The sequence below is a fragment of the Carassius auratus genome, chromosome 35 (genome assembly GCF_003368295.1).
Source record: "Carassius auratus strain Wakin chromosome 35, ASM336829v1, whole genome shotgun sequence".
Lineage (NCBI taxonomy): Eukaryota > Metazoa > Chordata > Actinopteri > Cypriniformes > Cyprinidae > Carassius > Carassius auratus.
Genome location: NC_039277.1, coordinates 5,238,456 through 5,355,037, shown reverse-complemented (window position 1 = coordinate 5,355,037; position 116,582 = coordinate 5,238,456). Strand labels below are relative to the sequence as shown.

Sequence of the window (116,582 nt, the reverse complement as noted above, 5' to 3'; positions counted from 1 at the left end):
AAAAGTGGAGAGTCCTTCAAGGTGTTTGTTGCTGATTTCACTGCTGTCGGTGTGTTTTACACTGATCGTCACAGCAAAGGATCTCTCTGTTGTTGAGGCTTATTTCACCCGGTATAACCTGACGGGGTGTCCGAAACTGCTACGACTATCCAGCTTAGCTAAATTGACCAAAAACTACATCAATTGTGTTATTTTTATTGGGCTTGTAATAACCAGCATGCATAGAGAGACCGTAAATATGTGTATGACGCTGGTCGATGACGTCTACAGTCAACTCAGCTTCAGTCTATTTTATATCCCGAATGTAAATGTAATTTCCATTGGGGTTGTTCAAGTCAACACGTGTGCATAGTCTGTATATTCCTTATTACAGTACTATCCGTTGAGTAATACGACCGTCGGATCATATGGAGGATGCACTTGTCTTGATCAACACATCGTATGCTAAAAGTCACGTCCAGTGAATCATGAGAGCAAAGGGTTTAGCAGACATCACACGGGCGTTTAGCGGAAGAAATAAACACATCGATCCGCGTCAACAGAGTGGAATAGGCTAGCATCTCAAACAGAGCAGATTCCAGCAGCACCATGTCCTGTGTGATCAAACGCATTTCCCTGGTGTCTTACCTTATTCACGCGCGACTGAAGCTAGATGCGTGTATTATATCCGGGCGTGTATCTGTGCGCAGATACCGTCGGCCCTGTCGGTGAACGGCCGGGTGTTGACAGATCAGCTCGTCCCGCTGAGAGGTGACCGAGCATCGCCTGCTGCTGCACCTGGACAGTCGCTTTCACTAAATGTGCTTAAACATCACAGAGAATGCTTTATATGTATATATTATGATGTAGATGAGATTGTTTCTTCATCAGAACAGATTAGGAGAAATGTAACATTATATCACTTGCTCATCAATGGATCATGTGCAGTGAATGGGTGCCGGTTGGAGTCCAAACAGCTGATAAAAACATCACAATAAACCACTCCAGTCCATCAATTAATGACTTAATTACTAGAGAAAAGCTGTGTTTGTAACAAATACATCATTAAGACATTAACTTCTAACCGTTGCTTTTGTCTGAAATATGAGTCCTCTATCATAATGCTTGTTTCAGTAAAAAATTCATCTTGGCTGAATTAGGAGAGAAAAAAATTGTAGATCAAGCACCATTTACAAGCAAAACGTCCAAAACAGTTTTAAATATGTGGGTGGATTTTATTTTTTTTATTTTTTTACTGAAGGAAGCAGATTCATATTTTGGCCAGAAGCGACAGATTAACATGAAAAATTCCTTGATTGTTTTTTGTTGTTGTTGCTTACAAACACTTAGCTTTTCACTTCACAAGTCAATAATTGTTGGACTGGATTGGTGTGTTTTATTGTGATATTTTTATCAGCTGTTTGGACTCTCATTCTGACGGCACCCATTCACTGTAGAGGATCCACTGGTGATGAAGTGATGTAATGATACATTTCTCCAAATCTGTTCAGATGAAAAAACAAACTCATCTACATATTGGATGGCCTGAAAGTGAGTAAAATTATCCAAATGTTTATTTTGGAGTGAACTACTCATTGAAATGCTTTTGAGGCCAGTTTGTTGAGCAGTTTAACCTTGGATGAAGTACTGTACTGGTGAAGTATGGGTAAAACCTGCCCTTCTGAACCACTGGATCAGGATTGTTCAGTGTGCAATAATAGTACCAGGATTAAGTGAGAATACGGTCACATATTTACTTTAAAGTGTCGATGTGAAATAAAACATCCAGACATTTTATCAATGCTAAATAAAAATTATTTGTGTTCAACTACAGCTGAACATGTGTGTTCGTAAGGTGAATGCAAAACATTGAAATAATGTTCACATTCACTCTGTAGATTTCAGCATATTTTAGTTGCCAGGAGACTAAATTGTTGCTATAAGATTAAAACAATACTGTGTTGTTTTACCACGGAGCGCAGTTTTGTGTATTTTCGCGACTTTGGCGCCTCCTACTGTCAAGTGAGTGGAATTCACTGTCGTAAATATACCACTATGAAAATTAGCCTTCAGTAGAAAAGATGAACACCTGCATTTGTTGCTGTCGTTCCCCAAACTTAGATAATTAAGGGCAAGAAACAAAAACACATACCTTCTTAGATATCAGTGAAAGATGACTTAGAACGATTCTGAAACTGATATTTCAAGGTAAAAATTAATTATGATCCACTGCTAAAGTACGTTGGCGTCAATGAAACTGAAATGCTTCAAAACAAACCAACATAGCTGAACAACACCATTGATAAACCTTGAAATATTGCACATGTAATTATTCTCAATATCCTTCTTTTAAAATACGATACATTCAGATTATATAAAACAACCAAGACTGCAAATTTACATCATCTAGTGAAAAATGTAGACAGTCCTTGGAATGCAGCATCCTGAAACACTGAAACTTTCAGCGTTAATATATATCAGCATCATAATTATTCAATTTATCTTGTTAAAATAGTCCGCTTTTTAAGGTTTCAATACATCAGGTTAATACTGTGTACACTGGGAAGTGTCAGTTTTGCAGTGTTTCTGGAGCTGATCTCAAAACCTTCTCCGAGGGCACTTTCTTTCAGTTGAAAAACTCAAACACAGACAGTAAATATCAGTCAGGCCTTTACATTGTATACTTACATAGTTCTGACATGGTATAACCTCATTTTGAGTGTACATAACAGTGGTCTGCTAATTTTCTGAATGTTTTAATGCCAAACATGAGCCTTCAGCCTCATATTGGTTACAGTTTACGGTCAGTATTCCAGACCACTGTTTAATGGTGAACTGTATGTAGTGTAAATGTGCTTAAGCAGCTAATACTGGAAACTAGAAAGTATTGCTACCACAAAATGCTAGTTATTAACAATATAGTCAAGGCCAAAGGTTTGCAAAACACCCTAAAATGTGAACTGATACCTGTGAGTGTTAAACAAATATATGAGCATATCTGTTGAAGTGCATGCTTTATTTGCATAATCATTTCAAAAGTCATATAATAGAGCAATGTGCAAGTATTAATTCATCTATTTAAATAATTAAATGCTTGATAGTTTGATTTTTTTAGCGTGTTTGCAAACATTTAGCCATGACTCTATATAGAGAATTTCCATTAAGCCGTAATTCATCACCTACACAATGACATTTACATTACGCTTGTGCTAAATAACTAAATGGGCAGCTAAAAACAAATTCTGGCATTAAATATCTAAGCCTTGGTAATTGTTATTTTGTTGAAGCAACATCAATATACTGATCCGGACTCTATCTAGGTTGTTTATGGAGCATGTTTGCACTATTGAAACTACACAACACCTCATCTACACTACAGCTCAATGCAGGAACACAGTCTTGAGGGCATTCGGTCTTCATTCTTCAAAAGTAGCATGTGCTTTGAATGTCTGTTCTCATGGATATCATACGGTTGACCTGAAACGGTTAAAAATCAGGGTATAAATCAGCTTTGAGGAAGACTCTTTTCCCTGGTGAAGTGTTGCATTCCCCAGATCATCATCGTATACATTTATTTATAAAGTGCCTCCATCTATTGTGCTTAGAACGGTTTTCCATGCAATGTGAATTATGCCTGCTACAGTACAGGTGTCTCAACGCCCCCATGAATGCACACCAAATTAAGATGCATATATGAACACATATGGGTGCCTTGGAATTGGCATATTCCACATCTTCGAAACTCCTTGGAATGGGAAACATTAGAAAGCAGCTTTTCCTAATACAGGATGACTTGGAATGGCCAGCTGCTCCTGGTATGGAAGAGAGGCTTCAGAAGATGGCAGGGCACTGACTCCAGTCCTGTCTGTCTTTGGCCTCCCAGTAGCCTCCTTTATACACGTAGCTGCTCTCACCCGTCTCTGTATCAGTCCTTTTCTCAAACCACAAGGGCTGGTAGCTCTCGGCCTCCTTACCTGTCAAAACCAGCATAAAACATCTTCAGCGAGATGTTCTCCTGCTGTTTGTACTGTATACTGCCTACTAGATATGTGAAACAATGAGTGTGTGAGGCTGTCTTACCCTCTTCTAGTGCTAGGTTGGCCTGCGCCTCTCTCTTCCTCCTCTCCAGTCTCTGACGCTCCTCCAGACGCTGTTTCTCAGTATTAGCTTCATCCCACAAGCCCGCCTCCATCAGCCGCTGGTCGGGCCGTAAGCGGCTGTCTGTTGGGGCAACGCCATCTTCCGGCTCATTCAGAGTCAAAGCCAAAGAAGAGAAGTAATGCATGTTCTCTGCATTCTCACTGGAATTACAGAAGAGAAAAAAAAGAGAGTAGACATTATGAATGAATGTGAATGCAGCGCAGTGAGCCATTTTCACAGCACAAATGTTCCCAAGTAATTTTGAGCATATGTGATTAAAATTGTCACTTCTATAAATAATAAGAATATGATATAAAAAGACAGACAGATAGATAGATAAACAGATATAGACGGACAGACTGACTCTTACGGCAGAGGGTATTTCTTCCACATTAGTTTTGGAGGTAGAGTCTGATAGACAGTTTTCTGTTTGCCTTCAGATCCTCCAGAGCCGTGGCTGCTTTCTATGATCTTTGCACTTTCCATTTTATCATCCCACGTTCCGGAGAGAATGTAGTGGGTGCAGGCTTCAGCATCCATCACAACGCCTGTTACCTGTGGACGGGAGGACACACAGCGCTCACTCATCACCCAGCGGAGGGCAGCAGCACACAGCCTCACATTTCACATGCTGGAGGACTGAATGAAGGCGACTGATACACAGACTGACTGACCTTGCGGGGAACATCCCTGGAGAAATAGCTGTATGGGGAGAACTTGAGGTGGCATTTGTCCTTGTTCCTGTGGTTCATGATTATAATGTCCCCAGACTGCATCAGGACAAAGAGTCATGCATTAATAATAATGACAGAGCTGCAGTGATGAAGAGCAGGTGTTTGGATTAGAGTTAAGTGACATGAAATGAACATTTATTAGGGAAGTTAATATGATCTGTTTTGATTTCATGCCTTGGTGGTCAATTCACTTTAACTGCATTCCCCACTGATTCAATCCAGAGCTGTTTCCTGTTTCCTGTCAGTGGTGACTTTTCTCAAACAGATGGAGTGCTGAAGATGAGTAATGCCTCAACACGAGGACTCAAACCATAGTTTACTCAAAAATGACCTTCATGTTGCTGCAAACCCATATGACTTTTTTCCTTCTGTCAAATCTGATGTAAGATTTGAGACTTAACATACTTGATCTAACACATCAAATGTTTTATTTGAGTACCACAATAAAGATTTTAGTAAATAATGATTTCAATTTCAACCAGTTTCTCAAATATATTTAGCATACAGCTTCAAAAGACTTGGAATTAATTCATTCATTCATTCATTGAAATTAAGCTGAAATATAAAATAAAAAAATACATAAAAATATAATACAAAATAAATAAATAAATATAAAACTAAAATATAAAATAAAAGCTGATTCAAAATATTCATAAATATAAATATAATGATCATAAAATAACTCTGGTATACAGAGCATGAGCCTTTTTATTATTTTAATGACACCTTTATATATATATTGTGTGTGTGTGTGTGTCACTTTGTAGTTTATCGGCATACACATTTTGTCCCCATACACATTTATTAAATAGAAACAAATAACCAGGATATTCTTTCAAAAAAAAGAAAAAAAAGAAATCCTTTTGTGCCATAAATTTAGAAGGAAATGCATAATATGAAAAGCTAACTAACAAAGAAAAAGGAGAGAAAAGAGAATGACACCAGGCACATACTTGATCTATCCATAGTTTGCCCACGATTATATTGTGCACAGTGGAGGTCACCTTACTCCACACATAATGATTCCCACTGGAGTGGAACTTCAGGTGAATGTTGCCTGCAGAGAGAAAAGAGAGGCACTGTGAGCAAACAACGGCAGGAGAAAGAGAAACGTACATGGAAATAAACGCAAAGGTTGATTGGCTCTAAAATTATCTCAAAGCTGCAGGAAGATCTGCAATAAACATCAGTACAAAAAGTTCTATAAAAACAGAAACTATTTCACAAATGAAATTGTCCTCTGAAGTAACGTTTACCTGAAAGCAGCACATCTATACAGACACTACAGGTAACTAGTGTTGTTTTTAAAAACATTTTGTCAAAAAACATTTTTAGACATTTTCTACATTTATGCATTAAAACACTGGTCATAAATCATGAGGTAATGTAATAATGATGAGAATGTGCTCTAAAGGTGACTCATAGCTCATGATGCATCACCTAGCGGCATGATGGAGATGTATTTGCCACGAAACTTGCTGTCGATGGTGATCTCCTGCCACAGGGTCCAGCCTCGCTGTGATATCACATGGTGGGCAGCCGCCGGAGGGTGATGACTTATCTGAGAGAGAGGTGTCACACAATCACTGACATTAACAACATTAATAACATTTTATGCAACTATAAATAGGTAAGTAATATATGTTACATATATATTATTATATATATGCATATTTGACCTGTTCACAGATGGAGCGGTATCCGTACTCCTCCACACGGTCCAGCTCATAGGTCTCTCCCAGCAGGGGGTTGAAGGGTTTCCCTGTGCGGTGGACGGTGGTTGAATAGGACGAAACGGAGAAGGCAGCCACCAGACACATCTGCTCCAGAGAGGAGTCACAGCGTGCCGCCCGGTCCAGGAGCTCGCTGTATTCAAGATCCTCTGTCAAGCGCTGCAGCATTGATAACGGCTCGTTAAAGTTCACCTGGGAGTGAGGATTCAGACACACACAGATATATGTCAGGATTCAGATAACCAAGATTCTGAGAATTTCAAGGTTCACCCAAAAATGAAAATGTGCTGAAAATGTAGCCAGGCCAACCCAGATGTACATTGTTTGTTAGTTAGCTTTTTTTCATCAGAACAGTTTTGGAGAAATGTAGCATCACATCACTTGCTCGCCAATGGATCCTCTGCAGTGAATGGCTGCCGTCAGAATAAGAGTCCAAACAGCTGATTAAAAACATCACAATAATCCACAAGTAATCCACACGACAGCAGTCCATCAGTTAATGCCATGTGAAGCAAAAAGCTGTGTGGTTATCAAAATCAATAAATAAGCTGTTTCAACATAAAAACTGTTACTTCTGTCCAAAATACCAGTCCATAATCCATAATAACCCTTCCTCCAATGAAAAAGGCCATCCTCTGTTGTCTCTCACATCAAAATCCACCCACATATTAGAACTGTTTTTGGACTGTTCAAACTTGCGTGACCTGTGCATATTTCTCTCCTGGTTCAGACGAGAGAAATCAATGTTGTGAATACAGGACTGAAGTTAAAAAATATCTTGATGGATTTGCTCATTACAAACACACAGCTTTTCACTTCACACAGTGTTAACTGATGGACTGGAGTGATGTGGATCATTGTGATGTTTGTATCAGCTGTTTGGACTCTCATTCTGACGGCACCCATTCACTGCGAATGATCCATTGATGAGGAATTGATGGAATGCATTTTGCAATCTTTGATGGTCTGAGGATGAGTACATTTTCAGCAAATCGTATTTTTTGGTTGAACTGTTTCTTTAATTATAATCATTGGGTATTATCTCCCACAGCTCAGTACTATATAGCACAAATGATATAGTGAGGCTCCTCTTACAGGCATGGGGATTTTAGAGAGCTCCTTTCCAATGCAATTCTTCATGATGCTCCACAGGTTCAGGGAGTAGTTGGGCTTATCTGGGATACGACAGCGTCTGCCCCTGCGCAAGTAGCTACCAGAACCGTTCTGTACACACAGAGAAAACAGTATAGTGAGCAAACATAAACAGAATCAATATTAACATTATTTGGCACGTGTGGTTCTGTTTCGATGTTATGAATAAACAGCCCAAACTCACATTGTCATCCTGGCTCCAATTTCTGGATAAACTTCCACTGGTCACGTTCTGATTACTGCTCAAGTGTCTAAGACACACACACACACACACACACAATCAGAAACACAAGTGAGGGCTGAAATATCAAATTACTTCTTACTGTAAATATGTAATGTACTCACAAGCCACACTAGGGGAAGATCATTCATTATTCAGGCAAAGAGTAGATAAAGACTGTATAGATACTGAAAAACTATTTGTTGTGTGCAATATTTACAATAACATCATTCCACTTAGCGTCCACTTGTTTTGGCCGAGAACTGCCCACTTTTACAGGAAGAGACCATATAACTTACATGAAACCCACAATTCATTTAGCTTTTAAGCACCACTTAAGGGAACGTACATCCGAAATCAGTGAGACCTAAAAATTATTCAAATAATTTTGCAGCAATCTCAGCACATTGATTATTATTAAGAGAAATAGCTAAAAAAAATGAATATCACATATGCCCATAATGACAAGAGCGTGTTACTTTATCAAGCTCTTGTAAGTATATGTGTTGTTTGAAACTGTCACTAAAAGACACTTTCTGTCAGACATGATCTTTCTTCTTGTAAACCTGTGTTGTGAGTGATCGTCTGCAGGTACTGTGATGAAGGCCGGAGAATCTTCCATGGCATCAAAGAACTCTATGTCTTCATTCTCTTCACTGGATTCTCCCTCCAGTGTCCCCTCTGCACCTTCTGAAGATCAACACACGGAAAGTCTGGATTTAATGATGGCTCAGCATTATCAGAAAACTCTTTCTGTTTAAAACTAAGTGTTACATTTTAAGCCTAGCCTGTAATAACATACAGAAAGCAAAAAACAATTTTCATGGATTTATATAGTGTTATTGTGCTTGCATTGCAAAGCCAGTAAAACTAATATAATTCTCAAAGTAAAATAATTCATACATTTAAATTTAAATTGTACTTAATACATTTGGATAACAAAGGGAAAGAAACAATCACACTAGAGTTGAAGAGTTGGTGTGTCAGTAAGATTTGTTCATGTTTTCAGGAACTCTCTTGTGCTCACCAGTTTATTCAATTTATTTGATCAAAAATACATTAAAGGCAGTAATATTGTGAAATGTTACTACGATTTAAAATAAAGTTTCTATTTTATTATCTTATAAAATGTAACTATTCCTGTGATGTAAAGCTTTATTATTAATAATATATTTTCTGTCATTTTGATCGATTTAATGCATGCTTGGTGTATAAAACGATTATTTTCTTTAAAAATTTTTTTTTTTAAATCAACGGGCCTAGTTTACATTAAAAATATTGTATAATTCTTGTAATATAGTTCACATGAGTCAAAATAACAACTTTTACGTTTTTTGTCTTTTTTAAAGCATGACAGCTTCAGTTTATTCTTCACACTCAGTGTAGAGAACATAGCAGTTTGGACATTCAGCAAAACATTGCATTTTGTGCTCCACAGACAAAAAAATGAAACAATCAATAAGCCTCACTATCGTGTGTGCTGGGCGATTCTCTCCAGGCTCTCTCCAGACTGTTGTGTTGTTTGGCTAGCTGCTCGATAGTCTCCTCCAGGTGGTGGCGCTGTTCCCGCTCATACTGCAGCGCGCGCTGCCACCGCCGGCTGTGTGCCTCCGCTAGATCCACAAAGTCCTGGCAGGCCTGATCCAAAAACCAGCCCAATCATTCACATTCATCATTCATTTTCTGTTACAGCTTCAGCCATTTTTTAAAGATTTTATGCTAAAATGTTCGTTTTAATTAGCAGAGTCAACTATAACTAAGCCACTGAAACTCACATTGATCATAGCATTGGAAGTGATGCGGAGGAGAGTGGCTCGCTCGTTGACGGATTTCAGTTTATCTGCGCCGTCGCTGGGGGCCCGCAGGTCCTCCAGTTCACTGAGGGAGCGCTGGAGGGCCGCGCCGTGCTTCCCGATCAGCTCGTTGCAGGTGCTGAGGTCTTCAAGCTTGCTGGCCAGAGTCTTGAGCGCCCCTTGGACCAGAGCACGGTCCGGCTGGGCTAGTGGACCCTCGTCTCCAGAGTCGTCTGGAGAAAAGTGAAATGGAGAGATAGACGCCAAATGAGAAGATATACGTAAGATATGCATAAGTGCGTATAGTAAGCTCAGTTCTTGGACCACTTCTCTTCTCTGAGCATGGCATCATTAGGTTCTGTCATTCAGAAACATGGCTTTTCATACCACTGCTATGCTGATGACACTCAACTCTACCTCTCATTCCATCCTGATGATCCGACGGTAGCTGCTCACATCTCAGCTTGTCTAACAGACATTTCTTCCTGGATGATGGACCATCACCTTCAACTCAACCTTGCCAAGACAGAACTGCTTGTGATTCCAGCAATCCCATCGTTTCATCACAAGTTGACCATCAAGTTAGGCACATCAACCATAACTCCTTCAAACACAACTAGAAGTCTTGTAGATATGATTGATGATCAGCTGACTTTCTCAGACCACATTGCTACTCAGTCCGAACAGCTTAATCCCTTCTTTTTTGTTTTTAGCCATCTTCAAGAATCGGCTAAAAACAAATCTCTTTCAACTTTTATTTGACCCTCTAACTCTACCACTCTCTATTCTAAATCTATTCTTTAAAAAAATTGCCTATTTTAGACTTGCACACTATTCATTTACTGACTACTTGTTTTCTTAATTTTTTTTTTAAAACAAACACTAGCTTTTCTAATCTTTTTGTATTCTATCTGATTTTCTTTTCATTTATTATAAACTTAAAAAACCTTTATTCGTGTACTGCGTTAACTGAGACTTGTTATGGCACTTGCATAGCACTAGCACTTTTGTTGATTTTGATTGCTTCTATTGTCCTCATTTGTAAGTCGCTTTGGATAAAAGACTAAATGTAAATGTAAATTTAAGGGAAGTACAGCTCTGTTTATTTTACATGAATGAAAATCAAAAAGTGTTGTCTTTTCAATGGGCTGTACTTAATTGTATGTAGGAAGAACCAACAAAACATTGACCATATGTCTTTCCAAAAATGTTCCAGTAGCTGAACTTCATGGGATTTGAAAAACTATAAACAACTGAACGTATATCCACTACAGTCTCATATTCGTTTGTGTCAAACTAAATATTTCATGTACTCCAAAAATGGCACATTGACAGCATGTGACATGTTCTCGATCACCACCGAAAATACCTGAACACATTCAGCCCTCAGTCATTTTATTTGAATACTGTGTGAAAAACATTACAACTTAATTCAAATGTATTTGTATAGCTTTTAAAACACTACTCCAAATCATCTATTTCTTTTATATGTAGATTTCTAGGGTAGTGATTATCAACCTTTTGAGTCGAAGGGCCCCCAATGTCCAACAATATTTGAAGGTCCTCTAAATAATACTAACAGAACCATAAAATATATCATCTGTAAACGATCATTAACAAAGAATGGGAGTGTTTATAAAGGTACGTACATTAACCACATTTAATTTTATGATTCCAGAAGTTTCAAGAACCACAGTTTTATTGGAATTTATTTCTTATTATATATATATATATATATATATTGTTGCTTTAGATCACTTTTTAATGTGATAAGGATTATGAAAATTAATATGTGCAAGTTTTAACTTGTCAATATAAGTATTGTTAATTATGATCATAATTCCTATTAATAATATTAATAATAATTAATATTTATTTTTTGAATGTTGTCTTTATAATTTTTTTTTTATCACAAATATAGAGTAGCTGCAAAGGGATCGTCATATTTGAGGGTCTTGGCAAAAGTTTAACAGCCCTGCTACAGACTTCCAATGTAAGTGTGTAAACTGTATGTAAACTGATGGGGAATTCAAAATCAATGCCTGTGGTAATCAAAAGAATGGCCCATTCCTTCAAATAAGTGAAGTTATTATGTGTTGTGATGTTCTGCAGCTGACATATTTACCGCAGCGCTGCAGGCTGAACTCAAATATCTCTATAAATAGCACAAACGCACACAGTGCTGGAGGAGTCTGACGTGACAGCTGAGAACTAAAACTCTCCTTTTGTGGATGTCTTTTCAATTACAAGGATATCTTTCAGCCAGGCTTTAAATAGATGCTGAAAAATGACCACAGAGATGGACAGAAGCTGTAATGGGAGCTGATGGCCATCGGAGAAAGAGTGAGAGAGAGAAAGAACATGCTCAAACAGATCCAGATGTCATTATAGAGCTGAAGGACATCACAGCTGAATGTGGGCAGTAGGTGACGTGAAAGAGACGCGTCATAATAACCAGCAGCATCCCATTCAAAACACCAGATTTCTGTGAATGAACACCGCTACCATGGAAACAAGGTCTCACATAACTGGGCGGATGGCTATTTTTAGCAGCTATAAGGAGAATGAAAAAAAAAAAAAAAAAACAACATGGGCTAATGCATCTCGCTTAGCCTGCTCTCTCACACAACATGACCATCACTCACTGGAAAATAGACGAGAACAGGCTGTAAATTCAGTCTTGTTTGCCGAAAGACATTTTTGGAAGCACTTGCTTGTATGAGCCTGAGGCGGCTACACGAGGAGACGAGCGGGACACATGCTGGCACACTGTTAACTGAAACTCACTCAGTCTGTAGGCTGTATCAGAGACTGGAGATAAAAGGGAAGAAGAGTGCCCTTTAAATGACCTGCTGCACTGATCAGATCATCTGTGAAATATGTTATATCTGAAAAAAAAACACATCACCGTTCCAACACAAATATGAAGCAGCACAACCGTTTTCAAGATTGATAATAATAAGAAATGTTTCTTAAGCAGCAATTCGGATAAATCAGAATGATTTCTGAAGGATCATGTGACACTGAAGACTGGAGGACTGATGCTGAAAATTCAGCTTTGATCACAGAAATAAATCACATTTTACAATATATTACAATTTAAATGTTAGATTGCACTAATAATCCTCATTACTGTTTTTACTGTATTTTTAATCAAATAGATCAAATAAATGCAGCCCGTGTTAGCAAATGACAAAATGATAAAACACTTCAAAATTGTTTGCATAATTAATAATAAATAATAATTGACAGTACTTCAATAATAATGTATTAATAAAAGCTCAACAGTTAGACATAGCCTCTAAAATAGACACAAAAATAAACTTGCAACCATTTACATAACAACTTTTCATAATTTATTACTACATGATAATAATAAAAAAATAATAATAATAATTTTCTTTTTTGTTTTTCATTGTAGTATTATGATTATTTATTTTGTCAGCTAAAAAAGCTAAAAAAAGGACATAAATGAATGTATATAAAAGTTTTTAATTGTAATATGAATTATTATGTAGCATTACTATTATTTAGGATTAATTACTTCATCTTATATAGTCCTATTATTATTTATTTTGTCGATCAGAAAACAAAAATAAACCAGTACCTAAAAATTGGTTCTGGATATTTGTTTATATTGAATAAGAGAAAAAGTCCATTCATTATAATAAAATGATGCCTGCTTTTGCAACATAATATGTACTTACTTTAATCAAACGCATGAGTATCCAAGTCAGGTCAACAAAATTATTTTAGCTAGAAACATTATTACAGTATTCTTGAGTTCACACAAAACAATACACTGACTCCTGTGTGTGTGTGTGTATGTATGTATATATATATGGAGAATATATTTTGAAGAACTTTTTGCAAGTAAGATTTTTTTAAGCCGAACTCATCAGCTGCAAAGATTACATGATCACTGAAATGCCAGCTTCAGTCTTTCTACCCAAACTCTATCTAAGCTAAAGCGTCTTCAACCTAATCCAAGCAAAAGACTGCAATTTTCTGCTTGCCAAGAAAACAATCGGCGGAAAGTGGATTAGCGTGGATCTCAAGAGAGCAGAATCGAAGAGGAGAGAATGAGAACTCCTCCAGTCTGATGACCCACATACAGCCATTGTGTGCCTGTGCCTCCTGCCAGCATCATCACAGAGACAGACAGAGCGAGAACAAGAGATGCTCGCTCAAACCTTCCTCTGACCTGCTGGAGATACACGTGTGACTCATCTCTGAATAACCACACCTAAACTAACAGCAGATCGCAGAACAGGGAAGATTCGATGTGTGGTGACAAACATAAAAAACTGGAAGGATCTCGGAAACAAGCGATGGTTAAGTTCTGAAAATTCTGCTCTGCACCGAGTCATGTTTCTCACACTTACAACACAACTTACAGACCACACTCAAAGAAAGAGACCCTTTTGACACCAAGAATTTGCTAGCAACAACCTAGAAACACCCTGACAACTGAACACAAGCAAATGTTCAAATGTAGCATATTGTTATTAAACATGTAACATATTATCCAACATTGGTTCCTAATTCATATCCTGAGAGTAAGCTGTAAGCACTAAAGGTATTAGGCCCATAAAAGAGTAAGTGACCACATACAAATATAAACACGTTCTATGAAATGTGAATGGATTAATAGAGTAGCCACGATGTGCTTCAGAGAATCTATAATAATTCACACATTCCCACTCATAACTGAGCTATAAATAGCTACTGCTCACAGAACTTTGAAATCAAAGCTGATTTGGTATGTAAAACAGACTATTCAATCAAATTCATATCATACTAAAATAAAATACAGGCTAAAAGCATCTATGAACTGAATTTTTTTCCCACAAAGACAAAAGATGCTTTTGCATAAATGGCAATCAAACATAAGTATTCATAATGTTCCTTACCTTTTCTCCACAGGATCAAATCATTGATAAATACAAAGCGAACAATGTTTATTTAGTGAAGATGATGTTAAAATGTAGCGTCTCCTCAGTCACCTTCCCAGCTTCCCTCCCATCCCTCTCGCTCCTGTTTTCCTTCTCCCTCTCCCTCTTTCCCTCACATTCTCCAGACTGCACAGTGGGCGGAGCTTATAAGCTCGTCACTCCATTCAGCAGCACATCGTATCATCCCAATGACAAGGTGTGCAAATTAATCATGTTTGGCATCAAACTGAACAAGAAAAGAGACTCATGTAAGTGCAATAATACAGGAGCACCCGGAAACACTGTAAAATGATCTGTACAATTAAAATATCAAATATGTTGATATATTTTAGCTGGGTGTTTTTTTTTCAAGCTACCAGGACAAAATCCTGAAAAGTGGAATAATAAAAATGCATTGCATTATTTATTTTCAAATATTGGTCGAGAAACAATGAAATGTGTTTTTACTAAATGTAACACAAAAAATAAACACATTTAATGCAGAATGTTTATGATGAAATAATAATTACTTTGCATATATTTGCATGTTATAAAAGAGAAAGCATGAAAAATGCTACCACCTAGTGGCATTTTCTTAAACAATACAATGCTTTTTTCCCCTTTTCATTATAGAAAGGATCTTTTTTGTTCTTTATATATATATATATATATATATATATATATATATATATATATATATATATATATAATTCAAAACAGCTGAGATCAGATTAAACTGGTTGGTAAATCTGCAGTAAATAATAGGAGCATGCACTGATTTAAGCACTTTAAGTCAGAAAAGGAAATTCCTGTTTAGTTCTACTATGTGCAATAAAAGGTACGAGAAGGTAAGAATGCAGACCTGTTTAAAAATAATGTATACGGTTGAGATAAATGTATTATTAAATCCTGAATATCAAGACAGATTACTTAATAACAAACACATCAACACCTCTTCTCATTCTTTATTAAGACCCTTTTACACATTTTACTGTAAACGATAGTAACGTTTCCAAACCTGAAAATGATGGGAATTATCTAGTGAGCAAACATTTTAAACAAATCTATCATATGTTCATTCAAAGTAACTCCCCATAATTACAGTTCTGCACACCAACTGCATTCTGGGAAGCTTTTGATTGGCACTGTGACCCGTCACTCACCTGAATGGGGCATCATTTGAGTGGCGTATGCTTTGGCCTGCTGCAGAGCAGAGACCCAGCGCTGACACTCGCCCTCTGAATACGCCTTCAGGTGGTAGCTCCGCCCCCCACTCGTCAGCACAAAGTGACAGGTGTCGCCCACCTCTATGTGCACCGCCGCCAAGCTAATCGTGCCTCGGCAGGTGTGTGCCATTTCTGCTTGAGTCCTAAAGACAAATTCACATATACACAAACACACCGACACGGGTTTAAGAAGCAGCTAGCTGAAAGTCACAGATCCACAGCATCACAAACACGGCTATATGCTAGTGATAGTCTGATATATCAGCCAGATGATTAACTGGCCATTTGGAGATGCTCAAAATCTAACCAGAAGTCTTGTTTATAGTTAATGCCCATTCTCTGTGCAAATACTTGTAAGTTTATAATTGAGAGTAATTATTGTACTAAAGATCATTTTTATCAGTGTATTTTACTATTGTGAGTGACCCTGCATCGGGTGTTTGATTGACAGACGATCTGACCAATCATAACTCCACATCTGACATTTTTGGAGAGTTGAATGTCGGTGGACTTGAACTTGAGAAGTGGTGTATATTGACGTCTTTCAGTGGTTGAAACAAGATACCATCTGGTGTTCATTCATGTTTATTTCGCGCTATAACTAGTAAAGAGGAAGAGATTATTGGTTCACGTGCCGCTTGAACTGTGGCTCTTTAGTGATCTGTTACGACACATTACCCCTAAAGAGCCACAAAACACTATTTATTGTTTGAATTTCTTTAAAAAATTACAAAATTAGAAAGCTGAGATTTTGTTTCATACCTAAAGAAACCTGCTCTGTCTTGTTTATCGGTGTGTTCTCAGTTTTCTCTTCGCTCAATGTATTTTTCTCTGTGATAGAACATGATATATGCTGTAAAAATAATGTACTTTTATTATATTATCATTATGAGTGAACTACTGTAATTATTGTGTAAAATAATAATTTATTTGTATTATTTTGCTAAATTATTATTTTAAATAATTGAGTAAATATAAATTTTCATGAATTTATTATTATATGATTATGCTATAAAAGTTTACTTTTATTCTTTTGTTACTAGGAGTGAATTTAGGCCTTTTATTGCGATAAATAATGCTGTAAAGAATATTTGTATTTTATTATAATGAGAGTAATTATTGGGTAAAGATATTTTATTTTATTATGAGAGACTTTACTATAGCAAGTAATTATTGTGTAAAATATATATATATTTTTATTCTATTATTAAGAGTGAATGTGTTATTGTGAATAATTACAAAGTAATTTATTATCATTTATTAATACGAGTGACTAAAGCTGTCACGGTAGGAAATCCAGTGTTTCCTCCGTGTCATGTTTTGTGATTGTTTTCGTACTTACGTTGTCTCCATGTGCTCGTTTAGTTGATTGTGGTCACCTGGGTGTTGATTGTCTCGCTCCAGCTGATCCTCATCACCACTCAGCTACAAATACTCACCTCTCTCTCTGTCTGTTGTCAGATCCTCATTCATGCTGCAGTTCGCGTTTGGATTATCGTCTCTCGTGTTAGTGTTCTGGACTGTGTTCGTGTTGTCGTCTTCGTGTGAGTGTTCCGGTCACTTCCTGGTTTCATCCATCGACCGTCTACACCGTCACCACCGACTTCACCATCCAGCACTTCTCACGCCACTGTAGACCTTCCGTCACCATTGCCCACATCCTGGACAGTGCCTTCATCATTCACTTTCGCTGTATTTTCTACCATCAATAAATATTAGGGGTGTAACGGTTCACAAAATTCACGGTTCGGTTCGATACGATTCACTGGTGTCTCGGTTCGGTTCGGTACGGTTCGGTACGTTTTAGATACAGCAAAAAGAAAAAATTGGCAGATACATTTCCTTGATTTAAAAAATATATATTTATTAAAACTAACAAAGTATGTTTTTTTACATTGAACAATGATGGAGCTATTCTTTACCCATCTTCTATGGTGTTTTCTTAGTAGCATACTGTATAAAACAAAAACAGCTCCTTATAAAAAAAAAAATGAAAATTTTATATTATTGTTGTAGTAGTTATGAACAAATACAAAGATGTAACTTTTTATATGGAACTCTATAACTCTTTATATTGAGTGTGTTTTTACTCAATTGGTTCTCTATAGGGCTTTTGTTTTTTGGCACAAAGCAGGAATTACGGTCTGGCTGAAATGAGCTCGTGAAGGAATATTGTAACGGGGCTCAATTACATTAAGCATGTTCTTAAAACCTGCGTTTTCCACTACAGAGCGCGCTCGCTCACTCAGTACGCGCGGCGCTGGACCCTGGGCTCAGCGTTGCCCTTCAGATACAACGCGATTTGGGCTGCACTAGGCCAAGAGCAAAGTAGGTGGAGTTTTCAAAACTGCCCGTGCATACGTTCTATTTATAACAGTTCTTCTATCTAATAACGTGCAGGCCTGTTAATTGTATCGTACTGCTCAGGAAATTCCGATACAGTACAGTACTAGTCCATTTTGATTTCCGTGCTTGCTCGGATGCCCCGATCGATTGGTAAAGTGCACCCAAACACCAGACCTGTTGGTTATTGGAGGATCTTATATTTCTGGTCTGTTAAACGCATTGGCCATTTTGCAACGAGCCTTCAGCGCGTACTGAGTGAGCGAGCGCCTGACTGAGTAGCCTATATAACATATAAAGTTGGTGTTTTTTTTTTCTTCGGGGGTGTCAGGGGCGTTGCCTGTTACGTCGTTTGGGTTATTGAGCTACCTTGTTGAACGCATATCATTATATTTCACAATTTTTTATTTATTTTGCAAATATAATAAATTAGTCCAACGAACCGTTCGGTACATAATGCGTACCGCGTACCGAACCGAAAGCCTCGTACCGAACGGTTCAATACGAATACGCGTATCGTTACACCCCTAATAAATATCCATTCTTATTACCTGCAATTGCTTCCTCCTCTCTTACGAGTCGTCACAGTAGGATCTGACCATCATGGAAGCAGCAGGCAATCGCTCCCCATCTCAGCTGGAGGACATTTTGCAGAGTCGTTGATCGTATGGAGCGCCAAGACAAGGCGATAGATGAGATGGGTCGAGCCTTCCAAGCAATGGTGACGAAGGTGTCCGAGCTCGCTCTCCAGGCTCAACATCGACAACAACCGCCACCCGCTGCGCCTCCCACGCCACCCACACCGCCGATCGTCTCCGGAGGGATTTCCCAGCCCGAACCACGCCTCCCCATTCCTGAGAAGTATGCGGGTGAGCCAAACTTTTGTCGATCATTTCTGTCACATTGTTCTCTGCACTTCGCCTTACAGCCCCGCACGTTCACCACCGAGGAGATGAAGGTGGCTTTCGTCTTGTCACTACTGACGAGGAGGGCTGCTCTCTGGGGAACGGCGGTGTGGGAGAACCAGGACAGCTGCTGTGCATCGTTCCACACCCTTTCGGTGGAGATGAGACGAGTCTTCGACCGCTCCGTCGCCGGGAGGGAGGCGGCTAGACTTCTCACGGATCTACGCCAGGAAGAGAGTTCCGTATCCGACTATGCCATCGAGTTCCGCACCCTGGCGGCGGAGTGTAAGTGGAACGAGGAGGCGCAGTGGGATCACTTCCTGCATGGGTTGGCTGACCGCATCCAACAGGAGATCCGCGCCGCTGAACTCCCCACTTCTCTCAATGGTCTTATTGACTTCACCATCAGGATAGACGACCGACTCGACCAAGCCGACAGACGGAGGGGGAGAGTGGTTCTCGCGACCAGACCGGAGGCTCAGCGTCAGCGCTCAGAAGTTGCGGTCAGCCCACCTGGAGATTCTGAACCCATGCAGGTGGGGCGAGCTCGGCTCTCCCGGGAGGAGAGGATCAGGCGGAGATCCCTGGGACTGTGTTTATACTGTGGCAGCCAAGAACATCACATCCAGCGCTGTCCGGTAAAAGACCAAGCCCGATAGTAAAACCGAGGCTACTATCGGGTGGGATCTCTGCCAAGAAGACCTCATCTACATCGACACTCCTTCCGGTGAGTCTACGGTGGTCTACCCACGCACTCAATCTTCACGCTTTGTTGGATTCTGGGGCCGAGGGCAGTTTCATGGACTTCAGATTCGCCAGGAAGCTCAACATTCCCCTCACCTCCCTCAAACACCCCATTGCACCTTTTGCACTCAACGGACACAAACTTCCGGTCATCACACAGACCACTCTACCGGTTTCGCTCATCACAGCTGGCAACCATACGGAAGAGATGTCATTCCTCATCACGGTCTCACCTCTATCCCCCATTGTTCTCGGTCACACCTGGCTCCAGAAACACAACCCAAGGATCGATTGGCGTCTCGGATCTGTGGTTAGCTGGAGCGAGGAATGTCATTTGTCTTGTCTTTTGTCTGCTGGTGTTAATGTTTCTGAGTCTGTGTTTCAGGGGGAAGCAGTGGATTTGGCTAACGTGCCCGCGGAGTACCACGACCTGAGGGAGGTGTTCAGTAAGTCTCGGGCTGATTCTCTTCCTCCTCATCGTCCCTATGACTGTGCGATAGAGTTATTGCCAGGTACTTCTCCGCCTAAGGGCAAGTTATATTCCTTCTCTATTCCAGAGACGGCGGCCATGGAGAAATATATATCCAATTCTCTAGCAACGGGGTTCATCCGCCCTTCTTCTTCTCCAGCGGGGGCGGGGTTCTTTTTTGTGGGAAAGAAGGACGGATCCTTGCGACCTTGCATTGACTACCGAGGGTTGAACAACATAACGGTAAAGAATACCTATCCTTTACCGCTTATGTCTTCAGCTTTTGAGAGGTTGCAGGGAGCGTCTGTTTTCACTAAATTGGACTTACGTAATGCTTATCATTTGGTCCGCATCAGGGAGGGGGATGAGTGGAAGACTGCTTTTAACACCCCTAGAGGCCATTTTGAGTATTGCGTCATGCCCTTCGGGCTAACCAACTCGCCGGCAGTCTTTCAAGCACTCGTTAATGACGTGTTACGAGACATGGTTGATCTGTTTATATATGTTTACCTGGATGACATATTGATTTTTTCTTCGTCTCTCCAGGAACACGTGCAACACGTACGACGAGTGCTTCTGCGGTTGCTAGAGAATGGGTTGTTTGTCAAGGCGGAGAAATGCGTTTTTCATGCACAGTCTGTTTCTTTTCTAGGACACATCATTTCGACTGAGGGTGTTCGCATGGACCCTGATAAGGTTAAGGCTGTGGCAGATTGGCCATCCCCAGAGTCTCGCAAGGCCCTGCAGAGATTTCTGGGGTTCGCCAATTTTTACCGGCGTTTCATTCGCAATTTCAGCCAACTAGCCACGCCTCTGACCGCTTTGACCTCCCCTAGATTGACGTTCAGGTGGTCAGACGCAGCCGAGGCTGCGTTTACCAAACTGAAGAGCTGCTTCGTTTCGGCTCCCATTCTCGTCACCCCTGATCGTTCACGTCAATTCATAGTGGAGGTCGACGCGTCAGAGGTGGGGGTAGGAGCAGTGTTGTCCCAGCGCGCATCCTCAGACGAAAAGGTTCATCCTTGCGCGTATTATTCTCACCGTTTATCCCCTGCGGAGGTTAATTATGACATTGGTAATCGAGAGTTGTTGGCAGTCAAACTTGCACTGGAGGAATGGCGTCACTGGCTTGAAGGGTCGGGTGTACCCTTCATTGTATGGACGGACCATAAGAATCTCGAATACATTAGAACCGCCAAAAGACTTAACTCCAGGCAGGCTCGGTGGGCATTATTTTTCGGTCGTTTCGATTTTACACTTTCTTACCGGCCGTGTTCCAAAAACATCAAACCCGATGCTTTATCCCGTCTTTTTGAGCGTTCCGATCGTACTGCTACTCCCGAGCCCATTTTACCGGGGACCATCATTATCTCCGCGCTCAGATGGGAGGTCGAATCGAAGGTTTTGACTGCCTTAGAAGGGGTAACGCCCCCGGCTCGTTGCCCACCGAACCGATTGTTTGTGCCGGAAGGGTTACGGTCAGACGTTCTCCAGTGGGGTCATTGTTCCAGTGTTGCTTGTCACCCAGGGGTTAGTAGAACTAGGTTTCTAGTCATGCAACGATTTTGGTGGCCTGGTATGGCTCGTGACGTCCACGACTTCGTCTTGGCTTGTTCGGTTTGCGCTATTGGTAAGACTTCCAATCGACCTCCAGATGGGTTACTCTTACCGCTGTCTGTCCCTTCGAGACCCTGGTCCCACATCTCGCTAGATTTCATTACCGCCCTCCCGCCCTCTAAGGGCAATACGGTGATTTTAACCGTAGTGGACCGGTTCTCGAAGACGACTCATTTCATTCCCTTGCCCAAATTGCCATCAGCCAAGGAAACAGCGGTAGCTGTCATTGACCACGTCTTCCGTATACATGGCCTTCCGACAGACGTGGTTTCTGACAGGGGCCCCCAATTTGTGTCCAAATTTTGGCGAGAATTCTGTAAATTGTTAGGAGCGACTGTCAGTCTTTCGTCCGGGTTCCATCCCCAGAGCAATGGTCAAACCGAGCGAGCCAATCAGGATGTCGAAAGGGTTTTGCGATGTTTAGCTTCCAAGAATCCTTCGTCCTGGTGTCAGCAACTCTCAATTGTGGAGTACGCACACAATTCTTTGCCAGTGTCATCTACGGGCATGTCTCCATTTAAGTGTAGTTTAGGGTACCAACCACCTAATTTTGTCAGTACGGAATCCGAGGTCTCGGTCCCCTCCGCACACGCACTAGTCCAGAGGTGTCACCACACCTGGACCAGAGCTCGCAGAGCTCTGCTCCAGGCTAGGTCGCGCACCAAGGCTAAGGCCGATCGCCACCGGTTGAAGCCTCCCCGTTACGTCGTCGGTCAAAGAGTGTGGCTTTCTACCCAGAATATTCCGATGCGTTCCGTTTCTAACAAACTTGCTCCCAAATTTATTGGCCCGTTTTCTATTACCAAAATTATTAATCCGGTAACCGTGCGTCTTAGCCTTCCTCCGGCGTACAGGAGGATTCATCCCGTGTTCCATGTGTCCAAAATTAAATCGGTGATTTCTTCCCGTCTTAATCCGCCTGCCCCGGTTCCCCCCCCCGCCTCGTCTCGTTAATGGGGAAACCACCTATTCGGTTAATCGTATTCTGGACTCTAGACGGAGGGGACGCGGATTTCAGTACTTGGTGGATTGGGAGGGTTACGGTCCGGAGGAGAGAAGCTGGGTTCCTGCTAGGGACATATTGGATCACCACCTTATAGATGATTACAATCTACAGGTAAAGCAGGCTGGGAACGTCAGGTGACGTCCTAGGGGAGAGGGTACTGTCACGGTAGGAAATCCAGTGTTTCCTCCGTGTCATGTTTTGTGATTGTTTTCGTACTTACGTTGTCTCCATGTGCTCGTTTAGTTGATTGTGGTCACCTGGGTGTTGATTGTCTCGCTCCAGCTGATCCTCATCACCACTCAGCTACAAATACTCACCTCTCTCTCTGTCTGTTGTCAGATCCTCATTCATGCTGCAGTTCGCGTTTGGATTATCGTCTCTCGTGTTAGTGTTCTGGACTGTGTTCGTGTTGTCGTCTTCGTGTGAGTGTTCCGGTCACTTCCTGGTTTCATCCATCGACCGTCTACACCGTCACCACCGACTTCACCATCCAGCACTTCTCACGCCACTGTAGACCTTCCGTCACCATTGCCCACATCCTGGACAGTGCCTTCATCATTCACTTTCGCTGTATTTTCTACCATCAATAAATATCCATTCTTATTACCTGCAATTGCTTCCTCCTCTCTTACGAGTCGTCACAAAAGCATAGTAAGTAATTATTGGGCAATTTTTTTTTTTAATTATTTCATTCTTTTGATTGAATTTACTATTGTGATTATGGTACAAAATAAATAGTTTTATTGTTCTAAGTGAATATATCATTAGTGTGTGAATTTTTTCTTAACCTTTGATTTGACTGTATTTACTCAAATTTCAGCTATTTTCATCTCATTTGCAATTACCTAGCATTCTATATTTATTTACTTTTTATTGGTACCCTCCTCGCTAGATCTCAGCACTGACCACTGAAAAATGCCGGTCAAATAAAACATGAAGGCCACAATAAAATGACTGCAGGATTTCTGAGTCCAAGAGTGCTGAATCAGAGCATCGTTAATATCAAATCCATACTAAATCCACAATGCAGTATAGCAAGCTAACCATTTATAGCTGCAGAGATGGAAAGGCCTCTGAAGGGTACAAAAGCAATTATCACGTAAGAGTAATATCCTTAATAATATTTCAAATAGAACATCCAACACATTAAACTCATGCATTATTATTTCAGGGAAACGGAGTGTCCCAAAGGTCTCTAATGAAACCAAGGCAAATGTATGACACTGAGCATTTAACTACTTCATACAGACTTCATACAAACTGATGTTTGTTTTTCGCTCGAATTGTTATGCTGATTATATATTAAACAGAAGTATCTTCAGTGTTCTATTAACATGAATACACTGTATAGCCTATTTGAATTATTAAAACAGTGTTTCTCAGTAAGGCCTTTGAAGAAAGGTGCAAACTTGATCTACTTGACTAGAGGCTTCAGATGTCCCCATTACTAATTATAAACAGGAGAGGTATTGTTGCAGCATGGATAGCTAAGAAATGACAGGTGCCAACACGAGCAAGAAGCCTTTTAATGAAAACTTATTAGTAAACTCCTATCCCAAATCAGGTCAAACAATGTACCGCGGGTGTCAAGGGTGACACAGCAAAGTCACGCGCACCGAGAGACTCCCGCGCTCCTCGTGCGCACTGCGCGTACAGTACCTGTAGTACGACAGGAGGCCGTTGCTCAGGACGAACCACCGGCGCTGGTAACCCTTCAGGTAGTTAGTCCATTTAAAGAGCCATCCTTTATAAGTGTCCGGCCCGGGACCCTGCACACCTGAAGGAGACGGAAGGGTCCGCACCACCAGCTCGGTCATGTCGCTGCTGTCTGCCTCACCGCTGCCCTCCTCTAATTAACCGCGCGCGTCCCTTCGCATGAATGCAACACGTTTAGGGCACGAGCGAGGAGTCAAATTTGCGGTCACAGCGAGGAGAGGAGGAGCTGGAAAACTGATGCTGCTGGGGGAAATACAGTGTGTGACGTAGATGCATCGCGGACGCACAGCTTGCTCAGAATCTGCCATATGACGTAAAGACATTAGAGAGGAGGAGGATGCACAGGCTTTTAAGAGCTCAAGTATGCACCCCGAGGTAAGCTTGGCATGAATGCAGCAGGGCTGCATCCGATATCGAATAGATTCTTGGTCCTTGTATTATGGTATTTAGTGCTGCAATGTCATGCGGCGTTTTTCCTCTCCGCTTTATATTTGTGTTTCTGAATTGATGTCTTCCAAGCAGCGCGCTGTACTCTCCACGAGAGGGCGCCAACAAACCGGTTATTACTAAGAAATAAAGAAGGGGAATTTTTCAAGCATCTTCACTCAGATCTTTTCTATAGAATTACTCGAGTAACCAAAAAACATCAACACCACCATACAATTAGCTCACTAACCATGAAGTCATATTGTGTGAAGAACATGAAGAAAATTCAGTTTTTATTTAAGAAGTATTCACTGCCTACTTCACTTTCTCGTGTTGTTCTAATACAGTATGCCTTTTTTTCTTTTTCAGACGACAAACGTAGAAATGTAAAGAAATGACGTTCCGCTCGCCCTCATCCATTTTTCATAATAATTAAAAAGAAAACAAGTAGATAGAACAGAAATAGAAAAGAGAGTTCTAGTTAGGGTCAAGTGTCAACCAAGATTTTCTTGGTTATCAAATCTTATTTAAAATAAACTTGATTGATTAAGGGATAACGTAATATGTAAATTCATGCTTTTAGTTCAAATTATTTTTATCGGCATAGTTGGAAAAATATTATAGAAGAGGCCTAACAAAACACAACCTCTGCTCTGTGGGATAAACAGGATTTCTATGGATAAGTCATTATTTTAGAAAAAAATTGACTGCTGAATTTACTTACTACAAAATAGTACTTTAAACTCAATATGTTTGCTTAACTCATAATTTATCAAAATACCTACTGTATGAGACCAGGCCTATATATATATATCAAATGGACTGTCCCACTGCCAGTGTCAAAAATGAACTTCTTTTAATTGTAAACTTATAGAGAAGTATTTGCCTGAAATTTATTTTAAGGGGTAATTGAGAGCATTAGGAGCGAATTCGATTTTGTATATACAACACTGCTGTTCTATTGTATTGTTGTAAAGATTGTGAGTAGCCAAGGGTGAAAATCAAGTCTGTCTCTAATGTCTAATCTTCTTGTATTAAGAGCGTTGTGCATAAAAGTAGATATTCTGCTGGAATAAGGGGAGTAATCGGCACTTTAGCACAACGTTTGGTAAAACTACTCCCTTTGACCGTTAATATTTAAACTTTTAGGAAGCAATAAACAAAAAGGCACTAAAGAAGCAAAGTTATTGGTTTATCACTGAGACCAAATGTCTACTAGGACACGCACAACGAAACACCTCCTGTAGGAAAAGTTTTCTGTACATACATTTAGGTCTGTTCAAAAAAAACTGCTTGCCACAAAACATCCTCAAAACACTCTTTTTAACATACAGTCTTAATAACTTTGTACATTCAAAAGCTCAACAACCACAGTCACAAGATGCTCAAAAAAGGTATTGTTCTGATCAACACTAGGAATAAAAATAATGAAAAAATACATTATAGAACATGGACAAAAACAAGTAAACCTGTTTTGCAGAATTTTATTTTTTCAGGAGAATTCTTTTAACACTGTTTGAAATGACATAAGAGACTGAATAGCATCAGCTATTTACATTACTCAGTCACACTGAAGATGAGACACGGTTTAGTTGAAGTAAAGACTGTAAATGCAGAAAACAAGTACATGGCATAAGTATTTACAGCCATGCATTTAAAACAGCCACAATATAAGTATTTTTTTCTTCATGAAAAGCAGAGTGAAGCAAATGTGGGGTAATGGGAATTAAAAAAAAAAAAAAAAAAAAAAAAAACACCTCACATTGTTCCACAAATATATTTCTGACAAATCCAAATGGCACACTGAACACCCTGCATTTACATGTGCATCTGGTTTCAATTACATTTCTGGACCAGAAAAGCAAGCACAGAGCACAAAACACAAAAGTAAAAAAATAAAAAATAAAACATTCACTGAGGACTAACGGCAAAGCAGTAACTAGTTCCATACTAACCATTTATAAATATGGAATTGCAACTTTAAAATCATATGAAAAACCAACAGGTGTGGGGAGATGTTGACCAGCGAGGCATCTCTCAATATGGTCTTTCTCTCCGTTCCTGACGATGGTCTCCCCTGCAAAAAAATAAAAATAAATCATGCATTTCGGTTCCTTTATGTGGCTATAAAACCTTCACACTTCCACAGAAACATACTCACTTCATATCCATTTTGCCAGGTGGTCCCATTCCTCGCCCCCTTCTTCCCATGTCATCCATAGGAGGCCCGCCACGACCCCTTCCTCCAAAACCACCTCTGTCCATGCCACGTCCTCCTCTGAAACCTCCACGATCCATACCTCTGCCTCCACGGAATCCACCGGGTCCCCCACGGTCCATTCCACGGCCACCACGCATCCCACCCGGTCCACCACGACCACGGTCGCCACCTGAATCCCAAAAGACAGTTAGTGAATTCTAGCCATGCAAATATCTGAAGCACTGTTGTTTAAATACAAAAAGACAGTAACCTGGAGGAGGGAAGGGAGGAGGTCCAAAGCCTTCAGGTTTGGGTGCCTTACACTGGTTACACTCCATTCTCCAAGCAAAGTTTTGGTTCCCACATCCCCTAGAAAAACAAAGACTCAAATCAGAGGCTGAAGGCAATAAATGGATCAATGAGTAACACTGCACTACTACTGAAATACATACGCATTTGGACACTGCCAGTCTCCTGCCCTCTGTTGCATGTTTCCTCCCGTAGGTCCTCCACGGCCCATTCCCCTGGGACCCCCACGTGGCATGAATCCTCCACGATCACCACCTCTGCCCATTCCACCACGACCCATCATTCCTGCAGGATAAGAGCCAATTCCAACATGATGGTTAGACATTTCAGTACAGAAAAATAGAAACTTAAAGAGGTTCTCTGTTGCTTCTAAATCAGCGTACCTCCTCGTCCCATCATGCCACCTCGGTCTCCTCTCATTGGCATGCCCCCACGCATCATCCCCATCATGGGCTTGCGTCGGGCCATGGATACCTTCAGCTTCTTCCCCTGGAAATCTTTTCCTAATGGGAAAACATTATTTCATCTTAAGAACTCACGAAGAAAGGACAGACATTCTGGAATGATCTCGGTGAAGTTCAACGCACCATCAAACCACTCGACTGCTGCCTTAGCAGATGGAGGCTCTTCGTAGGATAAGGTGGCATCACCTTTGGGTTTCCCAGTATCTTTATCTGTATAGATGTTGACAGCAGGCAGGCCCGTCCGTTTGTTTATCTTAGAAAACAAGATGAAACAATATTCAATCATAACTTTCAAGAAATTCAATAAAGGACCATTTGACGCATGGCATAACCCAACTGTTTACTTGTTTCTATTGGTCTAATACTGAAACTTGGTTAAACAACAAGCCATCAATCTTTCCGAAGCCATTTCATTTTACTGAAAAATCAAGTACCCTAATGATTCCACTGTGCTTGAAAAAGTCAGCGACTTCATCTAATGTAGCGTTCTCAGTCAGCCCAGTGATGTAGATAGTGCTGTTTTCAGAGTCATCCTGCTCCTCTGGACGTCCTGCAGAAAACAGACCGTGTTAAAAGCTGAAGTTGAAAAGGACAATATATTTTTTATTTGTATAATATCCAACCTTACCTGTGTCACCATCTGTTTCAGGTTTTCATCAAGTAGGACACCAGGACAAAAAGAAAGTGAAAAATAAGTTAGTTTACAAGCTAAGCTTCTCAAGTACCTGACAATATTATCCTACCATTTTTTTGGTCAAGACTGCCCCGGCACACTCTTTCTGACCATTCAGAGACATAAAATGACAAAATACCATCATGCGGTTGACCCAAGAATGGTTTGATTATTGTGAAGAAGTATTAAGAGTAAACTATTCAGAAGCTACCTAGTTTTTATTGCAGTGTGCCTTAAATAGAAATATATATTTGCAAAAACCCTTGAAAACCAAGGACCCAAATTGGACTCCATACCTGATGTCATATAAAATTGAATAAAATAGTAAAACACTGAAATGGTGATACTATACATGGCTGGGTCGGCCAGTTACCATTAACTCCTGATAATAAGGGCAAAAGTAACCTTTCATTGGAGTCCACACTCAGGATTTTTAACCAATAAAAATAGATCTGAACCATTCCTCTACAAACCAATGGAAAAAGTTGAAAACTCTTAATTCTAGCCGGCAGTGTAGTTCTGCATGGCATTAATTATTTCCCTTCTGAAAAACACCCATAAAAGTTAGAGAATTCTAGTGTATAGTCTTGTGATTCTCATTAAACTTACCACCAGGCTTAATGAAGCCACCTCTGTCTCCAGCGATGCTGGGGGAATAAGCGAAGATATGAAGGCGATATCCCTTAAAACAGCCACTTCGGTACCACAAAAAGGGTAATGGGGGCATTTTTCAAAGTTCTAACTGACTCTTAACCCTCAACAAGCACCCCTTATAAAACAATATTGCTTAGAGTAACACTCAGTTGGGGTGCTGTAGCATTACAATGTCTGTGCACTGCGCCTGACTTGCTCGACTTACAATTGTAAGACATTAGTGGCTGAACAGTATTGGGGTTATATAGAGCATTAGTGAGGGTTGATCTTTATTACTATTGTAGGTGGAAAACCCCAGCAATTTGTACACTGTAAATGAGATGTAATTGTTTCAGACACAGCACTGCTACCAACTCTAAATGAAAATGAGCTTATAGGGGGGTGAAATGCTATTTCATGCATACTGAGTTTTTACACTGTTAAAGAGTTGGATTCCCATGCTAAACATGGACAAAGTTTCAAAAATTAAGTTGTACGTTTGAAGGAGTATTTCTGTTCCAAAAATACTCCTTCCGGTTTGTCACAAGTTTCTGAAAGTTTTTTTCGAGTATGGCTCTGTGTGACGTTAGATGGAGCGGAATTTCCTTATATGGGTCCTTAGGGCACGTCTGCCGGAAGAGCGCGCGCTCCCGTATAGCAGAGCACTGAGAGCACAACAGGCATTCACTGATCAGAGCGAGAGCGTCGCGAAATGTCACAAAAGGAGTGTGTTTTTGGTTGCCAGGGCAAGACAACCCTGCACCGATTACCAAAAAAAAAAAAACAGCATTAAGGGACCAGTGGATGGAGTTTATTTTTACAGAGCATCAACGGAGTTGTGCAAGTGTTTGTGTATGTTCCCTGCATTTCGAAGATGCTTGTTTTACAAACAAGGCCCAGTTTGACGACGGATTTGCGTATCGTTTATTTCTTAAGGATGATGCAATCCCAACGAAAAAGGGTCACGATCGTGTGTTGGAACCGCAGGCGGTGAGTAAAACTGCTTAAAATATCTCTGCCCTCCTTGTTAGTGCGCCGCCTCCCATGCTGGAGACCCGGGTTCGAGCCCCGCTCAGAGCGAGTCGTTGCTGCTGCTGCTCTCGTTCAGTTTCAGCTTCGGGATCTGATTCTGGATCATAAATAAACGGCTGAATCTGACTGTAAGCCATGGTTTGTTTTGGTTGGTTTTTTCCTCACGGTAATGTCACAGCTTCCAAACGCTCTCAACGCAAAAGCCTACTGGCGCTCGTGATTCTTTAGCTCCGCCCACACACCACGCCTCCAGCCGGTCGTGTTTTTCCGGGAAAAATCGGTACAGACTATCTTTCTCTTATGAATATAATAAAACCAAAGACTTTTTGGAGTTATGAAGGATGCAGTACTACTCTATAGGTACTCAAGATTAACAGGATATTGAGTGAAAACGAGCATTTCACCTAGCCTGGTAATACCAGACTCTGCTACTTCACTTTGCTTCGTAGACAGAGTCTGGAATGGCATAATAGAGAAGTGTTTTCTCTCTCGCTAGGAGGTGCTTGTCTGAAGTTTAAAATCATTGGTTACCGTAGGCCAATCAGATACATTTAGTTATGACGTATGTTATGCGCCTGTACAGCCGCATCGAAGCACAGACATCATGCATCGAACTCAAATCTATGATTGAACTTCCACTGTAAACCTGTTGTAAACACATAATGATGCGAGCGAAATACCGGAGTGAACATGGCTGTAAACGACTTTTGCAGATTATGCGAAGTTAATCTACGCATCTACGTCACGGCTCTCAGCCCGCCCTCTGCTCGTTGATTGGCCCGGCTGTTTTCAGACCGGTGGCAAACAGAAAGCTCTGACGCTGTATCAGACTGAGTACAGAAGCGAAATGAAATTGAGCGGAAGTAGGAAGTCTGACGTAGTCAGGCTACATTTCACCCCCCCTTCATGCAATATTTCAAACTACACCCAAATCTGGAAAATATTGCTCTTCACTAAGGATCTAACTGCATGTTGGTGGCAGCTGCACCAAAATGAAGTAGCAGCATGTCTGTGGCTGTATTTGAAACAATCTGCTTACATAAAGTGGGTACATGCATTTTAGTCAAAGAAAAAATAAAAAGCAGGTAAACCATAACACCATTTTTCTTTTTTACATAAAATCTTCTGATATAATTACACAACACAAAAAATAGCTATCAAAACACTTTTATAAAAAGCTTAAACTTGTAGGTCATTTTTAGGTCATTATTACAGTTTTTCTTTGGTTGCAAAACAAGATTTTCTGATTCCTGTAGGAAAAACACTTTTGGAACACCTCTTGACACCACCAACTTTAAGTCCCCATTTCAAAAGGCTGCCGGCCCAGACTCAGAACTGAGTAGTGGTACTGTAAAAGTATTGATGTGTTTACATGGCTCTCACTTTGTTACCTGTAGCGTATAAATGCGACAAAGCATGTTAAAGAAAAAGTTTCAGAATGCACAAGACAATTGCAATCCAAATGTGTAACAAAGAAAACATACCCTTTTTTATTAGAGAAAGTGAATGCAGTGTATTTTATCAGCTTGGAGCTTACCCTCATAACCAAAATACAAGTTCAGTTAAATAAGTCTAGTAATACAACAAATATTTTATTATGCAGAGCAGGGGACACGTTCAAATTAAAAATGAAGGGGCAAGCAGTTCTGTAGTAACAGTTTTGTGTCAAGTAGGGCTGCACGATTCTGGATAAATTGAGAATCACACTTTTTTTGGTCTAATATAGAGATCTCCTACGATTCTGAACTAAATAAAATAATTTGTTACAAAATATTATTGCTGCAGTCTATTTAAAAGTGTCTAATTAATCTGAATGAATTATTAAACATTTTAATATACACTACCAGTCCAAAATTCTTTGAAAGGTAAGATTTTTTTTATTTTTATAATTTTGTTCTGCTCACAGAGCCTACATTTATTTTATCCAAAATACAGTAATAGTAGTAATGTTGTGATACATTTGTACAATAAAAAAAACTGCTTTCTATTGGAATATATTTTAAAATGTAATTTATTTCTGTGGTCAAAGATCGCGATCTTTTAACGATTAATCGTGCAGCTCTAGTGTCAAGCATCACTGCATTCACTTTCATATTTATTTTGTTGGCTTCCTGCTTTTGGCAGCATTGAAAGTCTCTTTGGGAACCAATATTGTTTATTCAAAACAATGGTAATTGTATGCAATACTACACCTACAAGAAACATTTTCAAAACCTGCACTGATATATTTGGTCAGTAATAGTAAACATTACCCATTTTAAAACCTTTGTCCCTTTCTAAAATAACCCAAAATGTAACTTACAATTGAGAGTAAATGAGTAAGAGACTTATGAGACTAACTGAAAATAATTCTATCAGGCAGACCTACAGAATCCCATTTGGAGTGATTTATACACCTTTTGGATTTATCCTAAAGGATCACATTATGCACTAACAATCTTATTATAGCCATTCGGAGCACAGATCTAATGAACTGTGCCTTCCCACTGTTTGATTATTTTGTTTCATACTCTAACTTCTTAATTAGGGATGCACCGAAAGTTCAGCCACCGAAAATTAAAAAGAGGTGAAAATATGAGCCGAAAATAAACGGCATGCCGCACCACCCTGCAGTGTTGAATGTGCAGGTTTCACACTCCCTGTAGCAATCATCACTGCGTGACCTGATGCTCCACTCAATGAATGTGTGTTCTGCTCATGTACCTCTCATGCTCACTGGAAAAGCAAAGTCTGACTGATGTGCCGGCAGGAAATATCTATGTAGTAAACTTGTTCCTGTCTGCAATTGCACTACTGTGCTGTAGCATGGTGTAGTACAGCTGTTCTGGTCAACACTGGTAAAATGACCCTACCCTCTCATTCACTGATTTACTCCCCGCTATACTATACAATCAATAAAAGTGGGGTTGTTTCATTGGCTTTTTTTTTTTTTTAGTCTTACAAAATTACCTCATATTTTATTACTACAAAGCATATTTGGTTTTCAGACAAGTGCATCCAAAATTTTTTGTTTTGGCCCAGAATTTTTTTTTCGGTGCATCCCTAAACTTAATAAATCCTTCTTGTGAATTAAGATCCCTCAAACATATTTATTGATAAAGGGAATATGAGAGACTGAAATTATTATAACTTTTCCCAAAACACATTATCAATCATCTTACCTTAGGCCATAATGATGCAGAGCTGAGAGCAGCAGCACATCAGGATTTTAAATCAGTTTGGCATCTCGTCAAAACAATTGTGCGGATTAATCAAACTAAATTTTTAAAGCTTCAATACTCAAGATTCTGATATATTAACTCAAACAATTTTTGATAACAAAAGAAAAAAGTGAAATTACAGTTATGACAAGCTTTGGCTCCGAATAATGAAGTAAAATTTCTGCTGATCTAAGCATATAGCGCAGCTCTCAGCCCTGTATGGCTTCTTTCAGCTCCTGTCTGAGGGAAAGAAAGTTGGTGAGGTGAGATTGTACAAACGCACACTTACCCCATGCCTCCACGGCTCATGCCCCCTCGCATGCCACCACCTCCTCGCATCATCCCCCGGTCAAACCCACCCCGGCCACGCCCGCGGTTCTCCCCCCCTCCCATGCCTCGGCCCTCTCCAGGGCCTGAGTAACCACCTCCGCCCATGCCGTTTTGATGGTCCTGTCTGTAATTACCTGTGAAAGAAAAATGTCTCACTAAAGCTTTCACATTTGGATACGAGTCTCTGCCAAATTAATACCAGCAGACTTACCATACTGGTTGGATGGTTTATAGTCTGCCTGGCCATAGCCTCCTCCAGTACTGCCCTGCTGTCCATATTGGCTAGCAGGGGGCTGTCCATAAGACCCAGAAGGTGGTGCGTAGCTGGAAGGCGGAGCCTGTTGCTGCTGGGAAGGAGTTTGTTGATATCCTCCCTGCTGGCTGTAGGAGCTCTGCTGTCCGTAGCTTCCTTGTTGGCCTTGGTATCCTCCCTGCTGCTGCTGAGAATAGGAGTTTTGCTGAGGCTGCTGGGAATACGAGCTCTGCTCATATCCAGAGGGCTGCTGGCTGCCAGAACTGTAGCTGCTGAAGGACACATATTACAATCGGTGACTAACTCAAATACACTGCCAATCTTTAGAGGACTACGAAGAACAGAGTGAGCCCGATACCTGGGAGGTGCAGTAGCAGCAGCAGCAGCAGCAGGCTGTTGTCCATATCCAGGATATGCAGACTGGGCAGCGTAACTGGCCTGCCCACCATAAGAGGTCTGGCTATTGCTGGTCGATGAGGCAGCAGCTGTGGTGGAATCGTAGCTGCTGGCTCCATATCCCTGCACAGGCTGACTGTAGCCCTGCGGAGTGGCCGGAGTGGCATTATAACCACCTACAATGATTAAAAAACGAAGTTACTGAATAAACACACTGCTTGGAGATACCGGAGAAACTGTCCTTTGAAATCCACAAAAATGGATCAAAGGTAAAAAAAATAACATACCACTGGCTGGTGGTTGCTGTCCGTAGGATGATCCATATGCCTGCTGACCATAACTGCTGGAGGAGCCGCTGGTCTGGGAGTAGGTCGAGTCAGCCGGCTGGCTGTATGAACCATAGCCTTGCTGTTGACCATACGACTGCTACACAACAAAAAGAAAGCATATATAGTAAGTGTTTCATAATCATCTCGACAAAAAGCATGGAAAAAAAGAGAAAATTATTTAGGATGACGTTTACCTGAGTGCCCTGTGCATAACCCTGTTGAGAGGGCTGGGCCGCATAGGAGCTGTACCTGATAATAAAAGATGCTTTTCTCAGTTTATTCATAAACACACATAAACGTTACATACAGGATTGGCTCATTTTTTGACCAGCACATTTCCATGACTAAACATGAATGCTCCGGGTGTCAATTATTAGTGAATAAGGATAAACCTTAAAGACAAAAGACAAAAAAAAAAAAACCATTCCGAGTATCACGGGAACCCTATATCTGTTATACATACCCCTGTTGGCTTCCAGCCTGTCCGAAACTGCTGTAATCTGCGAGAAAAACACAAACTTTTAATATCTCAAATTCTTTCATGAAAACAACTACAGACTCGTTCAAAACACAAACGAATAATATAAAAAAGAAAATATAGTATATAAAGTAGGTATGTTTGTAGTGTAAAAGAAGAGAGAATAGGTGGTAGGTTTCAATGAGCAAGCGCCACTCACAAATAAACACGACAAAAAAAAGGAAAGAATAAGAACCGTTTTGATTCTAGTGAATGACATTGTACAACTGTTATTGAAACAGAGGCATTTTGTGATTGATATTTACGGGATTATGAATAAGAGCGGGTAACGTTAATTATGTCACAACACTTCTGAACATCATTCAGACATTCGCGCTGAGCTCTCGTGCTAATAACCGTTAACCCGCCTTTAGCTCGAGCGTTGCCAAGCAACAAAACGGCACGTGTAATTTGGTGCTCAAAATGAAATAAACTGGGTATAAAACCATTAGAGAAAATTCGTGTGATATCAGCTAAAGTAATGACTCGGATGTGTCTGAAGCTAAGCCAAATGTAAAGTGCCGCAGTTTTCGACCCCTCCCCCCATTTTTACACGCAGACAAACGGAACCGGTTCGAACCACACCGGCAAATTCGACAACATACACACTTAATAGATCCATCGCCAAACATATAACTTACCCTACATAACTAGCAACAAAATGTACATCCATCTTTATGTATATGTATATTATTAATCTATACCGTACTATGAAACCGTACAAAAGATTTAACGGCGCTCTTACCTGCAGGAGACGCCATTTCGTGTGCCTTTAGTTGCGCTGCACAAACTGCGCATGCGTGGATGACACTCTTCAGGCGCTACCATTTCAGCGGGGGTGGACATGTATTGCAAACGTTATAATTTCGTGCGTATTTCTGTATGAAACCTTATATATTTGTCTGTATATTGACTTTTGATACACTTTGATTGACTAAGCACATCATTCAGGAAAGAAGCTTAATATAGCGAAATTAAATATGGGTTCGTCCATAGGATGGATTCGTCCAGAATGACCTACTTGACAGAATGCGTTTGAATAAATCCTTCATAAGCGGAATGATGTATGAAAGAAATGATCTTAATTATATCACCATAAGCACCACTCTGCACTATTTATATAATAATATATTTTTTATAAGCGACTGAAACACAAATGTAAATTTACAGGAGTGTTGATGCAAAAAAAAATACTACAAACAAAATTGTAAACCCGTGAGCATAGGTTTGCCAGTTCTTTAACCATGAACAAATTTTGAAAAAAATGAATAAATATGAATAAAGTATTGTCTTTGAATTCATTTCGAACCAAAACAAAAATGCTACCCTGGAAAACTAAATGTTGTAAATTATGCTTTAATATCACATTGTAAATTATATTTGTTATTTGGCATTGTTCATTGCACAGTGTAGAATTACCCACACCATAGTTTACCTTTATAGTTTTTTTGTTTTCTTTCTAAGACCTAGCTAAAGCAAGCAAAAGTACATTTCAGTGTAGCATACAAAACTGTTTGTTGAAAAATAGTTATGTTATGGCACTTTGAAAATCGATATGACAGCGAATGCTTATGACAAGTTATGTCTCTTAAAATAAATATAATAACAGGACTTTGTTGACAATCCTCAAATGACAGCACATGATGGAACCACAACTGATAACCCTGCACCTGAAACATCTGATATGGACTGCTGCAAATCAGGCCGCCAGGTTAATGTACTGATTCAACCCTGACCACGTTCTGCAGTGCCAAAAGCTTTTTCCTAGTCATCTGCTGGGTCATCGTCCAGTGCCTAAAGGTCAATAGGTCATGATAAGCTACAGTGTCCTGTTCAAAGTGTTGTGCAGTCAGAGTAACCCATCTTGCTCAAAGACAGAGGGCAGCATGGAGAAGTCAAAGGGGGCAAATTTGACTCCGGTTCCACTGTAGAATTTGTTCTGAAATTCCACCCTGCAAAAAGATAAAAGGAATCTATTAATAGAAGGTAGAGAAATACAGATTTCTTTATAACATATTTCAAAATATTCATTTTAATTTTAAATGTAACTGAAACTATTCATTTTAACTTAAAATTAGGGCTGCACAATAATGGTTAAATCATAAATATTTTGCAATAAATATGTTTATTGTAAGTTATCCCCCCCCCATTTCATCAGACTTAATGCACTTTCACATAGGCACAGATCAAGATAACATCAACTCGCATGGTTTGCTTGCAGTTTAACAGCATAGACGACCGTGTGAAAGAAAAACAAGCTTTATTAGACTTTTATTAAAGAAGAATATCTAAGTAGAGATTACTTACATGTTTGCCAGTGTTTTTAGCTCATTAGAGCTTTTTCTCTAATGTAGACGGCGCATGTTGGCATGATTGCCAGGTTGGGAAGATTAACTAAACCACTAGGATAAATGTATTAATTTAAGCTCTTATTTGGGGATTTAAGCTCTTGACATCTGGCAACCGCATCCATTAGCGCTTGTGGATGCTTGTTACCAAAGCAAGATAATGCAAATGCCTATTTACAATGAAATGTTTTCAGGATAAACATATAGCAGGAAAATTTTGCAGATAAATCGAGCGAAAAATCGAGCAAAAATAGTGATCATGATTAAAATAGGATTCATCGTGCAGCCCTAAGTCCAATTTAATATAAAAAAAAGTCTCTGTAGTCTCTTTCATTTAAATCCCATTACTGATAATTAAACCTGGTTGTATCTGAGTGCTCACCAGTGAAGACGCAGTGCGTGGAGGAAAGCGGACAGACCCTCCATGACCAGGAGAATGGAGATAGTGAGCAGAGCAAAGACACTGAACACAGGCACGAGGAAAAGCACGCCCAGTCTGGAGCTCACCCTCAGACCCAGACGCATCACCATCGCCCACAGCACCTCTGACAGCTCTGACACACACACACACACGATATATGAAAAAACTTGATACAGATGAAAACAGATTCGTATGGCCATGGTGTAATGACACGTGTACTGATGTGTTTTTGTAGGTATAGCCAGACACTCACGGGCGTGGGCGAGACTCAGGGCCCAGAGACGCAGATAGGAGGCCGTGTTGGAAATGCACCCCAAGCAGTACTCTATAGTGTGAATTGCTTGATGCAGGAATACATCTCCGAAATGAAACTGCCAATGAACAAACATGCTGTTAGTGACATTTATACAAGACAAGACTTTGTGTTTTAATGGTGACTGAATGCGAGATCGGTCAACTTTAACCTCTTGTGGCCCTCCTGAGTCGCCTAGTCCTTCCTCTTCATCATGAACTACAGACGGTGACAGATCTTCTTCACTCACACGCCGAACTCTCTCATAGCCCTACACACATAGTAATATGATGTAGCGCCTTTGCACCTCTTTAACCAGTCAATCACACATCAATATACATTTTGTAATGAGCACATACATCTGAAGACTACATTTGTCATTTGGGTCAATCTCACTAAAAATTTTTATTAATCTTGCTTAATGTTAATTTCAAAATGTATTTATAAATCATAAATTGTCTCTGTTTATATACAGTGGGGATCGAAAGTTTGGGCACCCTTTGCAGGTTCTGTGAAAATGCGAGTAATTTTCAAAAAATAAGAGAGATCATACTAAATGCACGTTATTTTTTATTTAGTACTGTCTTGAGTAAGATATTGTACATAAAAGATATTAACATTTGGTCCACAAGATAAAATAAATGCTGAAATTATTAAAATAACCCCACTCAAAAGTTTGGGAACCCTTGGTTCTTAATACTGTGTTCTGTTACCTGATGATCCTCGACTGTCTTTCTGTTTTGTGATGGTTGTGCATGAGTCCCTTGTTTGTTCTGAACAGTTAAACTGAGCAGCTTTCTTCAGAAAAATCTTTAAGGTCCTGCAGATTCTTCAGTTTTCCAGCATCTTTGCATATTTGAACCCTTTCCAGCAGTGACTTTATGATTTTGAGATACATATTTTCACACTAAGGACAATTGAGGCACTCCAACACAACTATTTAAAAAGATTCAAACATTCACTGATGCTCCAGAAGGAAACAAGATGTATTAAGAGCTGGGGGGTGAAAACTTTTGAACACGATGAAGATGGCCAAATTTGTCTTATTTTGTTGAAATATAATTTTTTTCCATTTAGTTCTGCCCTTCGTAAGCAACAGAAGATACTTGTATGTTTCCCGGTACACAAATTAAGTACAATTTACCTTGATCTTCAAATTCCAAAAGTTTTCACCCCCAGCTCTTACTGCATCTTGTTTCCTTCTGGAGCATCAGTGAATGTTTGAATCTTTTTAAATAGTTGTGTTTGAGTCCCTCAAATGTCCTCAGTGTGATAAAGTGCATCTCAAAATCATAAAGTCACTGGTGGAAAGGGTTCAAATATGCAAAGATGCTGGAAAACTGAAGAATCTGCAGGACCTTAAAGATTTTTCTGAAGAATGCTGCTCAGTTTAACTGTTCAGAACAAACAAGGGACTCATGCACAACCATCACAAAACAGAAAGACAGTCGAGGATCATCAGGTAACAGAACACAGTATTAAGAACCAAGGGTTCCCAAACTTTTGAGTGGGGTTATTTTAATAATTTCAGCATTTTTTTTTTGTCGTGTGGAATAAATGTTAAAATATTTTATGTACAATATCTTACTCAGGACAGTACTAAATAAAAAATAACATGCATTTAGTATGATCTCTCTTATTTTTTGAAAATTACTCATATTTTCACAGATTCTGCAAGGGGTGCCCAAACTTTCGATCCCCACTGTATATGCAATATCATGTGACATCAGATACGAACACATACATACACAAGAACACAGACACACCCTGTGGACCCCCAGACTCTTCCCGCCATGATGCAGCCAGTGGAGGTACAGAGGTTTCCCGAATAACAGCACTGGCACCGACAGCAGAGCCACCACCACGAGAAACACCTGCAGTGCCATCTGTTACAAGAGGATTGACAGAAACACAGACATCAGGCAGACTGAAGGAAGTGCTCACACACACACACACACACACACACACACACACACACCTGGCCAGGGTACAGTGGTGCAGTGGCGCTCTCCTGCATTAGGAACATGTTGATAAAGTGGATGAGAATGCTGGGAGCCAGCTGTGAATCTCGCACTGAGAACGCCAGCCACTTGTAAACGATCATAAAGACCAAATACCCAAAGAGACAAAGTAGAAAGAGCAGCTCAGGAAGAAAGAGAAGATAGATCTTAAACTTCTGTCGGAAGTGCCTGTAAACACATAGAGAGGAAAAGAGAGTTTAAGAGCAAAGAGAACGGAATGCAGCCAGTATCTGAATAATGACTGATGTTATCTGTGCTTCTGATCGTTTTTATGTGCCACACAACTTTTTGATAAATACGTTTTATGAAAATTTGACGGTAGCTATACATTTTCATGTGTAAATATATATTTATACTGTGCTTGAAAAATATAAACATGAAAATATAAAACGGTTTCCAAAATTACACTGCATTTGAAATTATCACTGTACTGAAGCCAAAGCAAATGATAAAACAATTATATGAAAAAATAAACGATAGACAACATGTACATCACAAGCAAAAAGAGATACACAAGATTTTTTTTTTATGCACTTGGGGTATGTATTTCTTACTGTTCATCATAAGTAATCTAATGATTTCTGACCAGTCTTTTTAAAGATGAACGAACAATTAATAATATGTAAATTCAGTAAATGTAAAAAATATTGCATTAAACATATTTAATTTATAAACAAATAAGTAAATGACAATTTTATTTATCACATTTTATTTACATTAAATAATGAATATATTTATAAATAAATAAATGTTTGTAAATTATCTTTAAACAAATGCATAAATATACATAAATCAATATTAGTTTGACAGAATACATTGACTACATATTTTTACCCCATTGCTATTATAGTTATTAAAATTGACTGGAAATGAAACCATAAAAAATGAAATAAAATAAATCTTGACTGAAATAACGTTAAATGTAAAAAAATAAATAAATAAAGTGAAGAGGAAATTAAATATTTTGTTTCAGCTAGTTGCCAAGGCAACATTCCTCATTTTACATCTTAAAAATTTAGTTTAACGTGATGTACTAAAATAACTCGAACTTAAATATTTTAAAATAATAAAAATTACAAAAACACACAATTTCAATTCACTAATACTGGAAATAAAATTCTAATTAATGGAAAATGAACACAAAAATCTGAAATATCAATAAATACACACAAAAAAAATCACAACTTTAAAATACAATGGAAAAGAACGGAAAATATTAAAATAAAAACTAATTCAAAATATCAATAAAAACTATACTACTGAAAAAAACTATAACAGTATCTAAATAATACTGAAATAAACTACCTTGTGTCCTCAAATCCCAGTTTAAAAACCTTGTGCTATATCACTTGTTTGTGTAATAATTATTCATTGAACCTTTACTGTTACATGCATACCAAGACAAAAATAAACTGCAGCTCACAAGTGGTTGAAGACGCTGAGCACCACCCCAAAGCTCATGTGGATGACTCCGATGATCACAGACATCTTCATCTTGTAGGAGTTGAGGAAAGTCAGGCGGTTCACGGCCATGTTCCAAATCTACAGGTCAATTGAACACCACAAATTAGAGCTCTGAAACCAATATCAGTGGGTAATGTATTATTTCAGCATGCGGCTTCCACCCACAGAGGCCTGCTTCATAAATCTTCAAAGTGTGTACTCACTGGATCAATGCCCAGTGGATAAGGTCCAGAGAAAACACCGGAAACGTTGGGATCCAAGGTGAGTAAAGCATTTGTCTGTAGAGTTTCATTTCTGTGTCAGAGTAAGGAAAGCGTGCAATGATTTGTATGATTATTGTACATATATCCTTAAATGAAATAAAAATGGAAATATAGCAGGGAGCTGAAATGACGGGCCCAAACACTATGATGTGGAAGCAATGGCATTTAAACAGGTTAATATTTAATGATTCGTAATTTTTTATTTGAGTGCCACACTTCCTGCAGCAAGCTGGTGGCGCTATATCAGTGCTTGGGCCCTAAAAAGTGTGTTTTGTGTCTTACGTCCACTCCTGCTGTGTGAACATGGCCTTGACGCTCCAGGCCGAGCCAAAGATGTTGATAGATTTGGAGAAACAGTCATTATAAATGAGTCCAGTGTATATGGAGAATAATCCCATCATCAGTATGATGTACCGCCCATCAAAAAAGGTCGTCCAGATCTGAACAGAGACAAACATTTATTTGTAAACAACAAAAGACATATATGTAGTGGCATCGTGTGTATTATTACAACAGCTCAATGCATGTTAGCATGGGTGCTAAACAATAGACAAAAACTAATTGCAATTACTTTCAGTAATTCAATTTAATTACAACTCTGACCTCATTTCCTGGTCGTCTCCGCTTGTGGTCCTTCTCAGTCAACACCATCCACAAAGCAAAAAGCGTCATGACTGAACCATGACCAAGATCTCCAAACATCACCGCAAACAGGAAGGGAAAGGTGATAATGGTATAAGGAGCTGAGAGGGAAGGAAAGAAAAATCATTCACATTAAGCAGTACACCCATTTTTAACATTGAAAACAATAATAAATGACTTCAAATTATAATTTTAGAATGATTTCTGAAGGATCATGTGATGCTGAAGATCAAATTCAGCTTTGCATCACAGGAACAAATCACATGAAAACATATTCAAATAGAAACAGTTCTTTTAAATTCTAATATTATTTCACAATATCAGTTTTTACTGTATTTTTTAATTGTAGTGTATGGCCAATCGTGAACCAAATGAAGCCTGACAGCCACTAGTCACTGTATACTTTTTCTGTACTGAAAAGAGCAGCATGAACATTCTTCAAGTTATCTCTTTTTTTTGTGCTCCACAGATGGAAGCCTTAAAGTTTTGGAACAACATGTGGGTGAGCAAATGATGACAGAATTTCCATTTTTGGATGAACTATTGCTTTACTTTCCAGTGAAAGCCATGTAGCTTCTCAATGAAGGGTGTTGTGCACTCACCCGGGCTGGCCTCCCTGTAGTCGCCCACTCCATACGCTTCCACTATACTCTGGAAGCCTGAGGTAAACTTGTTGCTCCTCAAAAGTGTCGGAGGAGTGTCACTGCTTGGGATACGGTTCACGAAGGAAGGGACGGTGGCATCACCTTTTCTCTATTAAAGAAAATTAAAGGAATAAATAAAGGAAAATTTGCTTAAAGAATTAACTTGCCCTCAGGCCATTTCTTTATTGGAGCAGATTTGTAGAAATGTAGCATTCCATCACTTGCTCACCAATGGATCCCCTGCAGTGAATGGGTGCCGTCAGAATGAGAGTCCAAACAGCTGATAAAAACCAGTAATCCACAAACAATCCACATCACTCCAGTCCATCAGTCTATGTCATAAGAAGTGAAAAGTTGTGTTTTTGTAAGAAGCAAATCCATCATAAAGACATTTTTACTTTAAACCGTTGCTTCTGGTCAAAATATGAGTCCATAATCCATAATAACGCTTCCTCCAGCGGAAAAGTCCATCTCCTGTTGTCCTCTCACATCACAATCCACAAAGTTTTTGCTTGTAAACTGTGCTTGCTCTGTGCATATTTCTCTCCTGATTCAGACAAGATGACTTTTTTAACTAAGAAAGTTAAATTATAGGGTTCTTGCTGGAAGCAACGGTTTGAAGTTAATATACATTGTTATTAGACATTCACAGTGGTGTGGGTTATTTGTGGATTATTGTGATGTTTTTATCAGCTGTTTGGACTCTCATTCCGACGGCACCCATTCACTGCAGAGCATCCATTGGTGAGCAAGTGATGTAATGCTACATTTCTCCAATTATGTTCTGATTAAGAAAGAAATTATTCTACTACTTAGATGGCCTGAGGTCAAGTACACTGCCAGCACTATTTCATTTTTGGGTGAAGTTACAGCACTTATCTCAGACTGTCTAATTGTTTTATAGGCACATTAACACGTCTAAATTGCTTCTCATATGTTAATAAAATCATGAGAACTATTTACTCACTGAGCCCTCCTCCAAAGCCCGTCTCAGGTTCACCAGGTCACTGACCGGACACCACACTTCAGCGATGAGACACTTGTTGGTGACGTCGAAGCTGCAGAGGTTAAGGATGTGATAGATGGCTTTCATCTTCTTCACTTGCAGCACCCATGAGTGCGCCGACTCAGACACCTTATGCAAGACCTGCTTCAAGTAATCCTCAGTGCGGTGCAAAACCTAACGCGCAAAAGATCGCTTCATTAATGCTTTAATTATGAAACAGCAGGATCAAATAATTACGCCAACCTTCCAGTAAATGTGATAACGTCAGCATTATTTAGCAGAGGACAAACCAACAGCATCCAATAATCAAACCCCTAAGGAGACCCTGAAGACAGCCGCGAAAGCAGAAGACGTACGTTTTGTAAGTCATGGATGCGTGTCCTCAAGCTGTCCATCACATCGGCCCTTTCCTCATCTGTTTCAGGATGGGGGTAGAGATGGCAGTGGTAACTGTGAAAATCATAAAGCAAAACCCCACGTGCTTAGGGACAGAACACTTATTCCATCTGCAAAATACTTTCATTTTTCTCAATAATGGTTAGTGGGCATATATTTTAAAATGCACCTTACTGTTTCTAATGTTTCGTGCCATAAGACGCCATATAATCAAGAGTCAAGTTAAAAACAGTTACATTTTCGGTTCATTGACAAATTGAGTGTTCATGATGCAGAAAAGATCTTGGACATAATTTTAAAACAAATGTGCAATTGTTTCTTAGAAACAATAATGAAAGATTATGCCAAACAACAGGCATTTTTCTTCATTATAATATCAGGACAGTTGAATCACCTTACAGTTTCAGACTTAACTCCACAAAAAAATATCTAAATTAAAATAAATTTTAATTCAGAAATGTAAAACCTGTTCATCATAGAAAAAGTCTTCAATTGAAATCACTATATGATTTTCATTTCAATATAATTTAGAAGAAAATGAATAAATCCTATAATAATTTCAGGAGACAATGCTTTAATTTTTTTTAATTGGCATTATTTTTAGATAATTAATTAAATTAAATTAATTGTTTATTTGACAGACCTAACATGTTTAGTATCATGTTAAATATTATAGTAATGTCAAGTTAAATCTAAATGCGAATAAAAATAGACCCAAAAAGGTGCATTCTTGAATTCAAACTTACATTGTGCCTGATCTATGTGTACAAAGACAGACAACTAACAAACAGTTCAAAAAATATGCACAAACGTGAATGAACGGCCCTAAAAAATCCAACAAGACCTTCACTCACCAGTCACAAATCTTCTGAACCTTCTGTCCAATCTGGTCACCCCAAAAGGAGATGAGGAACACTACATTCTTACTGATCTCCCCCTGAAGCACATAAAGACGAGACAGAGCCTCCGTAAACACACAGAATCATGACTCTGAATACATTAGCACACTGAAACTCTGAAACAAACACAGAGGCATGTTCACACCATGCAGCATATTCTGTTAAACCAAGCAATTTGAATATAACTAAAGCCATTAAAAAGCACTCTCATTTACACACAAAGCGTGCATACCGTGTCAGGATCAGCCAGGCTCTCATCCACTTCTGCGTAGCTGAGGATGGTGTATCCTTTACAGACCCGCCAGAGCATGCGCTCAAACGCCTCCACCTTCACCCGCTGAATCAACCCCGAGATAAACCTGAAACACAGACATCACATGCACGTTAAACACAAGCTCCCATCCCAGCTGTGTGGATGTAGACTGAGACACACTGATCTGTTTATGAGATGTAATTATCTCCGCTGTGTGTAAAGCGAGAGCCTCTTTGTGACTCACCCGAGTTTGGCGCCCAGTCGCTGCATGCTGGTGCAGCCTGACACTGATTCAGTCTCCAGAGACGGGAACTCTTCATACTGAGGGCCCAGGGCTTCATGCTAAACACACATCCACATTCACAAAATCAATGAAGATTTAACAAGTATCTGAGAGCTACAGATAGTAGTCATCTCCCTAAAACAGAGGTTTATTTTAACATTACTCCTTAATATATGATTATACAAGCTAAATCAGTTAATCAGCCGGAATTAGGACATTTTTAATTATTGGTATTAGCTGATAAATGTGTCTGTTTGACTGATAAAAAAACTATTAACAATTGTGTTCATTCCAAAATGTAACAACATTGCAAAAGTTAATATATATATTATAAAAAAAACTAATATATTTGTCTAAGTTAAAATTTTAATTTGCTATTAAATTGTATTAGATCATATTTTATTACATTTTTCAAATATTATAGAAAATACTGTATAAACTAAATAATTTTAGGTACTTATTTAAAATGTGTTAAGCAATTTTGTGCATCTGCCACTTAACTAAACTGCATTATATATTAATTTAAATAAAATTGTGTATTTATTTTAAATATGTCAGCAATTTTTGTTCATTAGTTTTTAAAGGTTTAGTGAATTTAAATTTTTGAGTATTATTTTTAGTGAATCTTGTAAAATATAAATCATTATTTTACACAATATGTGTTATTAAAATAATAATTAAAGTTCCAAATGTATAATTAAGTTCTACATTTTAGCGATTTTTTTGTTCAGCTCATTGCTTTTAAATTGTATTTTATTAAATATTTAAGAAAATGCTGTCAAATTATTTATGAAAATAATTTTGTAAATGTTACATTTCAGATATTTCTAAGATATCTATGCTAATTTACTGGATAGCCCTTACATTTTTACATAAAAGAAACCTAACAGTGACAAATAAGACAAAGAGAAGATTTGACCCAAGCTGATCTGGTCACAGTAAATTAGGCTTAGTATGTTTCTCCATCATAAACATTACACATGTCATGTGACTCTCAGAATAGCGAGGCTTTGCTGTGTCTGCTCACAATGACAGGAGTTTAAGTCCCTAAACCTGTCACATTAATGCTGGTGAATGGAGACTCACCCTGGAGCGGCTGTGCATGAACGTGTGTGTGATTCTCAGCATGTGTGTGTACTCCGTCAGTTCCAGCTGGTTCCTCTGGAGCTTCTCTTTATTCCTGGCCACCTCGCTGAGCTCCAGCTCCAGCCTCTGCAGCTGCTCCTGTCAACAGCCAATGACTTTCCATCAGTGATGTTAAAATCACAATTACACATTCAATATTTATAAATGCCTTCAAAACAAGACACACACCAATCAATGAAACTCAGCACATAATTACCCAAAAACAATGTTTAACACATTAAAAACACCATGAAGCGTCGCAAGTGTACTGCCATGAAGCACACAGCAGAAAGCCACACATGATGAATCCATCACTCATAATCAATTCCGCCATTCACAGAAAGCTTTCTCTCCCACATTGTACACAATCAATCACTCTAACCAACTCGACACGGTCAATTACCAGCACTGGGTCTTGACGCTGAGAACTGGAGCTCTCATATACAATCAATTACCAGAAACCACTGAGCACATGGCCATTGAGCCAAAAATATACACACTGTAATTGAATAAAACTGCATCGGAGGGTCTATAATCTTCAATACCCTTTACACACAAACATCTGTAATATGATGTAATACTTGCTGTAATAAGCATCACATTAAAGAAACTGGTTGTGGATGTGGAAATACCCCAGACAATGTAAAACGCTTTGAGTGCCTAGAAAAGCGCTATATAAATGTAAGGAATTATTATTATTATTCATTATTATAACTTACACTCACAATAAATAGGTGTGAAATGTCGGTTAAATTTGCACCAACAATAAAAATGTATAGTCAATAGTGTAGTGATGTCTAAATTTAAAGCCAAATTTAACTTAAATTCCCCCCCTTATGTGAAATTGCATGGATTCGCAAGCCAAATAACTAGATTTCGTCTATGAAATTTCGTAGAGCAACAGTAAACAGAACTCTGTTGCTCTACATTTACTGTTGCTGTTGCAGAAAATTTCCATTATCAATAATGTAGCTTTCTGCTGCTCAAGTCGGGCAAAATTTGTGTGAAAACCCTACGAAATCTGTGCAGGGAAATGTGTTGTCTTTGCGCACAATTAACAAATCCATGGATTCTTATTCAAATGACTGTATTTCCCCCATGAAAATTCACAGAACAACGGTAAATGTGACCGCAACTTTACAGAGCCACATTAACACAATTTTGTTATAATTTCGATAGTCAGTAGACCTTATGAATCACCTTTTCAGCACTGTGCTCGTTGTCTTCCTGTTTGTATTTCCACAGTGTGAAGGTAAGTTCGTCCAAATTTATGAATGCACTGCTCATTTAAAAAAATCTCCACAGACATTTATTATGATATCTGCTTTGAACATTACCATGCACAATAACTTTCGTTAACTGTACAATAAGTAGATCCACTTCAGCAGCAAATTACTCCTCAACAGTGATGCTTTAGAGCTTGCATAAAAACAGATCAAAGAAAAGATCAAAGACAAAAAAAAGATCAAAGGCAAAAGTCTGGAGCTGGCTGCGCACTTGTTTCTCAGACGCATGAGGTTTATAGTGTTGCAATGTATGAAGCACAACACACACAGAAGTGTGCGACCAACTTTGAACCCGCTGCGAAATCTTTTGAAATTCCTGTATGTTGCCATTGAAAATCCCTCTAAAATACAGTAAATGTAACTGTGTCTATAATGCTGAGTGTTTTGGGTGGTTTCCAGCGGATTGTGTTCTGAGTGCTTGTCAGGCTGTTTCTAGACGGTGTTATATGGTGCTATGCTATGGTAAAACTACCATATTTAATCTTGCATAAAGAGAACTCAGAACTGGGACACTATTAATGGGAACTAGAAAAGGCCTGTTTGGCACATTGACCTTGTCTGCTAAAGCACCTACCATGATCTCCAAGACATTTTTGGGTGCAGGAGCAGCAGGAGGGATTTCAGCCTCTGGCACTGCAAGATTAGCCTTCTTGATTTCCCTCAGCAGATACCCTAGAGGTGATGACACAATGATATGGAGCTTTAAACAGTGATTCAAGGGCACACAGACATTTCACTGTTGTATTAAATAAGCATAACAATGCAATCACATGGAGGATGACTCAATAAAGATCTCTTACCCAGAATCCTCTCCATCTCTTCACATCTCTTGATCTCACTGACGAAGCGGCGCTGGAAGGAGCTCACGCTGGGGTTGAGCTGGAACACAATGCGAACAAATCATTCAGACCAGTTTTGAACCGCATCAGTCAATTAGTTGAAAAGATCTGACTCAAAAGAAGTATTACTTCAGATATGAGACAAGATTAGCTAAGATGTTCACTGCATAATATCTTACATGCTGGAATGTTCCTCATACAAAGCTATCAGTAGATTATAGGTATATACTTTCAATTTATATATATATATATATATATATATATATATATATATATATATAGCCCAAATTCTGCAGAGGAAAACAACATGAATAATTCATTTTTGCAATAAAAAAAAACAACTGAAAATTCAATGAAAAGTTATTAAACAATCAGAAATTTTAACTTTAGGTTAAAATTAATACAAATGGATAAGGTAAAGCTTTTATTTTTTCATATTATATTTAGCAATTTTAGTTTAAGTTTTACCAATTTTGTTACGTGCTTTTTCAATATTTAATATTTCTAAATAATTTTGGTTTATAATTATTTACGTTTTGGTGTAATTTTAGTAGCTGAAAATAAACTTTTATTACTATTATTATTACTTCAGTGAGGTGTCACTGCAACATTTCTAATTTTCATGAATGCTTTTCAGCTTCTGAACATTTTATTCTACCTTTACTTATGTTTGTAATGATTTTTCATAGTTTTAGTTAACAATAACAGCATTGCTAAGGAACTTCAAGGAAATTCATTTTAAATGTAACAAATAAGCTATAATAAATTCAATTATGAATTAAATTATTATGAATTATTATATTATATTATTATCATGCATAATAAAGGAAATAGCAAAACTGAAAGAAAAAAACTTAAGAATTGTTTTGTCAACTACCTAACATTAGGTCACACATATGTGACCAACACATGCCCAACATGAAGTTGTTAATGAGTGTCAAACAACCTCAGGGTAAACAGAAAACAAAGGCTTTTAAGCACACTTTCTTCTTTTTTTTTTTTTAGCAAGCAATTGATCCAGCTCAGCGTTAAGCAGGACATGAACCTGTCTGACACATCGGCCTCCCTGTGTGACCAGGCCAAAATGTGCACAGTTCAACACAGATTTTATTAAATCTACACTTTCCATGCAGCGAAGAAGCATGGGTTGCCAAGCAATGCCGATAATTCACGGTCAATTTATTCTAATCTGTCTGTTTAGAGAATTCGGGCTGTGGCTCAAAATCTACAGAGACAGCATTTTTGGGGCATCGGGTGCACGCAGCATCGCTGATTCGGAACGCGCCTGTGATGCCCCAGAAATGCTGTCTAGCTAGGCAGCTCACTAGGATTTGATACACACCCGGTGAGTCCAAACTTACATCTCGAAACTCGACCAGCCCCATTTCTCCGAGTTCGCTGATGCAGTCGTACGCAGAGCCGGACTGCAGGAACAGCTGCGCCAGACACATCTCCTCGCTCCGAAAGCCCGAGCCCATCTTCTCTCTCCTCTCTCGGACACCTTGATCCCTCAATCCGCCTCTGGCCTTGCGATTCACTTCGATACAGCACGACCAACCTACTGCGAGCGTCAAGTGTTCAACACAAAAACTAAATCTCAATGCATTTCCATCTGATTAAGATGATGCTCAGTTAGAGCGTATTCTGAATTATTGAAGATTGTGATGTTTGAACCGGGATGAGATTAAACGGTACCCAGAAATGTATTTTTTTAGCAGCCTAGTGAATATTCTTATTATTATGAAAATACTACAAATTAAACTGCGTATGTAACGTTTATGCAACACAGTGTCTTACCTAGCTGGATGGACAATAGTAATCGATAGGCGTCTGTACCTTTAATTGCCGTCTTGCCATTGAAACGACAGAAATAACATAAGATTAAAGGCGACTGAAGGGAGGTTGCCAAACAAACAACTAACCGCTATCCAGCTGTAATAACGCACGTATACAATGAGGTCTTGGTGTTTAAATAGATCGCGTTATAAAAAGATCACTCCCGTAAAGCACAAACCCTGCCGGTGTACAGATTGCGCCCGTGGGTTGCCAGGTACTACTTTAGTAAATCCCCTTTTATTTAACACGTTTTAAACTTACATACATACGGTAAAAAAATAAATAAATAGAAACATGGCATATATATATATATATATATATATATATATATATATATATATATATATATATATATATATATATATATATATATATCTCTCAGTGTACGATCGTTTGCATTTATGATACACTACCAATGATTTAGCAAAATACTTCTCTTACAAAACACTTTCACAACTTCACATATTTTTCACTTTCTGCAATTATCTTCCTTGTCCATAGAGTGATTTAAAAATTAGGTAAATAAATATAATAAATATAAATGAAATAAATAAATAAATAAATATATATATATATATATATATATATATATATATATATATATATATATATATATATATATACAGATAAACTAAAAATATGTTTATTATCTCTCACTTTATTTCCATATTTGTCAACATTTCATGATAATTTCATTGTTTTTTATTTAGTGTGTTAAATCATTTCATCTTCCATTAAGTGTGACGATATTTAATACAATTAGGAATTAATTCTGAAATGCCAGCATAATTTCCAATAATAAGAACCATTAGTCTACAAATTCATAACAAATAAATGGCTTGCAAATATTTTATCTGCTTAAGATCCACTCAGTAATTTTAGTATAAAATAAAATAAAGGTTCATTTAAAATGATATATGATTGCTATAAATTTGATTTAGGAAATTTATTTAAAATATCTAATAACAATAATATATCCTTAATTATAAATCCTAAATGTCTTCATTGCTAATAAAACAAGGTCTGGTAAGCGTTTTTCTCCAATCTGGCAACCACATCATCATGCTCTAATATATTCTGTGCAGTATTCTTCCAGACCAGGGGCAGGCCATCTGCCTGTCCTTTGTTTAAATGCCTGAAATCTTGAAGATTTATAAGGCAAAACAACACTTTGTTAACGGTTCTCAAATAATCAACACTAAATCACAGTGAAATATAATGTTTTCAGCAGATACAATCAGATTGTAATGGTCCTGATGTTACAGTGACATCATATAACCCACTAGTCTCCACCTCACTGTATATTTATGATAGTACATTTATATAGCGCACCATAAATTGACTTACTTTGGTTCCAGGTAAATGCTCTTCTCAAAGCAAATGCAGAACAAACTCAGAAAGGCCAAACTGTCATGAATAAGAGCATCCAAATGTAAAGTTTCTTTATACTACATGCAGTATGTGCATAACCCCTGACAGGATTTATGAATGTGGCTCAACCTTAATCACTTCACACTTCAAAGAAAATGTCGGAGAAGAGAGATTTAAGGTAAATTCAAATATATCCCAAACAGTCTTGATTCTTAAATTAAACTTTAATAATGTACCAAATAAGTTTACGTTTTCCTTTAAAAACCTGAAATACTAAATAAATAGTTCATTTCTGATTATCATCAGAACTAGCTATTGTTGGCACTTTAATTTTTTTATGTTGGGAAATTATATTCGTATAAATTGAATAAAATTTCGAAATATATAATGTCAGAAGATACGGTTATTATTTTTTGGAAAGTTAACCAAAGGGTTAATCAGAAAATAATAGATAATCGTTAGATTAATCAACTAATCAAAATAAATGAATAAATAAATTTATATTATAAATACATTTAAATATATACCAATATATTATAGATATATTAAATATATCTAAAGTTGAATTTTGATCAGAATTTATTTTGTTATAAAAACAACAACAACAACAACAGTGTTTTGCATTTATAAGAAAAAAAAAAGTAAATAAAAAGGAATTTGTTATTAAAATTGTTTTTTTGCGACACTTTAAATTATGAGGATTTTGGTTAAGATTTGTTTAACATCATCAGACACGATGTTCTAAAAATGACTGTTCAAGTAATAGAATAATGTAAAAGTTATTGTTTCTCTGTCCCTCTTTTTCCAATAAGGCAACTATGCCATTAAGCTGAGAAAGAATTTAATTTTAATTTGACTGTTCAAAGTGTTTAGTGAGGTGCTCAGATCAGCAAAGTCCGCATCATCGGAGGTTTTGTGCGAGTCTGTTGAGCTCCTGTGAGAGGCCAGTGACGGTGTCCAGGATCTTCTGTCTATCAGACTCCAGCAGACGGCCTCCACAGCGCTGGAAAAACTTGTCTGGGTGCCAGAGCGCCTGCTGGCGACGAAGCAGCTTCCGGAAAACAGTCGTATCAGATCGATCAGCACCGTGCAACATAACACCCACCATTTCCTCCAGCGAGCCGCGAGGAGCGGGCCACGGGATGTCGTCGTATCCCAGCAGTCCTTCAGGAGCTTTGCTGGAGGAGCTTTGAAATGTGGCAGCACAGCGCTCCTCGTAGCGCCTCTTCCTCCCCTGCCGCGTCTCCTCCTCCTTACGAGCTGCACGCTGCAGGTACTCCTCATGCTCCCGCTCCAGCCTGGCTCTCAGCTCCCTGCGACTCCTCTCATCCTCCTCCGTCTCCTCTCGCCGCTTTGACCTCTTCTGACCCGAAGAACTTGCTTCCCTCTGTTCTTTGGCCCGTTTCTTGGCAAAATATTCCCGTCTGATCTGATCCGCCCAGTCTCCGAAGTCTACCTCGTCTTTATCATCCCATAAAAAGTCATCTGGAGCAAACAGGACACATTTATACAATATACTGTAGCCTCAGCTTTGGACGATACACCTGCAGAGCAGCCCGTTCACTGACACTGATGCATATTGCTCACTTTATTGATCTAGCAAGCATAAATCTGAAAATGCTCTAGTCAAGGGTCTGAATACATGAGACTACATAATGGTCAAATGGCACTCATTTAAAAAAAAAATTAAGTAATTAATTAAATAGTAAAAAATTTTGCTAATATTTTATACTTTTATTTAAAAAAAATAATAATTAAATTAGCAATTTAAACATACATTGACCGTAATAAATTATACAATTTCTGTAATTAATGATATCTTATAGATTACTTTATATTCACTTGCATTGATATCGTCAGGAGCTGTTCAGTGTGATGAATGCTGATGAATGCAGGATGTTCAAGCTTACCATCATACTGTCCGAATGTCTCAGAAAACTCATCCTGGCATTCTCCTAACAGCTTCTCTCTCCATTGTTGCTCTGGATCAACACAGGACTCATTTTTGACCTTCCCCTGTTTCAGTTAAATTAATATGAAACATAGCATGAATTTCAAGATGCCTAACTCATCATGACTGCACTACCTGTTTAAAATATTCATAATATAACCAAATCACTGTAAGTTTAATAGTTTAGAGAGAGTCTTAATTTTCACAGCACCTGCTCGGGCTTCATCCACTGGAGCAGGTCATGAGGAGTCACTCCTGCTTTATTGGAAATATCCATGGCTTCTGGACAGTTTGTTCGTAATGGCACCACCAGATCATCATAAGCTGGGATGAAAAAGGTGAACAGTATTAAAATCCGTTTAAGCAGGGGAAGAGTTTGATGATATTACAGGGTCTCACCTCCTTTGCCATGTTTGAGGGCTCTTTTTGCGGCCAGATGTAGCGGTGTTTCTCCATTTCTATCGGTTTGAAGGGGGTCTGCTCCATGTTTCAGCAGCAGTCTGAGAACTGCATCATCCCCGTGTGAACAGGCGATGTGTAGAGGGCTTCTGTGCTTCTTCCCCTGCGTGAAGTTCAGCTCCAGATCCTTGTGTTTACGAAGAAAAGACTTCAGCTTCATCAGGCTCCCTTCTTCCACATACCGCAAAACTCTTCTCTGTTTTCTTTTCACCATCGCGACTCATTAGATGACATGCGGATATTAAATTCTAGACATTATGTATAATTTTTTTTCATGAGAAGTTCTTTGAATGGTTTAAACACGGACATAAACAGATGTTACACAACACCACTGCAGTACGTCTGTAAAATAATTCCGGAGGAAACTAATAGTACCGCATATGACGCGCAGGTTTAAAGCAGATCTGCAGGTGTCGCTGTTTGCCGACAAATCTGTTATTTGTGAAATAATTTAATAATAATAATAGTAATAATAATAATAATTTCCTAAATTTCAAGGCCACTACTTAGTCCTGTTTAAAGTTGTCCTAGAAGGAAAAGAAGGGCAGTTTTTAAGGATATTTCATAAGTTGTATTCTGAAGCAGAGTATAAAAAAGATTTTTGAAGAAAAGAAAACACGATAAAAATTAGAGAACAGTCACAGATACCTCTATTGGGTGTTAATCTGTGACCTGGTGCTAATTTCCTTAATTATATGACATACAAACCCTATTTAACTGGCAGCATTCCTCCAGTTTTCACTGAGATTGTAAGGTGGCGAGCCGCTCTATGGTGACTGAATCCCTGTGGCAGGAGGTTGTCCAGATGAAGGCCAAAGGGATGACACTTTCAGCCATTGCAAGAGAAGTCGGCCATTTCAAATCTGTGATTTCACAAAAATTGCAGATTTACAATGACACTAAATATATACAGATCCATTCAGAATTATTAAAAGTAGCAAAACACAAATGAAAAAAGCAAATAAAAGCATAATGAATTTGTCCAAGGTGGCAATCTGAAGGCATCTTGAGATCACCAGTGAATGGTTCCTCTGTCAGAGTGAGTGTTGATTCCCATATAATCACCTCTGACCATTGCAAACTGCTATGAAAACACATTTATTCAGTGAGTGTCCATTATAAAACACTTGCGAGACATGCAACCATACTGAAATGTGCTAGTGCAAAAAGCAGAGAGCGCACAGATACGGTTTGTTTATTTGCACACTAATAATAATAGACTTGTGTGTGTAATAATGCATGGCTCCAGTATGTCACTGTAATCGTCTTTACCTCCGTTACAGTCACTGCACAAGCTAAGGTCACGTATGATGATCAAAACACCATTGTGTTCGCCAACCATTTTGGGGGCATGTTTAAAACTTTGGTCCAAGACAGCAAAGCCTGTATCCTAGATTAGTCCTATGTTTAGTCTTTACCAGTGATGGGCACTGTCCCACCTAGCAAACGGACTTGGCCCACATGTGGCCTCAAGGGGGCACTGCTGGTCTCCTGTCGGCAATGGCATGTACCCTTTCAGCCAGAGCTGGGCCACATGTGGCAATGACGGCACGGCGGGGATCCGGCAAACAACATGAGGGACGATTGTTGGTTGGAGAAGTGTGGCCCTGATCAGTCCAGTGATATGTGGCCCAAATCAGGCTGAGATCTGGCAGCATATTATGTGACCCATGATAAACAAGATAAATACAATATTGCATGAAATGGTTAAATGATCACATACATTTAAATGAAGTGTAGTATTGTTAAAATGTAGTCTTTGAAATGGCAAGTCAAAACAGAATGATACATTATCATTTCAAAATTAATCAAAAGTGCATTAAACTGCACTTAATTATAATTTTATTAAACTTAATATGATTATTCTTAGTACAAATAATCTTAGAATCCTTACATGAAGAGAGAGAGTATTTAACCGTTATCATGTAATATTTATTTGGTTTATTATGGGACACACATTGATCTATAATAGAGAGTGAGGGCACATAATTTTTATTAGTATGCTGTCATGCACAAGCATTAAATAAAATGATCATGAAAGTATTTTATTTTTATTTAAATCCTGTATCCGTGTGATGCTCGGTGTGAGGAAAAGATCCATTCAAACGGCATTCATTGGAGGTATGTATATTTTTCCTCTGTAGCTATAGTAACTATTTTAAAATGTGCCGTTAAGAAGTTTTACAACAAGTTTTACGGCAGCGATATCAAACGCTCATTGGCTCTCGCCAGTTTCGTCAGAGATTGCGACATGCCGTGTTTCCGGTGATGCGTGTTTTGAATGAGAAACGCGCACCTTGACGAAGTAGATCGGGATAGTATTTTCAGCGTTTAACAAATGAAATTATGCCCTGCTCCTCACACTGCTATTATATTCTGAGGACTGCAACTGCAATGCTTCGTCATTTGGACTACTGTGGTACTGCTCTTTGACATATCTGTAATAAATGATTATGATTAAGTTACATGTGTCTATCTGTTACGTTTCTCTTATAGACAGTATACTTTATACACTCACTCTTTATTGGTTGATTTTTATTTATAAAAATAAATAGATACATTTTTATTGCACAGTTACATGATGTGTGGGTTTTAGGTCTGATTTTCTATTCAGTTTAATGTACTAGGCATAGTTTGTGTCTACATTAAAGCATGTCACAAAATTAATAATTGCAATCATAGTAATATACAAGGTAATAATATGAGATTCGGGCCGGTTATGGCCCATGTATGGCCGAATCTTTAATCCAGTTCTGGGCCACTTCAGGGCCGTCATTTTTTGCGGTACTTGGGCCGAGGGAAAAGTCATTGTGTGGCCCAGATCTGCGGCAGAAGACATTTGCTATGTGGGGTAGAGAAGGTCCTGCAGCCCACAGCAAGGTAAGCTTCTACAACCTCTACCTCTTTGTTCTGAAGAAGGATGGCTGTCCCAGGCCCATCCTCGACCTGTGAGGTCTGAACCATGCCTTAATGAAATGGCTGTTCAAAATGCATTGAAACAAATCCTCTCTCAAATTTACCAAGGGGATTGTTTTTTCTTTGTGGATCCGAAAGATGCTTATATTCATATTCACATAGCCCCCCATCACAGACTCGTGATATTTGTGTTCAAGTGGGTGACTTACCAATATACTGTCCTTCAGTTTGGACTGTCTCTAGCACCTTGCACATTTACAAAGTGTGTGGATGCAGCACTCTAGCTCCTGCGACAGAGGGGAGTGTGCGTCCTGAATAATCTCAGTGACTGGCTGGTTTTAGACCAATCTCAGGTCTCATCCGTTATACAAGTTAGAAAGGCACATCCTATTGTTTGCACAGCTCAATGTCCACTTTGTGAGGGCAGTGCACATGCCAGGCAACCGGAACCAGTGAACGAACATGTTGTCCAAGAGTGGAGTATAGAGGAGAATGGTGACTCCACCCTCAGTTCTGAAGATTTGTAGCATTTTAGAGCAAGTGGAAAAATCTACATTTTTGCAGCGGAAGAAAACTTTCCAGAGTTCATTTCCAGGGAATGGACCCATTAACCCACAAGTAGCTGTATTTGTATCCTTATGCCTTTTCCCCAGTAGTTCTGCTCCCTCAGGCCAGGGAGGACAGATGCTTGATACCTTAAGTGGCTCCACTTTGGCAGAACCAAGCTTGGCCCCCAGAGTTGGTAAAGCTGTTGTCAGCAGTACCCTGGCCAAATCCTCTGGAAGGACCTTCTCTCCTTCAAGTGGAAGGGATGATTTGGCACTCCCAACCCAAGTTGTGGAGCCTTCATCTATGACCCCTCAATGGGGATGTGTGCACCTCTTGCAAGGTATAATAAACACCATTGCAGAAGCCAGAGTGCCTTTCATCAGATGGCAATGTGTTGTTAGATGGTCTGTTTTTTGACTGTGTGTGTAGCCAGAGAAATAGACCATTTCTCTTGCAATGTTGTGTCAATCCTGACATTTTTACAGGAGTTGCTAAAGGTATATCATCCACCCTAAAGGTTTGAGCCCGAAGATGTTTTTGAAGTTCAAACTTTAGATCATAACTAACTAAAATCAGACAAAATGTGGTATTAACGCTTTTGAATATAAGACGAAGTGGATATCTTTTAAAAGTGATTGAAGCCAACATTCCTCACGTGTCAGCTGGATCTAACACAGCATTACATATTAACATCTCTAAAAATGCAGGCTTTACACTAGATTTATAGATACACAAACTTGTATTTAAATTGCAATTTCACATTTTAAACAACTACAACAATTAGAATAAAACTACGTATATTTCTTAATATTGTAAATTTCCAAGGTTGTGAAGCTTATCACTTCCAACTGCCCCACAGTTTGAGTCCCACTGAATCAAATTATAGACAAAAGAAACACAACAGTGGTGGGATGCTTTCATAACGCTTTACTGGTGCAAAAGAAAAAAAAAAGAGAGAATCAGGTATAATCAAGCTTTCAGTTTTCTGTTAATAATGAGTGAAAACTTTGAGGTTTGTTAAAGAGCCAGTAAGATGAAAATTTTAAGCTTCCTATAACTGTTTAGAAGTCCTGTACAACAGGTTTAAATCCATCCAAGGTTAAAAAACATTGTCATTTTGTCAAAATATCATTTTAAAATTACCTCAATTCGCAGAGATCCCCAAACGGTTCGCCTCAAAACTCAACTCAAGTAATATCTTCACTAGAGGGAGCGGGGGCCGGTGAGAGGATTTTTCACGAGTGAAGATATTACTGCGCCAAGACGAAGTGCTTACAAGCACTTGCCATGGTATTCCGCCATACAATATAGTTATCCATTTTACACGCTTAGAAAAGCGCAACGTTTTGTTTTGTGTTACCGTCCTAGGTTGAGTTACACTACGCGAGTAACTGTATTTAAATAGGGAAAACGTGGAGGTGTTTGGTAGCTTCTCTGCTTGGCCCATATTGAATGAATGGGCTAAGCTAAGTGCTTTCAAAGTGTCACCGCGCGCCAAAGCGATCGAGAGCACGCACTGAGACGAGAGAGGTATATATCAACTCGTCTTAGTTAAGGGAAAAACATAGTTTAATATGAAAACACGGTGGAATATCCCTTTAAGTTGACCCCAAGGAATGTTACTGGATGGCCATTTGTTGTTAGCATCCATATTTAAACAGAATATGTCATCATACATATTGACACCTGCAATGATCTGATCACCTCCAGCATCCACCTGTTTGAGAAACCCTTACAACACAGTCAACAGGTTCAATAAAGGATTAATAGGGAACATAAACAGTAAGATAATGTCTTTGGGATTGTACCTCAACTAGTAAATTGTCTGGTTAAACTTGTCTTTGGTCTTAATTTTGTTCACTGTAACTTGACCTGGAAACTGAACAAAACCACCACTCTGAAACTTAAAGAGGCTGTCTGCAGTATTAACCCCCAGCTGACCAGCAGGACCAACACTGAAGTGCTTTAGAGATCAACTGATCTTTGTGAAGATCATTATTATTATTATCGTTACTTCATTACTTCATACTTCATTATTATCGTTCACTCCAACCACTGAGCCAGACCCAGCGTCTATCTGCTTCAGGTTACCATCCATCACAGTACAGTCTAAAGCTGTGAAAACATGGTTTCAATAATTATTTCAAAAATTATTTAAATAAATGTAATTTCATACATTGATCAATCAATCAATAAAAAAAAAAAAAAACTTTTACCCAGTGTGTGAAGGAACTGGCAGCAGAAGAGTAGCAGGACGCTCTGATAAACCTCCATTGCTCCACAACACAGTTTGTTGCTTTGACCTGTTCAGAAGCAGAATTCACTGAAATAACTAAATTAATAAATAAATATTAAAAAACAGTACTGGTAACAGTAACCTTCTCTTGTTAGCTCAGGATTCAGCAGTGGGGATTCTCCTCTTATGAGATGTATGGACTAGAAACTGGCATTCAGTATGTGTTTAAATGTTGCTGAGGGAGAGCTTATATAGCCAAAATATACATTAAAAACAGCGCATTTAGGAAGGTAAATAAAACCTGTTCCTTTCAGGATGTAATAGCTCAAAAAAATCTTAGGCTGTGAAAAGTAATCAGCTCTGCTAAAAGACGATTGGAAACAATTGTGCGACAGAATTGGTGAAAGAGTAGGTATACAATAAGTGAATTATGGGGCATGATTAGAAAAATGGGAGGGGTTAAAATCTATAGAAATATACTTGTAATATAAGACAAGGACAAATATCTAACACTTCACAGCAAAAATGCAGAGGTGTTGGCAAAAGCATTTGTGAAGATTCATATCAGAGTACAAGGAAAAGCAAGGAACACTAGTAATGAGAGATAATCCTGATATTATAGTCTAAAGATGTTCTTCTGAATTTACTTTGAATGAAGATTTTACCTTGTATGAACTCAGGGAGGTGTTGACAGGTTCGAATATCATTGAATCATTGAATATGATATTACATCTCCTAAATAAATGGGTATCAAAGCTTCTTTATTCCTGCAAACGTAGAGTATTTGTTTCAATACTAAGCCTCGGACAGACTATTACACTATTACACTGACAACATGCCTACAGAGCAGGTAACTTTAGGTTTGAAACAATGTCTCAACTTTCTTATTTGTTCATTTTTTAAAAGAAATTCAAACAATAAATACCATTTTGTGGCACTTTAATGTGTCGTTAAAGATCATGGCATGTGAACCGATTATCTCTTCCTCTTTACTAGTTATAGCATGAAAGAAACATCTTAAAGTATCTTAATCACAGAAAGATGTCAATATACACCATACACCAAGTTGATGTCCACTGATTTTAATCTACTCTCCTGTCTGGTTTGTTTATTAAATTATGTGTTACAGTTGGTCAGATCAGCTGTCAGTAAAGCTCCCTGTGAAGGGTCAGCTGGATAATGGATTTCCTATTTAATTGAACAATATATGTCAAGCTCAGATTATGTTATTCAAATATATACATTGTAGATAATGGCACTTCTCAAGGCACCGTCTATAGCCAAGTTTTGTTTAACATAATGATCAATGACTTTTAAAATACGGAATGGGACATTTGTGGAAAGAAGCATGCAGGAAGTGGAAAAATGGGCAAATAATTGCCCAGACAGCATGGTAACATTGATACAATGTTGAGTTTTTATCCAAACCATCATTTTGGTTGAAATTGACATTTCAATGTCATTACAAAGTGTGAAGGATCAGCATTGAAATTGTGATGTTTGTCGAAAGCACACATGTATGGAGACAGTGACACTGAACTAACAGTGATTTGTATTTGATGATCATGCAGGTGTGTATCTGTGCGAGACACTAATGGGTGTTTCCCCATCAGTGGGGCGTGTCAATTCATAATGGGGATTTTCAACCACTTTACCCGATTTAATCTAAGCCACTGGGTGCTTGATTTAAGGCCGGGCCTTCATGGTTTTAGTAAGTCTGTTGAAAAATGGTTGAAAAACATCTATTGAAGTTGAGACTTAGGTCTCTGAAGAGCAAAAGTGGGCATTTTTCTTCTTGTGGGTGTTTTCAAACTGCTGGGTGTTTCTAAATCATGCAATCTAAATGATCCCCCTTACCCAACCCCACCCCCAAACCTAACGTCACTATGACGTCAACCAATCAGGTATCACGGTGTAAAAACACCCTGATCTGGTAACTCCCATTACTTTCCTGTGTTGAAATAAACCGCTCAAGTAGCAAGGAGACATTGATACAATGTGGTGGTTTCATCCGAACAATCATTTTGACTGAGATTGAAAATTCTATTCAATCAATTGAAAATTCTATTCAAAGTTTATTTTCATCAACATCAACATTTAAATTTTTATGAAAACCAAGAGCCAAAATATGGGTGATGATGTGGGTGATTCAAAAGTGCATCACAAGTTTGTCTTTAGCCTTGATTAATAAATTCAAACAATATTTAGTTGATCTCTAGAAGACCATGAGCATGAATACTAAACTTTACACAGCCTATGTTTCTGTGACTCTTTGAAAGTGAAAGTAACGTGACATACAGCCAAGTATGGTGACCCATACTCAGAATTCATGCTCTGCATTTAACCCATCCAAAGTGAACACACACTAAGTAGTGAACACACACACACTGGGAACACACACCCGGAGCAGTGGGCAGCCATTTATGCTGCGGCACACAGGGAGCAGTTGGGGGTTCAGTGTCTTGCTCAAGGGGACCTAAGTCGTGGTATTGCCGGCCCGAGACTCAAACCCAAATCCTTAGGGTTAGGAGTCATACTCTCCAACCCCTAGGCCACAACTTCCCCCATTGCATTTACTCCAAGGCCTTCAGTAGGAGGAGTTAAGGCTGATGAGGTCTGATAATTAGAGAAATGAGAAGCACACCCTTAAAGGAATAGTTCACCCAAAAATCTAAATTATGTCATTAATAACTCAACCTCATGTTGTTCCAAACCAATAAGACCTTTGTTTATCTTCGAAGATTTTAAGACATTTTAGATTTAGTCCGAGAGCTCTCAGTCCCTCCATTGAAACTGTGTGTACGGTATACTGTCCATGTCCAGAAATGTAAGAAAAACATCATCAAAGTAGTCCATGTGACATCAGAGGGTCAGTTAGAATATTTTGAAGCATCGAAAATACATTTTGGTCCAAAAATAGCAAAAACTATGACTTTATTCAGTATTGTCTTCTCTCCTGTGTCTGTTGTGAGAGAGTTCAAAACAAAGCAGTTTGTGATATCCGGATCACGAACGAATTATTCGATGTAACCGGATCTTTTTGAACCAGTTCACCAAATCAAACTGAATCGTTTTAAACGGTTCGTGTCTCCAATACGCATTAATCCACAAATGACTTAAGCTGTTAACTTTTTTACGTGGCTAACACTCCCTCTGAGTCTAAATAAACCAATATCCCAGAGTAATTCATGTACTCAAACAGTACACTGACTGAACTGCTGTGAAGAGAGAGATGAACACAGAGCCGAGCCAGATAATGAGAAGGATGCAGCCGCTGGAAGAAGTCGCCGCCCCTTGCGCCCTGGACCAAAGAGGGGAGGGCGTGGGGCTGCCAGACTCTGCCCCTTACCTGGACTTGTCCCTCTTTAACACTGCCATACCTACATGAACACCGGACACCAGATTCCCTGTTTATTTTGTACACTCTTCCCCTTTGGCGCTTATTTCCCTGTTTTGGTTTATTTTCTGTTAATAAAAGCCTTTCCGAGGCCTAACGCCAACCCCACTGTGTCTGTTGTTTGCTCCTCCCACCACAATATGTAAATTGTACTTTTCCGGCCTCTTATTGCTACCTGTCCCAACTGTTTTGACATGTGTAGCTCTCATGAAATCCAAAATGAGCCAATATTTGGCATGACATTTCAAAATGTCTCACTTTCAACATTTGATATGTTATCTATATTATATTGTGAATAAAATATAAGTTTATGATATTTGTATATTATTCCTTTTCTTTTTTACTCACAATTTGTACGGTATCCCAACTTTTTTTGGAATTGGGTTTGTAGATTTTTGAGGTTGTGGATGAACTCAAAACTTGCATTAAGTTAGTGAGTTTGTGAATCAAGCCAATGGTATCGCTGGATATTAAGTGTCCCCAACTAAGCAAGGAAGGGACCAGTTCTCCTCTGGCCAGATGAGGAGACAAGGTCTTGACTGTGGATCTGTCTCTGGGGCTCATCTAGTTGTCCTGGTCTCCGCTGACATTCAGGATTGTAGAGGTCCTCTCTAGGTGCTGAATCCATCATCTGGGCTGGATATGTACTGGATCCAGGTGACTGCAGTGACCATTTGATCTGGATACAGACTGAATCTGGTGGCTATGGTGACCTCGGAGAAACAGACTAGTATTAGTGTAGATGCCACTCTTCCTTGGTCTGATGCAAAAATCAAGTAATTTGAAATTTGTAAAAGTGCAGTTTCTATGCTATGGTGGGGCCTGTAACCTTACTGAAATTCTTCATATAGATCTTTTTTTTTCAGGAAGAAGCACAACTGAACAGACACAACTTTTTTGTTTAAACAGCCCTGATGGTCTATATACAGTAACCAGGAGATACAATATATTTATTTTGCATATTTGACAGTGTAACATTAAGTAGAAGTATTTCGAATGAGTTAAACCTGTATCCTGTTTTCTGGGTAATATTGAGAATATCACTATATATTATTGCAACACCTCCGCCACGACCAGTCTGACGGGGCTCATGCTTATAACAGTACTTTGGTGGAGTGGACTCATTTAGACCAAAATAATCATTTGGATTTAGCCATATTTCAGTCAAGCAGAGTACATCAAATCGATTATCTGTGACCATTTAATTCATAATAACTGCTTTGGGTGTAAGTGATGTAATGTTTATGAGCCCAAAATTTGTTTTTGTTAATTTATTTTACGTTTTTCTGGTTTAATCACGATCAGTTTTTTTCTAGATCCTGCATAAAATTTATATTTTGACCTAACTATTCACGGAATAGATATATTCTTAATAGATTGGACAGAACTTCTATCAAGTACTTCTATCATTTAAACGGGTAGGACAAAAGCCATCTGTCAGGGATCGGGCAGACCCGGTCCCAGCCAATCACCAGCGCTCACACTCCCCTGAATTCTAATCACCAGCACCTGATCTCCATTACCCCAGCACTACAAGACACCTCAATTCACTGTCAAGCCTTCAACAGGAATAGACCTCACGATCTTGTCTCCAACTCATCTCGGCAATGCATCAGCTGTGACATATACTTCCTTTTGGCTGTTAACCTTTGTGTCTTTGTTCTCTTGTCTCCAGAACTCCTGAGTGCTCATGTAATTCTCAGTCAATTCCCCACTACAAAGGAAAGGAGACAAGTGTTGATATTCACACATTGTGTGGCGTTGATGTTCCGACATAGAACAAACTCACCTGGCTTTCAAGGAAGCAGAATTCACCGGGTTTCCACGAACTCCACAGCTCCCACACCAAGATGTCACCTGTGCACTATCATTGTAAATAAAGCACCGTGTTGAGTTCTCTAACCTCAGCCTCCATGTGATATCCTGACACCATTGCAGTTATTTGAGAACTGGCTTACTAGTCATGTCGAGCTTAGCATTCTGGAGATGTTGTGATTCTGGAGAACTCTGCTGGGGTGTAGGTCATCAGCGTGAAAAGCATAGGAAGCTCCCAGAAAAGATTCCAATTGTAACAGAAATGACTCGAACCAGACAAATTAAAGAGTCGATCAGGGCTGTGTTTGAAACACTGAGCCGAATTCCTCAGGAAGTCATAAAACATTCTGTGCCAAAAGTCCCAAGCAAGATGAGCAACCAACTTGTTAACACAACAGCTTTCAACATTAACACCACTAGAACAATTATTTACAATTTCAATTCGAAGAAGAGAAATTTGGTGTCAAATGTGTTGTTCGTAATGGAAATGCAATGCTGGACATCACATGTAAACCCATGAGATCGAGTTAAACACCTCCATTGACCCCCCCTAACAGAACCAGACTGAAATTGACTGAAAGGGGGGGAGGGGACTTGTAACCTCTGGTCTCCACAGAACATCCCTATGTCAGAGAATGACAAAGGAACTGTCTTTTGTACATATATATGGACCAAAATGAACTCCAAAATGACTTCTAAATGAATATCATTCCATCGCTTTACTCCATATTCATTTATATGTAACCCACACATTTGACTATCATGTTATAATCACTTATTGTGTATGTCTTTTAATAACTATGGGATAGCTGAAGGATACATAGTCATGTCTAGTATCGATGTTATCGATGTTATCGAATCTGCTTGCTTGAATTAGTCCAGCCAATCATTTTTTTGTCGAATATGATATATTTGTGTTATAGGAATCATGCCCAAAATTAAACCCTGCAAGAGTGGGAAAATTCGGACCACATGCTTGGTAAGATAAACATATAATTTATGATGCCCCCGAGCCAAGACAATACCTGATTGGTCAAGACAACATTTGAGGTGTGGCCAACAGGCCAGTTTAAATACTCAGGACACCATAAATCTTGCTTTTCTAGTCTGTAGCTATGCTTCTGCTACTAGTCATGCCTGCTTTTGCTTTAAGCTTTGCTTCTTAGTTTTAGCTTTTAGCCATGCTGTTTGTCATCACTGTTCTTTGAGCGCGGTTGCAGCGTGCTTCAGCCTGCACGCCTGCTGCTACTTAGTCACGATGAGAAGAAACCCAACTTAGTCTCGTCAAACTTTATTTCTTTTCTTTTCTGTTTGAGAGATTCGTGTTCTGAGTTAAGTTTGTAACGTCGAGTCTCAGACGCCTGACCTCGGGTGCCCGTTCAACTTCAACCAGCTCACACAACTCTGCACCTTCAGCCAACGCCCCACCACGGGCCTTCCCAAGACGTCACTTCAGCGACTACTGAACGTCCAGCCAATCAGCGACATCGGGATACCCCTTTCAACGGGACTCCCTTTCACAGGAGACGCAAGTAACCTCCAGACTGTGCCTTTACTGGTGTATCTAATATAATTTTAACCTCATTGAGGAACTCAATGCGAGGTCTAATTACGTGATTGATGGTTGTTCATGTCTATGCAATTTAACGTATTGCTGTAAACTTGGGATTCCATATTTCCATTCTCTTAAACTGATCTTTTCCTAACTTTCGATCTTCCTGCAACTTGTGTGAATGTGTGAGTGCGTGCGTTTGTGTTAGGTTAGTTTATATGTCTTAGATTTATCTAATAAAGCCTTATTCATATTGAAAAGAGAAGTATCTTGTGTTTTGTGCTTACAAGTTAATGTCTTAAACTGCCGATCTTGTTACTGTGCTAATTGATAGTGTTTTCACTATAGTTTGGATATTAATATCCAGCGCAGATTTTGATGTCAAACGGCTCGTTCAGTGAATCGCAGGGCGTCTCAGTGATCAGCCACGAAACAGTGATTCTGTTCAAATTCCCTTTAAATTATTAAATGATTCCCTTTGAGCTAAATTGACCTGTTTCCCTTACACAATTATTAACAAGGAGAAGTTTGTTTTCACCATGACAATAGCCATTCATTTAAAGCAAAAAATCTACTGAACCTTTCGTGTCCTCGTTGATAAGTGGTGCTGACACCATGATCATTGCCATGGGCATTGTACTGCGCAGCATCTTGATCAGGCTCCTGAAATCCCTCTTCATTGTCTCTGTCTGCCACAATGTGGTGTCATTAACCTCTGCTTGAAACAATACTGCTCCAGGCCTCTTGCTGCCCTTCAGGATCGTGGGTATCTGCGCAGAAACATCGAAAACAAGAGGACCAGGGAAACAGTGAGAATAGACTTTACCTTCAGCTAACATAGCACGGACGCATTCTGTCTCACGAAGGGGGGTGAATCAGTTCTAGGTGGAGTAATTAAGCTTCCGTGACAATAGTACATGGGTTCTTTTAATGAGCATTGCTACTGTTTCTGGCATTGAGTGTAGTCCGGTCACCTCTCGTTTTAGAGAGTAGTTATACTGAGACCTCCACTCTAAGATCTCCATAACTTTGGCTGGAGAGTAGATTGGTGTGCTAGGTATAGGCTCTCTGGGAGCTTCCTTAGCTATTAATTGTACTGTGGAGTGTTGTTAGGCCTTTTCTTACTACAGGGGCTTTTATATTGGGGCTTCCACTCGACAGGGCTCTGGGAGATGGTTGGCCTTTATGAAGCCTCTGTTCACGTTGGCCGAGGTTTTGAACCTGCCTGTAATAGGCTTTGTAGCTCGGGCTCTGGCTAAAGAGATTATTGCTGTGGACCCAGAGATTATGTTCCTCTGAGACTTTGATTCATGTGGAAGCCAGTTATTTGGGGACTTATCCCTCAGCATGGTGGCGTGGGTATTCCATTCCCCATAGCACTCTCTAAGGAGCACAGTGTGGAGTTTACTTTCAAAAGGGAACACTTCAGGTTAAGGATCTAAGGATTCTTCAAAGCCATTTGTGTGTGTGTGTGTGCAGCTTCAAGCCTGAAAATTCTGATTTGTGTCTGTCTTGTACTTAAGGTTCAATAAGTGATTATCTTTTTTTTTTTTTTTTCATTTTTATGCTGGTTGAATGTCTCTTCACATCCCGATATCAATCATTAAGTTAAGTGGTCTAAATCAGTGCCTTTCAATCCTGGTCCTGGGGACCCACTACTCTGCACATGGAGCTGGAGCTGGAGTCTTCATTTCAAGGATTTTAATGTTACAGGATGATGTTGTGAAGCAGTAATTTTCCTTTGCTTTTACTTTGGAAAGGTAATAGGTTTTGAATTTGCTGCTCAGACTAAGTTTGAGAAAGATGCACAATCATTTCATCTCCTGTTTCCTGTTATTCTTCTGATTAGTTTTCCCTCTTGTTTAATAGGAAAGTCAGTTCATAACTAGTATGTCAGACAAAATGCAGTGTTAACTGGTTTTGGATATCTTTTGATTAAAAGTGATTGAAGCCAACATTCCTCACGTGTCAGCGGGATCTACTGTAATACATGTTATAATAGCTAAAAATGCAGGTTATACACTAATAAATAGACAAACATGTATTAAAATTCTAATCAGACATTAGAAATAAGACATAAACAATTTGAATAAATGTCATACTTTTTTAATAGTGTACATTTAACATGGTTGTGCTGTGTATCACTTTAAACATCCCCATAGAATCAAATAATACACAAAAGAAACACAATACTAATGAGATAGATGCTTTTATAATGCTTTATTGGTTCAACAGTGAGAAAAAGAGAAAAAAAAAATTATGTTTATAATGACTGATTACTTTGATTACAATCACTTTGACTGATTACTTTGAGCTTTCTTTAAATGATTGCGCTCCTCTGTTGCTGCAGTGACAGATTATAAAGTACATTTACGGATGGAGCCGTCAACACACACCACCCACAGCACTCCCAGGTCAAAGCTCACATGCTTGTGGCCATAGGGACAGGCAAGCACTGAGATCCAGTCTGTGCCAGAAGGGTTGGAGCGAGTGACGCCAATTCTGCAATAGACCAAATTGATGTCTGCTTGAATACAGCATTTGGTTATCATTAAAAATCTATTGTGCTTGACAAGTTAATAATTTTGTTCATAAAACTTTTAATATGATGAATATTCAGCTTACCGTTGGAATAAGCTCCCTTGAGAGTTCACACCATAGACACTGCCATCAGTTGCTACTTCAATCATGGACAGAAGTCCAGGAATATTCACAAAGCTGCCGGACCCTGAACAGACACTAGACGACACATCCTGCACAAGACCAAAAGACACAAATCCAGTCAGTCATCGTACAGTCACATCAAGAAAATGTTTTTGCTGCTTTCACCCCAGTGTCTTTATTTCTTCAGTTTTGTCAGAAACTCAAACCTTTGCATGATATCAACTTTAAAAATATTGTATACTAAAGCTATTGTATTTAACATTGTGAAATTACCTTCAGGATGAAGATTTGGTCATTGCTGTTCACTCCCCAACAGCTGTATGGACCACAGCTGTAGTACTTCAGCTTTCCACCAATATTAATCCAAGGAGTGGTGCTGGATGGCCATTTGTTGTTAGCATCCATATTTAAACAGAAAATGTCATCATACATATTGACACCTGCAATGATCTGATCACCTCCAGCATCCACCTGCTTGAGAAGCCCTTACAACACAATCAACAGGTTCAAATAAAGATTAGTCAGATTAACAAGAACCATAATAAAATGTATCTGGGACTTTGGCTATTTTACAACATGTAAATTCATGACTGCTTAAACTAGTCTTCATTTCTGTTCACTGTAACTCTTCACCTGGAAGCTTAACAAAACCGCCACTCTGAAACCTAAAGATGTTGTTTGCAGTATTAACCCCCAGCTGACCAGCAGGACCAACACTGAAGTGCTTTAGAGATCCACTGATCTTTGTGAAGACGTTATCAATCAGGACGAATATCTCATTATTATTGTTCACGCCAACCACTGAGCCAGACCCAGCGTCTATCTGCTTCAGGTTACCATCCATCACAGTACAGTCTAAAGCTGTGAAAACATGGTTTCAATAATTATTTCAAAAATTATTTAAATAAATTCAATTTCATACATCAATCAATCAATCAATAATAAAAAAAACTTTTACCCAGTGTGTGAAGGAACTGGCAGCAGAAGAGTAGCAGGACGCTCTGATAAACCTCCATTGCTCCACAACACAGTTTGTTGCTTTGACCTGTTCAGAAGCAGAATTCACTGAAATAACTAAATTAATAAATAAATATTAAAAAAGCTCAATATCCCAAGTGACAGTAATTGGTAACAGTAACCTTCTCTTGTTAGCTCAGGATTCAGCAGTCAGTGGGGATTCTCCTCTTATGAGATGTATGGACTAGAAACTGGCATTCAGTATGTGTTTAAATGTTGCTGAGGGAGAGCTTATATAGCCGAAATATACAAAGGAATGAATATCTCTAGGAAATGCAGGAATACTTGTTTTTCTGGATCTCTACTTCCTTTACAATTTATTTTCCTCATGTCTCTAAAACATGACATTAAACAAGTTAAGTGTTTCAGCACATTTTGAGAACATCGGTAATGTGGAGAATATTTTAAGAACGAAATATCTGTTAATGTATTTCCACAGATCTAGTAAATCTCTGCTTTCTTATGAATTTCCTTTCATGCAACCTATAATCCTTATAATGATAATAATATATTTATTATTTATGAAAAGTGAAATTACCCTGACATGGTATGCAACATTTATTGTAGAATGAACCACAATCATAAAATGTTTTTGTGTATAATGGAATGGCTACCACGGATGATCTGCATTCTGCCAACAGTCTGAAGAACCTGCTACATGAGACTGGGTTACAAGTAACACTTAGATTTAAGAAACTGATTGATAGCTAAATTGGGTGGGGGGGGGGGGGGTCCTTTAGTAAGCAACACAGCTGGTCCTACTGGAAGTCTGTTTCCACCACAGCATGAAAAAACTAAAAAGGTTTTATCTAAACAAAAATGTGAAAAGAATATTAGATGGCAATGATCTAGTGCACTGAAATGATGGAAAAGCAACAAGGATATATGTTGCATCAGTCAGCAGCAGATATGCAAATACAATGCAAATGGGAAGAGCTTGATCAAACTACAATAGGTAGTAGTGATCAAAATGCTATCATGTGTGTAATAGGTATTGAAGCGGAACAATGTATTAAAACAAAATATTCCCAGGTGAAAATGTAAAACATTAGACTCTGCTAGGATTGTAAAATTATATAGAGCAAACTGACTAGGTAAACAATACAATCAATGAAATCCTTTGTAGTACAACTGAACAGGTAATTGGGAAAAGCTCAGAGGAAAATTTGTAGCCAGAGAAATACAGTAAGGTAATATGAATTAAAAACAGAGCATTTAGGAAGGTAAATAAAACCTGTTCCTTTCAGGATGTAATAGCTCAAAAAAGATCTTAGACCGTGGTTAGAAAAGTAATCAGCTCTGCTAAAAGACGATTGGAAACAATTGTGCGACAGAATTGGTGAAAGAGTAGGTATACAATAAGTTAATTTTGGGGCATGGTTAGAAAAATGGGAGGGGTTAAAATCTATAGAAATATACTTGTAATATAAGACAAGGACAAATATCTAACACTTCACAGCAAAAATGCAGAGGTGTTGGCAAAAGCATTTGTGAAGATTCATATCAGAGTACAAGGAAAAGCAAGGAACACTAGTAATGAGAGATAATCCTGATATTATAGTCTAAAGATGTTCTTCTGAATTTACTTTGAATGAAGATTTTACCTTGTATGAACTCAGGGAGGTGTTGACAGGTTCGAATATCATTGAATCATTGAATATGATATTACATCTCCTAAATAAATGGGTATCAAAGCTTCTTTATTCCTGCAAACGTAGAGTATTTGTTTCAATACTTAGCCTCGGACAGACTATTACACTATTACACTGACAACATGCCTACAGAGCAGGTAACTTTAGGTTTGAAACAATGTCTCAGCTTTCTTATTTGTTCATTTTTTTAAAGAAATTCAAACAATAAATACCGTTTTGTGGCACTTTAATGTGTCGTTAAAGATCATGGCATGTGAACTGATTATCTCTTCCTCTTTACTAGTTATAGCATGAAAGAAACATCTTAAAGTATCTTAATCACAGAAAGATGTCAATATACACCATACACCAAGTTGATGTCCACTGATTTTAATCTACTCTCCTGTCTGGTTTGTTTATTAAATTATGTGTTACAGTTGGTCAGATCAGCTGTCAGTAAAGCTCCCTGTGAAGGGTCAGCTGGATAATGGATTTCCTATTTAATTGAACAATATATGTCAAGCTCAGATTATGTTATTCAAATATATACATTGTAGATAATGGCACTTCTCAAGGCACCGTCTATAGCCAAGTTTTGTTTAACATAATGATCAATGACTTTTAAAATACGGAATGGGACATTTGTGGAAAGAAGCATGCAGGAAGTGGAAAAATGGGCAAATAATTGCCCAGACAGCATGGTAACATTGATACAATGTTGAGTTTTGATCCAAACCATCATTTTGGTTGAAATTGACATTTCAATGTCATTACAAAGTGTGAAGGATCAGCATTGAAATTGTGATGTTTGTCGAAAGCACACATGTATGGAGACAGTGACATTGAACTAACAGTGATTTGTATTTGATGATCATGCAGGTGTGTATCTGTGCGAGACACTAATGGGTGTTTCCCCATCAGTGGGGCGTGTCAATTCATAATGGGGATTTTCAACCACTTTACCCGATTTAATCTAAGCCACTGGGTGCTTGATTTAAGGCCGGGCCTTCATGGTTTTAGTAAGTCTGTTGAAAAATGGTTGAAAAACATCTATTGAAGTTGAGACTTAGGTCTCTGAAGAGCAAAAGTGGGCATTTTTCTTCTTGTGGGTGTTTTCAAACTGCTGGGTGTTTCTAAATCATGCAATCTAAATGATCCCCCTTACCCAACCCCACCCCCAAACCTAACGTCACTATGACGTCAACCAATCAGGTATCACGGTGTAAAAACACCCTGATCTGGTAACTCCCATTACTTTCCTGTGTTGAAATAAACCGCTCAAGTAGCAAGGAGACATTGATACAATGTGGTGGTTTCATCCGAACAATCATTTTGACTGAGATTGAAAATTCTATTCAATCAATTGAAAATTCTATTCAAAGTTTATTTTCATCAACATCAACATTTAAATTTTTATGAAAACCAAGAGCCAAAATATGGGTGATGATGTGGGTGATTCAAAAGTGCATCACAAGTTTGTCTTTAGCCTTGATTAATAAATTCAAACAATATTTAGTTGATCTCTAGAAGACCATGAGCATGAATACTAAACTTTACACAGCCTATGTTTCTGTGACTCTTTGAAAGTGAAAGTAACGTGACATACAGCCAAGTATGGTGACCCATACTCAGAATTCATGCTCTGCATTTAACCCATCCAAAGTGAACACACACTAAGTAGTGAACACACACACACTGGGAACACACACCCGGAGCAGTGGGCAGCCATTTATGCTGCGGCACACAGGGAGCAGTTGGGGGTTCAGTGTCTTGCTCAAGGGGACCTAAGTTGTGGTATTGCCGGCCCGAGACTCAAACCCAAATCCTTAGGGTTAGGAGTCATACTCTCCAACCCCTAGGCCACAACTTCCCCCATTGCATTTACTCCAAGACCTTCAGTAGGAGGAGTTAAGGCTGATGAGGTCTGATAATTAGAGAAATGAGAAGCACACCCTTAAAGGAATAGTTCACCCAAAAATCTAAATTATGTCATTAATAACTCAACCTCATGTTGTTCCAAACCAATAAGACCTTTGTTTATCTTCGAAGATTTTAAGACATTTTAGATTTAGTCCGAGAGCTCTCAGTCCCTCCATTGAAACTGTGTGTACGGTATACTGTCCATGTCCAGAAATGTAAGAAAAACATCATCAAAGTAGTCCATGTGACATCAGAGGGTCAGTTAGAATATTTTGAAGCATCGAAAATACATTTTGGTCCAAAAATAGCAAAAACTATGACTTTATTCAGTATTGTCTTCTCTCCTGTGTCTGTTGTGAGAGAGTTCAAAACAAAGCAGTTTGTGATATCCGGATCACGAACGAATTATTCGATGTAACCGGATCTTTTTGAACCAGTTCACCAAATCAAACTGAATCGTTTTAAACGGTTTGTGTCTCCAATACGCATTAATCCACAAATGACTTAAGCTGTTAACTTTTTTACGTGGCTAACACTCCCTCTGAGTCTAAATAAACCAATATCCCGGAGTAATTCATGTACTCAAACAGTACACTGACTGAACTGCTGTGAAGAGAGAGATGAACACAGAGCCGAGCCAGATAATGAGAAGGATGCAGCCGCTGGAAGAAGTCGCCGCCCCTTGCGCCCTGGACCAAAGAGGGGAGGGCGTGGGGCTGCCAGACTCTGCCCCTTACCTGGACTTGTCCCTCTTTAACACTGCCATACCTACATGAACACCGGACACCAGATTCCCTGTTTATTTTGTACACTCTTCCCCTTTGGCGCTTATTTCCCTGTTTTGGTTTATCTTCTGTTAATAAAAGCCTTTCCGAGGCCTAACGCCAACCCCACTGTGTCTGTTGTTTGCTCCTCCCACCACAATATGTAAATTTAACTTTTCCGGCCTCTTATTGCTACCTGTCCCAACTGTTTTGACATGTGTAGATCTCATGAAATCCAAAATGAGCCAATATTTGGCATGACATTTCAAAATGTCTCACTTTCAGCATTTGATATGTTATCTATATTATATTGTGAATAAAATATAAGTTTATGATATTTGTATATTATTCCTTTTCTTTTTTACTCACAATTTGTACGGTATCCCAACTTTTTTTGGAATTGGGTTTGTAGATTTTTGAGGTTGTGGATGAACTCAAAACTTGCATTAAGTTAGTGAGTTTGTGAATCAAGCCAATGGTATCGCTGGATATTAAGTGTCCCCAACTAAGCAAGGAAGGGACCAGTTCTCCTCTGGCCAGATGAGGAGACAAGGTCTTGACTGTGGATCTGTCTCTGGGGCTCATCTAGTTGTCCTGGTCTCCGCTGACATTCAGGATTGTAGAGGTCCTCTCTAGGTGCTGAATCCATCATCTGGGCTGGATATGTACTGGATCCAGGTGACTGCAGTGACCATTTGATCTGGATACAGACTGAATCTGGTGGCTATGGTGACCTCGGAGAAACAGACTAGTATTAGTGTAGATGCCACTCTTCCTTGGTCTGATGCAAAAATCAAGTAATTTGAAATTTGTAAAAGTGCAGTTTCTATGCTATGGTGGGGCCTGTAACCTTACTGAAATTCTTCATATAGATCTTTTTTTTTCAGGAAGAAGCACAACTGAACAGACACAACTTTTTTGTTTAAACAGCCCTGATGGTCTATATACAGTAACCAGGAGATACAATATATTTATTTTGCATATTTGACAGTGTAACATTAAGTAGAAGTATTTCGAATGAGTTAAACCTGTATCCTGTTTTCTGGGTAATATTGAGAATATCACTATATATTATTGCAACACCTCCGCCACGACCAGTCTGACGGGGCTCATGCTTATAACAGTACTTTGGTGGAGTGGACTCATTTAGACCAAAATAATCATTTGGATTTAGCCATATTTCAGTCAAGCAGAGTACATCAAATCGATTATCTGTGACCATTTAATTCATAATAACTGCTTTGGGTGTAAGTGATGTAATGTTTATGAGCCCAAAATTTGTTTTTGTTAATTTATTTTACGTTTTTCTGGTTTAATCACGATCAGTTTTTTTCTAGATCCTGCATAAAATTTATATTTTGACCTAACTATTCACGGAATAGATATATTCTTAATAGATTGGACAGAACTTCTATCAAGTACTTCTATCATTTAAACGGGTAGGACAAAAGCCATCTGTCAGGGATCGGGCAGACCCGGTCCCAGCCAATCACCAGCGCTCACACTCCCCTGAATTCTAATCACCAGCACCTGATCTCCATTACCCCAGCACTACAAGACACCTCAATTCACTGTCAAGCCTTCAACAGGAATAGACCTCACGATCTTGTCTCCAACTCATCTCGGCAATGCATCAGCTGTGACATATACTTCCTTTTGGCTGTTAACCTTTGTGTCTTTGTTCTCTTGTCTCCAGAACTCCTGAGTGCTCATGTAATTCTCAGTCAATTCCCCACTACAAAGGAAAGGAGACAAGTGTTGATATTCACACATTGTGTGGCGTTGATGTTCCGACATAGAACAAACTCACCTGGCTTTCAAGGAAGCAGAATTCACCGGGTTTCCACGAACTCCACAGCTCCCACACCAAGATGTCACCTGTGCACTATCATTGTAAATAAAGCACCGTGTTGAGTTCTCTAACCTCAGCCTCCATGTGATATCCTGACACCATTGCAGTTATTTGAGAACTGGCTTACTAGTCATGTCGAGCTTAGCATTCTGGAGATGTTGTGATTCTGGAGAACTCTGCTGGGGTGTAGGTCATCAGCGTGAAAAGCATAGGAAGCTCCCAGAAAAGATTCCAATTGTAAGAGAAATGACTCGAACCAGACAAATTAAAGAGTCGATCAGGGCTGTGTTTGAAACACTGAGCCGAATTCCTCAGGAAGTCATAAAACATTCTGTGCCAAAAGTCCCAAGCAAGATGAGCAACCAACTTGTTAACACAACAGCTTTCAACATTAACACCACTAGAACAATTATTTACAATTTCAATTCGAAGAAGAGAAATTTGGTGTCAAATGTGTTGTTCGTAATGGAAATGCAATGCTGGACATCACATGTAAACCCATGAGATCGAGTTAAACACCTCCATTGACCCCCCCTAACAGAACCAGACTGAAATTGACTGAAAGGGGGGGAGGGGACTTGTAACCTCTGGTCTCCACAGAACATCCCTATGTCAGAGAATGACAAAGGAACTGTCTTTTGTACATATATATGGACCAAAATGAACTCCAAAATGACTTCTAAATGAATATCATTCCATCGCTTTACTCCATATTCATTTATATGTAACCCACACATTTGACTATCATGTTATAATCACTTATTGTGTATGTCTTTTAATAACTATGGGATAGCTGAAGGATACATAGTCATGTCTAGTATCGATGTTATCGATGTTATCGAATCTGCTTGCTTGAATTAGTCCAGCCAATCATTTTTTTGTCGAATATGATATATTTGTGTTATAGGAATCATGCCCAAAATTAAACCCTGCAAGAGTGGGAAAATTCGGACCACATGCTTGGTAAGATAAACATATAATTTATGATGCCCCCGAGCCAAGACAATACCTGATTGGTCAAGACAACATTTGAGGTGTGGCCAACAGGCCAGTTTAAATACTCAGGACACCATAAATCTTGCTTTTCTAGTCTGTAGCTATGCTTCTGCTACTAGTCATGCCTGCTTTTGCTTTAAGCTTTGCTTCTTAGTTTTAGCTTTTAGCCATGCTGTTTGTCATCACTGTTCTTTGAGCGCGGTTGCAGCGTGCTTCAGCCTGCACGCCTGCTGCTACTTAGTCACGATGAGAAGAAACCCAACTTAGTCTCGTCAAACTTTATTTCTTTTCTTTTCTGTTTGAGAGATTCGTGTTCTGAGTTAAGTTTGTAACGTCGAGTCTCAGACGCCTGACCTCGGGTGCCCGTTCAACTTCAACCAGCTCACACAACTCTGCACCTTCAGCCAACGCCCCACCACGGGCCTTCCCAAGACGTCACTTCAGCGACTACTGAACGTCCAGCCAATCAGCGACATCGGGATACCCCTTTCAACGGGACTCCCTTTCACAGGAGACGCAAGTAACCTCCAGACTGTGCCTTTACTGGTGTATCTAATATAATTTTAACCTCATTGAGGAACTCAATGCGAGGTCTAATTACGTGATTGATGGTTGTTCATGTCTATGCAATTTAACGTATTGCTGTAAACTTGGGATTCCATATTTCCATTCTCTTAAACTGATCTTTTCCTAACTTTCGATCTTCCTGCAACTTGTGTGAATGTGTGAGTGCGTGCGTTTGTGTTAGGTTAGTTTATATGTCTTAGATTTATCTAATAAAGCCTTATTCATATTGAAAAGAGAAGTATCTTGTGTTTTGTGCTTACAAGTTAATGTCTTAAACTGCCGATCTTGTTACTGTGCTAATTGATAGTGTTTTCACTATAGTTTGGATATTAATATCCAGCGCAGATTTTGATGTCAAACGGCTCGTTCAGTGAATCGCAGGGCGTCTCAGTGATCAGCCACGAAACAGTGATTCTGTTCAAATTCCCTTTAAATTATTAAATGATTCCCTTTGAGCTAAATTGACCTGTTTCCCTTACACAATTATTAACAAGGAGAAGTTTGTTTTCACCATGACAATAGCCATTCATTTAAAGCAAAAAATCTACTGAACCTTTCGTGTCCTCGTTGATAAGTGGTGCTGACACCATGATCATTGCCATGGGCATTGTACTGCGCAGCATCTTGATCAGGCTCCTGAAATCCCTCTTCATTGTCTCTGTCTGCCACAATGTGGTGTCATTAACCTCTGCTTGAAACAATACTGCTCCAGGCCTCTTGCTGCCCTTCAGGATCGTGGGTATCTGCGCAGAAACATCGAAAACAAGAGGACCAGGGAAACAGTGAGAATAGACTTTACCTTCAGCTAACATAGCACGGACGCATTCTGTCTCACGAAGGGGGGTGAATCAGTTCTAGGTGGAGTAATTAAGCTTCCGTGACAATAGTACATGGGTTCTTTTAATGAGCATTGCTACTGTTTCTGGCATTGAGTGTAGTCCGGTCACCTCTCGTTTTAGAGAGTAGTTATACTGAGACCTCCACTCTAAGATCTCCATAACTTTGGCTGGAGAGTAGATTGGTGTGCTAGGTATAGGCTCTCTGGGAGCTTCCTTAGCTATTAATTGTACTGTGGAGTGTTGTTAGGCCTTTTCTTACTACAGGGGCTTTTATATTGGGGCTTCCACTCGACAGGGCTCTGGGAGATGGTTGGCCTTTATGAAGCCTCTGTTCACGTTGGCCGAGGTTTTGAACCTGCCTGTAATAGGCTTTGTAGCTCGGGCTCTGGCTAAAGAGATTATTGCTGTGGACCCAGAGATTATGTTCCTCTGAGACTTTGATTCATGTGGAAGCCAGTTATTTGGGGACTTATCCCTCAGCATGGTGGCGTGGGTATTCCATTCCCCATAGCACTCTCTAAGGAGCACAGTGTGGAGTTTACTTTCAAAAGGGAACACTTCAGGTTAAGGATCTAAGGATTCTTCAAAGCCATTTGTGTGTGTGTGTGTGTGTGCAGCTTCAAGCCTGAAAATTCTGATTTGTGTCTGTCTTGTACTTAAGGTTCAATAAGTGATTATCTTTTTTTTTTTTTTTTCATTTTTATGCTGGTTGAATGTCTCTTCACATCCCGATATCAATCATTAAGTTAAGTGGTCTAAATCAGTGCCTTTCAATCCTGGTCCTGGGGACCCACTACTCTGCACATGGAGCTGGAGCTGGAGTCTTCATTTCAAGGATTTTAATGTTACAGGATGATGTTGTGAAGCAGTAATTTTCCATTGCTTTTACTTTGGAAAGGTAATAGGTTTTGAATTTGCTGCTCAGACTAAGTTTGAGAAAGATGCACAATCATTTCATCTCCTGTTTCCTGTTATTCTTCTGATTAGTTTTCCCTCTTGTTTAATAGGAAAGTCAGTTCATAACTAGTATGTCAGACAAAATGCAGTGTTAACTGGTTTTGGATATCTTTTGATTAAAAGTGATTGAAGCCAACATTCCTCACGTGTCAGCGGGATCTACTGTAATACATGTTATAATAGCTAAAAATGCAGGTTATACACTAATAAATAGACAAACATGTATTAAAATTCTAATCAGACATTAGAAATAAGACATAAACAATTTGAATAAATGTCATACTTTTTTAATAGTGTACATTTGCCATGGTTGTGCTGTGTATCACTTTAAACATCCCCATAGAATCAAATAATACACAAAAGAAACACAATACTAATGAGATAGATGCTTTTATAATGCTTTATTGGTTCAACAGTGAGAAAAAGAGAAAAAAAAATTATGTTTATAATGACTGATTACTTTGATTACAATCACTTTGACTGATTACTTTGAGCTTTCTTTAAATGATTGCGCTCCTCTGTTGCTGCAGTGACAGATTATAAAGTACATTTACGGATGGAGCCGTCAACACACACCACCCACAGCACTCCCAGGTCAAAGCTCACATGCTTGTGGCCATAGGGACAGGCAAGCACTGAGATCCAGTCTGTGCCAGAAGGGTTGGAGCGAGTGACGCCAATTCTGCAATAGACCAAATTGATGTCTGCTTGAATACAGCATTTGGTTATCATTAAAAATCTATTGTGCTTGACAAGTTAATAATTTTGTTCATAAAACTTTTAATATGATGAATATTCAGCTTACCGTTGGAATAAGCTCCCTTGAGAGTTCACACCATAGACACTGCCATCAGTTGCTACTTCAATCATGGACAGAAGTCCAGGAATATTCACAAAGCTGCCGGACCCTGAACAGACACTAGACGACACATCCTGCACAAGACCAAAAGACACAAATCCAGTCAGTCATCGTACAGTCACATCAAGAAAATGTTTTTGCTGCTTTCACCCCAGTGTCTTTATTTCTTCAGTTTTGTCAGAAACTCAAACCTTTGCATGATATCAACTTTAAAAATCTTGTATACTAAAGCTATTGTATTTAACATTGTGAAATTACCTTCAGGATGAAGATTTGGTCATTGCTGTTCACTCCCCAACAGCTGTATGGACCACAGCTGTAGTACTTCAGCTTTCCACCAATATTAATCCAAGGAGTGGTGCTGGATGGCCATTTGTTGTTAGCATCCATATTTAAACAGAAAATGTCATCATACATATTGACACCTGCAATGATCTGATCACCTCCAGCATCCACCTGCTTGAGAAGCCCTTACAACACAATCAACAGGTTCAAATAAAGATTAGTCAGATTAACAAGAACCATAATAAAATGTATCTGGGACTTTGGCTATTTTACAACATGTAAATTCATGACTGCTTAAACTAGTCTTCATTTCTGTTCACTGTAACTCTTCACCTTGAAGCTTAACAAAACCGCCACTCTGAAACCTAAAGATGTTGTTTGCAGTATTAACCCCCAGCTGACCAGCAGGACCAACACTGAAGTGCTTTAGAGACCCGCTGATCTTTGTGAAGACGTTATCAATCAGGACGAAGATCTCATTATTATTGTTCACGCCAACCACGGAGCCAGACCCAGCGTCTATCTGCTTCAGGTTACCATCCATTACAGTACAGTCTAAAGCTGTGAAAACATGGTTTCAATAATTATTTCAAAAATTATTTAAATAAATTCAATTTCATACATAAATCAATCAATCAATAATAAAAAAAAACTTTTACCCAGTGTGTGAAGGAACTGGCAGCAGAAGAGTAGCAGGACGCTCTGATAAACCTCCATTGCTCCACAACACAGTTTGTTGCTTTGACCTGTTCAGAAGCAGAATTCACTGAAATAACTAAATTAATAAATAAATATTAAAAAAGCTCAATATCCCAAGTGACAGTAATTGGTAACAGTAACCTTCTCTTGTTAGCTCAGGATTCAGCAGTCAGTGGGGATTCTCCTCTTATGAGATGTATGGACTAGAAACTGGCATTCAGTATGTGTTTAAATGTTGCTGAGGGAGAGCTTATATAGCCGAAATATACAAAGGAATGAATATCTCTAGGAAATGCAGGAATACTTGTTTTTCTGGATCTCTACTTCCTTTACAATTTATTTTCCTCATGTCTCTAAAACATGACATTAAACAAGTTAAGTGTTTCAGCACATTTTGAGAACATCGGTAATGTGGAGAATATTTTAAGAACGAAATATCTGTTAATGTATTTCCACAGATCTAGTAAATCTCTGCTTTCTTATGAATTTCCTTTCATGCAACCTATAATCCTTATAATGATAATAATATATTTATTATTTATGAAAAGTGAAATTACCCTGACATGGTATGCAACATTTATTGTAGAATGAACCACAATCATAAAATGTTTTTGTGTATAATGGAATGGCTACCACGGATGATCTGCATTCTGCCAACAGTCTGAAGAACCTGCTACATGAGACTGGGTTACAAGTAACACTTAGATTTAAGAAACTGATTGATAGCTAAATTGGGTGGGGGGGGGGGGGGGGGGGGGTCCTTTAGTAAGCAACACAGCTGGTCCTACTGGAAGTCTGTTTCCACCACAGCATGAAAAAACTAAAAAGGTTTTATCTAAACAAAAATGTGAAAAGAATATTAGATGGCAATGATCTAGTGCACTGAAATGATGGAAAAGCAACAAGGATATATGTTGCATCAGTCAGCAGCAGATATGCAAATACAATGCAAATGGGAAGAGCTTGATCAAACTACAATAGGTAGTAGTGATCAAAATGCTATCATGTGTGTAATAGGTATTGAAGCGGAACAATGTATTAAAACAAAATATTCCCAGGTGAAAATGTAAAACATTAGACTCTGCTAGGATTGTAAAATTATATAGAGCAAACTGACTAGGTAAACAATACAATCAATGAAATCCTTTGTAGTACAACTGAACAGGTAATTGGGAAAAGCTCAGAGGAAAATTTGTAGCCAGAGAAATACAGTAAGGTAATATGAATTAAAAACAGAGCATTTAGGAAGGTAAATAAAACCTGTTCCTTTCAGGATGTAATAGCTCAAAAAAGATCTTAGACCGTGGTTAGAAAAGTAATCAGCTCTGCTAAAAGACGATTGGAAACAATTGTGCGACAGAATTGGTGAAAGAGTAGGTATACAATAAGTGAATTTTGGGGCATGGTTAGAAAAATGGGAGGGGTTAAAATCTATAGAAATATACTTGTAATATAAGACAAGGACAAATATCTAACACTTCACAGCAAAAATGCAGAGGTGTTGGCAAAAGCATTTGTGAAGATTCATATCAGAGTACAAGGAAAAGCAAGGAACACTAGTAATGAGAGATAATCCTGATATTATAGTCTAAAGATGTTCTTCTGAATTTACTTTGAATGAAGATTTTACCTTGTATGAACTCAGGGAGGTGTTGACAGGTTCGAATATCATTGAATCATTGAATATGATATTACATCTCCTAAATAAATGGGTATCAAAGCTTCTTTATTCCTGCAAACGTAGAGTATTTGTTTCAATACTTAGCCTCGGACAGACTATTACACTATTACACTGACAACATGCCTACAGAGCAGGTAACTTTAGGTTTGAAACAATGTCTCAGCTTTCTTATTTGTTCATTTTTTTAAAGAAATTCAAACAATAAATACCGTTTTGTGGCACTTTAATGTGTCGTTAAAGATCATGGCATGTGAACCGATTATCTCTTCCTCTTTACTAGTTATAGCATGAAAGAAACATCTTAAAGTATCTTAATCACAGAAAGATGTCAATATACACCATACACCAAGTTGATGTCCACTGATTTTAATCTACTCTCCTGTCTGGTTTGTTTATTAAATTATGTGTTACAGTTGGTCAGATCAGCTGTCAGTAAAGCTCCCTGTGAAGGGTCAGCTGGATAATGGATTTCCTATTTAATCGAACAATATATGTCAAGCTCAGATTATGTTATTCAAATATATACATTGTAGATAATGGCACTTCTCAAGGCACCGTCTATAGCCAAGTTTTGTTTAACATAATGATCAATGACTTATTTCTTTTTTTTTAATACGGGGACATTTGTGGAAAGAAGCATGCAGGAAGTGGAAAAATGGGCAAATAATTGCCCAGACAGCATGGTAACATTGATACAATGTTGAGTTTTGATCCAAACCATCATTTTGGTTGAAATTGACATTTCAATGTCATTACAAAGTGTGAAGGATCAGCATTGAAATTGTGATGTTTGTCGAAAGCACACATGGATGGAGACAGTGACATTGAACTAACAGTGATTTGTATTTGATGATCAGAAGATCATGCAGGTGTGTATCTGTGCGAGACACTAATGGGTGTTTCCCCATCAGTGGGGCGTGTCAATTCATAATGGGGATTTTCAACCACTTTACCCGATTTAATCTAATCCATTGGGGGCTTGATTTAAGTGTGTAGTTGAAATTGGCCACTGATTGGTAAACGCCCATTTTGTTTTTGCATGTGCACTTCTCAGTTGTTTAATTGCTGCTTCTTCATTAGAGAGAAAACACAGGTGCATCCTATATAGAAGTCTCGTGTGTTTGACATGCATGACCTCTCTGAGTTTCAAACAATCATTTTGCCTGAGATTGAAAATTCAAAGTTTGATTTATGTTGAATCAACATTGAAATTTTTATGAAAACCAAGAGCCAAAATATGGGTAATGATGTGGGTGATTAAAAAGTGCATCACAAGTTTGTCTTTAGCCTTGAATAAATACAAACAATATTTAGTTGGTCTCTAGAAGCCCATGAGCATGAATACTAAACTTTACACAGCCTATGTTTCTGTTACTCTTTGAAAGAGAAAGTAACGTGACATACAGGCAAGTATGGTGACCCATACTCAGAATTCGTGCTCTGCATTTAACACATCCAAAGTGAACACACACACACTGGGAACACAATCAATCAATCAATCACCTTTATTTATATAGCGCTTTAAACAAAATACATTGTGTCAAAGCACTGAACAACATTCATTTGGAAAACAGTGTCTCAATAATGCAAAATGATAGTTAAAGGCAGTTCATCATTGAATTCAGTTATGTCATCTCTGTTCAGTTTAAATAGTGTCTGTGCATTTATTTGCAATCAAGTCAATGATATCGCTGTAGATGAAGTGACCCCAACTAAGCAAGCCAGAGGCGATAGCGGCAAGGAACCGAAACTCCATCGGTGAAAGAATGGAAAAAAAAACATTGGGAGAAACCAGGCTCAGTTGGGGGGCCAGTTCTCCTCTGACCAGACGAAACCAGTAGTTCAATTCCAGGCTGCAGTAGTTCAACACACACCCGGAGCAGTGGGCAGCCATTTATGCTGCGGCACCCGGGGAGCAGTTGGGGGTTCGATGCCTCAAGGGCACCTAAGTCGTGGTATTGCCGGCACAAGATTCAACCCAAAAACCTTAGCATTTGGAGTCATACTTTCCAACCACCAGGGACGGACTGGGACTAAAAAACGGCCCTGGACTTTGACTAGGCCCGGCCCAAAGCAATCGGCGCACGTAAACTCAACAACAACAAAAATAATGCCTAGCATGAGTGTCACGAGACTTTAATTGTGGCTCATCATACTATACCATCCAAATTATAGCAATAGCACTGATGTTGACTAGATGTTGAGCTGGAGTGGGTGTCTTTCTCTGCTCTTGGTCTAAGCTCAACCTGAATATACAAACGATGGAATGGATAAAAAAAATAAAATAAAAAAAAATAAAACAGGTTTTATTCCAAGATAGCATGGAATAGTTTATATAATATGCTGTTATAAAAAGTATTTTATACAATCTATTCCATGCTGTCTTAAAATGAATTTATTACTTAATAATCTTAATTTATGCAGTAATTAATCTTACTGCACAGATTATAATACCACATCTAAATGAAAACACACCATTACAAATTTAACTTCTGTATTCAAAATCTTCAAAATTTGTAAATATTAAGTGTAATGTTACCAACATTTCTAAAAGAAAAGCACAAAATATTTCTTAATATTAGCTACTGCATGTTACATTTTACAGCTAAAAGTTTAGCTTTTTTAACTACTGTAATCATAAAAAATGTAGCAACCTGAATATCACTTCCTAACATCATCCCTAGCAAGTTCTTTCTCCTCTCATGTTCCATACTTGGATCTGGATCTGCCTGTGGAAGCAGCTCATCTTTCTGTCCCTCATCATCATCACTGGTGGCATGTTGCTGCATAGGTGTCTGGCTCACTTCTTCACTGTTGCTAATATTTATCTGAGAGGTGCTGCTACTGGAAAATACTGTTATATATTTCAGTTAGTTTGGGACATTTAGCGGCTTCAGTATCTAAATTCCGAATTTTTTTTCTCTAGCCTTCTCAGCCCCACCCTTTTCTTTGCGTTTTTTACCCACGGTCGCGTTATGCATATTGTTTGTTTGTTTCTATGCTTCTTCTATCTAACGTTAACGTCTTTGCTGTTGGTTTCTTCTTCTTCTTCTTCTTCTTCTTCTTCTTGTTTAATGGCGATTAACTCCAAAGGAGCATTATCGCCACCTACTGTGTTGGGTGGCAAATTAACCTTGGGTGATAAGTCTGAAGTTTAAAACTATTTCCTCTTCCTTCTTTCACAAATGGACCATTAACTGTTTCCTGATTGAACCCTACTCTATCATCCCACATACATCATCATTATATATCATACCTGCAATAGAGGTTTCATTGAGCTTCATCCGGCGCTGCGTGTTCGCTGTTGGTTTCTTCCTACTCTTCCACTTCTTCTTCTCCTTACTTGGCGGCCACGGCCAGTGCAGTGCATTGCTGCCACCTACAGTACTGGAGTGTAAAAACAGATTAGTGGGGGAAAAAAACGGTGATGACTGCATGCTTGGCGGGTGGTGGGCCGGCCCGCCGGCCGTCCTGGAGTACCGGCCGTTCTGTGATTCTCCAGATCACACAGATCATAGATATACATAAAGGCTAGATGTCTCGTCTGCGCTGCAGGCCAATGGAGGTCGACGTCCGCACCTGGCGGCCATCTTGTCACAGTCAGCTTGCTCACTCGTAACATTGTGTTTTAATGGTGCATGTACTTTTTAAATAACCATAACTTGCTCAATTTTCTACCGATTTTCAAACTGTTTGGTTTGTTATAAACGTGAGAGATGTACTTATGACCCTATGACCCTATCCTCTTCCGTACAGTGTACACGACCTCTAGCAGTTTGATGGGCTGTGATCGTCTGGTACTTGCTGAGGCCTGACGAATGACCCACTCTGCTGCCCTGACGACCCTCACTGTGCCTTCTGATGGAATCACCAGAACTCCATTGTTTTTTACGGTTAGGTGGTGGTAGCTCTGGTCCTTGATGGCAGATGCAGCCACTGTCACTAGGCTGGCACGGTAGACATCACACGACAGCTTCTTCAGAGCCCGTCGCACAACAAATCCTGAAATTTGAGTTAGTATAATAATATCATTACTTATAATAATAATCATTAATAAGGATGTGGAAATTAAAGGGACACTCCACCGTGTTTTCATATTAAACTATGTTTTTCCCTTACCTAAGACGAGTTGATACATACCTCTCTCGTCTCAGTGCATGCACTCATTTGCTTTGGCGCGCGGTGACACTTTGAAAGCACTTAGCTTAGCCCATTCATTCAATATGGGCCAAGCAGAGAAGCTACCAAACACCTCCACGTTTTCTCTATTTAAATACAGTTACTCGCGTAGTGTAACTCGACCTAGGACTGTAACACAAAACAAAACGTTGCGCTTTTCTAAGCGTTTAAAATGGATAACTATATTGTGTGGCGGAATACCATGGCAAGTGCTTGTAAGCACTTCGTCTTGGCGCAGTAATATCTTCACTAGAGGGAGCGGGGGCCGGTGAGAGGATTTTTCACGAGTGAAGATATTACTGCGCCAAGACGAGGTGCTTACCATCACTTGCCATGGTATTCTGCCACACAATATAGTTATCCATTTTACACGCTTAGAAAAGCTTTAGTTTAGTTTACATGCTGTCACGGTTCATGAATTCACTCTCTCTCTCTCTCTCTCTCTCGTCTAGTGTGCTGTTGTGTGTGTGTCTGTGGGCGTAGTCACTGATCAGCGATGATCAGCAGCGCCAGCTGGATTCAATTGTTTGTCTCTTTTATAAGTTCAGTAACCTGTGTTTCATGTTGTCAGATCGTTGTTCTTCCCGGTGTGTTCCTGTACCTGTTCCCGTGTCTGTATAGTCGGTTGGAGTCCCCGTGTTGTCGTCGTTCTTCCCTGGATCTCCACTCAGCACTGGATCACCGAGCACCGTCACGAGGATTACTACACTTACCGGGAATCATTTGAGGGATCATCACTGGACTGAGCACCACCACCAGTTGTCCATCAAAGTCCCTGCGTCACCGTTCCACCCTGCCTTGTGTCCGCCCGCCTGTGCTTCTGTGTTACTTCGTCAATTCTGATCTTTGTGCTGAATTAATAATAAACAGCATTTTGTACTTACATCCTTTTTCTGTCTTACGTAACAGAACGATCTGACCCTCATGGATGTAGCAGGCGCTACCATGTGGGACGAGTTTGCGGCTCGAAGCATCGCTAGAATGGACACCCAAGAGGAGAACATCTCTCTCACAGGACGGGCGGTCCAAGCGCTTGTGACGCAGGTGTCCGAGCTCACCCAACAGATACAACAGCTAAGAGTTTCCACTTTACGCCACCCACACCGCCAACTCCGCCCCCTCTACCAGAGCCGCAGCCGCGGCGAGAACCGAGACTGCCGACACCAGAAGGATATGCAGGTGAACCAGAGTTTTGCAGAGCTTTCTTGACCCGATGTTCTATGCACTTTGCATTACAGCCTCAGACGTTCGATCAGGAATGATCCAAAGTGGCGTTTGTGCTGACCCTGTTATCCGGCAGGCCGGCTCTCTGGGGAACGGCGGTGTGGGAGAATCAAGACCCATGCTGCGCCTCGTTCCAGGCACTCTCCGAGGAGATGAAGAGGGTTTTCGATCGGGCGGTGGCGGGTAGGGAGGCGGCCAGACTACTCGCCGATCTCCGCCAAGGTCACAGTTCGGTGTCGGAATATTCTATCCAGTTCCGCACCCTGGCTGCAGAGTGCCGATGGAACGAGGAGGCGCAGTGGGACAGATTCCTGCATGGGTTGGCTGACCGTGTCCAGAGAGAGATCTATATGCTGGACCTTCCCACTAGTCTCAATGGACTGATCGAGTTAGCACTTCGAGTGGATGCTCGGCTGAGCAGAATGGGCCGTTTCCAACAAGACCATCCGTTTTGCGGCACGGAGACCAGACGCTCTGAGAACCTGGATATGGTCAGTCCCCTTTATGACCCTGAGCCCATGCAGGTGGGTAGAGCTCGGCTTTCCCGGGAGGAGAGAGAACAGCGGAGGTCCCAAGGACCTAAATGTGGGGAAGAAGGATGGGTCTCTGCGACCGTGCATTGATTATCGAGGGTTGAACAACATCACGGTAAAGAATACTTATCCTTTGCCGTTGATGTCCTCAGCTTTCGAACGATTACAGGGAGAATCCATCTTCACAAAATTGGATTTACGTAACGCTTATCATTTGGTTCACATAAGGAAGGGGATGAATGGAAGACCGCATTTAATACCCCCAGGGGGCACTTTGAATACTTGGTTATGCCCTTTTTTTCAGAAGTTTTGACTTTTCTCTTTCGTACCGCCCGGGTTCCAAAAACATCAAACCCGATTATTTATCTCGTATTTTTGACCATTCCGAACGCCCGTCCACTCCCTAGTGTATTTTACCCGAGACATTAGTGGTCTCCACTCTTAGATGGGAGGTCGAATCGAAGGTCATGAAGGCCTTAGAAGGGGTAACGCCTCCGCCCGATTGCCCACCGAACCGGTTATTCATGCCTGAGGAGTATCGGTCTGAAGTTATTCAGTGGGGTCATTGCTCCAGTATAGCGTGTCATCCAGGAGTAAATCGCACCAGTTTTTTGGTGAAGCAACGATTCTGGTGGCTTTAATGGCTCGCGACATCCGCAGTTTTGTTTTGGCTTGTTCTGTTTGTGCCACTGGTAAGACTTCCAACCGACCCCCAGATGGGTTACTCCAACCGCTGTCAGTCCCTTCGAGACCCTGGTCCCACATTGCGCTAGATTTTATTACAAACCCGTGTTTTGGGCACCCATTAATCCGTCTCGTAGATGGGGAACCAACTTATTTGGTTAACCGTATTCTGGACTCGAGAAGGAGGGGACGCGGATTCCAGTACCTGGTCGACTGGGAGGGTTATGGTCCGGAGGAGAGAAGTTGGGTTCCTGCTAGAGACCTTCTGGATCACTCTCTTATCAATGATTACAACAGAGCCGGATTATCCATAAGGGTACTTGGGCCAGTGACCAGGGGCACCAACCATTCACAACAACTAGGGGGGCACCACATTACACAAGCTTTAAAAATATTTTATTTTTAACTTGAAATTCTTAAAAGACCATACATAACTCGTTTATGAAAACTAACTTAATAATAATAATAATAATAATAATAAATTAAAGATTACATGACCACTATCAGTCCCCCCTTCTGTCCCCAATCTGTCAGAGTTGAGTTGGTCCACAACAAGTACGTGCAAATGTGTATTTTTTTTTTTTTACGGCTACAGAAAATGAATCAAAATGGACAGATGTCAATTGAGTGGTTTTGCAAAAAGAAAGTTAAAGAAAGACAAGGACACTAGACGTTTAGCTACAATTCAAAATGTTCCAGGGATCAAAAGTTTTTTTTTTTTTTAAACGAGTGAAGAATGAGCTCAGGATGACAATGACACACAAGTGATTGACTGCACTCTCGCTTGCTCTCCCCGTTTGGTTTACCATTGAAGTTAGTTAAAACCTTACCGTCTACAGCCGCGAGAGGGCGCTCTATGCTGCTCAGTGCTCCTGTAGTCTACACTGAAGACATCTCGCGGCTGTAGACGGTAATGTTTTCTCCTGGTTCTAAATAAATGCAAGTCCAGTGTGTCTTATATATGTTTTTTTTTCCTTGTCAGGAAGTATTTTTGGACTGATGCGACTTAAACTTAGGTGCGACTTATAGTCCGAAAAATACGGTAGTTGGACATTTGAGGTATAGGTCCCAGGGGCACCACACTGTCTTAATACGGCCCTGGATTACAATCGTCAGGTAAGTCCGTCGGGGAACGCCAGGAGGCGTTCTTTGGGGAGGGGGTACTGTCACGGTTCATGAATTCACTCTCTCTCTCTCTCTCTCTCTCTCTCTCTCTCTCTCTCGTCTTGTGTGTGTGTGTGTGTGGGCGTGGTCACTGATCAGCGATGATCAGCAGCGCCAGCTGGATTCAATTGTTTGTCCCCTTTATAAGTTCAGTAACCTGTGTTTCATGTTGTCAGATCGTTGTTCTTCCCGGTGTGTTCCTGTACCTGTTCCCGTGTCTGTATAGTCGGTTGGAGTCCCCGTGTTGTCGTCATTCTTCCCCGGATCTCCACTCAGCACTGGATCACCGAGCACCGTCACGAGGATTACTACACTTACCGGGAATCATTCGAGGGATCATCACTGGACTGAGCACCACCACCAGTTGTCCATCGAAGTCCCTGCGTCACCGTTCCACCTTGCCTTGTGTCCGCCCGCCTGTGCTTCTGTGTTACTTCGTCAATTCTGATCTTTTGTGCTGAATTAATAAACAGTGTTTTGCATTTACATCCTGTTTCTGTCTTACGTAACACATGCAGTATTTAGATGAATACGGTCTAGTGTTATCTGTACGGTACAGTAAAATTTTAATATTTGAATTTTCTCAATGGTATTTGTTGTCTGTTTCAGTATGCACTTTATATAGCCCTGGACTGGACATTTGACTTTAGCCAGGTGATGACCTCAAATTTTCTTTTGGAAGGTTTTCCTTTTTTATATATTTATTTTTTCCAGAAGTTTTTCGAATGCATTCTCAGTTGTTTATTTTGTTTTGTCTGTTAGGATGACATCCCTCAGCTCTGAAGGTGGTGGTGTCGTTTGCTCTTGCAAAACATGTCACATCCAAGGTACACACAACTGGTTAATGAAATGAAATGGATTCTTCTGCATACCCAGACACACTAAATGTTTACTCCTAGAATGTTAAGCAGTAACAAAACTTTGGAGAGGCCACAATGTTAAATGTTTAGAAATGTGTTGAATGCTTTGAGTGGTTTTAAATACTAAAAAGATGCTCTACAAATGTTCCATTTTAGCTAACCTTTGAGTCTGTCTTTAGGTTGTCAGAGTCCACCATCAAACAGCCAGCTAGTACGGAAACTGTGATGGGTCAAGATGACAGTGATGTGGTAAAAACTTTTTTTTTTTTTTTGTGAAAATAATTATAGTTATTTTAGATTTACCCCACAAACACAGTTTATTTTGTACTTTCAACAGAAGATCAAAGAGGAACTGAAGAGGAAGTTCATAAGGGACATTGGTGTAGCGTGGTGCTGGGTTCAGAGCCACTGTGAGCTGTTCCATGGAGAGGGGACAGAGCCTGAATTTCTCCAGATGGACGAAGAAAAACAGTCTAATATAATCAAAGAATGCCTGAAAGGAGAGACTGAGAAAGCAAGGGATGCCTGTGTGTTTGTCTTTGACAATCGCAAGGATATGGAAACATTCTTATTAAAATGTGTTGATGAACAGGGGCTGGAAGTCAATGCCATGTTTCTGGGAGGTTGTTTTAATGAGCTTCGCTACTGTTTCTGGCATTGAGTGTAGTCAGGTCACCTCTCGCTTTAGAGAGTAGTTGTACTGACACCTCCACTCTAAGATCTCCATAACTTTGGCTGGAGAGTAGATTGGTGTGCTAGGTATAGGCTCTCTGGGAGCCTCCTTAGCTATTAATCGTACTGTGGAGTGTTGTTAGGCCTTCTCTTACTACAGGAGTTTTTATATTGGGGCTTCCACTCGACAGGGCTCTGGGAGATGGTTGGCCTTTTTGAAGCCTCTGTTCACGTTGGCCGAGGTTTTAAGCCTGCCTGTAATAGGCTTTGTAGCTCGGGCTCTGGCTGAAGAGATTATTGCTGTGGACCCAGAGATTATGTTCCTCTGAGACTTTGATTTGGGTGGAAGCCAGTTATTTGGGGACTTATCCCTCAGCATGGTGGCGTGGGTATTCCATTCCCCATAGCACTCTCTAAGGGACACAGTGTGGAGTTTACTTTCAAAAGGGAACACTTCAGGTTAAGGATCTAAGGATTCTTCATAGCAATTTGTGTGTGTGTGTGCAGCTTCAAGCCTGAAAATGCTGACTTGTGTCTGTCTTGTACTTAAGGTGCAATTAGTGATTATCTTTAGAATTTTAATTTTTTTATGCTGGTTGAATGTCTCTTCACATCCCGATATCAATCATTAAGTTAAGCGGTCTAAATCAGTGCCTTTCAATCCTGGTCCTGGGGACCCACTACTCTGCACATTTTGTATGTGTCTCTTATCGGACACGCTCAGTTCACTTCATGGAGCTCTCTCCTAATGAGCTGATGATCTGAATCATCTGTGTTAAATAAGGGAAACACACAAAATGTGTGAGTGGTGGATCCCCAGGACCAGGTTTAAAAACCACTGATCTAAATGTATTTATATGTATTTATATATTCTGTGGAAGGCATAGGACCAAGAAAAGTACATCCAATCAAAACGCTTGGTCCGAGCGTTTTAAATAGCTTTCCTACCTGCCTGTCAACATATGTATCTGCATACCTCTGCGCACCCTGTTCGCGCAGACACTATACTGTATGTCATCAGCACGTTCATGAATGCTGTGCAGACAGAGCAAGAATGGCAGTCAAATCTAAACAATCTGGTTTTTCTTCCTGGTATTGTAGTACTTTTAATGTTTTCTCACTGGTGAATGACCCATGATGTAGCCCAGTAGTCCACAATTCCAGTCCTCGCACACATATTTTGCATGTCTTTCTTAGTTAACACACCTGATTCAGATTGAGACCAACTCGTTACAAGTGAGCAATGTGTATGAACTGTGTTCTGATCGATATGTCACTGTGTTCATTGCCCCCTACTCCCTGAACAGGGGTTTACTTCACTTTGGAACAACCGCTGATGTAGCCTATTGTAGTAATGTTATATCTGGTATATGAGCATAAATGCGTTCAGGGGCGTGGCTTTGGACTGTGATTGCAGGGAGGGTGGGACATTCACTTTCAGTGCTATCAGGCTAATGTTAGCATTCTCCCTAGATCTCCTACTGCACCTTTAATTCTATATATATATATATATTTTTTTTTTTTATTGTACATCCTTTTATTTATATATATATATATATATATATATATATATATATATATATATATATATATATATATATATATATATATATATATATATTAGTTTAATCAATTTATATGATTTACTTTTACTGTTAGCTGGAGATAAGAGAATGTCTTCATTTCAAGGATTTTAATGGTACAGGATGATGTTGTAAAGCAGAAATTTTCCATTGCTTTTACTTTGGAAAGGTAATAGGTTTTGAATTTGCTGCTCAGACTAAGCCTGAGAAAAATGCACAATCATTTCATCTCCTGTTTCCCGCTCTTCTCCTGATTAGTTTTCCCTCTTGTTTAATAGGAAAGTCAGTTCATAACTAGTATGTCAGACAAAATGCAATGTTAACTGGTTTTGGATATCTTTTGATTAAAAGTGATTGAAGCCAACATTCCTCACGTGTCAGCAGGATCTACTGTAATACATGTTATAATAGCTAAAAATGCAGGCTATACACTAGGTTAATAAATAGACAAACATGTATTAAATTTCTAATCAGACATTAGAAATAAGACATAAACAATTTGAATAAATGTCATACTTTTTTAATAGTGTACATTTGCCATGGTTGTGCTGTGTATCACTTTAAACGTCCCCACAGAATCAAATAATACACAAAAGAAACACAATACTAATGAGATAGATGCTTTTATAATGCTTTATTGGTTCAACAGTGAGAAACAGAGAAAAAAATTAAGAGATTTTTTTTTCTGTTTATAATGACTGATTACTTTGATTACAATCACTTTGACTGATTACTTTGAGCTTTCTTTAAATGATTGCGCTCCTCTGTTGCTGCAGTGACAGATTATAAAGTACATTTACGGATGGAGCCGTCAACACACACCACCCACAGCACTCCCAGGTCAAAGCTCACATGCTTGTGGCCATAGGGACAGGCAAGCACTGAGATCCAGTCTGTGCCAGAAGGGTTGGAGCGAGTGACGCCAATTCTGCAATAGACCAAATTGATGTCTGCTTGAATACAGCATTTGGTTTCCATTAAAAATCTATTGTGCTTGACAAGTTAATAATTTTGTTCATAAAACTTTTAATATGATGAATATTCAGCTTACCTTTGGTATAAATTCCCTTGATAGTTGACACCAAAGACACTGCCATCAGTTGCTACTTCAATCATGGACAGAAGTCCAGGAATATTCACAAAGCTGCCGGACCCTGAACAGACACTAGACGACACGTCCTGCACAAGACCAAAAGACACAAATCCAGTCAGTCATCGTACAGTCACATCAAGAAAATGTTTTTGCTGCTTTCACCCCAGTGTCTTTATTTCTTCAGTTTTGTCAGAAACTCAAACCTTTGCATGATATCAACTTTAAAAATCTTGTATACTAAAGCTATTGTATTTAACATTGTGAAATTACCTTCAGGATGAAGATTTGGTCATTGCTGTTCACTCCCCAACAGCTGTATGGACCACAGCTGTAGTACTTCAGCTTTCCACCAATATTAATCCAAGGAGTGGTGCTGGATGGCCATTTGTTGTTAGCATCCATATTTAAACAGAAAATGTCATCATACATATTGACACCTGCAATGATCTGATCACCTCCAGCATCCACCTGATTGAGAAGCCCTTACAACACAATCAACAGGTTCAAATAAAGATTAGTCAGATTAACAAGAACCATAATAAAATGTATCTGGGACTTTGGCTATTTCACAACATGTAAATTCATGACCGCTTAAACTGGTCTTCATTTCTGTTCACTGTAACTCTTCACCTGGAAGCTTAACAAAACCGCCACTCTGAAACCTAAAGATGTTGTTTGCTGTATTAACCCCCAGCTGACCAGCAGGACCAACACTGAAGTGCTTTAGAGATCCACTGATCTTTGTGAAGACGTTATCAATCAGGACGAAGATCTCATTATTATTGTTCACGCCAACCACGGAGCCAGACCCAGCGTCTATCTGCTTCAGGTTACCATCCATTACAGTACAGTCTAAAGCTGTGAAAACATGGTGCAAAGTAATCAGTAATCGCAAATACAGGGACTTTAACATATGAGAGTAAAAAAAAAATAAGTTAAACAAAAATATAACAACATTGTTTACCCAGAGTGTGAAGTAACTGGCAGCAGAAGAGTAGCAGGACGCTCTGATAAACCTTCATTGCTCCACAACACAGTTTGTGGCTTTTAATCTGTTCATAACCAGATTTATTTCATATAAGTGAAGTCCGGATAAAACATGAACAATATCACAGCGACAGTAATTAAACAAACAACCTAATCTTGTTAGTTCAGGATTCAGCTGTCACTGGGGATTCTCCTCTGATAAGATGCACTAGAAACTTGCATTCAGTATGTGTACATGTTGTTGAGGGAGAGCTTATATAGCTGGAATGTGTTTCCTGATTAAACTAGGGGAAAATTTTCTAGGCATTATGAAAATTAAATGACGATCAGGGACTTGTTTTTCTGGATCTCTGCTTTCTTAACTCTGTTGACTTTTCTCATATCTTTAAAATATGAAACCAAACAAGTTGAGTGCTCCAGGCATTTGATAAAATCTGAATAGAGATAGGCACAAGTACATGGGAATGTAATATGAATTAATTATTTTGAAAATCTAAAAATTTGTAAAGTTTTGTTTGAAGGGTGAGTTTAGGGGTAGGGTTATGGTAAGGGGATAGCAAATTGTACAGTAAAAAACCAATACACCTATGTAGAGTCCCTATAATGATAGGAATACCTGTGTGTGTGTGGGCATGTTTTTGTGACATATCAGGACACAACTCTGTATAATGACATGGGTATGACACAGGTATTACAAGGAGAGGGTGACTTATGAGGACATAACCCATGTCCCCATTTTTCAAAACGCTTATAAATCATACAGAATGAGTTTTTTTGAGAAAGTAAAAATGCACAAAGTTTCCTGTGAGGGTTAGGGTTAGGGGTAGGGTTGGTGTAGGGCCATAGAATATACAGTTTCTACATTATAAAAACCATTACGCCTATGGGATGTCCCCACTTTTCACAAAAACAAACATGAGTGTGTGTGTGTGTGTGTGTGTGTGTTTGTGCCTACTTAACCATATTTTGGAGACAAATATGAACCCAAAAGTGAGCTAAACATGACAAAATCTCCAAAAAACTCATTTTGGGGACATCCTCATTTGAAAAACTGGTATAAAAAATAAAGTAAAAGTTTAAAAAAATTGTAAAAATGCAGGACGTTTTCTGTAATGGGTAGTCTTAGGTGTAGAGTGGGTGTAGGTGTTTTAACAATATAAATATTTACTTTCACTTATTATCAGTTTACTTGCTGAAACAATTTCTTGAATGAATGAATGCTAGGCAGTGTTGTGTTTGTGAAAAAAAAATAAATTTAATGTTTTTTATTTGCAAACCTTATTTTATTTATTTGTAAATTGTATTAATGTTTGTGAAACTTTAAAATTAATTTGAGGATCTCATTATATTATTTGTGAATATGTTTAGTTTTTTTTGTTTTTAATAAATCTTTTTACATTTAACCTATCACAAAAAAAAAATGTCTTTCTAAGTAAAACTTAAGTATTGAATCAAATAAAATCTATAAGCATGTAGACATATTGTTATATTTTTATTCTTGCCTTGACTAAATTATTTAATGTAGAAATTACATTTGTCTTAAGCAGTATTTACTTCACCAAAAAAATAATTTTTATCAGTATTTGTGGATCATAATATACTGTATTTATACTGCACACAGCATCATTCACACTCTTTTATCACTCTTAATGGCTTTACTATATAAATAAGAGTGATGTTACTATTCAAATACAAGTATGAAAGTCATGTCAATGACAGTCAAATTACTTTCAATTGCGATATTTTGCCTCAGGTGGTTTATGAGGTTTCTATCTCATCAGCTTTTGATTGCTGACATAGTAGCCCATGCAACTTTCACCCCTAAATGAGTCAATAAATAAAATAAAATAAAAAATGACCCTTAAGCTGTTTTTTTGTCAAAATGTATGTTTTTATCTAAGTAATATAAAACTCTACCGTACGGATGAGATGTCTGTTTATGATAAATCTTGCTTTATATGTGCAGTATTGTTTTATGGGCTTTTCTGAATTATAAAAATACCTGTAATGTAAGTAGGCTCAATATACCTCACATTGAATTCACATTGTTTCCAGAGGGATAGCCATTACCAATAGTCTTCTTCTAAGTCAGTTTTCTCTTACTACTTGCAAAACTTTACAGTCAAAGTACTACATTTGAAGAAGAACTTAGTTTGTGGCCAATAAAAAAAGTGTAAGTTCTATACCAATGATGGGCAACTTGAGTCCTGGAGAGCCTCTGTTCTGCAGAGTTTAGCTTCATCTCAAATCAAACACACCTGCTTGTAATTTTCAATTTTCAATAAGTAAAACTGCTTGTGTCTAATATTATGGATACGCAACATTTGTATTTATTTCCAAATAATTGTACAATTATTATCTTTTAAAATACATTTTCCTGTCTATATAAGGAAATTAGCAGTGGCTGGGACTCAATTTCAGTATCATCTTTACTTAAGATTATTCAATCTAATGCTGTTTGTTTAAGCTTGGCAGGTTTGAACTTACGGACCTGTTGCTATGACAGCAACTCCGGAATGATCTTCAAAGAACCTAACAATCCTGAATCATGTCAAATCATCAACAATAAAATCCAGCTAACTGACTTGGCCTACTCCAAGTACTAACAACGAGCCCCTGGTTATTGGTCAGAGAAGAGGGATGTTTATGTTTTGGTTTTCATTTTTGTTTTGTGTAAGGTTAGTCAGCTCCTCTAATTCATAGTTAGTTGTGTTTTGGTTATTTTAAGCTGTACTCACTTGTTTTCTGTGACAGTTATCTTTTTCTTTTAAAGAATTGTGTCAAGTTTTCACTCTGGGGCTGAGGACTGAACTGTGTTCTACTTGTTGTCTTTTTCCTTTTAATATTACTTTAATCCATTTTAATTTACTTTTCTTTGTTATGCTTCCCACAAATCCTCTGGACTAGAAAAGAAGGGCGTAAGCGCTGTTCAGAATCTCTTGCATCGAGCTAAACAAATAAAACTTAGTATCTGACATAGTCGAGTGCTTATTTAAAAACTATGAGGAAGTGATGAACTTGTGAGCATAAATGTAATGCCAGATTATCTTTATGAAATAACAGATCTTTATCTCCAACTTCATGAAATTATCCTTCAAGGACTAGACTTTACCAAACAAACCTAACTACATCACTGTAGGCTATTTAAAGAAATTTTAAAAATGTTTTGGTAGTCCGCCAAAATATTAAATTTGTATAAAACGAATAATTTCCTAATGTGAAACTTACATCTGTGCCCGCAGCTGGGCACTTTTATCTCTCAATAAGGAAAGAAATGTCAGAATTGTGAGATATAAATTTTGAGTTGCAAGGGAATAAGTGAACATTGTGAGATAAAATGTCCCTAACCTTTGGAATGGACAGATTCTAAACTTATAATTGCAATACTTTATACTGTACATAATATGTTTATACAGGTGCATCTCAATAAATTAGAATGTCGTCAAAAGGTTCATTTATTTCAGTAATTCAGCTCAAATTGTGAGACTTGTGTATTAAATAAATTCAATGCACACAGACTGATTTCAAATGTTTATTTCTTTTAATTTTGATGATTATGACTGACAAAATCCCAAATTCATGCTCAAAATTAGAATATTGTGAAAAGGTTCAATATTGAAGACACCTGGTGCCCCACTGTAATCAGCTAATTAACTCAAAACACATGTAAAAGGCCTTTAAATGGTCTCTCAGTCTAGTTCTGTAGGCTACACAATCATGGGGAAGACTGCTGACTTGACCGTTGTCCAAAAGATGACCACTGACACAAAGACACAAAAGGTCATTGCAAAAGAGGCTGACTGTTCACAGAGCTCTATGTCCAAGCACATTAATGGAGAGGCGAAGGGAAGGAAAACGTAGTAGAGAGAGAAAAAAAAAAACCCATGTAATAAGGATAACCGCACCCTGGAGAGAATTGTGAAACAAAACCCATTTAACCCTTGTGGATTGTTCAAATTCACTACCCTTTTGAGTTGTTCGGGATGAAAACATCCACTCAATTAAACTGCTGTAAAAATGTATCAGAATCATTTTTTTAAAATTTTTTTTTTTTTGCATAAATCTGTTAATCAACCTCAGTCCTGATCAAAACTACCAAATGTTTTTAAAAAAATCCAAGATTTTAACTCTTTAATTGCCAAGTTCATTAATGATGTTACTGATTTGGGGGGAAAAAAAACACACAAAATGACATATTTTCAATATAAAAGTAATTGTGGCTGGATTTTTTTTTTTTTTTTTTACTTTTTATAACAGTCTTGGGCATGTCAAAGATTAGTAGCAACATTGGCTTTGATGCATTTTTAGTTTTTGTGCAGCATTAGATTTAATTTTTTTCTCCCTAATTTGTTGTTGGTGGCTGTTTTTGCCCCATTGACTTCCATTATAATGACATTTTTTGATTGCAAAGCCATGACACCATGTAATCATGCATTCTTGATTGTTTGTGGTTTTCCCTTTTGGGAAGAGGTAAAATTTGTTAATTTTACAGTTGATCACTAGGTGGGACCATTAACCCTTTAGATAGGCCTGTGCAAAAAAAGGCTTAGTTTCTGGCTTGTATATGGAGTTATATGGAGTAAAACAGCAAAAACAGCCACCAACAACAAATTAGGGAGAAAAAATGTAAATCTAATGCTGCACAAAAACTAACAATGCATCAAAGCCAATCTTGTTACTAATCTTTGACATGCCCAAGACTGTGATAAAAGGTAAAAAAAATATCCAGTCCACAATCACTTTTTATATTGAAAATATGTAATTTTTAGGGCCGGGACTTTAACACGTTAATTGAGATTAATGAATTACACAAAAAAATAACGCGTTAATTAAGATTAATTAATTACAGAAAAAAAATTCCCGCATTTTTAATAACTTATTTTTGCACCGCGGAACGTTTCTCACTGGATGAGTTTCGGCGGACCGATTATACTGAAGCACCAACTAGCGTTCGCATATCACCGCAGCACATGATCGAACCTCAAGTATCACCCCAACGCAAAACATATAGCAGCCAGCGTGGACTTTACACTTTGTTGAACTATGTATTATTTTGTTGGTGCAACTGGCAGTTTATGTTGAACTCTTTATTGTTTTGGCCAAGGTTATTAGCCGTGTTTCCACTATCGAGCTAGGACCAGGCGTGCTAGTGCGTGCCAGGGCCAGTCGCGTTTCCACTGTCACTTCCGGGGCTTGATCGTGCCTCGCCGGGGCTTCCTCGGGGCCAACGGCCAGGTTTTTTCGGCCCGACGAAATCCTTGGGCCAAAGCGGGCCAGCTGAGGCTAGAGGAGGGGTTATGAACAAAGGCGGAGTTTCTCTGTGTCTGGAGAGCGTCAGAGCGGATCATTTCAGAAAGATAACAGCTTTAACACCAGCATTAAAGACGTTTTAAAATAAGTTGAGCTCAAAACTCACTCTTAGTTAGCAGCAAGTGTTTGAAATAACTTGATCCGATGTGGATTATAATCATTAAACAAGGCAGAAATATTTATAAGCTATGTAAAAGACTATGCACGCTTAACAGTAACGTTACCATAGTAAACATGGTAAAAATGACCGCTTGGATAAATCAGATATCAGCTTCTTATTCTCTATCACAATTGTGTATTTATTAAGTAACATTTTATCTGTCGTCTCGTTTCGTGAGTTTAGCTCCACGTTGCATATCATCAAAATATAATAATTATTTTTGTTTGGGAGCTTTTATAAAAATAGCGAGTCTGCACTGCGGATCATTTCAGAAAGATAACCGCTTTAACATCAGCATTGAACACTTTTTTTTTAAAATAAGTCGAGCTCAAAACTCTCTTTCAGTCAGCAGCGAGTGTTTGAAAAAACTTGATCTGATGTGGATTATAATCACTAAACAAGGCAGAAATATTTATAAGCTATGAAAAAGATATGCACGCTAAACTTGTTAGTAAACATGGTAAAATATGACCGCTTGAAGAAATCAGACGTCAGCTTCTTATTCTCTATCACAATCGTGTAGCTATTTATTTAGTAACTTATATTATCTGTCACAAGCCTCGTCTCGAAAGTTTATCTCACGTTGCCTATCATAAAAGAATATAGCCTAATAATGGTTTTTGTTCGGGAGCTTACAAAAATAGAGATATTATCATTCATTCTAAATGTGACGGCTGTGGCTAATAAACAGAAACAGACTTGACTGAACAAGCAGGCTATTTTCATGAGCGTTAAAAATAAATAAATAAAATAGAAATAAGTGTATTTATGTGTGAATAATTTTGAGTCCTGATAAATTAAAACAATATGATCAATGTATCACTTCCCAGATAGCAATGAGTCGGCGGACCGCCGGCGGCGCTCCGGCGGCAGTAGAAGCGTCAGAATAGCGTAATCGCAAACACGTTTGACGGTGCACCGCCGGCGGCAGCCGCTTTTTAGAAGCGGCAGCCGCCTTCCTACCGCCTTCGTTCCGCGGCCGGCCCGCGGGCCAACCGCCGTCCCGCCGCCGTTATATCAAAGGCGACCCTTCCGCGGCCCGTCGGAGGCAAACGCTATTTTCGAGCGATCGGTCGCCGCTTGCTTATTTATTTATATATATATATTATATATTATATATATAATGCAGTTTATCAAGAATAATGATTGATCAAACCAGACAAATTTCCATTTGACGTTTTAATTCCACATTTCAAAGTACAGTAACTGTCATTGAAACATGATGTCAGATCCCTGAAATATAAATAACAGAAAAAAAGAGAAAAAAATAAAATAAATACACACACACACACACACACACACACATGCAGGTTTCTAATTAAATTGTTAAAAAAAAAAAAAAAACAGCCTTAGCTTACAAGCAAATTATAACACTTACAATAATTGTTAATAATATAAAGAGGTCAGCTCTGGCATGAAAAGAATTACCAGTAAACATAAGTAATGAGTATATCTGGTACCAAAGAATGTGCAGGACACCAAAAAAAATTCAGGTATAACATCACATTTACAAGCCATTTCTAACAATAAGATAAGTGGTAATAATTTAGAATAAAGCTCTGGAGTAGAATAGACCATTATAATGGCATTGCTGACCTGGGGTACAAGATGTCTCTTGTATCTGTGATAAACATCTTCAAATATATATAAAAAATACTGAGGTAAAAAAAGTAGTAGAACAGATATAACTGCAATGCTGACCTGTGGCACAAGGATTTACAAGCTATATTTAACAATATAATAAGTTAAGCACTATGATAATATCCACAGTGAACAGTGTGGATTGGGGAGTGCAGTCTGACACTTCTGGCTTCTTTAGGGGTCTTGATGTTACTGACTGCAGGATAAAGAAAGGGTTCCAGTTGTCAGTGATGCTGGGATGTCAGTAGTCAGCCTAGGTTTAAGGGGTCGGCTGTGGGTCCCTCTCAGCTGTGCGGCGCCTTTTTCCGCCTTCACGGTCAGATGCTCCTTTCAGGTAACGCGTAACGTTAACCTGGATGGCTTCATCAGTGGCATCCTGTGTTGCCGGGTTCTTCCGGATGGCTCCTGTAGAAAATACAGATCTGTCATTCCATTTGAATGGCATAATGCCATACACATCTACTAAACATATTTTTTTTTTTACATCCAACTTACTTTGAACAATGGTCTTCAGGAACATGTCTCTAAAACATGCTTTATCCCCAACTCCAGTCCAGGTTGTATTGATGGAAAGGTGATTAGAGAAGATACTTTGAAGCATCCGCCAGACGGTTGTCTTTAGGTCCCTCCCACATTTGATTGCCAAAAACCGAAGCTGAAAATCCAAAAAAAGTGTTACAAATTACATTTCTCTGAAGCTTATCATACATAAATATAAAATGTGACAGGCTATGGATTCAGACTGTAGAATATGCAGTGTACAATCTTAATTCTACTTTTTACATTACCCTATGGAGTTATAAACGAAATCAGCACACTTACAAATCGTTCCTGGAGCTCTTTATCCTGCCTCAAACTGTTGTCAAGCAACGCCAAATCTTCCTGGGTGTCTAGGGGGAGTAACAGATCCCCTGGCAGGGATAACTCTCCAACAGACACATTGGCACTGAAATGTTGCAGCATAGTGTCCATTTTGTTGTCCATGCTACGCACAACATCGCCAAACTCTCCAAGACGTCGCAGCATTAAGGTCTGATCTGCACCTACAGGGGTTAAATAAAATAATAGTCAGTCCTGGTCCCTCAACTACTAAACTATGACATTTATATCTAGGTCTACTACATGTATAGGTGGCCCCAGTGGGAATTAAACCAACAACCACAGGTGTTGTTTGCAAGTTGTACCTGATTGCCCAGTGCGAGCAAACGTCTTCAACATTGTCCCAACTTGCTTCACCTGCTCTTGAAGTGAGCCGCTGTCATCCGAAGCTACAAAATGAAAGGCATATGGTAATTTTGTACATACATCACATACTCTTTCCTAAGTTTGACTTTTTTGTGCATGTTCTTACCTGCTCGTGCAGTGCTTTCCCTCAGAGCTTGGTTCTCCTCCCTCAGAGCTTGGTTCTCCTCCCTAAGGGCTTGGTTCTCCTCCATCACGGCTTGTTTTTCATTCTGGAGTCTCTGGAAATCTACATTAAAAAACAAAACAACAACAAAAAAAAAAAACACCTAAAGGCACTATTTTCAATACTTTTAAAACACTGGACACTAAGACATAGGCCTAAAATATACCTTCATAGCTGAAAACTTCATGCTGTACACGAGATGCCAGGGGAGTCCAAGGGCCAATTACAGAGCGATGACTTTCTCCTATTGATAATCATTGACGTAAAAATATGTTTGAAGTTATTGCATACATTTAATGAATTGGACTTAAAATGGAACACTTAGTTTAGCGCAACATATTACATACCTCCAGCGTTTTCACCCATATGCTGCCAGGGTAAATTTGCTGCTGGGGGTGTAAAGCTTAGTACTTGACGAGCTGGAAGAGCAAACATAACAGCTTTAACTTCAGTGCAGAGTATTGCATATTCAGTAATGAAACTATAATTGAACTGTGCAATGCTAATGGAATGTACAACACACCTCGACACCTTTCATCCAGAAACTGCTGCGGCGAGTAACCAGTCAAGTGTCCTAATGAAAAACAGATTATGATTAAAGGATTCCTTATCTTAAATAGAAGCAATAGTTTCCAAGACAAAAAAACGTCACAAATAACATCACTTACTTGTACTCAAACTCTTGGCTCTGTGAAGTGTAGTCTGAATTTCTGGGGAGAAACCTGGTTCTGAGAAAGAGGAAACAGAAATTTGAAAATCTAACAAAGGGTATAGTTTAGTGGCAGGATCACAAATCAAGCATCACAGCAATTTTACATACCACCTCTGAAGTCTACAGATGGCACAACATTTTCCTGGTTTTCTGGAATCGATGCAACTTCTGGAGCATCGGGCAGCACTGAAACCTTGTTACCAGGAACAATGTTTTCAAAGCTCAAAAGAGGTTGTCCAAACGACAGCACTGCTGGTGCATCTGGAAGACTAGACTCCTCTTCATCAGAAGAGGCCTGGGGTCTGTACTTGGAATTTGAGATTCTCTTTCTCTTTCTCTTCTTGTCATCGTCCGTCGTTTCAACGCTAGAACCTGTTTGGAAGCGCACCAAATATCTCATCGCCTCTTGCCAACATTCTAGAGCAGGGAATAATGAATGAAAGTCAGTTATCCACCATAAACAGACAAAGAAAATACACAGATGAAATGCAGGAAAATCAAATGCATAAGTCAGAACCATTTACCTGCTCCATGTTGATGTTCATTTACAGGAGGATTTACTTGGTCAAAGTCAGGAATAACAGCAAGTAGAGCATCGTTTGCAGCTGCAATTTCCTGTTTGTCCCTCTCAACTCCTTTCAATATTCGTCTCCTTTTGGCCCAGTAACTAGACATTGTAACTAACAATGCATTTACCTTTAAAGCCAAAACGATTGTCCAACAGTAGGTCTCTTGTGTGAAGTTAACCAGTTATGCTCCGGTCAAGGTATCTGCAAGAAAATGTGAACAAAACCACATTGTTAACGTTAGGAATATACAGTAGCTATGCTGTAGAAAAAAAAAAAAAAAAAAAAGATCAGCCAAACGTGGAACAGTGAAATTGTTAAAAAATAAAATGTACTCATTCAGTGTAGTGATTCAAGTGAACAGCACTGTCCTCAAACATAAAAAGTACAGCACTTCAGATAAATAACTCATCATAATCCCCTTAAATCCTAGAAGTACAGTAGCAACAGCACGTGCTAGCTAACACTTGCTAGTCACTGTAGCTACATTGTGAACTGAACTAGCAGCATACTTTGATCTGACAAACAAAATAATTTAAACAACCATCATTCTGCTTTGTTAGAAAACACCAAATAATTTAAGTTATACTGAAGTCTTTCTAGATGTAAAGCTTTGGATACCTACTGTAGCTAGTTACATTTCTACATGTAATGTAACTAGCAACATTGCTTAACCTCAGTGTGTAAGTTACTGTAACAAAGGCACAACAGCATGTGTTAGCTAACAATTGCTAGCCACTCTAGCTACTGGACTAGCAGCTACTTGTTCAGACAAACAAAATCATTTAAACAACCTATATACAACGTTAGTTTTGTAAGAAAACACTAGATGTAAAGCTTTTGCTACGTACTGAAGCTATACACATTTCAACATGCTTGAACAGTGTAAAAAAGGCGAAACAGCATGTGTTAGCTAACACTCTGAACTAGACTAGCAGCGTGCGTGTCGGAACAAACAAATGAAAACAACCTAACGTTACTGGTATCATCATTCGGTTTAGTTAGAAAACAACACAAGTTATACTGATCAGTCTTGTCGTAGATTTTGCTACCTACTGCTGGAACCACATTACCACATGGGCGGCGGCATAATTGTCCATACAAGTAACTGTAGTTAATTCGACTGACCAAAACTAACTTAAAACACATACGTACTCACACTCGTATAAACATACGTATCTTAGAAGAAAAGAAAAACTCAACGCCTGGAAGAAACAAAGTAGCTATTACAGAAAGTTAATTGTAACATGGCTGCAACTTTGTAAACAAGGCTAACTTACTTTAGCCTTACTTTAGCTTGACTAGTAAGGCATGAACAAAGATGACTACAGATTTTACAAAGATAAACTAAAAACAATGTAAACATAATATTGCGTTAAGGCAGTGTTTCTCAAACTTTTTCAGCACAAGGACCACTTTATCTTCCAATTTTTTTCTGAGGACCACCTAACAGAATCCCACTCTAACACGCCCCCAAAAACCAACAAAATAGGAAGGATAAGCTAAATTTAAGTTTAATATGCAACTGTTTCAAGTAAAAAACTAATTATTCAAACACAAATGCAATAATATGATCAGAAATTATTATATACATTTTTATTTAATTTGAAAAAGTAAATGAAATGAGTTGCAGCTTAATATGAACAACAAACTGCACATGTGGAAAAAAAACTGCCTAGGTCCCAATTAATGCCATTCCAAAGAGCCATTAGTTTAAAACTGAGGTGGTGGGTATAGGAAGTCTATGGTTGTAACTATGGTAACAATAAAATGCTGAAAAGAATGTTCCCCTAAATGTCCAATATCACTGAAATTACTGGGATTTTACACATGAAACAAAAACTAGTACATTACAAAACTAATAGATCTGTGGATTCTAGATTTTGAGATTTCCATCTAAAACTTAACGTGAATATTAATGAGACGGGTGGTGCTGCTTATCACACATCAATGTCTGGCTCCAAACACTTGCCTAGTTTAGGTCATCGTTTCGCGGACCACTAGGGGGCGATGGCGGACCACTAGTGGTCCGCGGACCACACTTTGAGAATTACTGCGTTAAGGAAACATGTACTTACTTAAACGATGGTAGTCCACAGAAACTCGCGATTGAACGGCGAACTGACGCGAATGTGTGCTCTAGTTATGTTGTTTGGGGAGGGGCCAGGAGCTCAGTGGCTCCAGTGCGTCATCGAGCCACCGTTTTAGCTCCGCCCAAAAAAAAATCCTGAACACAGCAATGGTGAAAACCTATACTTTCTAACATTTATAATGTGTTTACATTTTTTTAAGTGTTTTACTTTCTTAAACATTTGTACAGGTCGCAATTGCAAATTAATCCCTTATACATGTAAAAAGTCAAAAAAAAAAAAAAAAAATCGAGGTTGGAAAAAAATGAAAGACATAAAATGACATTTCCTGGAATGGCAGAAAGACGAAATATTTCTAAATATTTCATAAATCTGCCAGTGCAGCTGTGAAACCAGAGGAGCTTTTAGATTTTAGTTTATCCTTCTGATCAGGTCAAAACAGAGATTTTCCTGTTTATGATAGGCTATTACCATGGTTGCAAATTAATAAAAAATTATAAAGTAGACCTACCCAAGATTTTGGCCATGTTGCAGATGTCTTTCACTGTTCACTGATGTAGCCAGGCATTAGTGAAAAGTCTAACTTCATCAATTTATTCAGCTAAATTGTTCATACCATGAATTAAATATCTATTTTAAAACCTAATCAGAATCAGAAAGATATTTATTGCCAAGTAAGTTTTACAAAAGGAATTATTTTTGGTTTATGCATGTCTCAATTGTGCATAAATCAAAGAAATGTAAACAATTTTCACCTAAGTGCATAAAATAATTTTACATATAGCCTATTAGGCTACTCTATCGCTTCAGAGTTTCAAAGTAATTTAAATGTAATTTCCTAAACCGTACCTTATCATGGAATCAAGAGTCAAGAATAAACCCTAATGGCTTAAAAAAAAAAATAATAATAATAATAATAATAATAATATGGGATTTAATTCACATATAGGCTATTATGATTTTATAATCGCTTCAGATGTGAAAAGTAGTTAAAATGCTGTCAGTTCCACTTCCATTCTAACTCCCAACATGCTAAACATAGCCTTGGCTGCTGGTCGATTTTAGTAGAAATCCTTGTATTTCAAAGCGGCTTGCCGCCAGCCGGCCGCGGTCCATTAGACGGAGGCAACCGCCAAAGAAAATGAAGCAGTCGGCCCGCCGGCTTTTCGCCGGCGGCATCTCGCAAGAAATGGGAGTGACGTATTCGGCGGCAAACGTTTCATCCCCGCCAGCGGGACGCACCTATAGCCGACAGCTTAGGGCCGGCGGCAAAAAGAAGCCGTGCGGATATTTTTTGCTAGCTGGGTTATTCTATAGTTAAAACATCGATGCTTTTGAATTTGAATATATAACAAAGCATGCAAACAAAGTGCCGCTTTTATCATCTTCGTTTTGTGATCGCGCATGTTCCAGAGACTTATTTCTTAGTTTTCTGATAACTTCTCTTTGTTGGTGAAATTTTGAGGTTGCATGGCGTTGTTCTGAGAGGCGTGTAAAGGACGTGTTTTAGTGACGTGCAGCGGTGCTTCAGGCTCTGACTGTGGAAACCCTGCGCTATTCTGGCCTCGGTGCTACTGGCCCGGGGCTATGAGCCCCGCCCGGCCCGCTTTAAGCCCTGGCTCGCACTGGCCCGACAGTGGAAATGCGTCTATTGAGAGTTGGACTTAGTATGTTATGGCCTCTGAAGCAACAGAGAGATGTTTTCTAATAGTCAGGGTTTCCAATGTTCTGAATGTAATTGACAGTATCGTGTATTACTTAAAAAACACTTTACAGAAGGTTCCAGCACCTTTAAGCTACCTGAATTTCTGAAATGTACTATTTCTAAATTGTTTCTAAATATGCTATTGCTACACTTAATGGCAAAAATTGCTCTGGTCTGCTAGACTTGGTTGAACAAAAATAAATTATTTTGTTGCTCAAGCTTATGTATTCAGTCATTATTCAATGGTATACTATAAATCCATTTGAAAAAAAATTACTTCTCACTGTTCTCAGGTCAAATATTTATATGCGATTAAAATGCGATTAATTTCGATTGATTAATTACAAAGCCTCTAATTAATTAGATTAATTTTTTTAATCGAGTCCCAGCCCTAGTAATTTTGTGTGTTTTTTTCCCCCCAAATCAGTGACATCATTTATGAACTTTGTAATTAAAAAGTTAAAATCTTGGAATTTTTTTAAAAAATTGGTAGTTTTGATCAGGGCTGAGTTGATTAATAGATTTATGCAAAAAAAATTGAAAAAAATATTTATCTGATACATTTTTACAGCAGTTTAATTTAGTGGATGTTTTCATCCATGAACATCCCGAAAGGGTAGTGAATTTGCCCAGAGTGTACCATTGAGTTTTTGAAAAAATAGCTCAAACACAGAGAAAGTTGTGGCCAAAATAAGACTCAACTTTACCCCCTAGTGGACGAAAACGTCCCCAACAACCCACAAGGGTTAAGATTGATTGATTAAGATTGAGATTGACAAAGCGTAGACTGCAGCTGGAGTCGCATTCCTTGTGTCAAGCCACTCTTGAACAACAGACAGTGTCAGAAGTGTCTAGCTTCAAAAAAGGATTGGACTGGAAATAAAATATTGCATTTCCTTTGGAAATCAGGGTCCCAGAGTCTGGAGGAAGAGAGGAGAGGCCCACAATCCACGTTGCTTGAGGTCCAGTGTAAAGTTTCCACAGTCAGTGGTGGATTGGGGTGCCACGTCATATGCCGGTGTTGGTCCACTGTGTTTTCTGAGGTCCAAGGTCAATGCAGCCATATACCAGTAAGTTTTAGAGCACTTCATGCTTCCTGCTGCTGACCAACTTTATGGAGATGCAGATTTAATTTCATCCCAACAGGACTTGGCACCTCCACACAGTGCCAAAGCTACCAGTACCTGGTTTAAAGACCATGGTGTACCTGTTCTTAATTGGCCAGCAAACTCGCCTGACCTTAACCCCATAGAATAATCTATGGAGTATTGTGAAGAGGAAGATGCGATATGCCAGAACCAAGAATGCAGGAGAGTTGAAGGCCACTATCAGAGCAACCTGGGCTCATAACACCTGAGCAGTGCCATAGACTGATCAAATCCATCCCATGCCACATTGCTGCAGTAATTCAGGCAAAAGGAACCCCAACTAAGTATTGAGTGCTGTACATGCTCATACTTTTCAGTTGGTCAAGACTTCTAAAAATACTTTCTTTGTATTGGTCTAAAGTAATATTCTAATTTTCTGAGATCCTGAATTTGGGATTTTCCTTAGTTGTCAGTTATAATCATCAAAATTAAAATAAATAAATATTTGAAATATATCAGTCTGTGTAATGAATTAATATAGTATACAAGTTTCACTTTTTGATTGGAATTAGTGAAATAAATCCACCTTTTGATGATATTCTATTTATATGACCAGCACCTGTATAGTCAATTTTCTGTTCACATGTGGTTAAGAGCGCTCTAATCTGAGGTTAGCACAATTAATTTTTTTGGCTTAAAATAAGTTTGCACCTTAAATTTTATGCAAAACAACTTTAAGTATGAATGTTAAAATTATTTTTCACAAAATTATTTTTTATACTTTAGCTGACATGCCATGTTGAGCTAACTTTGAGATTTAAGCAACAGTGAGACACCTTGTTTCAAACGGACATGTGCTAATGACTTTACATGTGACAACTTGCCCCAGTACAATAACACCTAGAACAGGGTTCCCCCTTTTTTGAGGTGCATTTCTGGAAAGAGTTTGCACCATCCTGTGTCACAATTCGCCCCATTCAGAACCCTGCCAGGCCCCAGCACCAACTCTACCCTTCCTGGCATGCCCTGTTATGTCTCTGCTATCACCAGCTCACACTTACCCAGCAATGCTATTCGCTTGTTAAGTCTGACGTCACTTGTCACCGCTTCCAGGTCCAAATGTTCTCAGATACCACAAGAAAACAATATATATATAAAAAAATATATAAAATGATTTGTGTTTGGGACACTGTGAGCACCGAGACTGTAGTGTACATCGTAAGTATGAAAGTGTTTAGCTTTATCACTTAACCGAATTGCTGACAGCGGGCTACCAACTCCAGAGGAAATACAGCCATGTATAAAAGCTGGCTCCCGAAAACCAGCCAGCAAAGGAAGAAAACGCAAATCAGCAATTCTTATGGACACGCCAGTGAAGCAGAATAAGGCCGAGTGCCTGTTCCTCATCTGTGTGGAGCCATTTTCAAGCAGTCGTCCAAAAGAGACCTGGGTAAAATTGCAACAAATGGGCCCATGATGCTTGCACCTCAGGCCAGGCAGGCCCGTCGCGACAAGGCAGGCAAACCAAGCAATTGCTTGCGGCCCCGAGCTGGCCTGGGGCCCCAAGACAATGACTGGTTAAGAATAAAATGTAACGACACTGTGTGAGCACCCCTTTGATCGTCAATGCAGTAACGTGTAATGACACTGTTATCGGGATCCCCCTCAAGGGGGCCCCTCTCAGTAGTCGCTGACAGCAGCCAGCCAACCATGTGATCTCACGTGATGGACTAATATCTGTAAATATTAAGCCGGAACAGTCTATTTAAATATGAATCCTGCATGTTCTGCGTGTCTCTGTTAATGAATGGAGCAGAAGCGCGACTTCCTTTATTAACACACACTGAAAATTCACAGTAAATTTGCGGTAAATTCAGCGTCTGCTGTCTCACTAAATAAGACGAGAACACATGAACAACATCTCCAGAACTGCTCTGATAGTCACTTCATGAGCATTTGACCGTTTGATTTGAGTAAAACTAGCGTCACATCACATACACAGAACTGTAAAGGTACGTCAACCCGTCAAAATAAAAGTCCTGTTTTAGACAAGGATTTGCCAGAGATGTATTACTATTGTTCAGCAGAATGTACATAGCCTACTACTAAAAAAAATAAAACTTTTTTTTTTTTAAAGGTTTAATCCCACAAAATTTCTTCCATGTTTTATTTTTTATAGTAAATCCCCATTATTTACCAAAAAGCTAAGTTTGCTTAATTTTCAATAATTAAAATATAAATTAAATTAATGTTTTGTGTTTAATGTGCATCTCAGAAAATTCTTTATTTAAAACCCCAACTGAATGGCACTTAAATGCACTTAATACATCTGTCAACTTTATTGTCATTGTTCACAATACAAATTTTCCCAGCTACACCATCAACTTCATCCTCAACATCAACAGATGCATCACTTCTCAGTGCTGATGTTTCCTCTACATAGCACAAGGTACCACAAGCTCTATAATTAAAGCTGATATTCTGCACAGCCCAGAGTTTAAACTGATAAGTGTGTGCTGTCATATTATTAGAAAACAAAAACAGTGCAAATCACTATTGAATTCCCACCAAACTATTTTTTCAAGCAGTATTTGCACTGTAAACCTTTTTTATATATATAAAGTGTGGGTGAACTTAAACTGTATGGCTATGCTGTGGTTCCTGTAGGCTTTGCGTGCGTGTGGGGGTCAGGGGGCCTCTATGTCCATTTTGCTTGGGGCCCCCAAATTCCTTCAAACGGCCCTGTATCGCGGGATTCACGCTTGTGCACAGTGTTGCTAATAAACTTGATGTAAGTTCTGTTGGTTTATATGAAAATAAATAAAAAGAACAAGACACCCATTTAATTACATACCAAAAGACCTGTTTATCAATATTTATTTATTTAATACAGACATATGTGTTTTTATTTTTACATTTTTTATTTTTATATAAAAATGAAATTGCATAACCCAAAGAGATCGCACTTTCAGATAGTTTGGTAATATTCACACATGATATATTTTGATATATACACATAAAACACGATATAGAGTTTTAAAATCAAACATTTTAAAAGAGAACATTACATCACTGTTGTTTAAACCAATGAGTATTAAGCTGTGTCGTCAGCAAGTCGTTTCCCATGTGCTTTTGATCAGCGCAGTCGGTGGAGAGCTACTGCACCTGACTGCATCCGACACGACACGTGCGCCTCGCGCTCGCCAGAAATTTTTGACATACATCAGAGCAAGGCGGACATCACTTGGACACATTTCTAACCGGCATGCATCTTGCGCTGATCACTGATAATCGGTTCTGCGCAGATTTTGCTCATCTCAAACAAGCCTATTGTCATAACTGTGCTCATGGCCGCGGGAAGTGGGGGTGCTGGGGGTGCTGCAGCACCCCCTAGTGACGAGAGGGAGATAAAAAAAAATGTAGGCCTATTAAACTATTTTGCACAATTTATAAATTCCTTATGAATATTTTAGAAAATGATTTTGACACACGCAGTCTATCTATTACGTATATTTTGGATTTTAATTTTATATTTTGAGGCCTAATCAACACAGGTTCGGAAGTTACGTTGTCAACGTCAGGCAGGCAGGTTTGGTCGCCGAGTAACGAGGTTTCCCGCTCGTTCCACGCAGAATACATTCATCTTTATTTAATACAGCGCACCTCGTCATTTGTACACCTGTAACCAGGGCACCCCGCCTGCATGTAGCTCAGGTAAGAGCATTGTGCTGCCGCGCTTGTCACATTTATTTTTTTTGGCAACAAGTGTGGGATCAGCTTTGACTAGCCAAGCAATTGTAAGTAGTATACTATAGTATTTTTGTAAGGTGGTGGGGATGGAGAGTATTATTTCGTTCGTGTGTTCTTTGCGTAATGGTTGTGGAGAACTGTTCAATAAACAAATTGCTTAAATAGTCAGAGATTATTTCCTTGTGGTGTGCGTAAAAAGATTTTGGAGTTTATAGAGTTGCGTGTGACATAAACGTGCCAGTGACTCAAGCCAGCTGACCAAATCGATTGCATTGTTTTAGCGTTATTGTGAAGTTTGATTAATATTATATTTTGTTGTAATATTATTTGTTGTATCTAAATAAGTTGCATGTATGTATAGGCTATCTGAAATTGTAATGAAAGTAATTATTTCGTTTTCTTTCGATTGTTAAACTGTTATTTCTGCTTCTGCTTCTGCTTCAGATTAATAAGGCATTGCGCATATCTGAGAACTGATGTCTGTGTGTTTCAGACCCTGTGCACTGAAGTGTATATGACAATAAAGTAGTAAATCTCAATGTATTTATTTTTAAAATGTATTTTAAATAGGCCTATAGGCTCATAGGTTTTTTGTCAAAAAAAAAAAAAAAAAAAAAATTCACAGCACCCCCTGTTCAAAATTACTTCCCGCGGCCCTGACTGTGCTTGACAAGTAACAGGTGATTTGATTGGTTTATGGTTGCT

The 116,582-nt window shown here is 38.9% G+C and overlaps 8 protein-coding genes across 15 annotated transcripts; all 8 read right to left on the bottom strand.

Annotated features, from left to right (window-relative positions):
- Positions 1 to 2,139: 2,139 nt before the first annotated feature.
- Positions 2,140 to 25,233, bottom strand: LOC113054159 (oxysterol-binding protein 2-like). The gene is made up of 14 exons (XM_026219509.1): positions 24,655 to 25,233; positions 15,849 to 16,054; positions 9,734 to 9,984; positions 9,428 to 9,596; positions 8,525 to 8,648; positions 7,923 to 7,989; positions 7,682 to 7,810; positions 6,533 to 6,778; positions 6,294 to 6,414; positions 5,807 to 5,910; positions 4,794 to 4,889; positions 4,490 to 4,674; positions 4,060 to 4,280; positions 2,140 to 3,953 (listed from the first exon to the last, which is right to left on the bottom strand). The coding sequence occupies exons 1-14, from the start codon at positions 24,810 to 24,812 to the stop codon at positions 3,811 to 3,813; spliced, it is 2,220 nt and encodes a 739-aa protein (XP_026075294.1). The 5' UTR covers positions 24,813 to 25,233; the 3' UTR covers positions 2,140 to 3,810.
- Positions 25,234 to 26,604: 1,371 nt separating this feature from the next.
- Positions 26,605 to 36,291, bottom strand: LOC113054124 (RNA-binding protein EWS-like). 2 transcript variants are annotated; one of them, XM_026219465.1, is made up of 16 exons: positions 36,219 to 36,291; positions 35,420 to 35,456; positions 35,151 to 35,205; positions 34,915 to 35,053; positions 34,590 to 34,803; positions 34,190 to 34,500; positions 33,938 to 34,112; positions 29,393 to 29,430; positions 28,739 to 28,750; positions 28,545 to 28,660; positions 28,234 to 28,363; positions 28,030 to 28,149; positions 27,790 to 27,931; positions 27,609 to 27,706; positions 27,299 to 27,527; positions 26,605 to 27,214 (listed from the first exon to the last, which is right to left on the bottom strand). In XM_026219465.1, exons 1-16 carry the CDS (start codon positions 36,232 to 36,234, stop codon positions 27,175 to 27,177), a joined length of 1,872 nt encoding a protein of 623 aa, XP_026075250.1. In that variant the 5' UTR covers positions 36,235 to 36,291; the 3' UTR covers positions 26,605 to 27,174. The 2 variants fall into 2 exon arrangements, with proteins under 2 accessions (XP_026075250.1, XP_026075249.1); XM_026219464.1 differs by having other exon boundaries at positions 34,190 to 34,503; positions 36,219 to 36,234.
- Positions 36,292 to 36,619: 328 nt separating this feature from the next.
- Positions 36,620 to 51,698, bottom strand: LOC113054119 (V-type proton ATPase 116 kDa subunit a-like). 4 transcript variants are annotated; one of them, XM_026219455.1, is made up of 21 exons: positions 51,453 to 51,698; positions 51,017 to 51,213; positions 49,617 to 49,695; positions 49,391 to 49,488; positions 47,492 to 47,629; positions 46,367 to 46,464; positions 46,102 to 46,228; positions 45,825 to 45,907; positions 44,931 to 45,024; positions 44,536 to 44,748; positions 43,527 to 43,677; positions 42,886 to 43,025; positions 42,565 to 42,722; positions 42,223 to 42,313; positions 41,979 to 42,097; positions 40,513 to 40,723; positions 40,283 to 40,420; positions 38,707 to 38,805; positions 38,496 to 38,613; positions 38,204 to 38,375; positions 36,620 to 37,425 (listed from the first exon to the last, which is right to left on the bottom strand). In XM_026219455.1, exons 2-21 carry the CDS (start codon positions 51,131 to 51,133, stop codon positions 37,323 to 37,325), a joined length of 2,547 nt encoding a protein of 848 aa, XP_026075240.1. In that variant the 5' UTR covers positions 51,134 to 51,213; positions 51,453 to 51,698; the 3' UTR covers positions 36,620 to 37,322. The 4 variants fall into 4 exon arrangements, with proteins under 4 accessions (XP_026075240.1, XP_026075241.1, XP_026075238.1 ...); XM_026219456.1 differs by having other exon boundaries at positions 40,301 to 40,420; XM_026219453.1 differs by having other exon boundaries at positions 38,496 to 38,805; positions 40,301 to 40,420.
- Positions 51,699 to 53,526: 1,828 nt separating this feature from the next.
- On the bottom strand, positions 53,527 to 55,672 carry LOC113054140 (NF-kappa-B inhibitor-like protein 1). The gene is made up of 4 exons (XM_026219489.1): positions 55,213 to 55,672; positions 55,025 to 55,137; positions 54,773 to 54,878; positions 53,527 to 54,347 (listed from the first exon to the last, which is right to left on the bottom strand). Exons 1-4 carry the CDS (start codon positions 55,484 to 55,486, stop codon positions 53,764 to 53,766), a joined length of 1,077 nt encoding a protein of 358 aa, XP_026075274.1. The 5' UTR covers positions 55,487 to 55,672; the 3' UTR covers positions 53,527 to 53,763.
- A 14,325-nt stretch (positions 55,673 to 69,997) lies between these two features.
- Positions 69,998 to 71,437, bottom strand: LOC113054149 (fish-egg lectin-like). The gene is made up of 5 exons (XM_026219497.1): positions 71,360 to 71,437; positions 71,035 to 71,262; positions 70,675 to 70,886; positions 70,363 to 70,490; positions 69,998 to 70,239 (listed from the first exon to the last, which is right to left on the bottom strand). The coding sequence occupies exons 1-5, from the start codon at positions 71,415 to 71,417 to the stop codon at positions 70,095 to 70,097; spliced, it is 771 nt and encodes a 256-aa protein (XP_026075282.1). The 5' UTR covers positions 71,418 to 71,437; the 3' UTR covers positions 69,998 to 70,094.
- A 9,967-nt stretch (positions 71,438 to 81,404) lies between these two features.
- LOC113054161 (fish-egg lectin) lies at positions 81,405 to 82,825 on the bottom strand. The gene is made up of 5 exons (XM_026219510.1): positions 82,748 to 82,825; positions 82,422 to 82,649; positions 82,062 to 82,273; positions 81,750 to 81,877; positions 81,405 to 81,626 (listed from the first exon to the last, which is right to left on the bottom strand). The coding sequence occupies exons 1-5, from the start codon at positions 82,803 to 82,805 to the stop codon at positions 81,482 to 81,484; spliced, it is 771 nt and encodes a 256-aa protein (XP_026075295.1). The 5' UTR covers positions 82,806 to 82,825; the 3' UTR covers positions 81,405 to 81,481.
- A 13,872-nt stretch (positions 82,826 to 96,697) lies between these two features.
- Positions 96,698 to 97,482, bottom strand: LOC113053894 (fish-egg lectin-like). Its single transcript, XM_026219073.1, has 3 exons — positions 97,425 to 97,482; positions 97,091 to 97,318; positions 96,698 to 96,942 (listed from the first exon to the last, which is right to left on the bottom strand). The coding sequence occupies exons 1-3, from the start codon at positions 97,480 to 97,482 to the stop codon at positions 96,713 to 96,715; spliced, it is 516 nt and encodes a 171-aa protein (XP_026074858.1). The 3' UTR covers positions 96,698 to 96,712.
- A 6,927-nt stretch (positions 97,483 to 104,409) lies between these two features.
- Positions 104,410 to 109,504, bottom strand: LOC113054130 (uncharacterized). 4 transcript variants are annotated; one of them, XM_026219474.1, is made up of 12 exons: positions 109,323 to 109,504; positions 107,203 to 107,448; positions 106,787 to 107,095; positions 106,635 to 106,694; positions 106,490 to 106,540; positions 106,314 to 106,385; positions 106,133 to 106,210; positions 105,910 to 106,029; positions 105,743 to 105,826; positions 105,381 to 105,601; positions 105,054 to 105,213; positions 104,410 to 104,963 (listed from the first exon to the last, which is right to left on the bottom strand). In XM_026219474.1, exons 2-12 carry the CDS (start codon positions 107,351 to 107,353, stop codon positions 104,818 to 104,820), a joined length of 1,452 nt encoding a protein of 483 aa, XP_026075259.1. In that variant the 5' UTR covers positions 107,354 to 107,448; positions 109,323 to 109,504; the 3' UTR covers positions 104,410 to 104,817. The 4 variants fall into 4 exon arrangements, with proteins under 4 accessions (XP_026075259.1, XP_026075260.1, XP_026075261.1 ...); XM_026219475.1 differs by having other exon boundaries at positions 104,743 to 104,963; positions 106,787 to 107,098; positions 107,260 to 107,448; positions 109,323 to 109,503; XM_026219476.1 differs by having other exon boundaries at positions 104,743 to 104,963; positions 107,375 to 107,448; positions 109,323 to 109,501.
- Between the last annotated feature and the right edge of the window lie 7,078 nt (positions 109,505 to 116,582).

What these genes read in the sequence shown, in the direction of transcription:
- LOC113054149 (XM_026219497.1), bottom strand. Translation starts at nt 71,417, where the DNA reads ATGGAGGTTTATCAGAGCGTCCTGCTACTCTTCTGCTGCCAGTTCCTT. An exon ending in CCAGTTCCTTCACACACTGG is followed by an intron (nt 71,263 to 71,359) that starts GTAAAAGTTTTT and finishes ATGTTTTCACAG; the next exon opens with CTTTAGACTGTACTGTGATG. An exon ending in ACCAAATCTTCATCCTGAAG is followed by an intron (nt 70,491 to 70,674) that starts GTAATTTCACAA and finishes GGTCTTGTGCAG; the next exon opens with GATGTGTCGTCTAGTGTCTG.
- LOC113054161 (XM_026219510.1), bottom strand. Translation starts at nt 82,805, where the DNA reads ATGGAGGTTTATCAGAGCGTCCTGCTACTCTTCTGCTGCCAGTTCCTT. An exon ending in CCAGTTCCTTCACACACTGG is followed by an intron (nt 82,650 to 82,747) that starts GTAAAAGTTTTT and finishes ATGTTTTCACAG; the next exon opens with CTTTAGACTGTACTGTAATG. An exon ending in CGGTTTTGTTAAGCTTCAAG is followed by an intron (nt 82,274 to 82,421) that starts GTGAAGAGTTAC and finishes TTGTGTTGTAAG; the next exon opens with GGCTTCTCAAGCAGGTGGAT.
- LOC113054159 (XM_026219509.1), bottom strand. Translation starts at nt 24,812, where the DNA reads ATGACCGAGCTGGTGGTGCGGACCCTTCCGTCTCCTTCAGGTGTGCAG. An exon ending in GCAAACTATGGATAGATCAA is followed by an intron (nt 4,890 to 5,806) that starts GTATGTGCCTGG and finishes GTCCTGATGCAG; the next exon opens with TCTGGGGACATTATAATCAT. An exon ending in CCAGGGATGTTCCCCGCAAG is followed by an intron (nt 4,675 to 4,793) that starts GTCAGTCAGTCT and finishes TCCCGTCCACAG; the next exon opens with GTAACAGGCGTTGTGATGGA.
- LOC113053894 (XM_026219073.1), bottom strand. Translation starts at nt 97,482, where the DNA reads ATGAAGGTTTATCAGAGCGTCCTGCTACTCTTCTGCTGCCAGTTACTT. An exon ending in CCAGTTACTTCACACTCTGG is followed by an intron (nt 97,319 to 97,424) that starts GTAAACAATGTT and finishes ATGTTTTCACAG; the next exon opens with CTTTAGACTGTACTGTAATG. An exon ending in CGGTTTTGTTAAGCTTCCAG is followed by an intron (nt 96,943 to 97,090) that starts GTGAAGAGTTAC and finishes TTGTGTTGTAAG; the next exon opens with GGCTTCTCAATCAGGTGGAT.
- LOC113054119 (XM_026219453.1), bottom strand. Translation starts at nt 51,133, where the DNA reads ATGGGCTCGGGCTTTCGGAGCGAGGAGATGTGTCTGGCGCAGCTGTTC. An exon ending in GTTCAGAAGATTTGTGACTG is followed by an intron (nt 45,025 to 45,824) that starts GTGAGTGAAGGT and finishes TGATTTTCACAG; the next exon opens with TTACCACTGCCATCTCTACC. An exon ending in CTACAGGGAGGCCAGCCCGG is followed by an intron (nt 43,026 to 43,526) that starts GTGAGTGCACAA and finishes CTTCCCTCTCAG; the next exon opens with CTCCTTATACCATTATCACC.
- LOC113054130 (XM_026219474.1), bottom strand. Translation starts at nt 107,353, where the DNA reads ATGTCTAGTTACTGGGCCAAAAGGAGACGAATATTGAAAGGAGTTGAG. An exon ending in AGCCAAGAGTTTGAGTACAA is followed by an intron (nt 106,541 to 106,634) that starts GTAAGTGATGTT and finishes GTTTTTCATTAG; the next exon opens with GACACTTGACTGGTTACTCG. An exon ending in TGAAGTTTTCAGCTATGAAG is followed by an intron (nt 106,030 to 106,132) that starts GTATATTTTAGG and finishes TTTTTAATGTAG; the next exon opens with ATTTCCAGAGACTCCAGAAT.
- LOC113054124 (XM_026219464.1), bottom strand. An exon ending in AGCAGTCGAGTGGTTTGATG is followed by an intron (nt 28,150 to 28,233) that starts GTGCGTTGAACT and finishes TTTTCCCATTAG; the next exon opens with GAAAAGATTTCCAGGGGAAG. An exon ending in TGGCATGATGGGACGAGGAG is followed by an intron (nt 27,932 to 28,029) that starts GTACGCTGATTT and finishes CTTATCCTGCAG; the next exon opens with GAATGATGGGTCGTGGTGGA.
- LOC113054140 (XM_026219489.1), bottom strand. Translation starts at nt 55,486, where the DNA reads ATGGTGAAAAGAAAACAGAGAAGAGTTTTGCGGTATGTGGAAGAAGGG. An exon ending in CCTCAAACATGGCAAAGGAG is followed by an intron (nt 55,138 to 55,212) that starts GTGAGACCCTGT and finishes TTTTCATCCCAG; the next exon opens with CTTATGATGATCTGGTGGTG. An exon ending in GACATTCGGACAGTATGATG is followed by an intron (nt 54,348 to 54,772) that starts GTAAGCTTGAAC and finishes TGTTTGCTCCAG; the next exon opens with ATGACTTTTTATGGGATGAT.